Source organism: Limanda limanda, chromosome 10, assembly GCF_963576545.1.
Source record: "Limanda limanda chromosome 10, fLimLim1.1, whole genome shotgun sequence".
Classification (NCBI taxonomy): domain Eukaryota; kingdom Metazoa; phylum Chordata; class Actinopteri; order Pleuronectiformes; family Pleuronectidae; genus Limanda; species Limanda limanda.
This window is the reverse complement of record NC_083645.1, coordinates 8,860,040-9,004,218: the sequence shown is the minus strand read 5'-3', so window position 1 is coordinate 9,004,218 and position 144,179 is coordinate 8,860,040. Positions and strand designations below refer to the sequence as shown.

General features: G+C 43.1%; 5 protein-coding genes and 1 pseudogene across 8 annotated transcripts; 2 read left to right on the top strand and 4 right to left on the bottom strand.

Moving 5' to 3' along the window:
* Window positions 1-30,797: 30,797 nt before the first annotated feature.
* On the bottom strand, window positions 30,798-41,783 carry LOC133012325 (progesterone receptor-like). Of its 2 annotated transcripts, none has more exons than XM_061080300.1 (9): window positions 40,712-41,783; window positions 39,595-39,731; window positions 39,213-39,329; window positions 38,648-38,794; window positions 38,305-38,511; window positions 37,009-37,153; window positions 35,511-35,641; window positions 35,237-35,388; window positions 30,798-31,991 (listed from the first exon to the last, which is right to left on the bottom strand). In XM_061080300.1, the coding sequence occupies exons 1-9, from the start codon at window positions 41,569-41,571 to the stop codon at window positions 31,827-31,829; spliced, it is 2,061 nt and encodes a 686-aa protein (XP_060936283.1). In that variant the 5' UTR covers window positions 41,572-41,783; the 3' UTR covers window positions 30,798-31,826. The 2 variants fall into 2 exon arrangements, with proteins under 2 accessions (XP_060936283.1, XP_060936284.1); XM_061080301.1 differs by having other exon boundaries at window positions 38,651-38,794.
* A 3,641-nt stretch (window positions 41,784-45,424) lies between these two features.
* LOC133012326 (moesin-like) lies at window positions 45,425-54,973 on the bottom strand (annotated as a pseudogene).
* Window positions 54,974-56,986: 2,013 nt separating this feature from the next.
* Window positions 56,987-65,563, top strand: zc4h2 (zinc finger, C4H2 domain containing). Its single transcript, XM_061080302.1, has 5 exons — window positions 56,987-57,122; window positions 57,794-57,965; window positions 58,210-58,382; window positions 64,029-64,191; window positions 64,863-65,563. The coding sequence occupies exons 1-5, from the start codon at window positions 57,070-57,072 to the stop codon at window positions 64,974-64,976; spliced, it is 675 nt and encodes a 224-aa protein (XP_060936285.1). The 5' UTR covers window positions 56,987-57,069; the 3' UTR covers window positions 64,977-65,563.
* A 203-nt stretch (window positions 65,564-65,766) lies between these two features.
* Window positions 65,767-68,972, bottom strand: LOC133012263 (uncharacterized). Its single transcript, XM_061080240.1, has 3 exons — window positions 68,930-68,972; window positions 66,154-66,791; window positions 65,767-66,055 (listed from the first exon to the last, which is right to left on the bottom strand). The coding sequence occupies exons 1-3, from the start codon at window positions 68,970-68,972 to the stop codon at window positions 65,891-65,893; spliced, it is 846 nt and encodes a 281-aa protein (XP_060936223.1). The 3' UTR covers window positions 65,767-65,890.
* A 674-nt stretch (window positions 68,973-69,646) lies between these two features.
* Window positions 69,647-72,096, top strand: LOC133012262 (ankyrin repeat and SOCS box protein 12-like). The gene is made up of 3 exons (XM_061080239.1): window positions 69,647-69,931; window positions 70,964-71,492; window positions 71,948-72,096. Exons 1-3 carry the CDS (start codon window positions 69,647-69,649, stop codon window positions 72,094-72,096), a joined length of 963 nt encoding a protein of 320 aa, XP_060936222.1.
* A 3,331-nt stretch (window positions 72,097-75,427) lies between these two features.
* Window positions 75,428-120,428, bottom strand: LOC133011542 (spermatogenesis-associated protein 13-like). Of its 3 annotated transcripts, none has more exons than XM_061079284.1 (14): window positions 120,207-120,428; window positions 117,201-118,880; window positions 115,329-115,673; window positions 114,407-114,533; window positions 114,202-114,308; window positions 91,344-91,523; window positions 88,114-88,314; window positions 86,300-86,479; window positions 85,697-85,929; window positions 84,534-84,663; window positions 83,435-83,566; window positions 81,733-81,976; window positions 80,732-80,800; window positions 75,428-77,653 (listed from the first exon to the last, which is right to left on the bottom strand). In XM_061079284.1, the coding sequence occupies exons 2-14, from the start codon at window positions 118,800-118,802 to the stop codon at window positions 77,478-77,480; spliced, it is 3,726 nt and encodes a 1,241-aa protein (XP_060935267.1). In that variant the 5' UTR covers window positions 118,803-118,880; window positions 120,207-120,428; the 3' UTR covers window positions 75,428-77,477. The 3 variants fall into 3 exon arrangements, with proteins under 3 accessions (XP_060935267.1, XP_060935269.1, XP_060935268.1); XM_061079285.1 differs by having other exon boundaries at window positions 77,593-77,653; window positions 80,709-80,800; XM_061079286.1 differs by lacking the exon at window positions 115,329-115,673.
* Window positions 120,429-144,179: the final 23,751 nt, after the last annotated feature.

The following is a 144,179-nucleotide window of genomic DNA, read 5'->3' as shown; positions in this document are numbered from 1 at the left end:
GAGAGAGGGAGAGAGAGAGAGAGGGAGAGAAGTCAGGGGCAATGAGAGACATCATGGGCCTGTGGCTTCACTGCCACCCCCCCTCCACCAACCCCCAGCCCCTCCCCAATCCCTCTCACCCCACACCCGGGCTGTTTGTCTCTGAGCCCCGGGGGCAGGTACGCTAATCTGGTTTCCTGGCCCGGTCCCGAGCAACCCCCCCCCCCCCCCCCCCCCAATGGAGCCACGTTACTGTGGATTTATTAAAACCTTCCCCCCACTGAGCTACTGTGACTGCATGTTATTTTTGCAATGCGCACATACGCCACAGGGTTTTTCTGTTATACAAGAGTCATCATCACAAAAAATAAGAAAATATTTATGTTGCAGCGGAGTATTATAATAATAATATTTATTATCTTTACTTTTTGTTTTTAATTGCATCCTCTAGATCCTCATTAAATCAAACATTCGCTGTACATTCAATCAGTCAGTTTATCCAGGAGTTCAGGGGTTAAACTATTTAATTACATGCATAAATATATACATATACTCAATGATCAAGGGCATTAATTCTTGTCCATTTACATGGTGTAGGTTTTGAAGATTAAACCACACCTAATTTGCATATTTAGACTCCAGTTCATTTTTAAATTGCAGTAAAAACACCCTCCTGAGTTTTCACTTGATGTGAACATGTGTAATTGCCCACATTGTTTTGTTTTTTTCTTACAACGTCCAACATGGTGGCTCACATGTCTTTGTAGATGAAACGAGTCACCTGGGAGAGGAACAGCCGCCAGCAGTTTGAGGGTCGCTTGGGAACAATTTAACTTACGCTTGTTTTCATCCGTGATCATGAATACTAATTGTGGAAAAGAAATTCCAAGGAAGCTTGTTTTTTTTATTTTTTCCTGGATCAGTTTGTGATGTGGAAAAGAAGCAAATCAGTGCAGATGATCGCAGGGGTCTCTTAAGGCCTGGTGCACTTTAGAGGAATTTCAACTCTAAGGCAATTTAAAAAAATGTTGGAGACCACAGACATAATGACAGATTCAGCCAGTATTTAATATTACAATGTACAGAACACACACACTAGGTGATTTTATCAGAACATGAATCCACACACGTAGTTTGTAGGAAAAGACTTCACGGTAGAGATTCCAAAGACTTGCTTGATCAAACCTGACTTCAGAAGAAAAACAAACAATGATGTTGTCAGCTTGCTGCATCTTTTCTGTTATTCAGCAACAAACTAAAACAAAGACAAAAACTCTGAATCAAGCAATGGCTGACAAAGTGGAAAAAGCTGTCATTGACTATTGCAGGTTTGCTCAGTATTCAGTTAGAGCTGATTATCATAAATATCAAACATTTTAATACTGGGAGGCTCAGAAACAATCGTTAGCATTACGATTATTTCATGAACCCCCAACAAACAAAGATAATAATAATAATTTATTTAAGTAAATAATCCTCACGAATTGGCCTCTAATCGGGAATGATGGGGACAGTCAGAAGTGTCAAATCAGGATTAAACTCCACGAGTTCTAAGAGGCAAAGCAAACTTTCATTTCTTATTTGTAGACGGATTCTGAACTTTCTTCTTAAGCTATGCACAAAATATTGTATTCGATTTAATGCATAGCTGTGGCCACCACTGTAATTACTATCAAAGTGATGTAAACTAAATGAGCACATGCAGGGTCTTGTAAGGTGAGGCAGCAAAGATTAATGATTTTCTTTTTTAGCTGAGTAATTCATTTTAGATTGGACTGGCTGCTTGCTCGCCTCAGATGATCACCGACTGGTTGGGCATTAGCATAGTTTACTTATCACTTTGTCGGCCGCTTCATCACTGCCTGGGAACCGCAGGTCATTTCCTGTCCTGACAAGGCCACGGGGCCAGAGGAACTTGGGAAGACGAAAAAATAGAGTTGTCAGTGGGAGACGTGAAGCGATAACCAGATAAGGGAAAGAATTCAATAATGCTGGTACAATACAATTCCTCTGACAGGGCGAGCTGGCACTGCTTCCACTCTCCCACACAAAATCTGCTGCCTGTGCAGACGCTCCCCTTGATCTGGTGAAGCAAGTTGAAACTGCAACTTCTCAACTGTGACCACGCGTCAATACGCCTCTTAAGCCATCTCCTGTACTGTTTTTCATATGGATCATGCAGGAGGGCCCCGTAACTCACACTATAATCAATATGACATGCCACGGGACATGTTCTTTCTCATGTAATGCACGTATACATATTTAATGAGTTAATGCATCACTCGCCGTTCATAAATAATGCAGGCCCACTAATGCCTTTCATCAAATGCTGCTCATCAAATATCAAGCAGATTTTTGGTCAATCTCAGTGCTGCAGAGGAAACCTGAGCTGGCACGGAGCGACGGAAACGGAGAGAAGAAAAAACTTGAGAGGGGGAGTTCATTAGTCGGGCAGGAACATATGGATCGTTCATGAAAGGGCTAATTAATGGGATCCAAACTCCAATCAATGGGGAAACTATATCTAAACAATGTTCCTCTTTAACCTGTCAGAGGGGCAGGAAATGGAAAGTCCACCAAAGCATTGTGGTTCTCTTGGGTTATTGTGTGGCTCATTTTTATGTTTCATTAAACACACACACACACACACACACACACACACCGAGAGCCGTCAGCCACATATTGATAGCATTGTTATGAACAGAACATGCCTGATCACGCCGGGGCCGTGGCTGGGATCCAGGTCGGACCGAGACTCATCAATCATGCAGAGGGTGAGAGAACCTAAGAGACTAACACACATAAAAAAAACTGTAAAAAGGCTCACACACACACACACACACACACTCCACCCAGGGCGCCTGGTTCCTGGGTCGCAGGTGTGGAGACCAAGAAAGAAAGAAAGTGGGAATTATTCCCTTTCTTTCTCTCCGTCCTCCACTTTAAAGGGAAACAGCTCCAACGCTCTCTCTCTCTCTCTCTCTTTTTCTCACTCTCACTCTCTCTCTCTTTTTTTCTGCCTTCCTCCCACATCTCTGAAAACATCCCATTTCCATCCACATTCCCTCCACCCAATTTAAAACCCACACTTCATTTGGCCCCCCCAGCATCACCACCCCGCTCCGCCTCCATCTCACACTCTCAATTAGGCCATGCCTCGGATCTCAGGCATTATCTCTGCCGGCCATTTATATAACATGACTCTGAAACGCATTTGCACACTTTTCCAATTACAGTATTATGCCTCCAAGCTTTGCTTCCTTCTGTCTCTCTCATTTCTCCCCTTTCACTCAAGCTGCTCTTGATGTTTAACACTACAAAGAGTCACCGCTGCAAATACAGACACACATTGCTGCTTTAGAGTAATGGCCTGTTTTTTAACTTCAGACATTGTTGATGCTTTTGAAACTTTTTGTGTGTTTGCTTGCCTCGGGGGTGACTGACAGCCAGGTGAAGGACAGGGGAGTCAGTGAGTGCATCTGGCAAAGCCTGAGAAGTTAACTAAAGTCATAGAACTTATAAATTAAGATATTAAAATATACTGAGTAAAAATTTGAAATGTTGAATGAGCCTAAAATGTATTAATACTGATATTGAAATAATTGAAAATCTAAATAATATTGAAAAATAGATATTTAACAACACTATGAAAGTACTAATGAAAACTTGAGAGTATTGATCATAATCCTCAGGATATTAAATTCAACAATGTTGAATGAGAACCTGAGAACAATGGATGAAAACTAGAAAAAACTGAGCAAACACAGTTGAACCCGAGAATTGTATGAATGTACATTGTATGTATTGTATGAATACATTGAACGAAAATCTAAAAAATAAGTTATTGAGTTGATAAACATGATGCAGAAATTAAAAACGTGAAAAAAATTAAAGATTGAAGAAAAACATGACAATATTGAACAAATACAAGAAGATTTTAAACACATAAAAATGTTTATCTAACCTCAAGCAAATGTAGGAAGTAAATCCTGAGTATAATGAATGAAAACGTTGAACAACAACTGAACCCGAAGAATTTTCGCACTATTGGACACAACACTTGGAGTACTGTTGAACGAAGAAAGCTGTAAAATATTTTAGAAAAAGTGGGAGCGTGGAATGAAACTCTCAAAATATTTAATGAGAGCCTCAGAATATTGAATGAAAAATGTAAAATATTTAAGGAAAAGCTGAGTGTGTTGCGTGACATGTTGAGAATACTGAGCAAACAACCTGAAATACCCAATGAAAGTCTGACAATGGCCCACAAACCTACAAGACAATGCACAAGAATGTTGAATAAACATGAAAAATATGCGTTAAGTATTTATGAGTGACTTGAAGACATTGTGCTGTTGTGCCAAATTTTTGTTTCTTATAAACTGAAATACAGTAATATCGGCCTAAAGTAAAGTCAAATGTGCTGTCTGAGTCCCAGATTGAGTCCCAGATAAGATTAGATTAGATTAGTTTGGATTGAATACGATAAGATATGATAAGATAAGATAAGATAAGATAAGATCAGATCAGATCAGAAAAGATAAGATAAGATAAGATAAGATAAGATAAGATAAGACAAGATATGATAAGATAATAGAAATTAAGGTAAGGCAAGATAAGATTAGATTAGATGTACCTTTTTTGACGACAGTTTCTGAATAAAACTTAGAAAGAAAATAGAAAAACTATATTCAGTAAAAAAAATGGAAATACTATACACAAGGCTTTTTTTCTGAATGCGGAATAGAAAAACATGGAAAGGTGCAACTTTTTCCAAATACAAAATATAATTGGGCTCCGCCATAAAATATGAAAAGACTAAAACCTGGAAAATCAAAGTTAAACTTTAAATAGCTTATTTAAAACTACTGACTCAAATATTGATTGAGAATTTGAGAGTGCCAAAATATAATATCCAACAAAAATGTTTGAAAAAGGAAAACAAATATGTTTGTTATGAAAACACTTGATGATGATGATGATAATAATATTGTTCTCGATGACAGATAAGAGCCGGAACATAAGCTGAACAATCACATGATCCCAGCCACAGTGGGAGGAATCATGTGTACAGTGGAATTTCACAGCGGTCTATATCTCATGGCCTCAGTTATTGGCCGGCCCTTAATGATGTTTGGAGTCCGTAAGCGAACACTGTCGGTTATGATTAACAAAGAGCTGCACATCCGGCGCCTCCGGGGTGGCCGCGGCATTGACTGGTCCATTGTGTCACTTTCTGGAAACCCAAGCTCATGCAAGCGCTGTTGACCACCCATCTGCAGACGAACTGACCTAAATACTGGGCAACATCTGTGGGGGCAGAGATGGAGGATGCTGACAGATCCGAGGCTGAGCGTGTGTGCGCATGCCCGAGTGGTGGTGTGTGTATGTGTGTGTGTGTCTGTTTGACAATGACAATGTCAGAATAACAATATCTCTCAGTCAGTGCAGCACAGTGAAGGATCTCTCAATGTCAGCCGCCTTGAACAGATGAAAGAAGACTTCTTTCTCTTTTTTTTAACACTGGAGTGAAACAGACAAATTCATCTCAAGATTTATAACGGCAGAGAAATTAAAAGTGAGAAGAGCAGTCGGGAAGCGTCATGGCTGGACGCAGACGTGCCTTTGTGTTCCCTGCGATGCCGTGGCTGAGCAGCGGTTGACAGGATGCATTAGTGAATCCCTCAGTGAAGGGTGACTGACCTAAACATGGGAACTAAGTGCTGGCCTAGTTTTTAGGGTGCCACATGAGATCAGGAAGATTTCACTCAGTTGTATTTTATTACTGGCTTCAGACCAGGCACGCTTTGCATTTTGGGGATGAACTCTAGTACCCATCCCATTTTTTTGGTGTTTTTTTGCAGCAGTAAGAACAGCTTTGGGGGAACATTGTTACCGGGGCAACTTGTTTTCCCACACGCAAGCTGACATCAGTGAGACATCAGTGGAACGCAGGGGGTAACTGAATATTCATGAAGGGCAGGGACCCATTTCATACCAATGAACACTCCCTCCCTCTCTCCCTCCCTCTCTCCATCTTTCTCTCTCACACACACACACACACACACACACGGTCCAGCCACAAAATCATACTCACACGAGAAGTGCAAGGACTTGTTCCATACCAGCAGGCACATACTCATCTCACGCCTCACTGCACTCATTCATATCAAAAGCGCATGCTCATTACATACAACAGCAGAACACACACACACACAAACACAGACTCTCACACACACACACACACACACACACACACACACACACACACACACAAACACACATTAGGGGCCTGATAGAACTCATCTAACTTGACTTCCCTCATAAAGATATAATAAACATTTGAACAATATCTTTTTGCGGCAGCTGCTTATGAATCCATTAGCTCAATAAGTGCATTTCTTCTTTCATTACAAAATAACTCCTTAAAATGGCTCAAGGCTAAATGTGCCATGTGCAACAACAAGAAAAAAAAAGCAATGAGAAGAGACAGCTCTACTTTTAGCAGATGGTTCCTCGCTGCAACAAACAGCTGGATTCATGTTTCCCATTCATGCGGACGTTGTTTGACATCGCGATTATTAAACAGGCCCATTTCAGTGCCGTTCCTCCTCTGTGTTATTACGATATTGGTATGCAGAGGCTGCGGCGGCGGCGAATGTAGGAGGAGGAGGAGGAGGAGGAGGAGGAGGAGGAGGAGGAGGAGGAGGAGGAGGAGGAGGAGGAGGAAGAGGAGGAGGAGGAGGAGGAGGAGGAGGAGTGGACGGTGCGATGAGAGGATAGACTTGGATGTGATGAGAGGCTGAGGGCAGTCAGTCAGTCTGGACGTTTGGCACGGAGACAGTAGATTCCATTTCCATGCCAATCTGCCTTGTCTCCCACTGAATCAGACTTGACCTTCACAGGCTGATGACTCCTGAGGCCCGGGCCAGCAGAGGCCAACAGGAAGCATGCACAATGGAAAGAGACGTTCCCACCCTGTGCACTCACATCTATATTTGCTCGCACACACACGCACAAATAAAGCCGTAAGTATGCATGTTGCAAAAGCTTAGACCGTGACTTGGTATCAGTATCGGAAAAAAAGAAAAAAAAACACTCTCTCCCTTGATTTACTGTAAAGCAGGAATACAAAGGCTTGAAACGAGACCAGATCGTCTTCAGAGAGCCAACCCTCTGCGCAGATGGCTCTGTTTTTCATCCGCTCTCTCGTGAGATCTCATTCTCTGTGCTCCGTGCAGCAATTTCGCAGTTTTTTCGCCATTTGCGTTTGTTTCCATAAAACAACAAACAGAATCCAGTTCAACAAAACAAATAATAAACACAGCAAATGGCTCTCCAGAGGTTCTTTTTGTTTCTTCTCACAGGTTTTACCTCCACCCCCTCCTCCCTCCCATATCCTGCGTCTACACCTACAACCACCCCGAGGCCCAGGTACCCCCACACCCCCCTCTGCGTTAAAAGCCAGACTAAAATAGACCTTTTACAAGTGGTCTAATGAGAGTGACTCCGGGCCCTCTGGTTAATTGACCAACTTTAAAGAGTGTCAAATCTCGGCGGTCATTAGACTGGGGGTTGCCACGGGTCAGCGCTGGGGTGAGACGGAAAGAAAAAAAAGTGAAAAAAGTCGAGACGAGGGTGGAAAAGTGCTCGGCAGTAAAATAACTCTTGACTCTTTTCCCTGTCACGAGCTCGGCCGATGTTTTGCTGCGTTTGTGTTTGCTTGTGTGTGCACGCTGCGATGAACAGTGTATGCATTTCACAGCGTGCACAGCCCAGGGGCAGCACCTGTCCTGCTAACCGGCGCTGGCACAACGTGGAAAGCAGCAGCCATATGGGTGGAAATTCTTTTATATATAATATTCTACATCCAGATCAGCTGTCTTTCATCCCCCCAGCAGCTTCATTCAGCAGCAGCTGGCCTCTTTACCAAGAGCAAATCTAATAAACAGGCCAAGAAAAAGAGAAAAATATTCCCCAGTTTTTGCACGAGCCTCCCAGACTCACTGTCAATTTTCATCTCTCGTTATGATTTAGGAACCTAGGGCGGTAAATGACCGCTATCGGTGAGTCTGTCATCGCTGATAGGAAAGAGATCCCTGCTTTCATTTGTTTCGGATAATCATGAACACCTATTTAAAGGCGTATATTTACTGCTGATGACCTTATTTCAGAAGCATATTGCAAACAAACAAACAGATTGTCCTTGTCCTTTATTTTGTGTACTGTGCAAACTCTCCTCAAGGGTATGCACACAGACACACTCCTTCATTTCGTGGGCATGTGCACGCACGCTCACGTGCGCAACTAAAGCCCCTGAGTTATTGGATTGAAATGGAGCCCACCACACATTTCCTTGGAGTATTGATTTAATCAACTGCATATCATGTTAAAACCCGTATCATCTGATGCAACACACACCAGCAGAAGTAAAAAGAAGCGATCCATCACCATTTAGCCGGACAGGCTCTTGTAGTCTAAACACGGAACCATTACGCATGGTTTAACATGGACACTTTGACCTTTGGGAGGTGACAAGGTCAATGACATCATTAGACAGGAGTCAGTCTGTGAGCCGGAGCGAGACTAATTGCTATCAGACCTCAATCACAACTAATAAATGCTTAGATTTGTTTTCAATACTCTTATTATCCACTTCTAATCCTGACAGATTTGTTGTTGTTACCAAGCCAACCGGGGGACGAGCTAGTTTGCAGCACATTTGGGTTTGTTGCTACGGCAGCACAGTGGATCCCTTCATCTGAAGTCTCCTGTTAGTGAATTCAAAGGTAGTTAAGCTCCACACATTGCTCGAGGGTGATTTCCCACACACAGATAAAGCACAGACTAAAAAATTACTTTCAAAGCAGACCTGGCTCTTAAGATGCTTTGAAGCCCCGGAGAGAGACGCTGGAACAAGTGGCGCATGCAAAACCTGAAGACAGAAATATTGAGACTTTGTTATGCATCTCGTTCGCTGGAGTCTGGGAGGATGCTGCAGTTCACCTCTGTGGTCAGGTCTTGTCCCACCAAGCCGGGCTCGCCCTGGAGGCGCCACAGGCGGCCTCAGCCATCAGGGCTTTGTCAGCGACCTCACTGGACCATGAACGCAGACAGACCTGCTCCGGAATGTCGGCAGGGCCGGTATCGACCTAAGGACTCGAATGGATGAGTGCATGCAGACCCTCACACACACACACACACGCACACACGCGAGCAGAAGTAACTTGATCCAATGACACAGGAGCTGCCTCAGTGTGCGGCTAACTGCCTTATCTCCCTCTGGCCGCGCTCCTCTTTCCTCTCTCAACATTCTTTCAGGTATCTGGCCGGGACCTTTTCCCTTTGTCTGCCCTTTTCAAAGACCTGCTTTATCCCGGGTGCCCTCCAGCCGCTGTTCTGCAATCTGCTCGCTGCCTCTCGCTTTCTGTCGCTCCACTTCCAATTCTCTCTGCCCACACATTTCAAAAAACTAGCTTCCTCGCTTCCTCCCCCCCCGAGCCCCACTATGTCAGCTTCCAACTAAGACACCTGTGCTGTGTCCTTGAGGAGCCATGATGTGGTGGTGGGGGGGTTGCAGTTCTTGGCCTGTGACGTTCAGACGCAGGCCGAACTAATGGCACCTGTGATCTGGTCTCTGTAATGGAGCGAGAAGTGCTTCCTTTGAAGAGACAGGTGAAGTGTTTCTGGATACATATAGGGGGGAGGTTTGCAATCAGTCAGCATCTGCGAAGGACCATCCAGCAGCGTCAAAACCCACCAGACCCATCTGTCATGGGGAATGGCGGACGAGTGAACGAGCGATCATACTTCAGAAAGCAATTGTGTCCGGGCTACCCACACAGAAGCTCTCCATGATCAATGGCTTTTTTTTTGTGGGTTTGTGTGTGTGCGAGCACATTCCTATAGGAATACAATCAACACAATACCTGTGCAGCTTTCGGACAGCTTTTGGACTAATCAGCTCTGACAAGTGGAACAAAACAATTTAATACAGGGCTGATTTCACATCTGAGCGGCTCGTCATTTACATAAGCTTTTCACAGTCTGCTCAGTGAGCTGCGACAGGCATGTGGTGCGCCCAGAGAGACCGAGAGGCTCCCAATATTCCCTTTCCATCTGACCTCATCAAGGGGAAGGCTACACATGTGCCGCTGCACGCAAAGACTCATTAGGGACACACATGTGTGCAGATCTTAGTCCACAGTCACCTTGTTTCCAGCGTGCACGACACACACACACACACACGCACACACGCATGGACGCACACACTTTGAGTGTCCTGTGGTTAGCAGAGAGAGGAAGCAGTGGCCCATCTCTGTGCTGACTTAATGTCTTTTAACAGTTTGGCTCCAGGACCAGGGGTTGGTCAGAGCTGAGCTAAAGCCAAAAGTGGGCCTGATCATCTGTGACGGCACGAAAAACCTGAGGCAAAGTGTGTGTGTGTGTGTGAGTGTGTGTGCCAGTGAGTTAGTGTGTGTGTGTGAGGAGAGAGAGAGAGAGATAGAGAGTAAGAGAGAGAGAGAAATATGTGTCTTTCCCATCTCTCCCTCTCTCATTTTCTCCATTTCATTCTCCCCGTTTCTGCATGTGTGTGCATGAAGTGTGCGCAGATGGGTGTGTGTGAGACACTTTGCTGGTGGAAGAAGCTACAGGGGACAGAAACACCAGTGGACTAAATTACCCCTGGACAAAGCCACTGACAGAGGCATTAAAGTGACAATAGAATATTTACAGCCCACAGAGCTGATTCACTCTACTGCCCTAATATGCAGCACATCAATATCCCGGAGAATGCTTGTAGCACACTGCAGTGCATCGCAGTGGAAATTAGCCTGGCGCGATCTCGCAGAGACACACAGACACACACACACACACACACACAGACACACACAGAAGAAACTACTAACTGGCGCTGACTTGAAGGCAAGCAGGGAAGGATTGGGAGCAGAGTGGAACAGAGCAGGGTGGGGAAATAACTGCTGCTCTGCTTGAGTAGGTTCTTCTCAGCACTGAGGAGAATAGATTGCTGGAGTTTTACCTCTCAGGTGACCGACAGGACACCAAGTCACCTTGTCATTTAATGTCAGACACAGTAAAACAGCTGTACCCTGCAAATGTTTATGCTGCTGGGGATTGGTGGCATAATTACTTGTGGCTCCAGCTCTGTGTGTGTGTGTGTGTGTGTGTACCTGTGTGTGCTCATGCATGTTTGGAAATGATTTGAAGTTCACAGCCCGAAGGCTCTGGGTTACCCCGTTCCACCAGAGCTCCCCAGAAAAAGAAAAAAATCTGCATCAGATCACACAAACATGTCATTCAGTTTGCTAACTTTCCCCCCCGACCGCTAACCGCTGGTCCATTCCCCGTATTCACAGCCAGTTAGATCATGCTCTCACACGCACGGCAGAGCTCTCTCGGCCTGTCTCAGTTTCACAGTCCAGAGCTGCAGAAATAGCCGACATATGTTTGGAAAATGAATGTGCTGCGTTAGAGGTCAAACAGTTACGCAGTGCACGGCTCCGGGCTCATTTCGTTAAGTATGGACCACCGCGTACTTAGCTTGATTATGAAACTCTCTCTCTGCCATTGCTCTATGCTGCTTTTTGAATATTTCATATCATTCATAATTCACCAGCGCTGGAAAAATTAAGAGCACTTACAATGGTTGTAATTTGAGCGTAGAGACACGTTGGTGAAGTGCTGCGTGTTGACAGTGATGTATGTACGCAGCGCTGATTAGAAATGTACAAATTGCAATGTTACATGCATTAGAGGAGAAATAGAGACTGATATATAGCACGCTGGCATACGACTCAGAAGAATGAAGTGTTGAAATACACTGAACTGTGATCCAGGAGTGTGGCCTCTGCGAAATGAGCCAATTCCCTCAGTGTTTGGCATTGAGCATTGTGAATAAGAAAATCTAGGATAAGGATCTGTGCAGTTTTTCTGCAGCAGTAAAATGATGTGTTAAACCTTGACTTCCTGCACAGCAATGTTGAAGTAATTAAAGGCGGGTTAATGCTCTTTTATCCCTGGCGCTGCAAAAAGCCCTTCACGGCAAACCAGCAAAATACTGCAAAATATACAAAACCAGGCGGTTTGGTAAGTTTACAAGGGAAGTCACACTTTGCTATAAAAAGAAGATCTGGAGACGCTTTGTTGCTTTTTGATTCTTACCAAACACTCAAGTGGATGATTTTCTCCACAGAGGAGTTTGATTGTAAATGAGCAGGATCACACAGAAAGGATGTGCTGTGGGTCGGGAACCCATTACATGTTGGTACGGATCCAGATCGGGGGCAGATCCAGGATAATTAGCTCCCACTTTGGTGAACATGGTGGGATTGGCATTGGGCAACATTTCTGCTGATTTGTCAGAGGAATAATTCATGGATCTTGATGAAAGAAATCAGACACTTTTAGGAAACTGAGATTTATTACGAGATGGGGCATTTTTCATCATTTCCGTTGATTTCTCATAGAATAATTCATGGATCTTGATTAAAATTGTTTAGGGGACTGATATTCATGAGCTTCTGCAATTTGATGCTGATTGCTGGATGATCCTTGGTAATAATACCCAATGCAAAATGACAACTTACTTTATAAATCATGATAATGTGTAATCCATACTTTAAATGAGTTTACTTCTCTCATGAGTTTTTGCTTTACCTGTTCAGGAATATAAAATGTTGTGGTGATTATTGAATAATTCAGGGTTCTTTATTTATTTACTTTTCACTGACTTTTCCTCTTTATTTTTCCCCAAAAATAAATATATATCCCCTTGCAGAACAGAGCAGCAAGCATAATTAATGTGTGCACGTATCTGAGACGAGACTGAGATTAAATGGGTTAAATTAGGCAAAACCGTCGCGTTTTCTGTTACAGTAACAGATGTTTGGGATGTGAGTGTGACAAACCGCACAATTAACTCCTCAGACTCGCTCCTTGTCAGCTCCGGCTGAAAAATAGAATGAATATCTTAGTAAGATAAATTAAGAGCATTTGCGTCATGTTAATAATTCACGACAAATGGTGCTTGTCAAGATTGTTCATCTTGGATATGAAAGGAAATTAAGATTTAATCACTGCTTAAAATATCATAACTTTCCTGAATTGCCTCTAAGTTTATCCTTGTGTTCCGCGTCACATTGAGGTCAGTGTGTTCCCACAGGCAGAGAGAGGTGCAGGTGTTGGTGGTTTCACTTTCCTGAAACAAACCAATCCCTCTGTGTGATGTTAGAAACTTTCCCCTCAGAGATGAGTGAGAGCGAGAGTAGAACCAGAGCCGCGGCACGGAGGTGTGGAGGGTGACCAACAACAGACGACAGATGAAAGAGTCCAGCCTGTCTGCTGTCCTTCATTAGGACTTGTCCGGGATGCAGATGGATGTACTTACCTTTAATAGTGCTGATAATTAGCCCTGCCATTCTACATTCTCCCGACGTAAACACACCGCCACTCACACACACGCACACACACACAACCACACACACACGCCGCAGAGTTTATTACTTGGAAGGGAATCATTATCAGGGATAATTTGAAAGCAATTTTGGGGCTCACCTATTACCTCTGTTTGGGTTCCTCCTGGTCATTAGCAGAGCTGTCAGGAAGATTGAATATTACACATTTCGAGGGGGGGGGTCCCTGGCTCCAGGTGTCAGGAGAGGTTACGTAGAGCAAACGCAATGACAGACCGTCACGCCAAAGAGCGCGGCCCCCTCCCCTCGACTGCACCTACATTTGTGTTTCTTGTTGAAAAATTAGTTTAGTTAGTAATTTCGCCAGTTTGCGTATTTATCATCAGGGGAGGGAGGGGGGAGGGGATGATTCTAGCTGAGAGAATTCCAGCCTCTGATTGGTCGAGCCAGAGGTGCAGGAGGAAGTTCCAGAACGTTTCAATGCGGTTATTATTTCTTTCTTTTCTCTTTTTGCAAATGTGAAAGATTAATCACTGTTTCAGGAAATGCGCTGGAGTGGCTGCGGAATATCAATAAAGGGACTAATTATGAATTTGAGGTGCGGCCATTGTCTGTGGATGGTTTCCTCTTTTGCTGGATTAATTAGGAGGCTGCCTTTTACCTGCTGATTTTATTAAACCTTTTCATGTCTCAGGTTCCATCTCTTCTTTGGGCATTAATATGCAGATCAAAAAAAGGGGACAGATTTTCTCTGGCAAACAGCGAGGTCACACTTCAGAATTTGCATATAGCTAATCTACATAAAATTGCTCCTAGTCCTATTAGAGCCGCAGCTCCGGGAGCAGTTTTACGGCGACTCGACTGTGACAAGGTTGAGTGGGCTTGTTATTCTAAATGTAACACTATTAACTTTACACTGGTACATTCCATGGTATATGCTTGCATATAGTTTGTCGCGATGGGGCTGCGTTCATGCCTGGCGATTTACAACTGTTGTATTGAATATCAGTCCGTTTAAAAACTCCACTCACTCAACTGTCTGGGCTCATAGCGAAGAGGCAGAGTGAGAGACAGAGAGAGATGCCTGTGTGGATGTCTGATGGCTCATTGAGAGACTGTAGTGAAACAGGCAGGCCTAAACCTATTGTATGAATAATTTGCCTGAGTGTTGATATTTACAAGCTGAATGAAAATGTCATCTTCTTTATAGATCATCTCCCCCCCCCCCATGCGCCTGCTGCTCGGGCCTGTTTTGTATTCTCTCAGCACTTTAAGGTAAAGCCGGAGAAAATTAAATCATGAAATCATTACGGAGAAAGGTCAGAACATAAATATTTCATAATCTGATATTTTCTATGTAGGATTGAGTTTATGCATGGTGACAAGAGCACGTAAAAAATATCAGGCTGCTAAGTCTTTATCTTAGCTAAGCAAGTTCAACACCGTGATGGCAGGAAAATGTTGGCCGTATTTCTGCTGAATGTCCAAATTCAGGCCACCGTCTGGACAATGAAGGATGAAAAATGGAACCGCTGCACTTCTTTGTAGTCTTCCCTCCAGCTGTCTTGCATAAGTTAATCCTTTTTTACCACTTCAGGCAGATCAATAAAGTTCTATACCTGCTGGTCTGCCTAATAAAACGGTCGGGTAACTCAAGTCTCCACAGCGTGTCGTGGGGTGCTGAGGCCCACAAGTCTGTGCGCCCTGGCTGCCCCACACCCTTCCCTTTCTTAATGATCAGGATTAGAGAGGCTGGGGCCTCTACTGTAGGAGGAAGCAGCTGCTTCCATGCTCATTATAACCTCACAACTCCATAGAGTGGTAACAGCTGGAGCACACGTTTCAGAGGGAGAGCGCTGGGATACTACGGAGATCTCATGTGGCGGCGAGCATTCCACAGCGAGCAGCGGCATCGCATGACAAGCGGATGACAAGGGAAACAGAAGTGAACTGACTCACGCGCTAACCAAATCATTTGTTTAGGTGTTTTTGTAATTTGACGTTATCAGCTGATGGCTGCCGACTGGGAAGGCCGCTTGACATTCCCATTACTTTCGTGTCATCTTGTTATCACCCAAATTTCTGTGTAGACGAGGAGACATATCAGTTGGCGAAATAACCACAGAGCTTCGGGTAATAGAGCATTATAATGGAGGGCTGTGCTCTAGTTAAACGACAACTGTTATCTCCACCAGACTAAATCTGCTGCTGATGATAATAACACGATGAGGGGGCCTAATGAAAGTGATGGTTGAGTCCTCAGATAAGGCTGCCTCAGCCACAGTCCAGACTCAAATACTACTTAAATGACTTGATCACCCTTTGCATGTATAATGGGACAGACCTTGTCTGCACTGGCTTGATAAAACGGTTACAGTGTGCTACGCTGACAGGCCATTTGCTCAGCGTAGCGTCCCTGCAGTGAAACACTGGCCCACTGTGAACACAACAGCAGTGACAGAGACACGTAGACACTTAACAATAACGTTTAGAAAGTCAATGGCTGCCGCTACCTCACTCGACATCTCCTCAATACCTGCAGAAATTGAGATTGCCCCCGTTTGAGTTTTCTGAGAGCTTCCATTTTCTTTCTCCCTGCCAGCGGCATCACACCCCGCACCCCCCCTGCTGAGAGAATGAGGATATTCCTATTGGCTGGCGAGGCCAAAGCTACAGGGCTGAGGCGAGACGGACGCCGTAAATTACCTAACGCCTGGCTTTTCTATAATTTCCCCCTAATTGTCTGAAGCCGCTGCATTCAGTTGTGGAATAATAGTGACCGAATGGCGTATTGAAATTCCACAGCTCCACTCCCCGAGGGTCTTATTCACAATATCCAGCTCCACAGAGCTTTGAATCTGGAGTTTAGCCTCCTGCACGAGGTAATGAAGAGTGGTGTGCATTCAGAGGTCTTCCTCTTCCACCGCGATGAGGCGGTGGCACCTTTGGGCTTATTATCGCTGCACCGCTGTGACAGGTACAGACGCTTCACACCCAGACACCCTGAACTTTCATTACAGAGCACCTCTGCAGAGGTGCTGGAATCATAACAGGGACTTTTAATGCTCCTACATCCGTTCTATCATGGCTGGAATACAGCTCCTATAATGGGATGAGGCAGGAGAAGAGGAGAGGAGAGGAGAGGAGAGGAGAGGAGAGGAGAGGAGAGGAGAGGAGAGGAGAGGAGAGGAGAGGAGAGGAGAGGAGAGGAGAGGAGAGGAGAGGAGAGGAGAGGAGAGGAGAGGAGAGGAAAGGAGAGGCGAGGAGAGGTTTTTTTGGTTTTTCATAATCCATTTATTTTCCATTTCCAGGAACAAATACACTTCTTACGTCAACCACCAGCTGTAAACCCCAACCAAACAAAGTTATTAAATAATACAAATAGTTTATTATCGATATATATACACACACACATATATATATGTATATACACATGCATGTACATACCCATTCACACATCCATACATAGAGGTTTTGGTTTTTCAAAATCCATTTATTTTCTCTTTCCAGGGACAAATACACTTCTTACGTCAACCACCAGCTGTAAACCCCAACCAATCAAGGTTATTAAATAATACATATAGTTTCTTTTCGATATATACACACACACATATATATGTATATACACATGCATGTACATACATACCCATTCACACATCCATACAAAGAGGGGAGGAGAGGAGAGGAGAGGAAAAGACAGTAGCAGTAAATAAAAGAAGCAGGTACAATGACGGATGATAATGGAAAATAAGCAAGACAATTCGAAAGGGTTGGAAAAAAGAAAGGATTTAGCATGATAAAGTGGTGCATAACAAAAGCTCCACACCAGGGCTAAAGCAACTCTCCTCTCCATTGTAGCCCCCTCCATTGAATGTATGGACACCATGTGGGTATGTATGCATCCAGTATCACCGACTCTCCCCCATGATGACTAATGAAGTTGACACACAGGTTTTCAACTATGCATGACTCCAGGCCTGAATTATTTGTTGGGTTGATGTAAGCAGGCAAACCGTTTCCAGCGATCAAACCCTGGAAAAAAAAAAGCGGTCCCCTCTGTGGGAATCTTCTGACTAGGCGTTGCTTTGATATCAGAAGCACTGTCTCTGTTTCCTACATCAGCTCCTCGCGTTTACAGCCGCTCCTCTGGGTGGATGCTTTGTGCAGCTGTGGGCATGTGAGAGGGAGATGAAGAGACACAGGGAAAAGAGAGGGAAGAGGCTAAAGCTAAAGCTCATTATGCTTCTTGCTTACAGGCGTTGTGTGGATATTCTATTAGCCATATCTAAAGTGTAATTGTACCATTGGGTGGGTGGGGGGGTCCCGGTGTTGTCGGGGTGCCAGGCTTTCTCTCAGCGACTGGCGAAGTGTGGTAATCTCACACACCATCTCATTACAGTTTAAACCCCCAGCAGCTGCTCGCATTAGACTTTTATTACACGCTGCCGCTCACAGCTGTGCTGGCATCGCCCCGGACAGGATGGTGAGAGACGGGAACAAAGACAGACAGACACAGGGATTCCAGCACAACATTTGGCTCCCATCAAAAAAAGTGGAAATATCGAAGCAGAGGGTTGTAATGACCCTAACAGCCTCTCATTGTGATAACCCCCCCCTCCTGCCTCCACTCCACTCCAGACCCTAAACCGAGGCCAAGGACAGTCGCACAGATGGATCAAGTCAAACTCAGTCAGATTGGGATTCAATCAAAACTGCCAGAGCAGTGGTCATGCAGGAGCGTCACGCGGGGCCGAGCTTTCACAAGCATTGGTCTCGTTGTGAGAGCAGCATGGGGCGGTGGAGCTCTGCTATCTCAACAGTCACATCTGTTTTATGCAACTTTAAATGTGGGTGGGTGGGAGGTGGATGGGTTATTCCAATGCATGTTTACAGGCATCAAGGAGCCTACAGTAGAACATATACGATACATGTAAACATGTCTTATAAGTGCAGATGTCCAAACCCCACCCAGAGAAAATCCGACCAGACGCCCAAACATGTTTCATGTTTACTGAGTTACCTGTTCCAACTTTATAGTCTATAAAGTTGTATTTCCAAGCATGAAAAGAAATGGATTTTAAAGCCATTAAATTAAAGCCTTGAGTGCTATTGATATTATATGAACTGAGTTATATATAGCCTTTAAAATTGAGAAACATATGCTTTATATTGCAATCTTTTTCTTAAATCAACCATTAACTCTCACTACGACAAAAATCACAGACAACATCGATTCATTGTGCTGCAGCCCTGCTTATAGGAGTTATAACGATAGGTTCATGCATAAAACTAGTACAAACCATATGAGAAAAAAAAAGTTTGTAAGAAAGCTGGAATAGTACAAAAATGCAAGATGAGATAGAAGGCTGTCCCAAAATGATGATTTAAAAGATAGATGGATGTAAATCAAACCATATTTCTCAAAGTTTATCATCCCTCTATCTGTCTCTATGCCGCTGATCTCTGGATGGCTGTGGCTCAGCAGCGGGTCGTCCACAAACCAGAAGTTTGGCAGTTCGATCCCACTGAATATGTGTGTGAATTGGTGAACTGCAAAACTGGAGAATAACACACTTTGAGTGGCCATCAAGACTAGAAAATCAATATATAAATACCGACCATTTACCAGTTATCCTTTGAGGGTCATGGGGGGAGCTGGATTCAATCTGAGCTGGGAAACTTCCTGGACAGCAAAATATAGCAAAATACAACTAACCATATTCACACATACGGACAATTTAGAGTCTAAAGTACAGCATGGTTTTAATAAATAATGAATGATAACAACTGTCTTTATTTTAGGTATGGGAAGAATAGTTTGACCTCTTTTTGGCATTCTAAGAGAGGTGCTGGTGTTTCTGTCTGGTGAATATAGACAGAGCCCAAAAATATTTCAGGTTTACCCGAGAAAATGGCTTTCCTGATGAAGAGCAGGATAGCAAAAAAGTTTTTGGGTCTAGACAATTGGCCGGGGTATCAATGAAGGTGAACTATCATGCAAGGTATTTATTATGAAATAAATAGCACAAGCACAGTGCAATATAATGCAACCTGGGGAAATAGCACCAAGATAAAAAGTAAAAAAATAAATTAAACTGCTGTATTAGGCGTTTGTGTTATTGTGACCATCATCTGTATTCATATGCATGTATATTCTGAACTCTCTGTGTGAGTGTGTGTGCTGGTGTGTGTGTGTGTGTGTTTCACCTTGACTTAACCCTCCATAATGCAATCCAGTGAAATAGCACCAAAACAAAATGTAACAAAAAAGTGGTTAACTGCTATTATTAGGTGTTTGTGTTATTGTGCCCATCATCTGCAATCTGGACTCGCTGTGTGTCTGTCTGTGCAGGCTCTGTGTGCGTGTGTGTGTCTGTGCAGGCTCTGTGTGTGCGTGTGTGTGTCTGTGCAGGCTCTGTGTGTGTGTGTGTGTGTGTCTGTGCAGGCTCTCTGTGTGCATGTGTGTGTGCGTGTGTGTTTCACCTTGACTTGAGTGTGAATGCAGCGGACTCAACCTTAACCCTACATAATGCAATCCAGTGAAATAGCACCAAAACAAAATGTAACAAAAAAGTGGTTAACTGCTATTTTTAGGTGTTTGTGTTATTGTGCCCATCATCTGCAATCTGGACTCGCTGTGTGTCTGTCTGTGCAGGCTCTGTGTGAGTGAATATGTCTGTGTGTGTGTGTGTCTGTCTGTGTCAGCTCTCAGTGTGTGTGTCTGTGCAGGCTCTGTATCTCTGGGTGTGTGTGTGTGTGTGTGTGTGTGTGTGTGTGTGTGTGTGTGTGTGTGTGTGTGTGTGTGTGTGTGTGTGTGTGTGTGTGTGTGTCACCTTGACTTGCAGAGGACACTGGGACACAGAGCTCGGCCCAGCTGGGGAGGGAGATGAGGCACAGCTGGGGATAATTAAACCCAGCACTGTCTCCGTGAAGGGGACGGACAGTCAGGCCGGCCCCCCGAGTCCCCCCAGACCCGAGCAGCTTGGACCGGACCCTCGCTCCGCCACCGTCTCCCCTTGCTGTGTTCCCACATCACAGGAAAGATGCACCAACCTGACAGCGACTCAGCAGTGGAAATATGTCTGGATGGAAACCCAGAGACACAGCTTGACTCTGCTGTTATCTCGCTGAATGCTTTGTGATGCCACTCATTTGCAGTGACAGACCACGCAGGCTTCTGAGAGGATAATTGGCGGAACCACTGATAACACGGAGGTTAACTGTTACGGACCAGGTCGACTCTATCAGCTCTGAATTGGCCTTGGCTCCAGGACGAAGGGTGGACGCCGGCCATATCACAGGCAGGGCTAGCCTACGTCAAGCTGGGGTCTGGGGTCTAATCTGGGGAATGCTATTTCCCCGTTTCTCCATCCACCAGGCTGATTAATTTACAATGGCACCGCACTCCGTCTCTGCCGCGGCGGCTCCGCATCATTGGGAACGAAAAGGTTTACTTTGGATGTTGTCTTAGGAAAGCGAAACCCCGTCCAGATCAGCCCCAAATATCTTTTTAAAAGCCCACGCGGTATGCCAACTTAAACAGTTTTAGATTGAACGAATTGACCTGTCCGGCGTTTAAATGGTCTGGAGCTGGTGCGGTGATAAAGTGGCACTTTCCAGGAACCGTCAAACCCCTTGCTGTTGCCAAAACTGCCGAGGTGAATGACCTACAGCGGAAAAAATTGCGGCGTGATTAATCAGGGAGCGCCGGGGAGCAACACGCTGCCGCTGCGCCTGAGCTACAACAACTGTTTTCACTTCCTACTATTTGTTTGAACAGGTTTCGACTGCCGAACGGAACCATTTGATTACCTGGGCATTGAGCTGGCTCATTAATGATGCCGTTAATGGCGTCCTCCATCATTGTGGAATCACCGTGTTGTTCCGCGAGCAGTCAATACAGCAGGCATTCCAGCGCCTTTATTAAGTTACACTTTACTGGTCTGTAAAATTTGACTGCAGACAGTTTATTTGCCACTTCTTGATAGCGGCGCTTGAAATATGGGCCGCGTGGAGCAGGCAGGGGCATCTGTCTTGCTCTTCAAGATGAGCCGATCTTACGCTCACTGAGCTGTAAATAACGCTTGTGTCTCCCGTCAGTCTTCACCCTCTGTTTGGCTGCTTCACTGCAACCTTCACCTGAGCGTTACACTGCCGCCTCCGCCGTAAAAGGGAAGGAACAAGGCCAATGGGAGATCATTAACCGCAGTTAGGTCACTTATTTTTTCTGATCCCAGCCTCGATGGTAAGTCTGAGAATGTGCAATATGTCTTCATTACAGAAATCATTACTACGCATTCTGAGTAATGGAGCAGTCGCACCAGTTGTCAAACAGCCACAGGATTTCTCATGAAATCCCCAGGTACAGGCTTAGATGAAACGAGCCTCATTGGCAGCGATATTAGTATTTATCGCCCGAGCTTTCACAAGAAATGGCATTTTAACAAAGTAAAGCTCCTCTTTACCAATGCAGTCAATTTCCATGACAAGCTGGGATGCGTCGTAGCAGGAGCGGCTGGAAACAACACGAGCAGACACGCAGTCACGTGCACCACGCTGCGATCAGTCAGGCGTTTGTTGCAAAATAAGACTCTGGATGCATTATCAAGCGGATTAAGAAGCAAACCTGATGAAACCCCGTGAGCAGAGCAACTCACAAACAAGTCGACTCGATCGTACATTCTGGCCTTCGTATTTCCCCCAGCCTCTGTGACCAACAGAGAGTGGGAATGACACTCATTTCATATCAGGTAACCACAGAGATTAGCAAGCATCTACTCTTCCGCTTCAGTCGCCATCACTGCACACATATAAGAGCTCCCTGCCTCTGTTCTACACATGCACTGTGCAAAGCAAACACTTTAATTTCGGTGCGTCTCCATGTCTGTGAGAGGATCATTACACCGAGGCCTAATAAATGCAGCTAACCATGATGGATGGCTGAACAACTCCATAGTCCTCTTCCTGCCTCGGTGGAGATAAGTTGTCGCTGCGATGCCACAGGAACAGTGACGTCTACTCCGGGTTTTGGCGGGGAGGGGAATTCACTCCACCCCCGTTGAATCCATCAGATTCTAGTGGGGGGGCTCGGTGCAGCTTGTTAGAGTAACACGTATGACCATGTAGGAGCCCTAATGAGCGCGGAGCTAGCCGGGAGAACCGTGTCTGAACGACAGGGAACATAAATCTCCTCCGGCCCTGGGGAATGCACGAACACACCAAAATTTGGGTGAGTCTGCGTGAATCTGCAGAGGGCACATGTGTGTGTGTGTGTACGCGCGTGCATGTGTGTGCACGCAAGGCGAGAAACACACATAATGCAGATGACTCGAGCAGTATCCTCCCGGGAGCCTCATCTACTGTAGTTGAAAGAAACAGGTTGTTTGAATTATGATCTAACAATAGTGTTCCACTCCCACTGTATAAATGAATGCAATACTGGCAGATCTATCATTACCACGGGACTCGCACTCAGCTTGCTTCTCTTTATTCCGAACGAGCTTTTGGAAATCAATCCATCCGTACTCTGCTGTGCACAAACCACACTGCAGGCTGTGATCATTTCTCTCTATTTTCAGCTGCCCCCTCTACACAAACTGCCGTCCGTGGCATTGATCAGATTCACTGGGTCTCGCTCGCTTCCTTCCTGCTTCCTGGGAGAAGATCTGCTATCGCTATCTGCTGCGTGTCAGTGATATAGAGTAACGCGGTGTGGGCAGCGGCCCTCCGTTCTCCTGTGAGGAGCAAACACCTGCAGTGTGGATCGTGTGACCAGGGGAGGAAAGTCCATCAAAGTATTGATTTGTGGCTGAAGTAGACCTAAAATGGCGTGTTCATGAGAGAGAGAGAGAGAGAGAGAGAGAGAGAGAGAGAGAGAGAGAGAGAGAGAGAGAGAGAGAGAGAGAGAGAGAGAGAGAGAGAGAGAGAGAGAGAGAATGGTATGGACAATGTGTGCCACAGGAATGTGTACCATAGTGTGTGTGCATGAGAGAGAGAGACAGTGTAGTTGTGAGTTATGTAGCCCAAGGGAGCTGCTATGGTCATATTTTAATAACTCGCAGTATGTTGCATTATGTACTGTGGACATGTAATATCACACCGTCAGGGCAAAGCCCGAACAGATTCTCTGTTAGCTGGCCCTTAGCGGAAAACACACACACACACATACACACACACACACACCAGGGGACTCGGACGAAACATTGTTTTCAGTTTTGCAGCACTTGTGAAAATGTGAGCTCCCACATGATTCCAGTTCAAAGGTATGCCTTTGCCTTTTTGTCTGCCTCAGCACGCCGAGCTCTCTCTCCCGGCTACAGCGAGCAGAGCTCCAGGTTTAATGGGCCTTAAGTAGCGCACCCCCTTCGCTGCCTTTGAAGAGCAAACACTCTTGCTCGTGCACGCGCACACGCGGACGCTCACAAATATACTTTGCGAACAATAAAAACACAGTGCAACAGTGGCTACTTCTCTCACTCTGACACATCAAAAGGGGAGCTGATGGGAGTAATGTGTGGAATGATGTGTGTGCAGACCAACGCCGGGATGCCATTCATGGTTGTAGTGCTGTGGTTTTAACTGCCGGGGCAGGCTTCAAGGCCGAGGCTGCCGGGCAAGTTCCACACAGTAGCCTCAACACACCGGCCTGCTGCCAACTCAGGTGCTGGTTGTGTATTTGTATTATTTTATTGTCTTCAGTGTTTCCGTTTCGACCTGAACAAAGTGCACAGGAGATTAGTCATATGTATGACAGTCAGCTGATTGGCAGCAGTATCACACGTCATTAGAGTGACGTAGTTCAATCTATAAAGCAATAAAGACCATAAAACCAGCACTGAGATACACCCTGTTTTGGATAATATAGAAAGTGAAACTGGGTGCAGACACACACACACACACACACACACACACTCACTCACAGAGAATGGGTGCATCTGTATGTACGTGCATGGTAGCACATATGCATGTTCACGTGTCTGACTCGGAACTATCGTATAACTCAGGCACTGAAGGAGAAGGGGAAAGTTACAATTAGCTCGCCGCCGAAAGCACAGCCTGATGCTCTGAGGCATGTTTACGCTTTAGTCATGCGGTAATTACATATGTCGTCTTTTGTTTTCCATTTCCCACAAAATGGTGAACATAATGAGGGAAAAGGAAAATCAGGAGAGAGAAAAAAAGACTACATGCTGCTCTTTTTGTCTTCAAGCTCATTTAGGCCTGGGAGAACGTCTATGGGGTTTGAAACGGGAGGAGAGAGGACTGTAAACAGGGACCTTGCTTCTCCAGATGGGAAACTTCTGCTGAGCACTAATGTGAATGCACAATGACGCAAATAAGCTTGATGGAGCTAGACATGGCAGCGCCTCTATTCAGGAATATGGAGCGAAAAAAAAAAAAATCTATTACAACTTTTTTCTTCTCCTCTTGTTTTTTTCTCTCCTCTGTGATATCCATTTCCAGCCATAAGTGGAAGAGAAATGTCTTCATTAAATGTTTAAGGGAACATGTTTCATTTCTTTTTTTTCATTTCTCTTTTTTCCCGCATGCAGTCGTGCTCGACAGGGAGAGTCGATGAAAAAGGCAAGTACAAATGATAAAAAAACAGAGAATAGGAGTGACTGCGCCTAATGGGACTGTTTTCAGCAGCTGCATTAACAAGCCTGTTTGATTCCCTTTCTCCTAAGTGAAGTTGTCAGCCTATGTGTCCGGCCGCGCTATGTTTAGGATGTCTAAAAAGAGTTGTGTTTTCTGGCACCGGCTGATAATAAATGCTTCGGGGGCGACCTTAAGTCTCTCTCCTCCGTGTTGCTCTACGGTCATTCTCAAAACAGACCGAGAAATCCTCCTGAGCTGAGGGTCAAGAATCCATCACCAGGGTGTTTTTTGCAATAACACGCGTTTCCATGCAGGCCCTGTGGGAAGCAGAGGCCTGAGGGGAAAAAAGAAGAGGGGTGAACTGCCTCTGGTCGGCAGTGAACTGCTCTCAAAACATCATAAAGCAACATATTACTTTCAATTGGATCCCTCCTGTGTTAAAGAGGGTTAAAATACTTGCAGCTCGCTGAGTGTGGGTCTTTACATATGCTAATGTGAGTGTACAGAAATGTCTGCTTTCATTTCCATAATATGAATCATCAATGTGCCGAGTTGCTTGGTTGATTTCCAGCTATGCTCAGAAACAGAATCCATGTTTTGTTTTGTTTTTTACTGTAAAAGGGAACAAAGATCTGAGTTTTGTAAGGGATCACACAATAAGCACACAAATATATGTGCACAAAAAAAATCACACCCTTTCACAGACTATTGTATTGTGAACGAGTCCTATCATAGTGAATTACTTTACCATGACAGTTTTGATGAAAATGCATCGCCTTCGTCCTTGGAAATGCGGCTCAGCAGTCGATATGGTTCTACAGACCCGGTAATGCTCTCCACTGTGGAGGCAACAGACTAAAGACACTTTTTTCGACTGATGAAACAATGAAGGAGCGGGAGGAAGAGGGGGGTGTGGGGGGGAGGTGGAGGGGAAACATTCTTCTGCAGACTCTGCATTATTGGATTTGGATCGTAACACGGTGGTATCAAGTTAGGCTGGAGAGGGCTCTGTGAATATCACGTTGGAATCACAATAGACAAGGGCCGATTGTTATTGCACCGCACTTCCATTAATAATTCAATCATTTGACCCGTGACATGATTTCCCGTAAAACAATCTGATCCTCTGAGGGCTGATGGAGATATTTGAAATCTTTGAGCATGTGTGTGTGTGCGAGTGTGTGTGTCTGTGTGTGCGTTTTGACCTTCCCGGTATGACACAGAACCGCTGCCCGAGGCTACAACTATAAGTATAATATTTCCAGGGGAGGAGAGGAGCGAAAAGATATTGGAAAGTGCCGCAGCTGAACTATGTGCTGTAGTGTTTCCCCCCCCAAACGAAAAAGATGTGCCTTACCCCCCCAAAGGGTGCTTCACTGAGAACGCCACAGAAATGGAAGGGCCTTACACAAAACTGCAGCACTTTCACCTGAGCAGCACTCTGAGAGAAATCAGCAACAATGTACGCCGGGTGCATTAAAATATAAAAACACAGGGTTGCGAGTGAGTGGGAACAAGGCCCAGTTTTATTATAATGTATAGTTTTAGGGATCGCTGCTGACAGAGGAAACGCTGCGGCACCGGCTTTGGCCTGCTCCAACACAAAGACACACACACACGTTTGCGGACGTAGATGAATGGAGGGACACAAACGCAGTTGCACAAACACACACACACACAATCAAGACGCTGTCGTGCATGCGCAGGAAAAAAGCCGGGGTGCCATCTATCAGGCTGGAGCGTTGGAAAGGGGAAATCTGTCCTGTGATGGCTGTAAATGAGGGATGTGGCAGCGCTGTCACATTGTGTTTGGGCCGGGACACAGGAAGCTAGTGGCGGGGGGGGGGCACGGACACTGTGTACAGATATAATGAAGTTGGGAGATAGCTGGAGCATTGACAGTGTGATTCTGTCACAGCTACCATAGTGGTGCACCTACTGCTGCTGCTGCTGCTGCTGGGAGGGGAAAAAGGAAAGAGAACTAGAGAGAAGAGAGGGAGACGAAGGGAGAGGAGAGGAGGTAAATTGAGTGCAGTGAAGAAACGAGTGAGGCAAGCAGCGAAAAAAGACAATGATCAAGACGGAAAAACATGAGGGGAGTGAGAGACATGGAAGCAGCAGGGATGCATAAGCTGCCCTGCAGGAAAAAAACACTGAGCTAATCGCTGCTGGATCGCTGAGGCAACGCTGGTGTTACAGCACGAGAATATTTACTCTAATTAGAGGCGGCTAATGTGTCTCCAGGTATCAAGGCTGTCTGCACTTTCCTGGGAATAATTAGAAGCGTGCAGCATGGATTGTCCAGGAGAGCGGTGCAGGGCTCCCTTTGTACGCCCGTTAATAGTTCACCGACAACAAAAGCAGAGTTAATAGAATGTTACGTGGTTTCCTCACCCGTGCGTTTGTTGAAACGGTCATTAGGCCGAGGCAGAGTAATACCTTCCTCCTGTACATCAACCCAAACTCCTCCCTTCTCCCATGTGCCCCCTAGGAATCTCTCTCCCTCCTTTTTTCCTGTCATTCCCCTTGACGGAGAATTCCGAGATGATAAACATAATTTCATGCCGTGTTACAGTCACCAGTCTTCCCTAAGACAAAAAAAACACAGACGAAATCCTCTATAAAAGAATTAATTCTGCTTTGCGGAGTCGGAGCCAAAATGTATAGATTTACAATTCCACACTAGAGTTCCCCACCGTGTTTTAATGCATCATAAACACTTGGTGTTTTTTGGTCTCTGTTCCAATAAAAACAGAGCGCGGGGGTGTAATATCTGGAGCTGGGGGAAATTAAAGCTGAAGTTCCTCTCCTCCTCGGTGCATTCCCAGCATGCACACACACACACACACACACACACAAACACACTAACACACACACACACACACACACACACACACACACACACACACACACAAAAACACACACACATGCTTACACAGACAGATACACACACGGTTAATCAGCAGCCCAGAGAGAAATCTAAGACCACATCTACACCCAGTGGAGGGAACCTGATACAACCACATCTTTTCCCCCCCTTCCCACATTCTCCTTTCTCTTAATCATCAACAAACACACACACACACACACACACACACACACACACACACACACACACACACACACACGGTTCCTGCTGATAAATTAGTCACAAGGTTCAGTATGATTAACTAAAGTTAATGAAGACTGAAAGTGATCTCAAACAAGGTAACCATAGAGGGGAAGTCTTTAAGAAAACATGAACACTGCATTAGAAAGCCAGTTCTTGTTTCTTTTCTTTTTTTTCTTCTTCTTTTCCATTTCTGCTTCTGCTGCTATTTCCAAAAGTCCTTTCAGTGTGCGGTGACAAACATAACCCTTCTGACTGGTGGAAAAATAAATCATACTTTCAAGTGAAGACAAATGCCTTATCCGCTGGGAGTAGCCTCGGGCTATAGTCATAATGGCCTCCCCCTCTCTCTCTCTCTCTCTCTCCCTCGCCTTCTCGCTGCCTCTTTCTTTTTCTCTCAAGGCAGGGAGTTTCCCCTGATCCAGTTTTAAATGTCCACCCAAAGCAGCTTCACACAGCACAACGCTAGCGCAGCACGGATCACCAGCAAGGTGGATATTCCAGTTTTTTAATGCTAACGATCTTGCGGATAAAGCTCGAGGACGGTGAGACACAGTTTAAAATCCTGGAGGCAAAACTGCTGCAATTTACAAGCGTCAACAAGAGACATAAAAAGCATTAGTCACATCTTAGACTGTCAAAACAATATTACGATCAACTCATGGCACAAGGTCATCGCTCATGTCTGATCTCGTGTCTGAGCCATAAAATCGTGGATTTCCTAACGTTGCAAATCCTTGTGTGTGCGTGTGTGTGCGTGTGTGCGTGTGTGCGTGTGTTCTGCCGGGCTCAGGCTTTGGCTCGGTGCGGGACAGGCCAGCTGCAGAAGTCCGTCTCCTCTCCTCTCTCCATTCCTCTGCTCTCAGTGCTATCAGGTTGCCACTCCTCCTCCTGCCCATTACACAGGCCTCTTTATGCTGCGCTAAAAGCTGCTCATGTTCAAACACTCCTGGGAAAAGCTCCTTAAAACACGTCAGGATGAGAGGCCCTGTCTGGTAAAATATTAATAGGAAGTTAATTGGTTGTTAATGGACTGGTGCTTGGGCAGGAATCGCCCCTCCATTAGATAGGCCGCCGAAACAACCGGTTCAGAGGTGTCGTCTTACCACCTCCTCAATCTAATTGTTTTCCCGTCACTGTAGTCGTAGAGTTGCGGTAACCTGGTGTTAAAGACATCATTTGCAGGAGTTTTATCGAAGGTCCTGCTAGCGTTGTTCGAAACCCGCGCCAACCGCATTTCCTCGGCGTCCTGGTAGTGTGGGTGTTTGGTTTCTCTGGCGTCAAGTTTAAACTGTCGCCACTTCTCTATTAGCCCTGCACGGATTTTTTTTTATATTGGTGTCATCCTCGCACACTGGAAGTGAACCCGTTCCCTCCCTTCATCCACACATAAGGAAAGAGTTTTAACATTTGTTGTTGGAGGCCAGTTTGTTTGTGCTCTCTGCGGTTGCCATTACCCAACAGGAAAAAATCCCTCTTCTGCTAGAGCAGGCATGTAATATTGATGCAAGGCCGACTCTGAGAAAAACACAGAAATCAAATGGAATCCAAGCTAAGTTCAAATGTCCACATCAACACATACATTTTTGATCATTGCAAAACCTACAAGATGCAATTCCTTTTAAAGGAAAGCCACCAGGGCCGGAGTAACAGGGAATGTATATTTAGAAATAAGTGATATTTCAGCGTGCCTTTTCTCGATCCAAACTTCGTTCAGCTCCAGTTCATTTATGAGAGGGACAAATACTTGTTGAAAGAGGTGGTTCAGGAAATGGAACTTGGAGGTAGGCGGGAGAGGTTACCCAGACAGACTGCTGCTTTTTACAGTTTGGGTTTTTTACACGCACCATGTACCCAAAATACACCAGCTCTTAAAGATGTGTCATTTTCCCTCTCGTCCCACAAACAATTGTACAAATTGTAAAAGGCCATTTGTTTTCCTCCTCTATTTTCTGCAGATTCTTTAAATAAAACATTCTGATCTGAATCTTTTACTTGTGTGTTAAGTGTAATAATGTGTTACTTTTTCACGGTCAAGCCCTGAACTGTGCCTTTTATTAAAAGACATTCTGTGTTTGCCGTCACACTTTCATGCTGTGAGAGCTCCCTTCCCGTGACTCTGACTATTTAACGGTAACCTAGTTCAAACATCGAGTGAATCCGTGTCCAATTACATTACGAAGCAAATGTCAATGGATCCAACAGATGTAGTAGCCTGCTGCCACTGCTGAGCCTTGAGTGCAGCTACTACATCCGCCACTGGATGGCATGAAAACCCAAGCTAGAGCTGGAGGCCTGGGCTGTTTCTCACAGGATGAAGAGATTGAATAAATCAGCCAGGCCTCCTCGTTTGACTCTGTCATATGTTCTGGGTCCCTGCTGTGATCTATTACCTGGCTGGGTGGAGACTGGGTTAATCCCGAGGGGTGGGTGATTCAGCGGTAGAAAATACTTGTGATGTTTTCTAAAGCCTGTCTGTCCACTTGACTGCACCACAGACTGAAAGGAATCTATCAAGACAGAGGGGAAACGGGGAAGATTACTGTATTCTCACAGGCATGCACTCCAAAAAAAAAAAAAGGAGAGAGACCACACTTTAACCAGACTCGTGCTATAAAAAGCGAGAGCGACTCATTAACAGCCCTCAACCCTCATTATCGACCACCAGATACACACACTCATGCTTCAGTTTTATTACATGTTGGGCAGTAAATGTTGCAACAAAAATGAGCAGATTCATTGGACGTTTAGCAAAACTGTCAAAAAGCTACGACATGATGATACACAACGAAACACCTGCAAAGAACACTTTAAGAAACTGTAGAAAAGTTAAAACAGTATGAAATGCCCACTCTGGAAAATCTGTAACATTTTGACACTCAGAAACAATTAAACTTTTAAAAAATGAAGTCACTATATAGTCATCGAAGAATGTTGAGTTTGTTTCACATTGCTTTCTTTGTTGTTTCTGCTGTGACATTTTGACAAATATACATTTTTAAACATTAACATCAACACTGTAACTCTCAAAAGTGCATTTCATTTGTCGTCACCTTGATCCAGTCGACTGTTAAACCTACAGACGAGAGCAGCTTTCAGAAAAGTCTTCATATGGCGCTGCCTCTTAGCATGCATGTCTCAACCGTCTATTATTAACTGTCACTCAACGACTGTGTTCATCTAAGGTGCGCACAATAACATTCATTGTGGGGAAGAAACAAAATAAAGCCAGTCAAAATGTCAAACTACGGCAAACACACACAAGCTACGGTGATGTGAGTTCTACAAGAAGAAAAAAAAAAGAGAAAAGCTTTCCTTTCTACTGTCTTACCTCTCAGAATGAAACATGGCCTCTTGTCACAATCTGTACGAAGGGCTGAGGAAGACTACGTGCCAGACCAGTGGCCACTCACAGGCTTTGCGTGGAGGAATGCATGCTAAATAGTGTTTTAATCAGCTCCAGAAACATTTGCTGTGCGGGACACAGAGAACAGGCAGCAAGAAGAACAGAGTAGATGTAACTAGATTAGATTAGGCTGGAAGAATGTGCTGTATTCCCCTCTGTTAAAACCCACTCGTAGCCTCGCTGTAAAGAGGGGCTTATACTTCTTTCACCTCGTAAAATCATGAATCCTCTCTCGGAGGACTAGGTGTAGGGACTCACTCTCTCTCTCTCTCTCTCTCTCCCTCTCTCTCTCTTTCTAACTCTAGGCCGTATTGTGGAAAAGGATGGGCTTGACCATGCCGGAGAGGATCTTGGGCACGTGCACGCTCACAATCTCCGAGATCATCTCTGGGAAGTTGACACGCGTCTGCAGGGACTGAGCTTGGATGAAGAGATCGTAGGTGAACTGGTGCAGCTTCCTCACGACCTGAGATGAAGAGACACAGGTAGACGGAGACAGAAAAAAAATGAATATCATGCAGGGGTTATTAGCAACAAAGACGAAGCACTTAGATGTGTACGACGTTGAAAGAGAACAAAGTGTGCAGATGAAAGAGGAAACAACAAATGGCACCGAAGCGCCGTCTTTTGACACGACCTTTAAGACAGGGGGTTTAAAAAGATGATACTCATTGTGACAATCTTAAGCTCCACAGGCAGGCTAAAGCCGAAGGGGTCTGAACTGTAAAGTCCCGATCAACTCTGGTCTTCCGCCTAAAAGATCCCTGCCAGACAGGCGCTGGCTGCCTGCCAGCTCTTAAGGCCTGGGAAGATGTGAGACGTGAGAGGGACAGAGACAGAGCTGAGCCCTTCTGGGGTAAATCCACAGTGAAAGACGTGAGGCTCAAAGGGCTGCTGCTCTGCTCACTGCGGCTGCAAACTTCCTGCAAGTTGTGCTCCCGGTCGCACCCTGATCAGGGAAGTCAGGAGTTTTTCCTGTGACATATTGTTCTCTCCAAAAATAGTATTAAAGCTGCTGAAGATATTAAAAAAGAAAGCAACTACTCCCTCTAGTGGTCGCTCATATACCAAGACTCTTAACATCCCTCTTAGCCCCATTTCATATTATTGTCATTTTTAAGTTACAGATGTTTAGGTCACTCAACCACAGAAAATATATTGCAAAATACATTTACAGTATTTTTTTCTTCAATATTTTGCATCATATATTTTAAATAACAAGAGATATAATGGCATTCAGGTTTCATTGTAAACATTATAGCCCCCTCACCCCCATACGATCATAAGACATAAAAAAAAAGGAAATAAATAATAGTGTAAAAAATATACATACAACAACAACAACAACCACAACAATAATAGGAGGCAAACAGCTCTCCTCTCTTCAAATATTGATTAAATAACTGATAAAGCATTAGCGCTTATAGAAGATGTTCAATAATAAATCCTAATTATAGAGCATAATGATAAATAATATAATAAACCGGCTTCAAGATTTCTCCGGGTACTCTGGCTTCCTCCCACAGTCCAAATTCAAGTTTAACTTAATTTGATCCAGGTTAAAAAAGGTCAAGAGGTCTCTGAGCCATAGAGATGTGTCTTTGGGCCAAACGGCAACTTCAACCCAGGAGTTCGAGCAGGTGTTTTAACAGAATTATCTCAATAACCACAGAGTGGATAGGTGACAGGGGAAGATGCATTGTAAGTATTTAATGAGCTAACTGATTCAATGATTCCACACTTGATATTACTACCTAGAGTCAGACAGGGACCTAAACTATGCTTCTAGTTTGTGAAAATCCAAGTCGTTTTATTACAGTTTCATAAAGTGCTTTTTTTTACATTTACGACTCATTGATTCTCTACTTTAAAATAAAATAATTTATAAAAGTGAGAGCCCCAGTGTCAGACCATCCTCCAGTGGATATTAATCATACTGAAAAATAGGGTTCACCTTGTGGCTATAAAACAGCAAATGTTCGGTGCTCTGCCTCCGGCTTAATCTGAGGCTTTTACAGGTACTTGACAGTCAGACAGGCGAGTCTGCTAAGTGTTTCTAGGAAGTAGTAAACTATCCAGGGCGGACTCTGGAACAAAAGAAATTATTTCAATAACCCCCAGTTTTAGAGTTTAATGATGGAACAGAATCAATGAAAATGTGTATGTGTTACTTACCACTGTTATGTTATGAGGTTATGTACGGACGCGTAATGCATTCACTTGAGAAAAACAGAGCCCTTTTTTTATTTAATTTTTAATGAAAATGTATCTTGGATTTTACGAGATAATTATCTCATTTTCAAGTGAATGCAATATGCTTCCGCAGTTATGTTTTCACCACTTTGCATTACATCAAAACTAACAGACGGATTATGAACCTTGGTGGAAGGGTGTGGCGTGGGAAGAAATCACACGTTGTTCCGTTTCGTTCAGGTGACACATCGAGTACTTATTTGTTCACTTTCATTAATATTGTCAGGGTGTTTTTTAACATTTGAACTGATTTCCCAGGGAATCATTCATGGTTCTTGATTAAATAAATATCAGATGGTGCAGATTAATTAAATTGAAGGGGACTGTTGGGTCTCTACCTGGTGCCATACTAGTTTGCCTATAATTTTTTATTTAGATGAGTCAAATCTGAGCAGCAAAAACACATTTGAAGAACAGAAAACACTTGATGACTCTAAGGGTTGTGAGTGTAGTTAGCAAAAGGAACAATTAAATTAAATAGATGAGCAGGCGTAACACTCATTGTCGACAGGTGGGACAAGTGTCAGAGCTGCAGGAGGTTCTTTCTCTGTGTGTAGATGTGTTTACATCTGAAGATCAGAACTAGTGTCTCTGCTTTTTGTCTAGAACTACTGGATGGTGGTTTCCTGCTTTCCCTTTGTGCATGTATGTGGGTTTGCAGGGTACAGGTATAACACATGTTGTGGGGACCTAAATCTGTTCATGAAGTCACATTATGAGACTTGACTTCCTTATGGGGACAAAAACCAAGTGCTTATGATGTCAATAACAAGGTTTTTGTTTTGGTTCAATTTAGATTAAGGTTAGGTTTAGTTTGAGGTTATATTTAGGGTGAGGATTAGGTGTTTAAGATTAGAGTTAGTCCCCAGGAAATCGATGTAAGTCAATGTTCAGTCCTCTGAAGTCATGGAGACAGGACTGGGTGTATTTGATGTTTATCTTCATTACAATTCCTCAGGGACTATCCCACTTATTTTGCTGTACCAATGCTTCCACCAGAGGTTTACTCTGTCATTCTTCTCTGCCAATGAGCAGCCAGTACAGTGAAGTCACATGACACTTGAGTGTGTTTATTATTTGTCAGTGTCTGGAGATTTGTGCTCAACCTGTTGCTGCACCCTCGGTTTGTCAGTTGGTAGAAAAAATGAGAAGAATTTGTTTTGTCAGGATATGATGTTACTGAATACACAGACACGACTGTAACTGATTACAAAAAGACTGTTGCTTTGATTTTAAATGTAATTACTGGCTAGAAATTATAAAAAGTCAGTGTAGTTTAGTTAGGGAATAATAAGGAAACCCTATATGGCTGTAGGCCAAACACACTGTTTGTGTACTTAAGAGGTGAACTTTGATCCACACCATTTCCTGCTTGTGTGGTTCTGTGACACCAACTCAAATGACACTTATACATATTGTTTCAGAGTGAAATGTGAAATGGAGCTGCGAGTGTATTACCGACTGGAGGTAGTCCAGCAGCTGTGTGAGCTGAAACAGCCTCTGTGTACGGGTGGTCTCTCCGCTGTGGCTGGCCAAACGGTCCAGCTCCTTGATGTAGGAGGTCCGCAGTTCATCAAAACAACGTTGGCTCTTTAGACCCTCCACTGGCACTGTGACCACAAAGCCAGAACACAACAATAACTCTCACGGACTTTATCCAGCCCCATCAATTCTCTGAGGTATGGCTGCGCTCTAGTGTGGCTGTATTTCACTCGGCCCCGAGCTGACTCACTGATGCTGAAGAGGACCAGGGCCTTCATGCACAGGAACTCCTCTTGGGTGACCTTCAGCATGCAGAACCTCTGGGAGAGCAGCTTCATTCGCACACAGTGTTCATACATACTGGACACTTGCATCCGGTGGCTGTGAGGAAGGGATTTGGGTAAAGAAGAAGGGGGGAAAAAAACAGCATGAGAGGAGAAGAAGAAGAAGAAGGAGCACAAGTTGCGAAAAACAAGACGTGGTGAGAAGCCAAGAAAGGGTCAGACGGAGAGAGATATAGGAAGGGGGAACACAATCGCTGGTGGCAGAAACAAGAGGGGATGGAAAGGAGAAGAGAAGTGACCGAGGTGAGAACAAATGAGTGAGATGGATAATGGAAAAAAGAGAGAGGCAGCGCAAAATGAGGGTCAGCTATAAGGGCAGGCTTATCCATGACTACGCAGGTCAGAAGCAGCACAGTAGAGTGACGGAGGTCTAATGCAGGCAGAATGAGTGTCTCGCTAATGTTGCGCGAAATAGCAGCCGAGTAAAAGATGCTACGAGGGGCTTGAGTCCGGCTTCAGCTTTCTGAGCAACATCCTCATCAAACCACAAGGACAATGTACTGATGTGAGGCTGTGGCTTTGCTATTTACACAGCTTCTTTCAGACAGGCACTGAACTCCAGATAATCTCCCGACATTCTCCGTGTTTAAAGTTTGTCCGGCCAGCCCCTAAGTCAAACGGTGTGAAAACAGCAGGGAATCCTCTGTAGGTCGTGTTGATAATGTTTCTAACACAACTATTTCCGGATGAATAGGCCGTGCCATACACGTCAGAAGAAGACTAAAATGTCAAGAGAGCTTTTGGTGATAGGAGCTGAGGCAGGTGTTGATGTGCTGGTAACAAAAACATGTGATCTCTGCAGTGAGATGTCTTCATTACATCCTGCACCAGGCCGGGCTCTGATGTGTGGTTCATGTGAAAAAGGAGAAAGTCCGGACACAGTTGCGCAGTCGTCCTCCAGGGGTAATGTCTGAAAATAGCTGTTTCATGCACGGTCATGACCTTTGTGTTCAGGGTTTAAAAGTGCAAGGAAAAAACAGAAGTAGGAGATCTGAAGTGTCAGAAGTGTTTTCATAGGAGCACAAATCCTAACTTGTGAAACAGCTCAATGCTGCGGCGGTTCTTAGAGACTGATAACTGGTTTCATAAAGATGAAAAGGAATAAATCATCTGAGGTGGTCCCTCTGCGGCCAGGTATATCAGATAGAGAGGTAAGAACAGAATATACTTGTTTACTGTCTCGCCAAAGACGGAGACATTCAATGGATGATTTCCTTTAGTCTTTCTTTTGGGTTTCACTTGTGGTTACAAGTGAAACCCAAATGTCACAATGGATTTTACAGATGTTCAGTGCGAGCAAACTCGGATTCTCCCGATAATACAACTTTTATTTAACTTTTTCCATTCAACGTTAGATCTTTACAGACATATAATGTGTGAAGGATGATTTTGTTTTTGACTTACTCATTGAAGACTAGGTCTGGAGCAAAGTAGAGCATGGAGCTGTTAGTAAGTGTGTACGACCTCCAGCCCAAAGCGAACACCATCACCCCCATCCATGACAACTGAATCACTGACATCTGATCATCCACATGCAGGTCACGGAAACCTGTTAACAACACGCGTGTTTAATCACATGAGTGGAAGGGATGACAACAGGATGACAGAAGTTTACACATGTCAATCAAAACACATGAGAAGACCTTTTAACTACTGACAACAGAGATTACACAGTATGGACACACTGCAGGCCAGCATCACTTGGCTTCTAACAAGATTCCGAACCTTTAACATTTCCCACATTTTTTTTTATTTGGATAATCTTAATTTATCTGTTTCTGACATGGTTAACATGATAATCCTAATGTGTATATATCATATTCATTGCAGTAAAGGGAATTGAATGCTTTATCAATGATTTTAAGTAATCTTTTTACATCCCAATGCACTGTGGTAAACCAAAGAAGTTTTTTGAGGATACATAGATAATTGTTATTTTGAGTCATGTCCCCTTTTAGGAGGTGTGTTTAAGATTGGTGAAGGAGATTCTGAATCCACACTGAAACCTTCAGTGTTTGATCCTAACTTTGTGTGTGTGTGTGTGTGTGTGTGTGTGTGTGTGTGTGTGTGTGTGTGTGTGTGTGTGTGTGTGCGTGTGCGTGTCTAGTCACTTTCTGTCATATATACCCCTTTTGTATGCCTGACAACATTTATATTGTCTTTGATTATACCTGTGGGCTCTCTGGGACTGTCTTGTATGTGTTTTGTGTATGTTTCAATAAAAAAAGAGAGCAAAACTTGACTTCAATATGATCATATCCCCCTCTAGTGGTTCACAGTTGAACAGGATGCTTTGCATTGCGTAGGATATACCCCCACATGGCAGGTAGAGTTCCACAGATGTGGCTAAATATTTGGCCCATTTTCTAGTAAACAAGATGTGTCTTTTAAGGTTCCTTATAACACACATTGGATACTTTCTCTGGCAGAACGATTGTGAACTGGAGATTATAAAAGTGATGCAACTCTCTGCTCTTCTTCCATCTACCCACTGTGTCTTCCCCTCATTTGCTCAATACGGGCTGCAGGCCTGATCTCGCAGTGTTTTGCTAACTAAGATGTACAAATGGCTACGTCTGGGCAGGATGCTGAAACTCAAAAAAGTACGACAGCAGATTATTGCGAACAGCCTTGGCCGAGGAGAACCATGGGTAGGATGGACTAGTTTGCAGCTTGTTGCCTTGGCCTAAGCTGTGTTACCTGGTATGGCCTTGGCCCAACGCACCACCGTTACCAGCTGTCTCTCCCCGAGCTCATTGAGGCTGGTGAGTAGTGACGCAGGGCTGTCTGGCTGGGCGTGGTCATGTCCGGCATTGACCACAGCTGGCTCGATGGCCTGCAGGATGCTGAGCAGCGATAGGCAGGAGCGCAGGGTCGGGGGTATGCTCAGAGCCAGGACCTGGGACGCTGTTCACAGACACACACACAGGGTGACACACGAGCCAGGAGAAATAATACAAAAGAATATAATCTTGTACCGCAGAAGGATGCTCAATATTGAGTTAGCATAGAACTTGAGCTTGCATACGATACTAATCCTCACCACCTTGAGCCCTGGCAGCTGCACTTCCGGGATCCAAGATAACATCTTTCTTCCCTGTCCTCTCTCGTCTGTCTCCGGACCCCCAGGCGGCGAAAGGTAGCTCCTCCTCTCCGTTCCTTGTCTGTGCGGCTCCCTTCAGCCGGCGACCTAGAATCCACCGCAGCAAATATGGACGAGCAAAAGATAAAAATGGACATAAATGAGATAAGAAGCGTAAATGTTTTTATTGACTTGTCTGATAACACATTTCAAAGCAGGAAACATGGGAAGACTATAAATAGGAGAATACTTAAATGACTGTTAAGCCCAAGGAGCAGTTCCTCATCGTAACCATGTGGAAAAGTTTTCAATCATTGGCTGGTAGATGAAAAAAAAAAAAAAAGCTCCCCTGGCCTTTGCTGAAATGCATTTGTTACACTGTATTTAAGCTAGAACATTTGATTAGTCAGTTCTGATCCAGTGCATTTACGGTATCTGACCACGCTGACCCCTATTTCCTTTGGACACACCACGCATACTTTCCTCCCTCAGTCACTCCCTTCTGTTCTCACCTTTAATTCCTCACCTTTAAGGCTCATTCCCGACATGAAGCATCTCTTGAGGCGGCAGGAGGCGCAGTTTTTCCGCCTCAGCTTGTCGATGGTGCAGTCGTTCCGGCTGGCGCACAGGTGGTTCTGCTTACCTGGGAGGCACAAAAAAAGTCCTGGGGGAATGAGGGGAGTGATTTTACACAATGACTATGGCTTCCGCTCATAGCAACGACACGTGGGTGTTTACTGATAACAAACAACTCTCCCTCCTAATGTCAGGTCACTGTGCCCTGCCTGCATGGAGCGAGGGAGTGGGTGTAAGAAATTAAATCAGCGGATGTGTAATTGTAAATGCGCACTGATGTGCATCTGTGGGTTGTGTGTGTGTGTGTGTGTGTGTGTGTGTTTCACACCCACCTGCAGCAGCCCTCTTGAAGAACACTTTGCAGCTGCCACAGGTGACTGCTCCATAGTGACAACCAGAGGCATCGTCGCTGCACACCTGACACACTCTTCTGTCGGACAGGTACACACCTGGAAACAAATTGTCATGCCTAGACACAAACACAAACACACACACAAATTAAAAAACAAGCTTTTTAAAAGGTTCAGACCAAAGTCTCACATTTAAAAGCAGCCAATATAGCAATAAAAACAGGGACAGACAGTCAAATGATGCCGTAACAGCAGATTGAGGTCAGTAGGGCGGGCCTCAGAGAGTGCAAAGCTTTCTGTTTGGATGTTTGTTGGACTAATTCTCCAAATCCAATTTTACCAAGAGACTTCCCTATCTCGTAAATTTATTCAGAGACAACTAGTAAAGGCGATTTTTACAAACAAAGCAAACCCAGCATATAAAATAGGCTTCTGGTGAGTGCAGGATCAGCAACAGGTGCTGTATCTCTTGTTTATAGAGACAGCGATATATTAACTGGTGCTTTGTGTAGCTAGTCACAGCACAGACAGGGACAGTTGTGAGGAGTCTGCGATAGGGTGTCCTTTGGCTCAGTCCAGAGTTCATGCTGAAACATTTGGCCAAGGACAGAGGGAGAGGCACATGAGGCTGTTAGAGCTCCAAGATGATTTATGCCGATACATGGCGACATCTGCAACCGGTATGGCATATAACAATACTCCATAATCATGTTCACCACGTTTGAATTAACTTGCACCGTGCTGGTGACGATGCCCTGTAGATCTTTACAGAAATATCAAGGCGTTAAGTGGGGAACCAGGCGGGACAGCACAGCTTTAAAGAATGCAAATCAAATGAAATAAAGCCCATCACGTTTAAATGTTTAATACAAGGAGACAATCCAAGAATGGAACGCTCATTATCACTTGCTTTATGTCCTGGTGGATCAAAGCGTGGGCACGCCGTTCACGCTGCATTTCTCCTTTTGTTTCTCATTCAAGAAAGCCGAGACTCAGTGGACGGTAGGAAAGAATGTGTGTGGCTATTCACGGAGATGCCCTTCTGACCCCGTGCCAACGTGAAACCCCAATGCATAGTTGTCAAAGTGTCCTTATTTACCTGAAGGTGCGATCTGAGCAGTCCACCCACACGGACGGCTCCGTCTTGATAGTGGGGAAAGTGGCTTGTCCTGGAGCCATCGCACTGTGGTATCTTTCCACTTGGCCGTATCCTTGTGCCATCGCGCCCCGCATGCCCCCTCTGCCACACTGCTGCTCGCCCTTTCCATACCAGACACAGTGGCATTCCTGTCTGGACCCGAGACCGGTTTGCCCACAATGACAGTATTTGCCCAACAAGTTATGTCCAGCGGATCCGCCTCTCTCCGGCTCGGATCGGCCGCCGTACGCGCGCTCGCTGGCACACCACCCGCCCGGAGAGTCCCTGTGCGGGTTCGGGTGGTCCGGGTGGGCAGAGTAGTGCTTCTGGAAGGGCAGGAGGTCGTCTCCATGAGAGGACGCGGGCAGCTCCATCACGGAGCTGGCGAACAAGTTGGTCTCCTTGCAGACGTATCTGGAGATCACCGGGCCGTGCGTCACGGAGCCGTGCGCCAAGTCCAGGATCTCGCCCGCTCGGAGCATGTCCATGCAGCTCACCTGCTGGATGCCGTGGCACACTTTCCCAAAGTCGTCCTCCGTCAGAGAGCTGGCGTGGGCGGCCGATCCGAACTCAGACACCGCCCGGGAAGAAGTGCCGTTCCCCGCGGGGGAGGAGGGCTCGCAGTCCTGGAAGCCGCCGCCGGAGCAGTGGCTCGGTGGAGAAGACGCCGGATCCAGCCCAAGGGAAACGGACACCGCCTTGCTGAGCTCGGCCGTGCTCGGACACACGCAAGAGTCCGCGGTGTCCGAGCGTGCACGATCGTTCATCATTAACAAGTGCGACGTTTCCTCTATATCGGCCAGGCGTGAGTGAAAGGCCATTCCCGACACGTGTCCACCGGAGTTAAGAGAGTGCGCTCGGGTTGCGCAGAGAACAAATAAAACAACACTTTCCAGCAGCGGGGAACGCCTCCTACACTGAGCCTCCGCTCCTGAGTCTCAGCGGAGAGGAGCAGGCATCGACGCAGGCTGCAGGGACGTCCCAAACACTTCTGCTCTGCTACGACACTCAGGAGCTGGAGAACTTCAGCTGAGTCGCGTCCAGCACCGGGTCCATGCAGTACGAGCTCGGCCTCGTCAGCAGCGAGCGGAAGGAAGCTCGGGGAGAGTGTGGAAGTTTAGAAGGACACACTGTTTTTACACGCTGGACAAAGACCCTGAACGCAACTTGTGATCTCATGTGATGCCCTGCACCGCGCCACAGGTCATTCGAATGCAAACTAACAACAAATTCTCGCGAGAATGATCAGAATTAAAAAGTAGATTCACTGTAATCACTTTAATATTTAGAGACAAGCTGCAACGATGCTTACAGCCTCGCAGAAAACACCTGAATCAGGACAGTACAATTTCTTCAAGAAAGCCAAACTGCAAAGTGCTATAAGTAAGTGGCATCTAAGTGCTACTTAATTGTTAGCTTAAAATTGTATTCAAGGATTTAGTTATATTTGGAGGTCCAATCCACGAGTAAATAGACACACGTATCACACGAAATACGAGCCCACCTGCTCAAATTAAGGCCAACACGTTATTTATTACTAAAAACCCATAATGGCAAATCACAGCAATGTTAATCGTGGATCTGAAAGTCACTCTGCACTTTTATCCATTTATATGTGAGAATGATCAGAATTAAAAAGTAGATTCACTGTAATCACTTTAATATTTAGAGACAAGCTCCAACGATGCTTACAGCCTCGCAGAAAACACCTGAATCAGGACAGTACAATTTCTTCAAGAAAGCCAAACTGCAAAGTGCTATAAGTAAGTGGCATCTAAGTGCTACTTAATTGTTAGCTTAAAATTGTATTCAAGGATTTAGTTATATTTGGAGGCCCAATCCACGAGTAAATAGACACACGTATCACACGAAATACGAGCCCACCTGCTCAAATTAAGGCCAACACGTTATTTATTACTAAAAACCCATAATGGCAAATCACAGCAATGTTAATCGTGGATCTGAAAGTCACTCTGCACTTTTATCCGTTTATATGTGAGAATGATCAGAATTAAAAAGAAGATACACTGTAATCACTTTAATATTTAGAGACAAGCTCCAACAATGCTTACAGCCTCAAACCACTACTGTATTCCTAATTTAATTTATTACATTACATTACATTTCATTTAGCTGACGCTTATATCCAAAGCGACTTATACAATGAGTGCATTCAACCATGAGGGTACAAACCCAGAACAACATGAATCAAGAAAGTACAATTTCTTCAAGAAAGCCAAACTACAAAGTGCTATTAGTAAGTGGCATTTAAGTGCTACTTAATTGTTAGTTCAAAATTGTATTCAATCCATATTTGGAGGCCCAATCCACGAGTAAATAGACACACCTATCACACGAAGTACGTGCCCACCTGCTCAAATTCAAAGCCAACACGTTATATATTACTCAAAACCATAATGGGAAATCAGAGCAATGTTAATGGAGGATCTGAAAGTCACTCTGCACTTACATCCGTTTATATCTGGGCAGCATGTGATGGACGAGCAGTGAGCAACAGGAGAAGTGAGTGGTGGTGGATGAGCCTCATCAGAACAAGATCTGTCGGATTTCTAATACATACATCTCTTGAGGAGATGGGGAGTCTGGGCGGGCTGCGGACGCCGATGACAGTGAGATCCAGGTGCAGCTGTTGGTGTGTGTGTGTGAGGGGGGGAGGAGGGGGATTGGAGATAGTATAAAGAACATCTCCAACACTACATTCATTTTCTGATTTTTTCTTGGTTTTATACAAGATTGACACGCATCTATTTGAGGGTGATAATTGGGTTTTATTTTTGATTGCAGATGCTCAGGTCTTGTGCTGCAGGAATTGTTTGCCTCATTAGGTGGACTGGAGGTGATGATTATTCAGTCACAACTGATGCACACACACACATAGATGGTGTTTCTGTGTGTTTGATCTTATTTCTGCAATTAAGTATAGATGATTTAACTTTTATTGTGAGTGACGTGTTTGTTATTTTACGCTATGTGACTGCTTCCATTATTCAGTACTAACAAGGTTTTTCACGAGTCAGCATGAGCGAACCTTTTTATAACTGACAGCACTGATGATATATTGGCCTCATATATTCTCCACACTGAACCCCGACTGGTAATGTGTTTCTCGTTCCTTCAAAATCAAAAAGGTATTTCGAAGGTGAGTTATTACCTCGACCAAGGAGGTCATGTTTTCACCCGTGTCTGCCTGCCAATCTGTTTGTTTGTTTATTTGTCAGCAGGATTACACACAACCGATTAGCACACAAATGGTGGAAAGAACTCACTAAATGGATCCGGTTAAAGAGGCAGATCCAATCACTTTCCTTAAGAGATATGGTAATAAATATACAATAATATAGGGACATGATATAATGTATTAGATGTAGAAATCTAAAATATTGCCCTATAAAAAGATGATAATACTTTATAGATCTATATATAGAGATTATAAAATAATCTGAATCTGGCGGAAGAAAACACTGAATTCAGATTACAGAATTGTACTTATAACTCATGGTGCATATGGCACTAGTAGCATTTAGGAATGTATACTTCAGTTTTTCATTCAACATGCAATTATTAAAATTACAGATGTTTATGACGATGTGGCCTTGGTGGAAGTGTGTTCTCTACTCAGTGATGGACAGTAACTAATCACATTTATTCAAGAATTGTACTGAAATACACAGCTGAGGTATTTGTAGTTAACATTAATATTAATGGAATTTATGCAATGTTCTGCTTCTACTCCATTACATCTCAGAAGGAAATATAGTGCTCAACCACAAATGTCTGACAGCTTAATTTGCTTTTTCAGGTGCCAATGTACCATCACAGAGCGAAATGAGTCATGGTTCAGATGCATGGTTCCCTCAGACATTTAATGATCGTATAGAATATGATGTGTTGCTGTAGATTAATCCACACAACAGTGTATAAAGTAGTTCATGTGCTCAACCTTAAAACATCTCCAGAAAAATATACAGCAGTAAGATGCATCATACACATTAATGCAGCAGTAATATTAATGCATAGTTGTCATGTAAAATAGTAAAACATTTTGCTACACTGAGTGAGTTAACTTTTTATACTTTTAGTTAATTTTGTTGATAAAAAAGGTTTTGAATGCACATCTTCTTGTAATGGTATTAATACTTTTACTTGAGTTAAGGATTTGATTCCTGGATGTAAGATAATATGTCAGATATATAGATTGATATAGATATTTATTATCTCTACATATAGACAGTATATCCATATATCTCCATATAATATCTCAGTCTGGTGGAAGAAAAGGCTGAATCCACATTATAGAGTTATACTTATTAAAATGCAAATGGTACCAGTAGTATACCAGTAGTATTTAGTGATGCAAACATCAGAATTTCATTCAACTTGCAACCAATGAGGTTACACAATACCAATAGTTGCAAGACAGGTGTATAGGATTGTTTGGCCTTGGTGGATGTAATTGTGCTCTATTGAAGGTTTTATAAAATCACGAACAAGGCATCAAACCATAGTATCAATATAATATTCAATGTCAGATTGTTGCGATATCTTAATTTACCACCTACAGTAAGTAATTGTCTGCAACTAGACTTCTTAAACTCTCTAAATGTGTCCAACTCATTATCTCTCCTTTTCCAGGCCTAAAAAAACCAGACTGTCTCACATGGACTCAAATTCATCAATGCGCTGTTTGGTGTTGCCCTGACGAATCTGACGCAGGGTCTTGTATTTGTCGCGGCCCGCCTTCACGTTCTCGGCGTGGATCAGGTCATTGGGGGTCTTTTTGCTCTCGTCCACAGCTCCAGCCAGCTCAGTGCTCAGGAACTGAAAGAGGACGCAGACACAGTGAATGAAATCTTCTTACCATACTATTCAGAAGCTTTACCCCTCACCGCCGCACTCCCCCCAATCCCCATCTGAAAACATTCTTTTGTCCATCGTTATTAAGCCCATTTTATTGTTGAGTCTTTCCATGCAACATCTTATCTGGTTTTGTCTGGGAGATAGAGACAACATTTCTATCAGTTGTAATAGACCCCGCTCCGTATGGGATTTGCGACTTGAATGAAACAAGCAGAGTGATAAAGTATGTGCAACAATGTTAAATTATTCAAAGTGCACTGAGTTCCCACGGAAACACAAGTTTTGGCTGCAATTAACTTTACAGCAGAGTCAAATCTGCTGATATGAGTTTTTCAACAGAGACACAAATCTCAAAACAAACAACAGCACCCGGAGGGCAGCTTTCAAACCACAAACAGTATGAGGGAGCACAAGAAAGTGTCACTCACACATATCCACTATACCTCTTATTAAGTCTAGATGATCAAAATCTGATTTAGTGAATGGAAACAAGATAGGTGGCCCTGTAAATTTGATCCCCATGCACAACATTGCTTTGAGCTGAATCTTACTCGCAGAGGTAATGTTAACATGCAGACTTTGATATTTGCCTAATATTTAATCAGTTAATGTAGTCTGTGAGCTGTAGGGACATTTTTGAGCAACAATTTCACAGCAATGTATTTGATGGTTGTAAAATATGGACCACAAATATCTGATTGTGATGCGAAAATCTCCAAAGTCAGTACGCTGACTTTGTTCCTGTGAGGATCATAGATTGTTTTAAAACATGACACTACATGACAGCTCCTCAAAAGTGAGGCTTAAGTGTCTTGATTGTCACAGAGTGGCTGGCTGCAGTGTAGGGGATAAATAGCGCCTCCTCCATGTTAACAGATGGGACATAAACTAGAAAGTCAAAGAACACCTAAAATACATTGTTCTCAAAGATGGTTTTAGATTGTTCTTATCACACGTATGTTTGTTCAAGTCTTCATTTTCCCTATAAGTTTGCTTTTAACACATTTTTTGAAGCTATAAAAATGGGTCAAAATTTTATGATTGACAGCTGGGACCGACGATATGTTGATGTATCATAGAGACTTCATTCTATCCCTGATTGTTACTGCCCAGAGTTTGACTCAAGATAGCTGCTAGCATGCTCACAATGGTAATGCTATAAGGCTTACATTCTGCAGGTATCATATTCTCCATTTTGTTTTCGCCAGGTTAACATGCTAACATTTGCTAAGTGAACAGCTGATTTGCTAATGTTTTTTTTATCACAAACCCCAAAATCGAACAAATGTATGTATTAGATCACCATTGGTATTACAAACAATGTCAGTCCTAAGGTGTCGGTTGTTAAGACACACTGGCAATTAGCAAAGCGTTGCGTTAGAGGAAAGGAGTCATCCCCTGGGTACCAAAATTGTCAACAAAAAAAAAATTCATATCAATCCAGTAGTTCTAAATATGCTTCAGTCTGGACTGCAGTGGACATTTAATTCGGCATGGCTTAAATAAAATTGACTTTTTATTTAAAGAGAGAAGAAGGAAGCCCTGTTTTGTCGGAGCTATTAAAATCCATTAGAGAACATGCCGATGGGCAGAGACATGTTGACCTCAGCATTCCGCCTTGTGTTGCACATTAAAGAAAGCATTATGTACTGAACCATCTGAAACTAATATTGAAGGTTTTTTATGATTTGTTTCTGTTCAAACTTAAAAGCTCAAGGGCGTCTCCAGGGCTGCTTATCTCCAACCGACCTTGACCTCTGACTCAAAGGGAGTAAGAGAACAACAAATCGTTAAAACAAGACATTTGACCATACTGTATTCACTCTACCTTACCTTGAGGTTTTTCTGCAGTCTCAGGTTCTTCTGAGCCTCTGTGACTCTCTCCTCCTCGCTGCGGTCTCGGACCATGCCCGGGGAAGTCAGCTCAGCGCTGGCCTCTGCGCTGCTCTCGTCTGTCTCGTCGTGCTCAATTGAGATTACAGAATCCTGAATGTGGACACTTATGAGATTAGTCTTCAGATCATCTTTGGTTTGCTACAAATCAGCTTCAACCATCATCGCCTGTCAGCACACATGACTTTCAGTGAAGCACCATGGTTGGATATTAAAGGGCCAAATGCCTACTAGATATGATTGAAACACGGGATACCAAAACTGTACCTTTGAAGACTAAACAACTATGAGGTAAGGATGAAACGTTAAACCGTGGTAAAGTTCCTGACGGTTAGTTGTACTTTTTCAATCTTCAATTAGCATGATTACCGTGGTGATTTGGTTGCTACTCAAACAACATACGGTGCCAGTGCTCTGGCACCGTATGCACAAATTGCAAGCTGCACAAGTTGCATAGGTTTAAAAAAAGACTCCAGACACTCGGGGGGTTTTGTTTGCACTTAATGTGACAAGTTGTCATCTTTCTCTCCTCCACTCTGCTTGTTTTGTGTCGTTATTTAATACGTCATCACCATCTGTCATCTGGTAAGTTCACATATGGTTGCAATGTTCCTCCACTCAGTTGCTTTGTTCATAATGATTGTGTTGTTTTTAAAGGCACATTTGATGAAGTTATCTCAAGTTTAACATTACGGGACCTTTTCATTGTAATGCTAAAATCTTCTTTTGCCAGATAAGGGATTTTTTCTTCAATGTTAATTATGCACTTTTGATACGGTGTTATATGGTGCCAGATTAATGTTTTTTATTGATAATAGATATATTATTCAAATATTAAACTTAGTAAAAACAGAACATTTTCAGCACAGCGTGACAATACAAGGATAATATGTGATCATTTTCGTCACTGTAGTTGTGATACTGCTCACACTGTTCCATTTCTGCTGTGAAGTCATTTTAACTGGAAACAAACTTCACGGCATTTCATGCAAAAGGCGCCCATGCTCATTAGAAAAGTAAGATCTCCCATTTTGCATACAAACATTTACACCCACCTCAGATCAATCTTTTGTATTAGTTTAACATATACATGTATCATTTGTTCCTTTCTTCTCATGGTGTTAAAGTTTAGTATATGTGACAGTCCAGTGGCAGAGAACGAATTCATACTATCACTGTTCGAAAGTCGAGTGATATTCGTATCTGTGGTTGACGCTTTGCTTCTATTTTACCTGGCTTTAACACTCAAGCAGTGTCACACATCCCTCTCTGCTCATGTTTGATTCATCCTTTATCTCTCTTGTGGTTCTTTGATTAATTCTCACCCTTTTCTGCCATCTCATCGCCTCCTCGTCTTTCTTTTTCTTGGCATCTTCCAGCTGGGAGATCTTAGAGGTAAGCTCTGCCAGCTCAGTGGCCTACACACACACACACACACACACACACACACACACACACACACACACACACACACACACACACACACACACACACACACACACACACACACACACACACAGTCACACAAATTGGAAGAGAGGAAAGAGTGCTTATGATATAAGGTCAATGTGCTCTATCTGTCAGTGTGTGCTTATGTGAGTTCTTATGCAGCATCACAGCTTAGGTTAATTTCCATCAGTTGTAGCTGAAAATATAAATCTAATCAAGGTGAAATACTTTAACTATCAAGCAGAATTAAATGGAATGAAATCATAACTTGACTGTTTGGTTGTAGCTTTGAGGACTTGATCAATGGACTTTATGTAAATGTAACACAAGGAGTCCTTTGTTGGCTAAACTTTAATTTTAGACCAAGGGGTTTGGAAATCATATCTGTGCAATTGAATCATTTTAATTGAATTAATAAATTGAAATGCCAACGTGTAGTGCATGAGTACCAAGCTCTCCTGGTTCTTGATCTGGGTTTCAGAGTGTTGTAGCAGGGCTGCTTTAGCTTCCACAGCAGCTTTTCGGTCCTTGTCCAGGCGCTCAGCCTCTTCCAGGGCAATTGTCCTCTCCTTCTCCAGCTCAAGAGCCCTCCGTGTCTGCTCCTCCAGCTCTGAAATACACACGCACGTATACACACCCATCCAACACACATATACAAGCCCACATCTGATGAGCTTTAAAGCGATACTGCCTTCATATTTCCACAAGCAAAACCATTATTTTAATGTCAGACAGCGAAAATATAAATCAAGTTAAGAAAAATGTATATCCACAAAGTTATCCAACCATCTTGTGCTCTCTTTGTCTGCACTTCAATTTGTTGCAATCTCTCCATCAGCTCCATGGTCTCGCGGGCAATCTTCTCTGTTTCCTTCTCAGCGTTTTCTCGCTTTTTCTTCTCACTCTCAAGCAGAGCCCTGACAGGAGAATTGTGCATAAATACACATCTTAGAAAACGCTGTATCGCCTCACACTTATTTTCTTAAAGCACAGAGAACAGACTGTAAACTCTTAGTCTTTAAAATCCTACATAATTTCATCACCTCTCCGTCTGTCTCTTATTCTTCTCCTCCCTGGCCTGGGCCTTCATCTGCTGCACCTCGATGGTGTCGGCTTTACGTCTGCGCATGTATAGGTCGTGATTGCCCATACACAGTGCAAGGATACGTTTGTTGATGCGTAGACGAGGGACGTAGAAAACAAAGTCCTGCAACACAAAAAAACCCCACCAAGTTGCGATCGCCCTGGGTTTTATTTATGACACATAATCAACATCACATCTGTTTTACATTCAAATATTGGCTTAAATAACCTCCAGGGATAATCCAGTTTCGGGGGAATTGAATTACTTTTTTTTCTTAAACATTTGGATTCTTTCCTGCGGTCAGAAGGCAAGATGAACTGAGAGGCTATATTCATATTTGTGAAAGAGAAAAAATACCAGTCGCTGTTAATAATAAGGATGTAGGATTCTCTCACCTACGGATTACAGCTACAGCGAATAAATATGAATCGGTGAATCTTTGATAAATTATTCTGGGAATTTTTCTCTCTATTAGTGTAGGGGGAAAAGAACGAATTTACCATGAAATAACCTGATAATATGGCCTGACAGCACTAAAGACATGTGCTTTATTTCATAGAATGAAACGCTTCATATACATAAGAACTGCTGCAAAACAATCACTTTTAAGGATCACTAATTATGTTGGAATACCGGAGCCTTCTTGTCGATTGGCTTGATGAGGAACTTCTTGTCGTTGAAGGAAATATTTCTGATCTCACTCCAGGGGAAGCCAATCCTCGGGGTCATCCTATAAAACAATGGTATGATTTACAGTAAGGTCCACAGTGTGGTATCATTAGCATTTTCTTTGCATGGTTAGGGCATGACGTTAAGAAATGTCTTTCACCAATTGTGTGAATGTGGCGAATCTTATTCCATCGATTCCATCCATTGTCATCTTTCCACTTTCTCAACTTTCTATCTATCTATCTATCTATCTATCTATCTATCTATCTATCTATCTATCTATCTATCTATCTATCTATCTATCTATCTATCTATCTATCTATCTATCTATCTATCTATCTATCTATCTATCTATCTATCTATCTATCTATCTATCTATCTATCTATCTATCTATCTATCTATCTATCTATCTATCTATCTATCTATCTATCTATCTATCTATCTATCTATCTATCTATCTATCTATCTATCTATCTATCTATCTATCTATCTATCTATCTATCTATCTATCTATCTATCTATCTATCTATCTATCTATCTATCTATCTATCTATCTATCTATCTATCTATCTATCTATCTATCTATCTATCTATCTATCTATCTATCTATCTATCTATCTATCTATCTATCTATCTATCTATCTATCTATCTATCTATCTATCTATCTATCTACCTATCTATCAAGAGAGGGAAAGTTGATGAGTCACCAAATTCATTAGGATGCACAGACCAAAGATCATATCTGTACAAATGTTTGGGATGTTGATGGGTGACCTGTAGGTGTCACTAAAATATATTTCAATAGTCAATAGGATTTATCGTCTGACAGCCAGTAATTGTTGAAACATTTCAGTAGAAGACAAAAATATTATGTTCACCAACATTTAGCAGGATTTATCATTTGGCATTGACTCAAAACCACTTTGACAAAGACAGACATACATAGATAGATGTGCATTTTTATACTTGTCCTTTTTGTTGTAGATGTTGAGACCCAGGGCGTCCACTCCCAGCCATAGCTCTGAGCCTTTCTTGTTCTTGATGTTGAAATAGTTCACCCCATACATCTCTAAATCCTGGGCTATCTTCAAGTACTCCACCATGGCATCTTCTCTGTGGTGTGGAATAGGTTAATGAAGTACGGACCAACTTTTTTGCCATATTATGTTATCACCACTTTTTTTTTGGTAAAGTACGAGTGCAGTACCTCAGCATTCTCTTGTGCTCTTGGTGCCACACCTGGATTCTTTCCTCCCACTCATTCTTATTCAGTTTGTGCTGCTCCAAAACCCTGGTTTTAACAGTGCATAGGACACATCAGTTAGAATTCAGGTGACTGATACTGGAATTAAGGTGACCTTTGTTTAACATCAATATGCACAAAGGCTCACTACCTCTGGGGCAGCAGCTTCTCTTTTGTCAGGTATCCCGGTACGTGATAGTCTTTCCTGTAGTCCCCATGTTTGACCTGAACCACATATGAGGCCAAGAGGACTGCAGTCTCAGGTGGACAGTATATGTCATCGTTTAGGATGCTCTCTTTTACCTTAAAACACAGAAAATACAGGAAGATATGTTGTACTCGATTCCTTTCTGTTACATCATATTATTGGTAATTTGGAAAACAGAAAATAAATCCTATATTTACTCTCTTGACTGGTACTTGAGTATTTCCATTTTATGCCACTTTATACTTTATACATTTCAGATGGAAAATTTGTCCTTTCCACTCCACTGCATCTATTTGGCAGCTTTACCTACTAGTTATCTTAAAGTTAAAGATTTCACACAATGGATAATATAAAAATATTAGTGTATATCAGTGTTTTGAAATACAAAACACTGTTAAAGTTTAAACCATTCTTTTGGAAACTCTCTGGCTTGTGACGTCTTAATAAAAGCATTGTGTAGTCAGGGTCATATTTCATTGTGATTTTTAATAAATATTCAAAAGATCCAACATCTCACCAAAAGATCCAAGATTAGAGAAAAAGTTCGTTTTTTTCTTCTTATGCAACATTCCCCTAGATGAATTTCATACATGCCCTTGCTCGTATATAAAACTTACTATAAAGTAGATATTAGCTGCAATAACTGCAGCTCCAACAATAAAATGCTGCATGCACACTGATGATCCAATATTTATCATCATATTGTTTTAAATATAATACGATATCACTCAAAAGGACAAAACCAATGCATTGACTTAAATACTTAAATTAAATTTAGCTTCGAAAGCACTTTTACTTATATGCAGGATGTGTACGCCTGGTCCTATTGGCAAATTAATGTAAGGGAAGGATCCGAATATTTCTTTCGTTGCTGTGTTTTGGTGTTTATTTTTTCTGCATGTACTCCCTAATGGAAAACCCATGAGGATTAGCGAGGATCTGCACGCCTCATCGTGGAACCCCCACTGGTCGTTAAGACCTGTTCAGTATTTGTTTAATTGACATTGGTTATTTGTCATTGGATCTTAACTGTTACTGTAACTCTTGCGTAAGACAACAAACCATTTACATGGTGACAATCACTTGACTAAGATTGGATATTTTTGTCTAGATTAATCACGTTATGTTGATGTAAACTTAACTTTAAAAAATGTAAAAAACATGGATGGTTAGTATGGTACAAAGACAAAAATTGGTGTAGTATAATTCAGAAATTCTGTTGGAATGATGGGGAAAGCAAATCATTACGATCTAATGTACCAGGGTGCCAGTTTCCACTACAATACAATTCCCTTGAAAAACATCAGTATTCTTGTATAGTGTGTGTGTGTGCTCATCTCCAACCTGCAGGAAGAATAAGCGCTGCGTTGCCTCCTGGATCAGTTCATCGGCGACATCCTCAGGGTAAAACTTGGCCCTGAACTTAATCAACAAAGGGTTGTCCCTTTTCACATCCTGAGCTGTCACCTGGGATTGCCGAAGTAAAGAAATGGATACTAATTAGCCTCGATGGGGTATACAGTAACATTACCAAAACCATGACCAACATCTTCATTTATATTCAGCCATCAGGGGAGACGGGCTATGACATCACGAGATGTTGAGCACATGCAAAAACTTTTCCCCTCACCCTCTTGTTCAGCTTGAGCCATGTGGAGAAGCTTTTGCTGTCCTGATACTGGAGGCCAAAGAACCAGGTTTCCCTCAGCCCGATGGTCTTCACTATCTAAACATGGTAATAAGTGGGAGTAAGTACATATTTCAAACCTGGCCTGTTTGATTGAAGAGCACAGCGTACCTGGTCAAAAAGCTGCTTGCCAGTCGTGCTGGGCAGGATGGCAAACTCCAGCTCAGCATCCATGGTTGTAACCCGAACATTTATCTACCAGAGAAAACAGGCACACTGAGATACAGGAGGAAAATACATCCCTGCTGTTCATTCATCTGTGTCACTGGAGAAGCATCAAGGAGCATGCAGACCAACAACTGAGTGAAAAGAGCACTACGGATTCTGTGACAACTTTCTTTGTTCTGAAACAATGCTTTTTTTTTTACAGCATAAATTACCAAAAAGAAGGTTTTCTTACATTCTTCTGTTCAACCAGGAGCATCCAATCGCAAGAGGTTGGTGGGGACTACAATCAAAAAATGAAGCCCATAGTATATTTTAGACTTAACCATGAACATGGGGATTTTATTCCATGACGCATAACTTTAGAATTGACAGGGGGAAATCAGCGACACCCACTTCAGGTTATTTTTGCATTTAAAAGCAAAACACAGATTTGCAATTGTTGCTATAAACTGAAAAAAGAGCTTCTTAGAGGACGCTCCACTCCCTGTGAGGTTTTCTGAGATTTATTGAGCATGAACCCTCCATCGGTGCCTATAAATCCTAAATATTAATAACAGTAATAGCCATAATGTGTTGCATTTGAAAATCTTGCTGTTGAAGAAAAGAAGAGCAAATTTAACATTTACGTTTAACAATAATAAATCCAGGAATGCAGACACAACAAACTAGAAACATCTTCATATATTTTGCTCTAAAAAACACGTCTTCATGTAATAGAACAACAGGCAAATGCAGTCTCACAGTAATACAATTACAATACAGAGTAGGTTCACAAATTTCAAATTCTACTATACAGTTAGTTACCTAATATGAAACATGGTGAAACCAAGCGATAAACAATGAAAGATATCTACTTACAGTTGACATTTGTATTTTTTGAATCTCTAGTCGAAACACTTCTTGAGAGAGGTGCTTGTAGAAGCCTTTTCTCCGCAGAGTCATATGAAACTGCTTGCAATACCGACAAGGATTATACTGAATGAGAATGGACCATTGTATTGTTCCCAAGTATTTCTCTCTTGGTTAATCCAATGGCAGCCAGAGGCCCCCGCACTGTGGACAGACTTGCCTCCGTCTTTGCTGCCCACTTCTCCCACTATCCTTAATTAAAGTTTTGACTGTGCATCATTCACGTGGGATCTGGACGAGGTCCGTGTCTCCCAAACCTTTTTATAGAGGGTCAGGAGTTAACAGTTACATATCAGATCCTGATGTTCCAGTAGCGGTGAAAGTGCCAGCACTTTCTACTAATCTAATAATCCTCCCAGTTAATGTTTTAAGCATATGTTGTTATGGCATACAGTAATTCTGTGGCCGGTGGGGTGGTGTGTTTGGTTGTAGACCTGCTTTTCATGTTGTAACACCAGAGACAAAAATTCTTTGTCCCTTTGTAGATGTAATACTGGATGATGCATGTGCTTGTAAAGTAGAGTTCTCTTGTAATCTCAAGAAGAGGCGGGCCAAATACAGAAATGAAAATGTTTATGTATGTGTGTAACATAGGTTTATGGAATGCAGCACTAATATAGACAAAAAGAAAATGCTTCCTGCCACTGATCACCGACAAGGACTATTCTACTTCTACTTTCAGATCTGTTATATTCTTAGAGTATTTCATCCTTGTGGTAGGCCTCTCACTTTAACTTCACTTATTCATTTCACCACCTGCCCCAGTCCTGATAGACGGTAATGATAGAGAGGAGTTACTTCATATTTCCCCCTGATATGACCATATTTTCTATTTGTTTTTTTAACCTGGCTTCGTCACTAGACCTCTTTAATTTATTGCATGCAGTATTTACAGCTGCTGTTGGACTTTGATGGTTTCCATCACAGTGTAATATATCGATTTAAGGGGGAGTAAATGTAAGTCGCTTTGGACAAAAGCGTCAGCTAAATGACATGTAATGTAATGTAATGTAATGAGTACACACCAGTGTATTCACAGGCTCTGTGTGTGTGTGTGTGTGTGTTTGTGTGTGTGTTTGGTGAAGGTATTACTCAATCTTGTGTCACAAAAATCTAGTTTCCATGGTGTAAATCTTAAAATGTTAGGGCAGAAACATGTTTTAGGTTGAGTTTTTGGTAATGGTTATGTTAACATTAGCTTATGATTATGTTTTGGTTAAAATTAGGGTTAAGGTTTAGGTAAAGGTTAGGTTAAGGATAGTTTAACATTAAGGTTCGGTTTAGGTTAAGGGTTAGGGTTAGGGTTAGTGTTAACCCATGGAGACAATAGATTTTGTGTGTCTGTGTTTGTTTGTGTGTGTGTGTGTTTGTGTGTGTGTTTGGTGGAGGTATTACTCAATCTTGTGTAAAAAAAGTTCCCATGGTGTAAATCTTAAAATATTAGGGTGAAAACATGTTTTAGGGTTAGTTTTTGGTTATTGTTATGTAAACATTAGCTTATGATTAATTTTAGGTTAAAGTAAGGGTTAAGGTTTAGGTAAAGGTTAGGTGAAGGATAGTTTTACATTAAGTTTAGGTTAAGGTTAAGTGTTAGGGTTAGGGTTAACCCATGGAGACAATAGATAACGTGTGTCTCTGTGTGTGTGTGTGTGTGTGTGTGTGTGTGTGTGTGTTTGGTGGAGGTATTACTCAATCTTGTGTCAAAAAAAATCAAGATTCCATGGTGTAAATATTAAAATGTTAGGGCAATAACAGGTTTAGTTTTTGGTTATGTTAACATTAGCTTATGATTAGTTTTAGGTTCAAATTAGGGTTAAGGTTTAGGTAAAGGTTAGGTCAAGGATAGTTTAACATTAAGGTTAGGTTTAGGTTAAGAGTTAGGGTTAGGGTTAGGGATAGCGATAGGGATATTGTTAGGGTTAGGGTTAACCCATGGAGACAATAGATACTGTGTGTCTGTGTGTGTGCGTGCGTAGGTGCGTGCGTGTCATCATCTCACGTAGCCACGGTGTCACCCATAGGTTTCACATTGCGGGCGCGTGCTCGTGTGCGCGCTCCCCCGGCCCATTGTGTTTTTAATGAACAAGGAGAGCACCGTGGCCAGCTGATCGACCAGGGACCGCTTCACCATGGCGGACGAGCAGGAAATCATGTGCAAGCTGGAGAACATCCTGGACATACGGTGAGAGCCGGGATGAAAGGAATGCTCTCCAGGTGTTAGACACGTCCCGGGGACATTATCTGGGGTATCGTTAGCCGGGCCAGGATCGAGCCCCTGGGCTTCGCTTTGTTACGGTGCTAGCGAGCAGGAGCTAACATTGCTGCTTTTATTGGCTCCTGCTCCCCTTGTTGTGTGTTCGCGTATCGTCGATGAGGTGGCCCGAGAATTTGCCACAGTTTAAATAATAGATGGGTCTCGGCTGAGGTGCATGTTCAGATCATTCATCCACAATCCAGATGTGTATCAACAAAAAGACGCCAGATGTGCGCCGCTAATCGCTGCTGTGGGGGAGCTAGCATCTTAGCTAGCGAGCTCAGCGGTCTGTCATTGACTCAGACCGGGGTTTGTTTACCCTGATGTCTTCTCTGCAACGACAGTGTAATAACTGGGTAACAGAATGTATTAAGTCACGGTTTGACTAATTGGGCTTTGCACTTCATGGATTAATGCAGCACATCTGTTGTGGTTATACACATTTTGCAAAATAAATCCAAAGTAGTGCACAGCAGATTGGAGAATGATATGTGGTGGTTTGGATTTTGCTGTCTTGTTTTTAGTTTGATCAATATTTAAAAACTGTGAGGGAGATAACCTGACAGCTGCTGTTGTTTGTCTGTAACTCCCGGCTGCAGGAACAAGACCGTCCAGATGCAGAAGATCAAGTCCCGTCTGAAGGTCGAGTTCGAGGCGCTGGAGTCCGAGGAGAAGCACCTCAAGGAGTACAAGCAGGAGATGGATCTGCTCCTGCAGGAGAAGATGGCCCATGTGGAGGAGCTGCGGCTCATCCATGCAGATATCAATGTGGTGGGTGACATACAGAGGAAAGCAGCATCCGTAAAGGAAGTCTCAGTCGAGTTTAAAAACAAGTAAATCTCAGCAACGAAACTGACAATAGTATTATATGACCAACGTCACTTAACTAAATATATTGTGGATGTAATTTCAGTGCGTGTATTATTACCACTACCATCGTCTAGGCCGCCACGAATAGCTTATCTTGAGTATAGGATGCTGTGTGTTTCTGAAGTACCTTTTCCCGTCCTTTCAGATGGAGAGCACCATCAAGCAGTCGGAGAATGACCTGAACAAGCTGCTAGAAACAACTCGCCGCCTCCATGATGAGTACAAACCTCTGAAGGAGCATGTTGACGCCCTCAGGATGACCTTAGGCCTACACAGACTCCCGAACCTCAACGAAGAAGAGGAGAAGCTCTCCTTGGAGTAAGTAGACACACGTATAAACGCACATGTTCACAAAACCCACACGAGGCACACTTGAGCTCTTTTTGGCTTGTTGCAGTTCATGGTGCATTTACAAACCTACATTATGTCTTTAGGTTATATAACATGTTAACACAGATGTTTTCACAGCCATTTGTTGAATTTATTTCGATGACAGACGAAAGATATCTTTTTTAACATGTATATGATTCACCTAACAGTTTTCAGTTGAACTTTATTGCTGACATGTTTTTTCAAATGAACAAGAAACCACAAATCACCCACAAATAAAAGTAAAGAAAACAGGGTTTTCTGAGCTGCATTCTCTACTGCTCTGGAAACAGGGGATACCTTATAGGTTTTCACTGAGACAGTCATTTTTACTGAAACTTGGTTCTTAAAAATTACCACTTGTCTTATATTTCCGAGCTAACCAATCATCGCAAAGGATATTCTTTTTAAATGGAGAGAGAACCACTGTGACCTCAGTGATTTAGAGAGTGTTACAATGTGGGTTATTTTGTACCTTCATTATGTTACAGGGCTAGTGCCCGTTTTGAAGTATTGCAGTTATTTCTGAAGGCTGGTGGATCATGTTCTGCTGCCACAGTGGAAATACATTCAGTGTTGAAAATGAGTTCTTAGCATCAAACTCCCATTGTACAGAGACCAACAGGACTGGTAAAAACTTTGTGGAACTTTTAACGGTGCGGCGCTCCACTGGCCTATAAATTGAGGGCTCCTTAATCAGGAGAAAATGTGTCAAACGGTTGAGAGGTGTAAGATGTCACAGATGAACTGTCAGAGTAAATGATTATGTGTGAGGAAAACGAAGATGGAATCAACATGCTCCAGTTACTCAGTCTGATCCCAATGGGGCAACTGGGACATTGTGATTCCTCCAGACGTCCAACTAAACAAACATTTTGGTAAGCAGCCAAAGTTGTTGATAGATTATGAGAGGATGATACATTTGCAGTTTAAATCCATTGATTAGAAATCTTGTTTCATCAATGTTTTGTATGGTGAAGAGTGCAATAACTCACTAAAATATTTTCGGTTTATAAATATTGTATTAATTACAATTTCTGGAAACTGCATAGAAAAGGGTTCCAAGAAAGGAGCTTTGTGGCTCACCATGTGTGATTAGTAACTTCTTAGTGACTTACAATGAACCCATTTACAGATTGTTGGAAATTCCACCCATTGAATGAGAACCCCCTCAGTATAGCCCTTTTATGTGTGGACCCAATTCCTCAATCTATTAATAATCATTTGGTCGCCTGTATTAACTGCTCAACGACAACTGAGCCGCACAATCAGCATCAGGCTGCAGCGCCACACGGTGAGATATCGTTTCCAACAGCGTCTGTCACAGTGTTTCAGGAACAACAGATTAAAAACTGGCTATTTGTTATTGATGTGTTATTATTAGGGCTGGGCAACGATTAAAAGTTTTAATTGGATTAATCGCTTGATTTCCCTGATTAATCACGATTAATCGCATTTGTATACGCAAAATCCAATAATGAATTAAAAAGTAGTGTATAGCGCAATTTTATTTTCAATGTTCTGCCATATGAACGAAAGTGCCATAACATTTGTTGTGCAAACACTTTTAACATCAGCATTTAATACAGTAGCAGTTAAATAAAATATTGAGTGTAAATCTCAACTTAACAATGTTATCAAAGCAAATACAAAGTTAAAGCTCAATGCCACTGCCAGGGCATTAATGTTATCCTCTTCGTTGTGAAAAACTATACTCCTCCCTGCGTCTAACGTAGTCTGCCGAAGCCTCACTCCGCTCGCTGTTTCGTTGAGTGATTTGCTGATATCAACTGTGTGTTTTGCATTTAGGTGATATTTTAGACTCGAAGTACTCCGGTGATAAGAAAATTCACCTTGGCAGTGGCTACAAATAACTTTGGTTCTGTCGACTCCGCCGTCTGGAAGGACTTTAAAATGAAAATGGCCATGTAAAAGCTCCGTACCCTTATCCATGGTTGTTTATCCGCCAATTATTTTCTTTTTTCCGGTTCCGCAGCAGTCAGCAACAGACTTTCACAAAATAAAAGCCTGACTTTCACAATAAAACAATAAATAATCAAACCTGAGTTAATGCGAGATAAAATAATTAGTTGAGTTAAATAAGTGATGAGTTAACTTGTAATTAACTAGATAACTTGCCCAGCCCTAGTTATTATTATTCACAGCTTTGAGCTTGAAGGTAGAAGTAAAACAGGTCTGTATGAAACCCTGCTGATCACTTATTTAGCAAGGGTTGCACATGAGCAACCAAACCCAACCAGAGGACAGAGAGCATTCTGGCTGTTACATAATTTAGAAAGAGGAATTTGGTTGATGTCATGTTGACTGAGCTAGGAAACCGGCTCATATTGAAGAGAAGAAACATCACTCCACAGAGATAATCCTCCGACTGTAACTTGCTGTATTTTGATGAGGACGGGGAGTATCAGCCAGGAAAGTAGGGCAGGAGATCAGATGTCTTTCATTTTATCTGAGAAAGCTAGAAATATTTGGATGTTGGCGTGACCCAATAGCAGAGTGGTTAGGAGGATACCACATCCTCAGTGTGAGTCCACAACAGACGCCTGGTCGGCTGGGATACTTGCTGCACTTCATTACATTACTTTCTCTCCACATTTTCCATCTGTCTTCCCTGTTCCTTAATAAATGAAATAATTAAAAAGACATGTTTGGATGTCAGAGCTTGGAGGAAGATAGATTCAGACACAATAGGGAGTAGAATTAAATATAAATGTTGTGTTATGCCTATTAATTGTATTTTTCTTGTTCAAGGAGTTAAGTAAATCTCTCGTATGTTTAAACCAAATTTTGGTTCTATTCTCTGTGTGATTAAAGCAGTGATTTCTTTATTTATATAAAATTATCTCCTGTTAATTTTGAACTTGTATTTTCCAAGAGGGACTTTCTAAGGTTGAGGAGGAAATTCCACTCAAACAATGGCACATTCGTTTAATTACGTCCAACTTGTGATAACAGGAAGCTAAATTGATCAAGATTGAGATGCAACTGTGAATGGTATAATTGTGGTGTTCTGTTATACTAAAAATAGATGTAAATGCCGTTACAGTTAAAAACCTTCCTCGAAGGAATAAGCTAAAAGTCAGATTTTAAAACTGGATCGTATTCAGCAACATAACCTCAAAAGGATAAAAGAGACACTGAAGTGCACTGATACATTTGCAGCCTCTACTAGTGCAAACTGCAAACGGATCGTAGCATAACCATCTGAAACAACATGACTGTGGGTATTAAGATCAGTTGTAGCTGGAGGCAGAAGTTCAACTTTGGCTTGTTTCAAACATTTGGGGGCAAAGCATTCAGCAGAATCCTGCCTTGACAATGAAACAACAGTTTGAACAAATCAGTGCAACATTGTGCAATAGTAACTGAGTAATTAAATCCTGATTTATAAATGGCAACAATTAATAGTTTTTCTGAATTTCCGATGGATGGTACATATCCCAGCAGTGAGGTATTCCATTGGATGGTGTCAAAGCTTCACCAGAGGCTTTGAGGGAAGCTGAGGAGGTGATTGGGTGGTGGTAGCTCATGAGAATCTGCGACAACTGCCCAACAGAAAAATCTCTGATCACATGTTCAGATCAGACTGCTCAGATGTCAAGGGCGAGGGTGGTTCCCTGCTTTCCAGTCACCAGTTAGTTGTTTGTTAGGCTGGTAACTGCAGAGGACACAGTGGAGCTTTATCTTAAGACACGGAGAAATGCAGCGAAGCCAAAGGGGTGACGGAGAACTGAAATTTTATGCAGTTTGTTCGTAAGGCTCCTCATTTTATATTATGAGCTTACTGCATGGGCCTCAGTTGAACAATCTGAATGGTTTGTGTGATTTATTTTTTAATCATTGATCCTTTCAGGATGTTGGGCAGATGTCCATGGCCACAGCAATATCTCAAGCAAGCGGGACATTGATGCTTTTTCCTCAAATTACATTTTTAATGCTTAGTTGTTAACAGAAGCAGCAAATATCTGAAAACGTTGACCTAAAAATCAATACTGCTGTGTCTATAGGACTAAATATAATAGAATGTATCAAAAGCTATAGCTCCCCAAAAGTGAAGCCAAATTGCCTCGATCCCCCCTGGTGGCTGGCTGCAGGACAGGTCATAAAGCCTGTCCAATCAATTTTCCTGTCATTCTAGGTAGCTCTGTGTTCAATTGCTCATTGTTGCTGCTTTTGATGAGTTATTTGAAACAATTAAAAACAGAGTGAAATGTCATGCTCGACAGAGCAGACTGACTCGCGATTGATCGAGAACAGTAGTGATACTTAACTTCATTAGAGACTGGATTCAAAAAACTCTTTCTCTAATAACACAAAGGATTACGTTTTTAAATCTTTGTCAGGACGTATATAGTTCAAATAAAATTATTTTCATTATTATTTTCGTCCCCCGTGAAGTCATAAGACCATGTGGGTTTCCAGTTGTTGATCTGCTCCCTAACTTAATAGATGTGTCTGTCAAGATTTGACTTTTCGTGCTCACCTGGAATTAATTTCAAACATAAAAAAAAAAAGAATTGTGATTTCAGATTTTTGTTGGCATATTGCGTATAGAAATTTTCTTCACAAATTAGAGCTGTAGCCATGAAGGAGGAGTGCTAGACCACCGCTGCTCTGAATGCCTGCGACACTGTTGGCAGGCAGGCTTCTCAATTTGGCTTTATGCTTTGTGAAGCCTGGATGATGAGTTCATTTCTGGCCAGGTGGTTGTCGTCTTGTGTTCCCCTTCTCGGTGGTGTGCTCCTCGATGTTCCCTTCGTTTATGAGAGCGTCAGAACTTCGTGGCTTATCACCGTTGATCTTCAATGGTCGTCTTCTTTCTCGGTAAACGGAGCTCATCGCCGGGAGATTTACGATGGCGCCAGGGGAGATGCTAAAACTATCAGTCACATCTTGCTGCCAGCCAAGTTGTTCCAGACTCATTTTATCTAATAGTAATAGTGCCCACTGCAATTGTATTACAAGGTGTGATGGAACAACTTTGAAGAAAATTAAGTCACACCTCACAGGCCTGTGGAGTGTTAGGTACATTTTAAGCTGCTCAGTGAAAGTGATATATCAGCATAAAACGAGGCAATCTACACCTCAGTAATGGCAAAAAAAATCTAAAATGAAATCCTACCTCATAACGAGAATGACAATAGAACCCACATCAAATAAACTGAATTATTGGAAAGTCATGTGTTAACGTGGTGCCTGTAACCAGGCTTTCATGTTCGATGCTTTGTTGGGTTGTGGTCACAGGAAATACAAAGCAGGAGATTTGTTCTTTAAAGCTCAAAGTTCTGCTCTATCACCAACCTATTCTGAGAGAAACCAGAGTGCGTAATGAAAAAGGATATCACTTTTTTTAAAATTCTTGAAAACGAGCCAGCCAGGCATGAAGTCCAAGGCCACATTTTATTTCCAATCCCCCCCCCCACACACACACTTGCCTGCATGAAGACAAACACTCGCACCACTTTCGCTCACAGTTGCTCAACACAGATGGGACAATATCAGCTGCGATGCGATCATTAGCGCTAAGTGAGAATCACATCTAACCAGGTTTCTTTCTGTCTTGGCTCACAACAGCTACTTTGAGAAGCAGAAAGCGGAGTGGCAGAAGGAGCCGCACGAGCCTGCCATCCCAGAATCCCTTGCTGCCGCTGCAGCTGCGGCACAACAGCTCCAGGTGTCCAGGAAGCAAGACGCTCGTCAGACAGCCACCTTCAGACAGCAGCCTCCACCTATGAAGGTATTACTCCAGTTGACAAAAAGTAGCTGCAGTAGTTGTTCAGTTTTGACTAGTAAGTGGAAGGTTTGACTCCCTGAAAGAGCAGCCATTTCTGGGTAAATTTATAGTGTATGAAGCAGCAGGAGACTTTCCAGTCGGACACCAGAAAAATGTTCAGAGTTTTCAGGCCAGGGGCTGTGTAGCCTGCAGAAAGAAGACGTAATGTGTCAATTCTCAAAAAAGCTCTCAAATCCCTTTGTCTTTTCAAATTGACATCTTGGTTGGTTTCATCTATGTGTATCGCTCCTTTTTGTCCTGAGCCATTTTTTTCCTCCAGTTTTATGTCCACGGCTTATCCTCCGACTATTCACATGGGCTCATTCAGACAATAGTAAACTAGTTAAAACTTGGGAGCTTGCAGGAGAAACTCCAGAGAATAATAATTTCAGATTATCTTGAGTACAGTGTATGCCTGAAAGCAGCTGCTTAGTAAAACCACTTCCAAGATTTAACAAGCGTCTAACTGTGCCATACATGGAGAACATTGTAAGAAACAAACCTCCCTAAATTGAAATGAATAATAACAACTACACTTTGACAGATGCCACCTGACTAAGGTGCTCTCTCATTTCAACAAGACCACAAAGAAAGACAAAATGTGGAGTAACTAAAATGTCCTCCCCTCTTTCCAGGCCTGCCTGTCCTGCCACCAGCAGATCCATCGTAATGCTCCCATCTGCCCGCTGTGCAAAGCCAAGAGCCGCTCCCGCAACCCAAAGAAGCCCAAGAGGAAGCCAGATGAGTAGAGCTTCAATAGGGTTTAAATGGAACTGGTCCAACACACTGATCTAGGATCAGCTAGGATCATTATAATACACAGCTGAAGCAAGAGATGTGTGCTTTTGGGCAATGTCCTCATTCGGTCTAACAGTAACTTGTTCCTAGTAATTTGTTGATTACCAGTCGACGATTGATCGAGGATCTGATGTTGTTTTTATTAGTGCTTTTGATGTGTTTATATGTGGCTGTGACTTCCAACGTAGCTATACTAGCTCCAAACATTGTACCTGCAATAAAGCAAAAATCTACTTGAGTGTCCAAATATCTTCAACCATGTTACTGTTGTTCGTCGCTATAGATATTGTAATGTACCTCCTTCATTTTTAATGCATGCGGCTTCCATAACTGTCTGTTGTGAATTATTTGTGCCAATATAGAATCTAATAGGTTGAATTGCTAAGTTAAAGTAAAACACAAAGTTGTTTTAAATGTTTACAGTGTTAACGTGACCAGAAACTGGACGTGAAAAAAAGGCCAGGCTTTTGCTCAGAATAGTGTTGTGTGTTTAACTTTAATACAGTGTTGAGAAAATAAATGGCTGTTTTGTACTAAACTTGTTGCTGTGTTGTTTCTTGAAAGTCTACATACTTCCTGTAGTAGTGGGAATATTGAGAGTTATGGTTGAGGAGGGCGACTGAGAATACCAGCATCAGTATATGGATGAATGTTGATTGGGCTAACGGGTGAGTTTAGATTGCATGTGTGTGTGTGTGTGTGTGTAAAGGAAAGAAGAAGGAATATTTCTGACTCCACCACTACGTTGTCCCTTTTATTATATTAATACTGTGCCCATCATGTCTGCAGCTATCTGTCTGGAAAAGGACAGCGAGGTCTTGCTAAATGAGTTCCTGTAGCGCTTTTGTCAGAGTGACCCCTCATTTCATCTGTTGCCAGGGCAACTCCACGTTCCCCCGCTGGTTGCTACGGTAACCCCAGGTTGCTGTGACCCGCATATCTTCACCGAGTAGTCCCTCCCAAATCCAGTGAGGGGCATCAGATGACTTTGGGGGGATTTTTTGCACAAACTCCTCCAACCGGCACGATCCTGCAAAAGAGAAGGGAGATGTGTAAATCATCTGCTCGGCCCAGCTGGCAACGAATACTTGACACTGTGGTGGTCCCATGTGATTTAAAGTCACTTACTCTGGAGCTCGGATGTGTGTTTAGTCTGCCCTTCAGGGTTTGCATGTGCAGTTGTGTCTTCTTCCTCCAGATAAAAGTTTTCAAGGCCAGAGAAGCCTGTTCCTGCTCACAGGCGCTGCAGACAGCGGGATCATGGAGCTCCACCTCCTGCCACAAATCGACCAGGGAGCAGGGATGAGATGGAGCTCTACAGTTACACTGGCTCGAGTGAGTCACACGGAGATCTCGCCTCCTGACCCGCTTCGCATCCGCCTCGAAGGTTCGGAGCCTCAGCGTCGAGAGGAGTTGAAGGGGGACGGACCGAACTTCGGGACCTTGACCCACGTGACCGAGGGAGGCTTGTAGTGTTTGTGGTTTAGCACCGTCCACCAGGGGGAGGTTCCTCTCTGTGTATCTGCCATCTCTCCCCCTGCTACAACAACCGGCCTTCCGCCGCCTCTCCTTCTGCGGCCTCCTGCGCGTCCGTCTCTCCTGTTCTCCACCTCCTCTTCCTCCACCTCCTCCTCTCCCGGGGAGCGGAGCTGCTGCTGTTTGAGTCGGACACGACGAATCATTTCCCTGCAGTAACTCGTCAGGGCTTCCTCCTCCTCTTCCTCCATTTTGTAGAACCACAACCCCTGGACGTGTTTGACTTGTCTCTCACCAGTTAAACTGGGACATCAGGGCAATAATGCACCATAAATAGTGGGAACGGTCACTCAGCGCTGTTTTAAATCTGTGTCAAAGAGCGCTTCGTCTTTTCCTCAGGATGTTTACACACCGTCTTCTTTTACTGTATTAACAGCTGCTCACCGCGGAATCAGAACATCACTACCGCCCTCTAGTGGCTGACAGCTGCGTGTGAAGGGGAATGGCCTGGACACGTTCAGTTTTTTTTTATATTATTAATTTATTCTGAAGGCCCAAAATATTCAATAATAATATTCAATGATTCAAGATGTTTGTCTTGTGTGCTTAAGTAATTATCGATTATCTAAAACTCAATTATGTTTCGTATAGTGAAGGAAAACAGGCTCAGCCGAATGGGAGGGCTGTTTCAACATTACTACTCAAGAAATTAATAAACTCAAAACCTATAAACACACTTAGTGTTGTCTTCAAAGCGTCATGTCTTTACTACGCAGATATTTACTCTGTGTGTGCACAAGATAAATACCTGTTTCCCCACTAGATAATAACCTATCGTGTACAAGGTAGTAACTTGCTCCTACAAGATAATAACTTATGCGCACAAGTTAAAAAAATGTCATCTTTCGGGAGTTCAGGAACAGCGTACATTTATGTGTCGATATATAAACTGTTTTATTTAAGAAGTAATATGTATATATTTATATTTTTCGTTTTGTTTCGCAACCTTTTTGAAATAATATCAAAATAAATACTATTTAAAGTATTTATTGGTCCCATATATATTTGTGGTATATTAACGAGTTTGTGTTTTTTGTCGCCATTTAAACTAGGTTTTTATAGATTTGCACCGTTTTTTAGAAATAACATACTTTTGTTAATAACGATAAAGTAATTATTATTTATAGAGCACTTCTCCACAAAAGGTAGTGTTCCACAATAACAAAACAAATGGTTAAAAATACAAAAGGAAATACAAAATATTAACGTTTACAATAATAATAGCCTGGCACTCCAAGTAAACATGTAATATTGTCCTGCTTTTCTTTGTACAATGACAATAAATTCTATTCCATTCCTCTTCTATTCAAGGTCCAAGAGTCAACCAGGCTGCACCAAATTGCAAACAAACATATATATCAGTCCTCTCAGTAGATCTCTGCATTATTTCCTGAAAAATTATAAAATAAATTAAATCTGATATTTCATGTCAAAGAAATCCCACAACTGCCCCCTTAATTGAATCTGCTCCAGAAGTTTAAGGTTTCTTCTCTTGAGTAATCATGCTAAAAGACAAACAGCAATGACACTTTACTTCCTGATCAAGGTAATACCAGACTCATCATCAGCTGGGTATGTGTGAATTATTTTTGAAATTTATATGTAAGGAGCCTCAAGTAAGATTCATAATTCATTCGTGTAGGCTTTTTTTTTCAAAGCAACATTTGAATACGTCACAGTTGGGCAATTATTGGTGTTAATGATTAAATCAGTGGAGACTGCATTTCCTGTGGTTGCTGTAGTGTTTACTCTGACATGTGTGTTCCTCAAAAGAGCTGTAATTACTGAACTGCAATTGCTAATTGTTCTTGTTCTGTCACGTGTGCTGTTCTCATGAAAACTGCCCGGCTTGTCTGCATCTAATTGTTCCATGTCTCTGTGCTCATGAATAAAGCATCTCGGTGTATTTGTACAATGCCAAGAATCTGGCCTCCTGTGCCATCTGCTGAAAGAATGTGGTGTGTCTGCCTACCCCTCACACAGTGCAGTACGTAGACATGGGGGGGGGGGGGGGGGGTTTGGCTGAGGAACAGCTGGCTGGCTGCACCTCCAAAGTTTCTGACAGTCACGCAGCTGACACTTACTGAAATGGCTGCATTGGTGTGAATCAGGGAATTGGGGTGATAAAAGGACACAAATACTGTAGACTCAATGACGTAATCGTCCAACTAGAAACAGCAGCTCTGTCTCTAATACCTGCTGGTTTGACTTGAAACTGCTGGTGAGGAATTCTCACCCTGTAAATAACGACACAAGGGACATGGACGTCTCCATTTCTTTTTTTCGGTTTGTTTTTATTCAGGACAGTGGGAAGGACAAAGTCCCACAGGCGGCGTGTCACACTTCTATCACCTTTCTAATTATAAACCTGAGCCTTCACTCTCCAAGAATGGAAGTTTGGCCAGGCCCATCTGTGGCCTAAAATTAGCCCCAACACCCCCAGAAAGGAGCTCTCCCCCCTGTTCACGAATACACAAACACACAACCACACACACACACACACACACACACACACACACACACGCACACACATATGCATACACAGGATACTGCACTTTTCACAACTCCCTGCTCCTGTGCGAGCGTCACAAACTCTTTGGAGGAGCTTTCTCCCTTCTTTTTTTTCTTTCTTTCACGTGACATGTAATGGACTTTTGAAAAGTTTAACTCATCTAATATTTTGGAAATAACATTATTTGGCAGCAAGGTGAGGTAAGTATCTTGTTACCAGTTTGCTGCTGTTGGCACAAACCTTATTATAGGGATATTATTTATTTTGTGTGTAGTAGTTGTAGTAGTTGTAGTTAATTCATTATGCTCTGGCTTTTAAAGCTGTTTTCTGTGATTGGCCGTATATACTGTGTCATGTTAACAAGCTGCTTTGGCTTGAGATACTGTGTGGTCATTGAAGGAGGCTGTCATTGGTTGTCATGCTTGGAGCTCACATTAAAGTAAAAGCCATGGCGATCAATATTAACTTAAGATGACAGAGTATTCCAGCTTGTTTGTGTTGGGCTGCATCATCTCCCTTCTGTGTCACTGCAGATGGAAGGGCTCTGACTTGCTCTCGCCTGGAGTTAACATTATGGTTCTGGGCCAAGCTGTCAACATGAGTCTGATGGACATTTCCAAGATCTTCTCCCTGCTGCAGCCCAAGGAGGAGGATGAGGACAACGAGCAGAGTCAGGCGCTGAACAACGCCGTGAGCAGCGACAACGTGACCCTGGTCTCCGAGCTCCTCTCTCAGGAGAGTTACAGGAGGTCCATCAATGCTCGCAGTGGGTGGGGGGTCCCGGTCACCCCCTTGCGCACGGCTGCCGCTCAGGGACACCTGAGGTGCCTGGAGCTACTGTTGGAGCACGGTGCAGAGGTGAGAGGGGGATGAGGAGAGCATTTTGTTTTCAGATGAAGGGAGATGAGGTGTATTTTTTGAGAGTGGGTGTGGATGGTGGCAGGTTAGAGACACTGGTTGGTGTAATGCAGCGTGAGTATCCTGTCTAATCATCAAATTTGTATTCTGCTGTCAAACCTCACACATTTCATTTAAAAAACATGAACATTTCCCACATCGTGCCTGCACTCATTATTATTTATTCAAATGAGGAACAGATGGATGATGATACCACTTATTCATTAAAACTGCTATTATGAATTCTTGTACTCTTTACTATATATATCCACATTGTACACAATATCTACCTATATACTTATAACACTCTACATATGTATTCATATGTATAAGTATATTTCAATATCTCATACATAATACACAAATACAGTTTACATCTTCCTGCAATCATCCTGTGCCACTGCACTTCACTCAAGTGCTTTTTCTACAAATAATATTTTAGTTTGTAGTCGAATGTGTATAATAACAATATTATTACCTTATCTCTGTATTTTTATTCCATATTAGCTTTTATTTTCTATTTTGTTTTCTAAGTTATCATCTATTTTTTACTATATACTCATCTACTGTCAGATGCTCTCTTGCGTACCTCATACTGACTACATGTTGCTGTAACAACTGACTTTCCCGGACCAATATAGTTTGTCATCTTGTCTTATATCTGTATTTGAACTTTGGATCAAATGACCACATGATATATAAATAGTATTAGTGACTAGTAGGGACAAACCCAAACAACATTATTACCCAACTCTGTAGTTCAGCCTTCTAGCATCTTTTAGTTCAGTTTTTTGTTCCTTCTAACTCACTTGTTATCAGCATTGTTTCCAGGTTCATTAGGCAGATGTTTTCAGTGCAGAGCCCTAAGTGGCACCTGAATAGACCAAACCTTCCTAATCTCGCTTGTAGTTGTTAGATCATGAAACCCCTGTTTGCTGGGATTGTGTCTCCTAGTGCCAAACCATGTTAGTGTTCTCTTGTGCTTGAATCCAGATCGACAGCCTGGATGTGAAGGCCCAGACGCCTCTGTTCACAGCTGTCAGTGGGAAACATCTGGACTGCGTAGTGGCCTTGCTAAAAGCCGGGGCCGATCCCAACGGCAGCCAGTACAACAACTGCTGCCCGGTGCTGACCGCCGCCCGAGAGGGGGACGTGGACGTGCTCAGGGAGCTGCTGCGCTTTGGAGCCGAGTTGGACGTCAGATCCAAAGTGCCCGAGTGGGCCTCCAGCAGCACGGCCTGCAGAGGGCCCCTGTACATCTCAGCTGTGTATGGACACCTGGACGGCTTTAAGTTGCTCCTGCTGCACGGGGCCAACCCCAACTACAACTGCACAGACGACAAGATGCTGGCCAGGATAAAGCAGCCGAAGACAGTGCTGGAGGTGTGTCTGCGTTATGGCTGTGGGGTTGAGTACATCCAGCTTCTCATAGACTTTGGGGCAGACGTGTATCTACCCACGCTGATCATTGACAAGACGACGAAGCAGAATGAAGCTCTGGACCTGCTGCTCAAGGAGAGAGGTGAGAGCCGGATTTAAAGTGGATTCCCTTAGAACTGTTCTCCCACATAGCAAAAAACACAACCCGTGTAATGATGGCACTTGGACGGTTTTCTCGTGTTTGCAAGATCTAGGTAAGCCGTAGCAGTACCGCATGTCAACCAAACGGGCCAATAGTGGCCCAAATTAGTTTTGTGGTATTTGGGCCAAAGTCACCATTATCCAAATGGGCCACTTTAAGGTTCACATGCAGATCTCACCTTGTCTAGAGCACCACGTTTGCCAAAAGAGACCCACATTTGTTTTTAGCTATTTTCCAAGTGGGCCACTTTAGGCACACATCCATTTTCTTCGGGCCACAAAAAGGACAGAGTTGCAGAAGTGGCCCTCATCCATAGGCTACCTGGGCTGTGAGATGTCTCATAATTCTCAAATGTTGACCCGCCTCTGTTGGTTTTCTTCTGTTTCTGCTTCAAGCTTGTCCCAAAACCCTGATGTCTCAGACTCGGCTGACGATCCGGAGACACATGTCCTTCTCTGACAAGGCGCCTGCCATTGACAGTTTGATCCTGATTCCCCTGATCCTGAGAAACTACCTGAAGCATGAGACCACTGAACTCATATGATGCCTCTGAGATGTGGCCAGTGAACTGTTTACCTCATAGCTGCTTGATAATTGATTTTTGGCTTTGACATTAGTTTCCAATAAGTAGGACAAGATAACAACCAGTCACAGAGTGCACACTATAGAATATTCTCCCCTGCTCTTGTAGAGGTCTTTGTACTGTGAATTCCTGTTTTTATTATTGACAGTTTGTGACTTTCTGTAGTAATATTTTTTATAGATATTTATAACTCTGTAATAGTCTTTTACAACCACTAACGGATGATCGTCCTAAAGGTCTGTGCCATGTCCTTAGGAAGTGTAACACCACAATTGACCACTAGAGACCACTCAAACACCGTATATATCTGATGTCCGAATATGAGGCCTCCCTTTGGCTTGATCATGTGTTACTGTAATACCTAATTTTTTATGGAATCTCTACACAACCAGATATCGTCTCACATCAGTTTTTAAGACATCCAGACACAACTGTGGAAACACACAGACACACACACTGGCTGCATTCACACCAGGACGTCTCAGATCTTCCTCTGAAAAACTGTCTTGCATCTGCGGACTTCAAACCACGAGGAAGCCGAGCGATCAGCCAGTTCTTCAGAGTGGCCAACTGGGAGAGTGTATTTGCATAAGTCTCATTACTTATTGATAACAGCATAGTTACTTGCAGGCCACAATTTGGAGCTGGAACTTTGTTGAAAATGTTCCTCACATGGCGTCTGAATGCCAGTCCGATGATGTATTTACGTTCAATCTTAACATACCTCTTTTGTAACATGTCCAGGAGTAAATGTGTCAGCAGTGGGGAATGGTGCCTCACAAACAGGAAGTGAAGTCACACAACAGGAAACCCAGCACAATGCTCCCCCTCACACCTCTCGACGCTGTGACACGCAGTTCTGGTAGAGGTTTTATTTTCAACAAAAGTACAGCTATATCAGATATGGATTTATTTTTTACAGCGAAGAACAACATATTCCCAGTGCTTCTGATTACATCAAAACATATAATGTACATACAGTTGACATCTCCACTCTCCCATTCACAGTTTCTGGATTGAATAGGCAATATTTTTAAGTTGTTTTTTTTTCATTTCTACAACAAATAATCAAACTGAAAAAGGCCAGCAAGAAAGAAAACAACAGAAAGTTTGCATATGGTGACAAAGGATGTAGATACTGTGAGTAAATTCTACTGTGAAAAAAATCCAGACCTCAAACTACATGGTTATATACAATGAAAATATTTAAATTGTAGGATGTCAGTCTTCTGTTCACCTTGTTGTAACTTAACACCATTGAAGACGCTGCTGTACCCTGACTATTCTGAAACAATATCCCACTACACGAGGAGCTCCTATTGAGGATGTCGCTACGCTAAATGTGAGTGAACGCAATCTACTGGCTCATGCACAACCCCCGGATTAAAAAGAGCAAACTATGGACAGTCTGCTAACTTGGCTGTCTTGGATTTATGACTGAAAAGAGAAAGATAAAAAATCTGCACAGAAGGTTTTCCTCTCAGCTCGCAGTACAAGGTCAGACTGATAATCATACATATATACATATATATATATATTTATTTATTATATATATATATATATATATATATATATATATATATCGTTCTAAATGTGGCCAAAATGGTGCTGCTTAATACTGCATTCAATAAATACAAGTGAGGAATCAATTTGCACTGTCAAGTCATTGTACTCCGAAGGATCATTTGCCATTTGAAACAAAGCATGATATGAATTGCAATGCAGTACTGTGTGTGTGCGTGTGTGTGTGTATGTGTGTGTGACTTCGGGATTATGTATATTTTTAGATCATCCCGAGAGGTTTTTCGCATTTATTCATCTCTTCTGCTTGACTACAAATCTATACACAAACACCCGTGATCGGTGTTTACGCCTATTTGGCTCACTGTTGTCATAGAAAAATTATACCCGTTTTTTTTTTTTTGCCTCAGCAGTTAATGGCATTCTAAAAGAAAATAACCAGCAGGTTGGACCATGACAGCATAGGTTGAAATCAAAAAAAATAAAAAAATCATAATAAAAGGTTTAAAACAATGTTACAGTTTATATAGTACCCATTATATCTGGGCTAAGAGAGCATCAGTGCCTTTCACATCACCTATCGACAGTTCAGTCTTTGACGGGGGGGGGACGTCCCCTCTCCGCGATAATAAATCAAAACAGAAGCTACGACCTGCGACGCGATGTGAGCAGGAGACGGGTGGACAGAGAAAAGAACTCCCTTCAGTGAGATGGCGTGGCTTCACAAATGAACGGTTCTGCGTTGTGGTGCATGAAAGAAAACAGGAACCCCGTCGGGAGTCAAATGAAACTAAACAATCTGCTAAGAGTTGCCTTAAGTCTCATGCAAAATATTGGATGCCACAAGCATGCATTTACCGAGTACTGAGGTCTACCGCACGCTAGAACTGGAACAACATTCGTCTCCAACGCAAAATACCGATATCCAAATATATGATCTGTCCTTTTTACAGTATTTACAGTGTGTAGCCGATAAAGGTAAAATAGATGACTCTTCTTTTGGATTTATAACTCACTCGTTAATAATATACTTTGAAATGTGAACTAATGAATTTCTCGTTTCCTACTCATATATATATATATATATTGAAATTAAATAATCTATCAGCATGTTAAATAGATAAATTAAACTATGTTTTATCTAAACATCTGAAATAAGTCATTTTTTTAAGTGTGCATTAAAATTACGGCAATGTAAGTGTGACATAATATATAATATGGTGTTTTTAAGTGATTTAGTCAGACAGCACAGTATCTACTCGTATGGAAAAGGCCTGACCTCTTAAGTGATACAGGGATTCCCAGTGTGTATGAGAAAGAGAGAGAGAGAGAGAGAGAGAGTGAGAGATGCAAGTCCCACACTGAAGGGAAAATACATGACTAATTCAAATCTGCCTGTGAAACTGAATAGATAATCACTAGTGGAATGCTGGAAGGCACTGTTAGATAGCATCTCTCTTCTCCGCAGCAGAACGGGCCAGCAAGTATGTGCATGATTATGTGTTTGTGTGTGTGTGTGTCTGTGTGTGTGTGCGTGCCTGCATGCTTGTGTCTGAATGTTGGTACTGGCGGTGGCGTGAAGTCGGGGGGGGGTTGGGGGAGCGTGGCGATGGGGGTGGGCAGGCGGGCGTAGCACTGGACCTGAGGTTATCATGGCCTGGGAACCATATCTTTTTGCTGTGCCAGACGAGGGAGTTATCTTCCAAAGAAAAGAAAGAAAAAAAAACGATCTCACTGGGAGCCATCTCTACAGACACCAGCAGCCAACTCACCCGTTTCTCAACTTTCTTTACTGAAACAAAACATAAATTACACAACATACAAAGCAAGTTCGAAGGTCTTTTTTTTTCCAATAGGTTATAAGGCCTGTAAGAAGGCAAACAAATGACATAGAACGATATATAACTCTTTCATATCACGTTGTAGTGAATAGTGAAGATATATAATGATATATCACATCGCACAAGTTGTCAAACTGTATATGTACTGTCCGTCAGGTGATAATAATTCAACACAAAGTGTACGTCTGTGTCTGAGGTCAAAGTATGATCACAAAGCACGGACAGGCGTTTGTTTCACTTACATTCCAACTGTAGAAAAGAATACACCTTCATGTTGTGTGTGAATTGGTAGTTTCTCCTCTGTCCATCTTCTCTTCTCTAACTCCCCCGTTGACGGACTCTGTGGCAGGATCTCTCTCTCTCTCGCAGCAGCTTTTTGTTGATTAAACAGATCAATCTCATCTCGGGCACCAGTCCTTTGTAAATCACTTAGCGAGAGCCGCAGCTAACCGCCAGAACACGGATCAGATCTGGGAAAACAAACGTGGCGGCGGAGGAAGAGTGCCAAGATTTGAAGCTGCGGTCTTCGGAGATTCATGAATCTGTCAGACGACACCTGCGTGCTACAGATTGAATTCACCTTTCTGCACTTTTTTTTTGCAGCACTGACTCACGACTCACGCTGTCGTTCTGTTCATTTTTAAATTTCTGCCATTTTTCTCCGACCGTTTCCCCTTGTGCTGGACAGAACGCTCTACTACTTTGTCACGCTGTGGCATTGCCCCTGCTAAAGTACTTCTCAGACTGAATATGTGCTGTGCTTTTTACAGTGTGAGCAATACAAAATAATAAAGTCAACTGAAGAAGAAGAAGTCTGTTTTCTTAACAGCTGACAAGAAAAAGAGAGATCTTTTTAGATCTTGGCCAATGCATCAACGTCACTTTTAGTTCTCGGTGGATTTCCGGAGGTAGGCCACGCTCTTTCCAAACACCCAGTGAGCTGCCAGCACAGTGCTACAGGGGTGGTCTCTGGGGAGAGTGGTGGGGGGGGAGAGAGGGGGGGCTCTGACAAGAGGCAGGTGGAGCGTAGCGTGCCTATCTCCAGCGCCCAGCTGTTTCATCAGCGTGGCAGGCGCAACCCCGCAGCCCCCTCGGCGTGATTGGATATGAATACCCTGTCAGAATTGGTTGGTGAAAGGATGTAAATATTCTATTGATGTTCTGACTATTGATTTGTTCCCCGACCCGTCATATCACAGCCAATGGGCGAGCTTCCAAGAAAGCCAGGCTCTTCCTCTAGAGAGCCACTGACTCACAGAGGCCGAGCAGGTGGGTAGAGAGATAGAGAGGGATGCAGAGAGGGAGGGCGACGCTGACGTCAAGAGGGCTACGACTGTGTGTATGCAGACGGCTAGAGGAAGTGAGTGTGGAGCGTCGAGAGTAAGGAGGAGATCCGGACGCAGACGTCAGCGGAGCGGAGACAGTCGAGCTTCACAGGTCCGGTCGTACGCCGCAGCCAGGAGCTGAGGCCCATCCTCGTCCGGTCGCACATTCAGGAGAATGCAACAAGTAATCTCACATAGCAGCACAGCAAGATCTCAGCTTTTTGGAAACAATCATACCATTAGGAGTGACCTGGCTTGGCCTTGTGTTTCTTTCCAGAGGATGGATTTAAAAAATGAAATCATACAGTATAACAATCTCAATAACTCCAGGACATTCAGATGGCGTGAACAATGCAGAATCCGAGGGAAGGAGTTCATGACAGTTGACTCAACTGGAGAAGCATGATAACTAAGAACCTTACTAACATACAAGATGAACTGAGTAAATTTTTTTCCTCAATGTTTTCATTCCAAGTCTTCAGTCCTCTTGCTGCTTCAGATCACACTCTATATTAACATTGGTCCTTAACTTCGGAGTCTCTGGTGTTTGGGTGTGTGTGTGTGTTTCGTATTTTTCCTCATCATGGGACATGATCATCCAGTGTTTAGTGCTTCTAAGAAAAATAGCTGGTCCTTCAGAAGAGTCTGTGTGTCTCTATTTCCTAAATGGAGCTAATCTACTAAAATTCTGCCAGAAGGGAGCCTGGCCTCTTTTGGATTGACTGAATTCAAAAACCTCTCCTTGTGCCATGTCCTCCGATACCTCATACTGCCCTGCACTGAGGGGGTCCTGCGGGGGCGGGTATGAGGGGGGCGTGCACCTGTTTACACCTGTAGGGAGGCAGGTGCAAAGAGAGCGAGGAGGAGGGGGGGAGAGGAATGAAGGAGGCAGTGCAGGCCACAAAGCAAAAAGGGAGACAAAGAAGGGAGGTGGGTGGCAAAGAGGAAACATCGTCAGTATTGATAATCTGAACACAGACACAACGACACAACATCAAGTCATGCTCCACACAGAAAACAGGCACTAAGACGCACAAAATGAGCCGTCGGTGTGATTACATTACCACATATTAAACCTGAGATATGATACACTGTGATCATATGATGGCGGCTGAATTGGGACAAAAAGTGGAATTCAGCTCTAGCGATGACACAATGGAGACTAAAGATGCTATTCAATCAAACTCTGCAGCAGGCAAACAAGGGATCAGACAGATTGCATCGGGTACGATGAGGAAACCGGGCGTTTGGATGACGGGACGCCACTCGTCCGTGTTTCTGAGTTTGTTTGAATAGCACCTTCGACACTTGAGAAGACAAGAGCGGCAAAAATAGAGCCAACAGGAAGCTGTTAATATGCATAAAACTACTGTCTAGGATGTCGTTTAGCTACAGTCTACAAGCATCACAACTAGTGTAGCTCGTGTGGTTCAACATTAGATATTCGGAGATGAGATATTCAAAAGTTGCCATGGCATCTTAGGAAAGAAAAACATGAGAAGATAAGAAACAGTGGGGTGATTTTGCCCAAACACTGTTTCAGCAGGTTAAGAAGGGTTCGATGTTATTTGTGTTAGAGGAACTTGTTTACTTTTGATAAGTGAGTGCGTGCTCCTATGCCAACGTCAAATCAAGACACCTCCCAATGCTGCTTTAGCAGTTGCCATGGCATCTTATTGTGTGCTAGCGCTAAGGAGAACTCTAATGGATATACCTTTATCATTCTCAAACCATGTCCATACAACATGGCCCTCTTTCTCAAGATGAAATCTATAAATGAATCTGAAATTCAAGAGAGTACTTCACCTTGTGCCAGCCATGTACACATACAGCACTTAGAAACACAGACACATGTATTTACTCCTGACAGACATCTACAGGGATCCTGACATCAGAGAGAACATGCCAGCAGTGGTCACATTGGTTAATCAACACATCTCAAATGGATGGGCATGCTCATCGTGAAACTGGGAATAGCAAGAACATCAGTAATGGTAAATGTACAAACATCTAGCCTGGCACTAAAATGGCTACATCTTAAAGGACGGTACCAGCATCGTGCACGTGAGGGTCCTCGGTCTGTGATGCTTTGTCAGGAACTAGCATCTGGAACAACTTGTTTGACATGTTTTTCTGTTGCTGAGGTATCTGGTAACTGCTGATGTAAAGGCTGTTGACATTTGTTGTGTTTCAGTAAAGGCTCATTTATGCTCGATGTTAGATATGAATATGGAAACTGATGGAGCCCTCAGTCTGTACACTGTGTACCCTGCTGCCATCCACCATAGACAGCCCCCCCCACATATATATTCTGAATTATCACTTCAGACCATGAACAGTTTTAAATCTTAATATTTATTTATTATGTCTATCGTGAATACTGTGTTCAAGTGAGGAGTGCATACAGCAGAGCTCCAGCGACCCACCTTATAGCTCTGTTCTGTTTTTATAATGTGTTTTATTGTATTTCATATCGCACATTTTTTAAATGTTGTTTTTTTATGTTTTTTATGTGGATAAATTACAATAAAAGTTGACTTGATCTGCGTTCACTACGTTAGCATTCTTTGCGTCGAGCCAAGCCTGGCCCCTCAGGCAGGTGGCCTTGTGGGTATTATATGTGACGTAGTGGACGTAGACATTCCCATGTCGTTAGGTGTTATTATGAGCTTCAGCCACAGAACAAAAAATGCCTGTCAACTGTTCAGGTTTCTAACCTGTTTTGTGGCCACCATTAGCAATGCAGCACTGAGGGATACGGCTGTGTTAGTTCGCTGCAGTTCTGCAATAAAGCTGCCAGTTCTGTTCCTCTAGAGTTAGTCTGCACTGTTTTACTGTTAGCATTACAGATCCAAGGCTAAGCTTACTAACACACGAAACAGACGAAATGGAGCAGAGCCGTCATGGTGTAGTGTGATGACCAAACGTCACAAGGAAGAAATTTAAAAGATAGCAAAACTTTTTACGAAAATGACTTTGCGACTTGGTTTGAAATTACAGGAATTTATTTGATGCTACATCACCCGGGGACAGAGACAAATAATTTCTTACGTAACTCAAGTAACTTCCTTCGTAGCCATCAGAAACTAGTCACTCATTACTGCCCTCTAGAGGATTTATTCCATAATAACCATACAGCTTGCGTGAAAGGGGCTTGGAAGTATGAAGACAATGACGGGTGCATAGGTGAAATGGATATACATATGTAAAGGCAGCATAAATGAGCCTTAAAAGAGAATAAGTTCACTTAAATAGTTTTTATCTCCTGATTTTAAGGTGTCACATCATTCCATTGTGTTGATTACACAATGCCAGGTGAAGGCTCCTTGTTGTACAATTTAGATGCTGTAATAAAACAGAGGTATTCGACTAAACAACTAAGTATGAGCTTAAACAATTGAGCGTCTATTTTTGTTCCCTGACAATCTGGTTGTGAAAAGGAAGTGATGAGCACAGACAACCATCCTAACTCAAAAGAAGAAAAAAAAAGAAGCAATGAGACAAGCGTGACACAAGACCCACATGTCACCGACACTGGTATCGTCCTTTAAACTCAATCATTCATGCAAACAGCCCTCTGTCTTTTCATTGATGCTTAACAGCTGCTCTACAACTTGTATCCTGTCATCCTCATATATGGGCTGACACACGTTTAACTCAAAGCCACAATATTGAAATTAATATGCAAAAAGCGAGACGGCAGGAATTCACGTGACTCTTCTGTCATTCTGAGATTGATCTAGAATAGATCCATTCATAAACAAAGTGCGCAAGTGTTTAGAAGAGAGGTGTAGCAGGTAAAAACAAAAGAGAGCAGGTTGAGGGAAGAGTAAACAGCGATGAGAAGACAGAGCAGACCAGCGAGGGAGAAAAAAAGGGAAATCACCTGATATCTTCTTGTTGCCTCACCTTTCTGTTTAGTCACCTTTCTCACTGTCATGGCCGCCTGCCGCTTCTGGTACTCAGAGATCTCGAAACCTAAACCACAATAACATTGAATGTTGAGCAAATGTTCCGCACAGGGCTTGTAGATCATGTGACAAAACAAGATGTTATAAGATAAAATCATAACACACATCATTCTTTTTAGGTTTAAGACCTTATCGACACAATCACTTTGCTTAAAGGGGACATATTATGAAAATTCCACTTTTGTAGTGCTTCTACACGTTAATTTGGGTATCTGGCATGTCTGCCGTCCCAAAAAATCTGGAAAAAAAACAACTCCTGCGATTTGTTGTGGTTCCTCTATGTCAGAAACGATACGCTAGATGGAGTCGAATGGGATTACGACCAGAATTTATGTCATAGGCTCGCTACACGGCCCGGCTCCACCGGCCCGGTTAGATCGCGGCCGGCCCGATGGTTAGCACGCGGCCCGGTTAGCTCGCGGCCCGGTTAGCTCGCGGCCTGCCTGAGCCTCTCCTCGGAGCCAGGCTTCGGCCAACCTGACTCTGGTTCAAAACGATATGGTTGCAAGATTGTATCTTCGTCTCCAGTAGCCATATTTCTACAGAGGTAATGGATAGCTAAAAATCTGGGCTTGTATCTCATGAAGGAAAGAGGGGTGAGGGGGGGGGGGGGGGGGCACTCAAAACAGGTCAATCTGAGGAGGGCTGTTTTAGACAGGGTAAAAAGGGTGCTGTTTTAAATGATCCTTGTGGTATTTTGACCAAAATATGTTACAGACATTTCATTAACACCCCAAGGAACCATATCAACTGTGGTAAAATGGGCATAATATTTCTCCTTTAAATTACATAGTAAAGCTCATGTAAAGCGATGAATAAGGTCACTTTGTTCTGTGCTGCAGGGAACACAACATGTATCTGAAGTTCCAGTGCCTGTTGTGAATGAAAAGCATCTCCCTGCCTTCCAAACAGGGAGGTGCAGAGAAGTGCGTGACTAACCGATTTTCTCGTCCTCCTGCACCATCTTCCTCTCCTCGTGGAAGGCCCTGAGCCAGCGGATCTTCTCCTCCGGCTTCTTGGCCAGGAAGATGTGGATCTCCTCGCTGTCTTTGTTGCACAACTTGAAGGCGTTCTTCACGCTGACGTTGAAGTCGTCGTCGCGCCCGTCTAAGGCGTCCCGCACCTCGTAGCGGTCCATGTCGATGCGGCCCTTATAGTACAGGATATCTCTGCGTATCAAGTCCTGGGTAAGAACAGGGGAAGAATGTTAAATGGGCACGTGTGTCTGTGTGTGCTCAATCTTCAAGGTCCTTCCCTTGGTATCTAGAGACTTTGTTTTATGAAACCTTTTCCATCTGCTGCCCGAACTTCCGTAAAGCTGCAGCTCACTACACGCTACCAAAAAAATTCTATATTTTATACAGACACACGCTCTACAGTACAACAACCCTGCAATGAATCATATTTTTGTGGAGTTAAAACTGCTCAGTCATTGTTGAGAAACTGACTTGGTGTCATTTTTGAATGTAGAACCAGTGAAGCCTCACAAAATAAACAAAAATATGAATATTTAATTTACTTTGTATTTCAGCTGCACCAGCATGAGGGCTGCAACCAATAATTATACATAATCAACTATTTATATGCTGTTATTAATGGATTAATCCAGTGAAAAATGTGAATCACAATTTCAAACACCACAAAACATTCCCCTACTGACGCAGAAGACTTGTTGTTTGTGACCTACATCAAGCACAAATAACCCTCATTCATATTTTGCAGAGAAAGTGTGCTGCACTTTGAACAGTCTTCATCATCGTGACCATAGCCTCAGGCCCAAATAACATCCAGTCACGCGAAAAGGTCAAGGAAGGTAGAATAAGAAAAAGGAAACAGGAATCTTTTAATAAGCATATAGAGACGGAGCTGCATTCGTGTGCTGATAAGAGATGAGAGGAAAAGATGGAAGACTCTGTGCAGCGGGCCAGTCGCACACCCCCCGGGCTGCCATTACACATGTTGTACCGAAGACGCTGAAGCAGGAAGTGTAGAACAAAGGCTAGAATCTATAATTTACTATGTCTTGGAGCCGACTTTATTTGGTGGACCAGAACAGTCGACACACGTGTGTGATCTGCAGTTTATATCTGGTGCCAGAGATCTTCAGACATGATAGACGGAGGCGATACATCTTGTATGTATTATATTTTTATTCTCTCTGTTTGTGTGTGTAATGGTGAAATTATTGTTCCTCTGCGTGTACACATGTGTGCGCATTGATGCAGTTATTCCTGTGCGTGTTTGTGTGTGAGTGTCCGTCTGCATCTGTGTCTGCGTCTCCGTGCGCATGTATCCCTGAGTCTAGCCGAGCATGAACATCCGTCTGACAGGAGAGCACAGCCTCAGTGCATAAAAGCCCAAACTACCCCAGCTCCATTTTGTGAAAGGTGCCAAGGATGGGAAAGCATTTCCTCCGAGCGCTGGTGTGTTTTATTTTCGGCATTATGTAATGTGTTTTGCAGCTCTCGAGTAAGGTTGAAGAAGTCACATTGTCTCAGAGCATCTGCGTCACCAGACATGTGATACACAACTCTTAAGATAATGGAGGCTGGGGTGAGGTTTTAAGCTTGTCTGCTTCTTTTTCAGCCAATAAAGTCTTCAAGTAAAATAAAAAGGAAAAAAAGACAGAGACAGCAGCTACCTTCTTACAGAGGACCAGCTGGTGATCAAAGAGGAAGAAGACTCGCTGCTGGCTGCGTCCGTAAGGCTGATAGATCCATGACAACTCCCCTGTGTAGATCAGCTCCGAGCTCCTGTCCAAGATATCATCTCCCTGGACACACACACAAGCACAGACGCTTAGTAAGTGAAGAGAACAGCAAACGTGCTCAGTAATTTTCATCCAGTTGTTTTATATGCGGCTCTGACGTAGCTTTGTCAAGACAACTGTCTGTTCTGATCGACTTCAAACTTGAAGAGTTTATTTCTGAGCATCCAAGGAGGTGCACTTACAATATGAGACGCAAATAAGAACCAACAACTAAGAATACTGTTTGGGATTATGTTTTTAACCAGATAATTAGGGTAATATGTTTTGTTTACATGCTCACAAAGCAACATTTTGTGATGTCACCCCATAGTGAGTGTGAAAGTGCAGTTTAAAATAAATCAGGGGTCACAGTTAAGGTTGGGGTCTCAAGAATGACTTGACTGAAACACTTCACTTCCTGGAGTGCTAAGAAATACAGCCGCCAACAGAGAAGTCAATCGAACGTCTTTCTTTCTTTGGGCTCTCTAAGGCTAAGGACAACACTTTCTGAGGACAAGGTTAATTAAGAAAAGGTTGATTACTCTGCAGAGGAAGTCTTACAGAAAACGCTATCAAGTTGCATGATGGGAAAAGCATCTTTGGGAGCTGAAATGTGAGATATCTCAGCCTCTGCTGCTTTGATTTGGACGTTTATTCATGTGGCTCTTACAAGTCTTTGTTGGTTATGAATAATCCTTTAACAATGTTAGAGAAGGTAACTCTGCAAGGATTTTTCTTGTTTTGAAATCAAAAGGTTGAAAAGGTACCTTGTTCAGTTTCTTACGGTCAAGAACTACTTCTTCAAAAGATGAAATATATTAGCACACAGGGTTAGGTTTGGTGACATATGCATCAAAAGGCAAGTTCTTTAATTTACAAAATATATAACTAAACATATTCACATAGAGACCAGACCAAATTCAGCCTGTAAAACAAGTGATGGACCTCAGATGTTTTGTAATGTAACGTCACAGTGACAACAAACACATACCTCCCAGTCCAGAACAGAAGCTTGCCACTGGGCGATTTTGTCAATATTCTCCAGCCTCCTCTTCCTCTCGTTGATCTGCTGAGTGACGTTCCGCATTACTGCCAGGGCTGCTGCCACGTATCGATAGTCACTGTGGACACAGTTTACACATAATTACACCAGGTTTTTAAAAGGCTGAACTTATAGCTCCTGCAGACTGGCAGCTCTTTAAAAAGAAAACACATGTAATGTTGCAGCAGTAAATGGCACAGAGTAGTCTATTAAAGACAAGGGTTATAAAGTAAAAGTAACAGCAGTACATCTGCAGGAGCACAGTCATCAGCCATTTTCTCTCTCCACAGTTAACTCTGACTGCGTCTTTGCAAACTGAGCTGGATTTATCCCTCTGGCTTAGATGTGCTATGGATCCAATCCGCACTTTGAGAGATAATGTGTGTGTGTGCGTGTGTGTGTGTGTGTGTATGTGTGTGTGTGTGGTGTGACAGCGAGCAGGCCTATATCTGGCAGATTCTCCACAGCTCCTAACAGTCAAACACTGTGATCTGGCATGCCTAGCTGGCAAAGCTGGCACCTATCCCTCTCTGGCTGAGAGCGCGTGGTTTGTAAATGACCTGGAGCTGGCTGAGACACGCTGAATCATTCACACCATGCTTCTGTGGGCTTGCACCCGTGAGTTTGCACATCTGGATGCTGATATGTGTTCATGAGAGATCATGTGCAAATGTTTAGATTGCCCGTTGTTCTCCTGCGCTGTGCGTACAGTGTGGTGGAGAATGTTGACACTTGTGTATGTGCCAGCTGAGCCAAAATTCATATTTAATCTGCAACCTATTTATACACAGAGCTCTATGCAATGATCACATGGCCGCGTGTTGATATTCAAATTATTTGACTTGCTTATGAACTGCCGCACTGTCATGTCCATTTTTAGAACAAGTGAGCTTTCCTGATGAAACGCTTTCATCGCAAACATCCACAGAAAGCTGGTGAAACAGTGCAAAACAACAATTGTCTCATTTCATGCATGGATAACCAAACCGACACCAAAAACAGCTGCATCACAGCGCAATGCATCTGGAATGCAATGACCCATCGGTAATCAGATTATTTTTTGGAAACAAATAAACTGCCATGAAAACAGCATCACAGTCTGGGTACACTACCTGTGCTCCTGTGCGGTGTATTTGAGCAGCTCGGCCAACTGGAGTGGATATTTGCAGATTTTCTGGACAGGGGTGAGCAGGAAGCCGTCTATGGCGATGTCAATCATCTGCTGGAGGAGGCGACAGGCCTCAAAGAAGTGCTGGTACCTGCCGTCCCTCATCAGCTTGCTCAGCTCCATACAGGCGTCCAAGTGGTTGTTACAGTACTCCGAATAGATCCAAAAACCATCTTGCTGCAGAGTGAAGGAGCACAGAGGTGCACGATCAGAGAGGAAAATAAGTTCTGACTTCACTTCTTCATAAGGTACCATGCATTGAAGAACCGTATATAGGTCATTAAATATTTCCATTAGCTTTTTTTTCATGATCATGACTTAATCATCTCGTTATCTTGAAATACTGTTTTCTGGCAACTTAATTATCTCCACAACTGAACTCTTATCTCAAGATAAGAAGATTATTAAGGTCTGATCGTGAGATAACGGGCCGTACAGAATTATTAGCAGTTATGGCTGCTCTCGGCTGGACAGTCGACGGTCAGATTTCATCCTAATTTCTATCAGCTTTAATGTGAAATTCTCAGCTGATACTATCTGAACTCACATGTTCTAAAAAGCATGGTCCGATTTCAGAGAGGTGCGGGTCCTCCGTGTTGTACTGTTTCTCCAGGTCTCTGACGAAGCCCATCTGGAAGCGGTAAATGTCCTCGATGTTGCCAAAGATGACCCTCAGCTGGTCATCGTTGAACATGTCCACGCGCTTCTTGCACTGGCGCAGGTAGCCCTGCAACAATATGGGTTACAGTGCCTGAGAAGTTTTCAGAGATGATTCCAGGTCCTAAAGTGTGACACGGCTGCAAGGCTACGAGTCACTCTCATATTCTCTGGAGTCCTTTAAGTCCCAAAAGAGATTTTATATTTTCCTTCTCAAAATGCAAGACAATTAAGTTGTATGATCTTTTTTTTTGTTCAATGGTTTGTTCCCATAAGATACATTTCTTGTGGAATTTGTGGAATATAAAACCTTGAGTGGATAACAAAAAAAAAAAAATTGTTATTCCAATTCTTGTTGTTAATTAAATTCCCTGAAGGTTTGGAGAAGATCTGCCGTAAGACGCAGGTCTTCGGTTTTGTCTATTTCACACTCAGACGTCTCTGTTGTCTTTTGTTCTGTTTCTTGAAGTCAAGCTCAATCCAAATAATCATAATTAAGGCTTTGGTTTAACCTGGGGAATCCTCCATTTGAAGACAAACATGCATTCAAAAGAATTTACCGTACAAATGATTGTGTGTTTCTACATCGTTCATTAAGATACGAAGCATCCTTTTTTAAAGCCACCTCAGCAATTTAGCCATTAGAGTCATGAAGGGTTCCATTAAGAATCACTTCATGACATTTTTTACTTAGTAAACAACTCTCATAGATGAAACAGTTTAATGTTTTATGGGGGAAATTACTTAATTTATCTGTAAAGGCCCAGTTCATTATCTTTCACTTTACAACTACGATGCAGCGCTGAAGCATCTTTGGCAGCTTTTATTTCCGGGGGACTAAACAATTGTGTGGACATTCATTACAAAATCTATTGTTTTTTAATGGAGCACTAGTGTAACTACAGTCTTTTACAGAGTGTTGCATTATGGGTTGCCTGCAGCCTTATTATTTTGCTACGCTAGTGGAGGCTTTCAAGTCTGTCTGGAAAAAATATATTAAGATATCGTTTATATAACTCAATTTTGCTGAATACTACGATAAATGTCACGTTAGTAGTTTAAATTTCATAAATATATATTTGCTCCTAAGTGAAGGTTGTGGTTCTATTAGTCCAGTTCTTTATGGTGCAGTGCGATCACTCACAGAAGGATTACTTTAGGATACAGTGGCCACTGAATCATATTTGTTTCACTGATCTTCTTGTTAATACCTTAGGGTGCTGTGAAAAACAACAGCCAGGGTTGTGCTCTTAGAAATCACACTGCCTCTGGATTTTAGTTTCTGATTTAAATGTGTCATGTTTTGAATCCTTCTAAAGGGTTGTTACACATTAAGAATAACTGGGCTTGTGTTTAATTTTATTAGGTGTAAATTCTAGCTTGTCACTTTGGCATGATTCATGATATGATGACAAATATAATCTGGGCTGGATCACTCCAAGTCTGGCGGCTACCACTACTGTGTACAAATGGCATATTGTGTTTTCATATTTGAGAAAAATACCTTTATTTTTGGACTGTTTTGGAATCAAATGAAAGAAGATACGCCTGGAATGAAAGTGAGAATGTGGGAGTGCTAATAATTCATACTCGAGTCTTGTGTAGCATCAAAACTGGGCTACTTCTTTCATGCTTCAGTTCCGTGCCATTAATCTCTTCTACTGTACCGTGGTATAAAAGCGTGTGTGCATGTGTTTTTAGTACCTCACAGATGTCCTTGAGGTGTTTGATGTAGTGTCTCTCTGTGCTCATGATCTCATTGATGACGTTGGCTCTCATCTGGTCTCGGTTCTGGAGAGGAGAACCCAGACACAGGCAGTCATTGCTCGGGTCCAGGTGCCCGTTCTGCACCTCACTGGTCCCCTCAGCTGGCTCCACTCCCCCGTCCTCCTGGTTCACCCACAGCTGGGGACAAACCCATGCACACACACACACACACACACACACACACACACACACACACACACACACACACACACACACACACAAACACAAACACACACACACGCACACGCTTGATTATGAAATGAGCATGGTTAAGCATAAATCTGATAAAAAACACTGACACGTATTAGTGCTTCCCATCAAACTGGTGACAGTTACTCTTCATGAGTATGAATGCACATATCAAACACACAAACACGCACACACACACACACACTCACATTTTCAGGGCCTCTGGTAGTTTGGACAATGCGGAGAGCGCTCAGCCCAACATGTCAGAAAGGTGTGGGACAAACTGCCAAACACTCCAGAGCTTAAAATAAGCCTCTTTCTGAGACTGTTGCCCAGAGGACATTTAATGCCAAACTTTGGCCCTGTGTGTGAATCGGAAAAAAATAAAATCTCGCCCTCTGCACATGAGCATGCATATAACCTAAAATTTCGTGGCACACGTATGCCCTCACCAACATCCACGCACACATACGCAGATCCACACACATAGTATTCCACTCTCGCTCACAGAAAAGGCCAAGTGAGTGTGGTTTCAGATGCCCAGCAGCCAACACCTGATGACACACAGTTTGCCAAGAGAACATCAAAGAACCGACTGGTAGAATGCCAAACACAAGATGAGAGATGCAGCGCCACAGACAAGCAGAGTGACGGGTGGTAGAACACTGACTGCAGATGAGAACTAGCATCACGACTGAGATAATAGTCAGAGTCAATAGTAAAAAAGAGTACGGAAGAAAATGATCCATATTTGAAATGGAAAATTAATGGTTCCAAAATTACTCTGCTGTAATTGTGTGTGAGAGCACATCTATAATTTGAGTGTAGGCCGTACAGAAGACTTTGGAGATTATCTTTACTTTTGACTCATCCGTTCCGCCTCTCTATCGACCCCACTGAGGATGATGTGATAACGTCAATGGGAACGTTCATGTTTTGGTAATGTCGAGGGGTACGTTGCGTGGACAGACTGGAGCGGGCGGGTGGGCGGGCAGGCTGGATGGGTGGGTGGGTGGATGAAGCTGGGAAAAACGCACCTTTGACGTGGTGTTTTGGAACCGTGGAGTTGCTATGGGGTTGATATAGAAAACCTGTTTTGTTTGGGGCTGAGGAGGGTGGGGTTCCACCTTGGAGAGAGAGAATGACAGAACAAAAAAAAAGATACTGGTTTGGTTGACAGTCTGTGGTCAGCCTGTCTGCCCTGCCCTCTCAGGAGTGAATATATGGATGGGTGGACAGGTGGGAATGGCCATGAGGAGTGTCTTGGGAAAAGGAGGAAGGTTGGGTATCTGCTGTGGAAACCTCCATCTACAACAAGGATGCTAACTTCTTCAATCAGTATCAGGTGAAAGAGGTGTGGAACAACATGTAACAGCTGGAGAAGTTTCATTTGTCTTCATGCAGTGTTGGGTTTAGTTAAGGTCAGAAATATTATACAATCACAAAGTTAAAGCTAGGGTTGGTAATCCTGGACAAGCTAATAAAAGCAGGTTCCACCCCCTCCCATTGGTGCTCTCGTCAAAGCCACGCCCCCAAATGTGGCGCTTGCGCAAAATGCAAAACACACACGATAGGTTGGGGCCGTAGGGAAGACAAGCTGTATGACCAGGTGCGGAATTACCATCACTTGTATGATGTGTCACAGCCAGTGCACAATGTTCGATCATCACTTTTTCTGTCTTGATAATTCACTCATTATCTACTCACCACTATGCTGATCGAGGGGTGTTTAAGTTAAGGGGTAAACATTGTTGCAGCCAAATCCAATACAATTGAAGAAATAAGTGAACTTATCTTCAGACGTAAAAAACAACTAAATAAATTTAAAAAAACGTGCCTCAGCACTACTCGTGTGGTGTCATATGAGTATCCATAAGCCCCGGCATTCATATTATACTGGGAGCGAGGTCCTTTACACCAAGTTTTCATCCTAAATGTCTTCCAAGTCAGAAATGCTAACGTCCGCTAGCTTAGCAACTTCTGGTGGACTTTTTGCTATCAGCATAGTAGTGAGTAGATAATGAGTGAATTTTCATTTCTTGATGCTGTAATGCTGGCTAACCAGCAGAGGCTACGTCTGGCAACATAATCATCTGGCAAAGCTAAAAACATCATCTACACATTCTTTTCCATTAGCATTAGTGGCACATTGACCGAGTAATGCATGTCCTAGCTTCCATGATAAGAGGTTTGTTGGCTCTGACTTCAAGTAAACTGTACCCCAGAGCCAAGTTCATCATCCTAACGCTCTCTTCTCTGCATCCAAGTGCAGGGAAAAGTGAATTTTCTCTGCACTTTCTTTGCCATTTTTTGGGACTTGCTCACTAACTTCTGGCTATTGTCTGTAATTCAGCAGTCTACGTCACCTCGGCTGAAGACTCCGGTCATTTGTAGTGAGAGCACGTGCATGGTGCTCGCAGGCGGGCAGGGCGGTTAGTGACAGACAGGTAGCCTACGCCAGCCAAGACTGAAGTGATTGGTCGTGTTTATTGAGAGCCTTTCTTTTCCTTCAGACAATTACTTATTGATGGCTATCGGGACGTGAAGAGGATTTCAACAAATAAGATCAGAAGAGTTTCAGAAACCAACCACCAACCCTACCTTTAAGTGAACACGTACATTTTAGTGGAATTCAAGACAGGAAGTTAAAGGTGATACCAAACAAAAAAAAAGTCTCAACATCAGCATCATCATCATCATTGTTGCGTTGCCCCTGATCACAGGATGGAGGCTCTGAACAACTTTTCTCTGATCGCTTGAGTGCATAATCAAATTACAGCAGTATTCCACTGTGTGTGTCTGTGTGTGGAGCAGGCATATAACTGTGTGTTTTGTGAAAATGGCACGACAATTGGGCGATACATGTGCCCCTTTCTACTGTGTATTTATCAGCTTTTGTGCATATGCTCATGTGCCTGCACTTCTGTTGGTGTGTGGGTGTGTGTTGTGTCTATGGTTGCTGGCTGCAGAGAACTCACCCGTACAAAGCTGGCAGGGAACCATCCTTCCTCCTCATCAATCTGGCCCCACCACCAGTCCTTGTTGGAGGCATCCAGCACCTTGATGACGTCACCGGCCTTAAACGCCAACTCCCGGTCCGCCATGGTCACATGGTCCCATACCGCCTCAGCATTGACGATTGAACCTCCACTTATCAACTGGAGAGATTGGAGGGAGAGAAAAGGCCATACCTTATGTTTTATTCTGGTTACATGGAGCCGCTGCTGTGGACGCACCACCACTTAAGCAGACAAACACAACTGCAAACACTGACCAATAAATATGAACCCACATCATCTCAAGCAGAGTCTAAATCAAATTTGAAACTGATTGTAATACAGCACTCAGCCTCATTTTGGCCCCAATTTGTGTGAATCCTTGTTGTTAAACCCACTCAGATTACTAATGGATGCAAACACACACCCTCAAAGCCAGGGCCCACTGGCAGCTTAGGGATCGCAAATAGAACAACACAATAGCTCACACAGACCACAGTACAAGACAGCAAAATACGACGACACAAAAAAGGCAGAGCCATTAGTGCAGAAACAACACAGCGTTCAGACGCACAGCACCAGTCTCCACACAGGGATGGTAATTGGGCCATTATGACATTAGAATAATTACACGTGTTAATGTAATATAAATGCTGAGGAGCAAACAAATGTGAAGGGATAATCTCCCTTCCTTCACGCTGTCACCAGGGCTTGTTACTTTATCTGCAGCACAGTCTTAGACAAAACACGGAAGGATGACTCATCATAACCTATCTATTGATTTTCACATCATGAATAAATAATGTGGAAATCATGCGACACTGGGAAGAAATGTTTAAATTGTGCAACTGTGTGCATGGAGTATTACTTTACGTGCATGTACTTGGTGTGCAAGGCCTGTGAGGTGATCAGTATTCTTTACAGGAGTTCAGGAGGCTAAAGGTTGTTCTCATTAAAGGACACAAGACGGTGGACAATGTTCCCGACAGCGACCTGAGTCTGACATCATCCATCTGCCAAACGGCACCACTATCCATCACGCCGAGGACTTAGCTGAGACGTTCACACGCGCACACACACAGCACCGCACGTGCAGCCACACTTCTTTTTTTTTTTTTTACTTTGTATGCAGTAAACCTGTGTATGTATCCGTGGCACAGCTCCAACTCTTTGTTCCAATTGTTCCCTCCAAAGTAGTGTTCATCAGCATTCTCCGGTCCAGAGCTAACCATGCATCCAGTCCCTGGGGCTGTGGGCAGAGCAGCCAGTGCTAACCAAGCCTGACAGGAGCTGCTTGGGCTCTAGGTAAGGAGTTATCAAAGGACGGGGGGACAGCTTTGTCACATGTACGAACATGGTATGAGTTCTCCGCTTTTGCATATTAATAATGAGCTAGAGTTATTGCTTTTTACATGTGACTGGTGAGGTTTTCCCTCAGTGATTTAAAGACTGCGTTGGCTGTTATAAAACAAAATCCCTAGATGAGAAGAACCTTTTTAAAATGCACACCATCACTCCAGCACAAAAAATGCTATTCCATCTTTCCTGCTGATGCAGTGCATTTGCAAAAATGCTCATGAAAAACAGCAGATTCTGTGTGTGTGTGTGTGTGTGTGTGTGTGTGTGTGTGTTTGCTGGTATTCATCCGTAACCCCCCATGAGGATCTAAGCTCTTAGACTCAGCAGCTACGTTGCCCCCTTCAACCTGTACACAAGCACACCTCCCTGATGGCTTATTGAGACAGCTACAGGGGATATCAGCCAATCAGGGCAGAGGAGTGAACGCAGGGAGGGACAACCATGCCTGGAAGGGAAAGAACAGCCGTAGTCATGGCGACAGATGCTTCGCTGGTATCGACAAGAAGATGGGATGAGGCAAGGGCACTTCAGGAGGCACTAGAATATTTCCAGATTTAGGTGCGTGTGTCTCTGTGTGCCACAGAGTGACCACAGAAGAAATGCGATATCCCTTATTAGGATGACAAATGTCCACATTGGTGCAATACGCAGCTGTGTGTCCTCTGCAGGCAGGTTTCAGATCAACGATGTCTCTGGGAAGGTTGACTCGATCGGACATCACATAAGGCCAGAGCTGGGGGTAACAATGGCTCCAGCCCACATCTCAAAACTCTCCAACTCTACAGGAAGAGAGAAGGATCACTGCAAAACATGTGCCCCGCTGCCATGGAAACAGGGCCAACGAACAGTGCTCAAAAAGATTTTAAAAAATGATATTTGATTCAGGGAAAGGAATTTGGATTCATTTGTTATTGCACAACTGGATATCGGACAATGCAGAAGTAACTATAAGCAGCAGTTCTGCTTGACCGTCACCATCTGACATCGGGACCTCTGTCTGAAACAGCACACATTAGAACAGATGAGTCTTGGCACACGGCCCGACACCCCCCCCCCCTCCATCCACCCACCCACCACCACCACACCATTTCCAGCCCCATTCACTCCAAGCACAATCTCTCCAGTCCCCATCAATCAACTGTAATATGGCCAACAGACAGAAAGAGTGACGGAGAGAGAAGGAGAGCGAGAGAGAGAGAAAGAGAGAGAGAGACAGAGAGGCCCATTCACAGCCAATGTTCCTCCTTGCTCAGTCCTCTCCTTCCCCTCATCCCTCCATCTCCCTAATGAGATCAGCACTGCCCTCTCCGATACATTGCATCCCTTTTCCCTCTCCATGCCTGAATAAATTAAAAGCCTTACATAATCAATCTCCCCATATTCCTGCCGGAGCACTGGCTCATACCTACTTTCATCCTACAGTGAAGACACACAGACACACGCACATGCAGCAGAAGTGTTGCCACACACGGCGTTCATTATTACCTGTGTGTCCACCAGATGTAATGACCTATGTCATCGTTATGGTTACACGGCCGCTACAGCGTCAGAGATCAGAGGGTCTTTCAACCGCAAAACCTGTATTTGGGTCAATGCAAATGAATGCAGAGGAATCTCTCCCCACACAGGGACACATGTGACGATGCTTTCTGTTTCAAGCTCCATCCGGCACATGGTGACTGACAAGGAAATATTTAAGAACGGAAAATCGGATTCACCGGCTTATGTCGTCTTTGCAGCACAACACATCAGCATTCACTGCACTGGCAGCTCCACTGCATTCCAACATCGCCGTCTATCTCTAGCACAGCTGCACCAAAGCACCTACAGCATCACGGAGCAAGCACACAGCAGCCTTCCACCAGCCTTACCATGTTTGTGGCATGGAACTGTTCGGAGAGCGTATGCATGGAGAAGTCCGGCTCACACGATCATGATAATTAAATCCCCGCTTGTTTTGGAAGTGGTCGTGGCGACGATCCTCCGTGCTGGCTGTTGAGTGACAAGATGCTGTATTCCAGAAAGAGGCTTCTCTCTCTCCGACGCACTGAGCGAGTCTCGCGCTCCGTCCTCCCCGTGTCTGCCAGCCCCGTTATGTAATACACTTATACCCTGAGTCTGGGAGCCAATCAAAGATGCTCTGCCGAAAACCGATGAGAAATACGCACACATCCTCTCACACACACATGCTCACACACTCTTGTCTCGCTCGCACACACACCCCCACCGCACATTGAAACTTCTGACTGCACAGCATTCAACAGAACTCTATTAGGAGGCACCTGCCCTGGAGGGAATACAACATATATGTGAACACCTGGGACATGTGCAGGACTCAGATTCAAGGAGCAGCTACAGATAACACCCATCCAAGACTATCTCAACATGCTGACATGTGAACGCACATCCCTCGGGCTGTGTTGTGACTGCCAGCCAAATAAACCACAACCCTCTACAGCACATGATGTTGTGATGCTATGTGCAGCCCTGTGGGGGGTCCCTGCAAGGAGGGACGCTGATGCCTTGCAACCAGGTGATGAAAACACCGGCCCAGACGCTGTGGCATGTGATGGAGGTATCCAAGTTCATAATACGCACCTGCCAAACAGCTATTTTTTGCACCTGCAGTACAACATTTACCACTTAACTGGGCACACACACACATAAAAAAACACTGCACTTAGCCGGAGCGTGAGAGAGCACATACAGTATCTTCACATATCCTAGCAAAGCCTGCCATAACTATAAATAGGCCTGTCATGGACAGCTCTGGGACAGGCTTTTAGAATATCTATTTCTGATGTTCATTCAACATTCAGGACACCTGCGTCCAATCCTTTATTAGATTATGCCACTGCATGTGGAAGAAAAGGACATTTTTATCTCCATCTGACGAGCCCTTTCCCTGGGAGCACTTTCCATCTGTGAGAAACATGTACGTATTCTGATGCCATTTTCTTTCTATTAGTCATTATTGAGCAAGCAGGTGAAACAGTGTGTGGGCTTGGGAGACAGATGTCATGCCGAAACGGGAGAAATGTGGATATTATGGGCTGTGTGAAATGGGAGCTGAGTTTAGCTGCATCTAAAATGGGGGAAACCTGGAGTGATGGAGGCCCTCCTTTTTATTAGGCCTCGACCTGCACTGCTATTGGTTACTGCTCCTACCAGAGAGATTACAACAATGCTCCAGAGTCTGTGATCAGCAGAACAAGCCTCTCACCTCCCCGCTACAAATATCACATTGTACTTCAGCGTGAGTGGGGGGGGAGAGGGAGATCAGTGCTCGGCTATCAGCTGCCATATTGTAGATGTGGCTACAGTGGGGACACAATGGGTAAAAAAAACAAGTCCTGACGCAGCAGTAGGCTGTGGTCACAAAAAACACACTGGATTATTATAGAATGAAATTAAATCCATGCGCATAACCCACAATGTACAACATGGAGGAGAGAGAGAGGGAGATCGGCATACTTATATGCAGGGGGGGGGGGGGTATATGCATTTCCAGTCACCACAGCAAAAGGTACAAGAGCATCACACACAGATCTGTATCCGCAAGACAACACTGTAGCTATATACACCACACATGGCGAGAGGACACAGGACATAACGGAGGGATTTTGGGGGAGGAGGGTGGGAGGGAGGGAGGAAGGGAGGGAGGGAGGGGGGGTAACAGAAATACATTATGTTGTACCAACGTCATTCATTTCGACGCGGAGCCGCGATGGAGCGCCGGGTGTCCCCGCTCTGGACCAGCGCGCACTGCCTTGCTCCCTCCTGCCGCCGCCGCCGCCGCCGCCCCCGGGGCCCGGGCCCGGGCGTCGCTCCATCAGCGGGTACCGAGGATGAACATCAGCAGCACGTTCACAAGCACCAGCACCGCGATCACCGTGAACACCGCGCACGTCTGCACGTCCAAGGCCATGGCGCAGCGCTGCGGGCCGAGGTGGTACAGCTACTCGGCTTTCCTTTCCTTCCACCCCCCCCACCCACCCCGGGTCTAGACCAAGAAATCCACCGATACAGGCGAGAGAGAGAGAGAGAGAGAGGGAGGACAAAAAAAAAGAGGAAAAACACCCCCCCTCTTCTTCACGCTATATACGCGACGCGATTCAGAGAAGAAGGCACGGGAAGAGATGCATCATCCTCACCATCATCATCGTCATCGGGCCGCACCGTTATGTCTCCCCCCAGCTCGTCGACACCTGCCGGGTGCTTCGCCTCTCTTCCCCCCCACTGGAAGCGAGCGACTCTCGGCCAATGGATGCTCGCAGCGAGCTATGGGAGGGAGGCTGTGCGCAGGCTGGTCTTCCGGTGAGATGGAGGAGAGGAGGAGAGGAGGAGGAGAGGCGGTGCTCTATTAATACTGATCCGCGCTCCGCCGCAGCACCACACCGGCAGCAGCCATCACCTAGAGTCGGGGGAGGGGCACCACCGCCCCCCCCCCCCCTCTCTCCTCCATCGACCCACAAAGGCCAGCAGCACCATCACCTCGTTCATCCCCCCCCCCCCGTCTAAAAATATCACAGGCACCCTGCTGATTTATTATTTATCATTAACAGGCTGTGATGAAGGGGAATAAATGTCCGAGTAATGGATGCACGCTCCTCAAAGGGACGTCTCACAGTATCAGTGTGTGTGTGTGTGTGTGTGTGTGTGTGTGTGTGTGTGTGTGTGTGTGTGTGTGTGTGTGTGTGTGTGTGTGTGTGTGCGTGCGTGCGTGCGTGCGTGCGTGCGTGTGTGTGTGTGCACAGCCGCTCATCGATCACACACAGATGATCCGATCTGCAACCGCATTCACACACACGTCACTGGGGCTCGCCATCGCTTCAAGCGGTCACTGAGGAGTTTAATTTCCATAAACAGGATCTCGAGTGTTTCATGAAACCAGTTTGAATCTCTGTTTCAGAGGAAATGATGGATTCCCTGAACTTTTTATTTATTACACCCTTGATAAATAAAAAATAACGTATATGGAGATAACCATGCCTGTGTTAGTTGATAATCAGTCTCCAACAATAATCTAACCTGCCTACTTTGATCATTACACTTTCCTCGCAAGTATTATTCATTATGATTTAAATAGCCTACAGAGATTTGACAAAACTATAATTCTCTTAAAAGTGGATGCCAACAAATCAGAAACAGGCATTGATAAATGAAAAGTAATAATCAATACTAACTTAAAAAAAAATAGAAAAAAATAAGTTTTAAAGGAGACATATTATGCCCATTTTACCCCTGTTGATATGGTTCCTTGGGGTCTTAATGAAATGTCTATAACATATTTTGGTCAAAATACCACAAGGATAATTTAAAACAGCACCTTTCTACCCTGTCTAAAGCAGCCCTCCTCAGATTGACCTGCTTTAAATGTCCGAGTAATGGATGCACGCTCCTCAAAGGGACGACCCGTCTCACAGTATCAGTGGCACGGTGTGTGTGTGTGTGTGTGTGTGCACGGCCCATCGATCACACACAGATGATCCGATCTTCAACCACATTTACACAGACGTCACTGGGGCTCGCCATCGCTTCAAGCGGTCACTAAGGAGTTTAATTTCCATAAACAGGATCGCGAGTGTTTCAGGAAACCAGTTTGAATTTCTGTTTCAGTGGTTTGATTCTGAAATGATGGATTCCCTGAACTTTTTATCTTTTACACCCTTGATAAATAAAAAATAACGTATATGGAGATAATCATGCCTGTGTCAGTTGAAAATCAGTCTCCAACAATAATCTAACCTGCATACTTTGATCATTACACTTTCCTCGTAAGTATTATTCATTATGATTTATATAGCCTGCAGAGCTTTGCCAACTATAACAAAACTATAATTATCTTAAAAGTGCATGCCAACAATTCAGAAACAGGCAATGCTAAATACAAATAAATAATCAAAACTTACTTCAAAAAGATACAAATAAAATAGGTTTTAATAAAACCAGCTCCAGAAAAAAATGAGTGAGTGTATCACCACACCAGGGTTAGGAAAATGTGATTGTATTTGGGGCAGTAGAGGGAAAGGAGGGGAAATATTAAATAGGCCACTAAATATTAAATCACTGTCTATTTAGTGTGTAGTTTAAAGTCCACAGGGTCCAGGGTAAAGTTGCATTATAAAATATAAAAGCATTTGCTCAATACACAATATGATTGGGGCTTGCCAAATATCAATTTGATAAAAAAGAATCAATGCAATCAAAGGTCATAAGGTCAAGGAGCTGTATCTTGACTCAATCCCAAGGGCAGGTCTAGTTCCAAAAATGCTTTATCCTACAATTTCATAATGTAACTTGACATTGTATTTGTTTTGACCCTCTTCCTCTTTGTTAACATCCAAGTCTTGAGTCTGAAAGTTTGTAACACATGGGTTGTGTGTAAGTGTGTCACCTTTTCCACTGAGGACTTCATCAGGGTTATTTATCAGAAAGACAAAAACTCCTCCAGAGCTGCAAAGGATTTGTGTGTTTTACAGGCTGAGTAGAAGAAACTTGAAAACTGATCTTAATGTGTAAACTTATCAACTCCTCCATTTACTGCAGGATTTATATCGTATTATTTACTCAAAACTGAGGTGATCCTTCTAACCAAAGCTCACTTTTTGCCTTTCAAACAACCCACTAATACCTTGCTTTTGCTCTGCAATGGGAATGGATTCGATTGGCACTAATGGAAACATGAGTGGCAAGACATTCAGGCGAGAGAACGCCTCCGTTGTCAGTACGTTTCTGACGTCAATTGACCTTTTTTAGCTGGTTAAAAAAACCTGCGTATATCCGCTAATTTTGGTGTAAAAGAGGTTTAACAAACAACAAACAGAAAAATGCAGATGAAAACTAACTTCCTTGGCAGAGGTAATAAAGGTAGAGTAGGTATAAAAACATGGATCCACTCTTTGCAGGTTGCTGTGAACTGTCGGGTAAATTAGAAAGCAGAGGCTGCAGTCCCCTCGAAATCATGATGATAACAACAGATTGTAACGACCATCCAGTATCACGGCAGAAATAAAAGTATGAAGACCTCAGTAGAAACTTCCAATCCGCTCCTGCAGCTGTACGTCCAGATGCTCCATGTGTTCCAAACCGTCACATTTCCACCAAAATATGGCTAAATAAACAGGTTTTAGTTGCTCTTGGCGTGATTAGATGTTTGTGCTTAGGGCCGAAGCATAAAACAAGTGAATTTGCAGGTTGATATCTTTTAGCAAAATATGATAACTGGATCATAGTGAGCATATGGATAGATATTGACAAAGTGGGCGCTTCAGGAGTGTTCTGACAAGTTTATCTCAATGTTCAAACACCTCACTATGAAACCGCTGTTGGAAAGATGCAGGATGTGATGATTGAGAACATCGTTTTCTGCGCGGTATTCCTTTAAGGCTCAGTGTTGTGAGTGATAGAATAAGATGACCCCGGTTCCCATTTGATGCACGTGTTTGCCACTGGCATGCACATCACCATTTTGGCCTTCATGTGCACAGTGATACTTATGGTAAACATAGTATTATGCATGACTGCATCCCAGGCCTGCAGCACTTGCCCTGGTGTCTGCGTCTCCGGTTGTTGGCACATTATGAAAAGAGCACAACATCATAAAGAAACAATAAATGCAAGAGAATTTGTTCAGTTCCGTCCCCACCTGACGGACACACACACAGACACCCACACACACACACCCTCTCCGAACTACGATGTCTTCACATTCGGCTGAGAGCTTTGGGGTGGATTAAAAGGCCTCAGAATAAGTTTAAAAGAAGAACACAGAAGCAATGCACTATATCAGTATTTTTAAAGCCATAAATAATTTCCCGGGCACTTTCTGTACATACATGCTGATAAAAGCAGTGGCTTGAAAGCCTGGCTTTCAGTGAGTTGCAGAGCTTTGTGTGAGGTATCACAGATGAGATATGACAACCGTCCTCAAACAAGACCCTCTCTCCATCGACCCCCCCCCCCCCCCCCCCGACCCTTCTGTGCTAGTGTGTTTGCATGTGTGTGAGCAGATTACATAAGCCTGCCCTACCTATGGGGGCTCCCTCTCCAATCTCCCTGACATTTAGACAACAAAGGTCACATCTGAAAGTCTAAATCTGCACAGACACCAATGCTAATATACTCATGCATATACAGCAGAGATGCAGGAAAACTGGGAGAAAATCACCAACCAGCAGAGGATCACATGTTAAATAAGACTGAACATAGTCTTGCTGTATGTGACTGATGTGAACAACACGCACAGATGCAGCTACTCAGGAAAGTTAGTGTTGTAAAGGAAAGATCATTCAATAACTGGGATTTTTACTGATGGAAAATGGCTATAATATGGAAGCCCATAAGTGCCACTTTGTTTTTAAAAAAAAGAGAAACATTTTAAAAGTATTGATCTACCAACTTAAAATAATGACTAATTATCTCAGAGGAACTACTTATTATCAAAATAACAACTTATTTTCACAATATTACCATCAGATATGGGCCTCCATACCAGGGGTGGGCGGATCAATCCTATGGGATAGATACTTCGATACTCAAAAGCTACTCATTCGGTATTGATTCCTTTTTAATAATATATCAGTGGCTGCATCACTTCCAAAACGGCCGTGAAAGAAATCTTAAAAGAAATATAATTTACATTTTTCTGTATGAATCTTAATTTTATTAATTGGCTGCAGACATTATATATCTGGTATCGTTGATCTCTACTCCATACCATGCAAAAAAAAAAAGAAAAGGATAACACCTCACAGGGTCATGAAATCCAATCTAACATCCAGCTTCACACATGATAACTACAACCATCACCACCTCACAGCTGTACACCTCCTCCAACCAGTCCTAGAACAGTTTACACTGATGTTTGTCAATTAATAACACAATTTCCCCCTGGAATCAATAAAGCATTTCTGATTCTGATTCTGAATTTGATAAAAGGTAATACATGTTTTTTGTAATGAGTTATGAATATATATGAATCTTTGGCCAAAAATGTAAGGTGACAGTGACCTTGACAGTTGACTTTTGACCACCAAATTCTTATCAATTGATCCTTGAGCCAGCTTGTGTGACACATTTCAAGAATTTTCCTCAGGGTCTTCTGGAGATAATGCATTTCTGTTACAAGCCTGCAACATGCAGATTAGGGTCAAAAGGATTAAATGGTGAACTTAACTTTGTAGTGGTGTCCTCTCCATATCACCAGGGTCTTTTATAATGTCTATCACTGCAGCCACAGCAAAACCGACTTACAAAATTGACAGTCAATCACATGATCTCATTTTTCGGCCTCTCTCGTGAAAATGACCCTGAACTCTTTTCACAGAAGCAGCTGTCCACTCTCCAGTTGATAGGGACATTGTTTCCATGTGAGAGAACTACCCCAGTGCACATCAGATAGCATGCTCCAATTAAGCCAAAGGCAGAAGATCATCTGAAAACAGGCTGATCTGATGTCATCAAACAGGACTGACTCCAAACCTCCTGTGATCTGCAACAGCCTGTCAATGATACTACAATCAAAGATACAAGTACAAAGCTGCTGTGCAACATATTCATTGAAAAAGGTTGAGGTAAGGCCAAAAGGCCAACCGTAATATTGTCCTAAAATGAATCTCAATATATACCTCAGGGTGATACTCATAACAGTTGGTAGTATCCTATGGGGTGAACGAAGGAAGCTATGCTACTAAAGGTGGCGCTCTTCCACTTCTACCGGTATAATCCATAATAACCACACTGACAACGATATGAGGAGCAGTGTTTGCACCTTCATAAAATATCCCAGAGCCTCCATGTTTTTAAAATGTAACTTAATTTCAAACCCAGTCAGAAGTGTATAATCAAATTCAGCTTTTTTATATATTTTTTGTATTGTGTATAAACAATTTATACTGCTGGACATCCATGAATTATACAGTACACCCAGACTGTGTAGAAGTACCATATAATGAGTTGGTTGACTTCAGCATCTGCAAGAACGCTGACCATACTCCTTCATGTTAATTACTGGAGCTCTGAGGTCAGTCCCAACTCTCCTGGCAATTAGCCAACGAGCTACGTCTTCCCCTTGAATAAACCTAGAAAATTCACTCGTAGCAAATGAACTGGTTGTGGTCAGTAGGTATTTGGCTAATGGGAGGAAAAACCCACCACACCCATTTCCCCTCCAGTCTGCTGCTTTTCTTTTGTTCCCCTCCTATCCCCACACCAACCACACTGACTTCCTGCTTCCTCCCGGGCCCTCCAGCCACAAATTGCTCTAAAAAGAAGTTTCTGGACTTTTCCTAAAAACAGTGTTGCCGCCATTGTTCTGTTCTTGTTCATCAGCTGTTTATTCGTTCAGCTCAATTTGGCTGTCAGTGTGAAGAAGAGTCAGTGGGTCAGAGCATAGAGGAATTTAAGAAATAGATTAACATAGATGAGATCGCAGAGGGAGGTCGTGCCAAGTAGGCTAGAGAAATGAGGGTTAAAGACATCATCCAACATTCCTAGACCCAATGGCTTCAGGAGAAATACTCCTTATAGACAGTGTGTTCTAGAGACTGTGTTCTTTATGTCAGCCTGAAGTCAGGCATTATAACACCATGCAACTTTAGTAGGGAAACTAAAAACAGAGTCTCTGCCAGAATTTAGGATAATGTCAAATCTAGGCTAATCTTGGGCTAATCTAAAATACAAGTCACCTGTTTTCAACACTTCTGTGAAGGAAACTTGGACATTACTCTGCTACTTAGAGAACTATATTTATTGTGGAAGGGGAAAGTATTTAAACCATATTTAAAAAAAGATGATGAGTACAATGTCCTTATAATGTACCATTATATTAGCATCTCATATTTTATAATGTTTATATATATATATATATATATTTATTTATTTATATTTATGTGGATGGTATAGTAGAGCAGTGGTTAGCACTGTTGTTTGAATAGAAGGGTTTGCATATTCTCCATTGTCTGCATAGACAACTTTCTCTCACAGTCCAACTTTTTTTTCCTAGTTCGGTTGAAACACGCCCCATAATCACAGCCCAATGGAGCGGTCTCAGACTCATATTCTGACTAGAATCATGAGTATGACAACGTCAGGCTAAGAAAAACTAGCAAGTGCAAACTTTGAAAAAATGCAATCGATACATCCCACCCCCTCCCATCTGCCCTCTAGTCAAAGCTCAGCCCTCAAAACTTTGAAGCCACACAAGCTAGCTTACTTAGCAGAGCTATCGTCTCTGCTGCAGAGATATGTCTCTTCGTCTTCTGAAGACAGTGAGAGAATAGGCAGGGTGGATGTACGGAGTTGGTTACACAGGTAAACCAGAATTACAAATGTTATGATTGAGTTGTGTTTATTACAGGGCCACAGACACTGGCTTTTTTCCATTTTTTTTTTTTGGACAACTCTATTTATGGATCGCTATCGGGACATCAAGAGAATTTCAACAAAAAAGATAAAAAGTGTTTCACATATGTTTCACTTTACTTTTAGATGAAGGTATGGTAAAATTTCTGTAAAATCTTTCCCTGTAGTGAGAAAACAGTATCACTGCTGAACGGCAGAGACACTGACGCTGTAACAAGCTCCCTACAGACACCTCTGTACTTTTCAAAACTGAAACAAAACTGAAGCATTAAGACTGTATTGTCTGAAAACACAGTCTGTTATTTATTCATGCTTCTGTTCAGCATCCGTGCCAGTGTGTATTTAAATAAAGCCCACAGATTGGTCATTTAAGAGCTCAGCTGTGAGCCGAAGGCTAAAAAACGAATGACCTGTGCTGAGTTTGGTTGGTTGCCTCAGCCAGTGAGGCTTTACTGTACTTGTACTGTGCTGGTTGTGAGCGTGCTGAGAGTTCTCACCGGTGTCACCGTTCATCAGAGCACTGTCAGCCACCTGCGGCCCAAATCACTGGGAGGTAAGGGCAGCAGTGCCTCCCTGTGATCCCTGGCTGCTACATTCACATGCAATGCCTGTTCGAATCCTTATTCTGCATGTGCCTCCTTTGGGATTGTTATCGCGACATTTGTGTCGAGATTCGTCACATTGTCTGAGAGACTGCAGTTGGCCATGACGCACCCACTCTGATCATGCCAACTATATGCAATAGATGTGAAACTCACTGTAAAAGAAGGGGCGTGGGTACAGAACTCCACAGCTCCACCTGTCTTCCCTGCGAGCGAACATGATTTTACATTCTCACTGCTTCCACCCCACGAGAGTTCAAAAGCAGAGCAGAGGATTGAAATGCAAAACTCTGCAGTAAAATGATATTCCGGCGCAGGCTTGTTTGGCATTCTGTGTTTCTAAGCACTTTACTTCTCGTTGATAGGTCAATTCCTCCCCATCAAAGACTTCACAGACTCCGCCTGATATACTGCTGGCCAGTAAAACATTCACTAACAAGCCTGTCATCCAAAATATATGACTCCTCACAGGCATGGATGCACCTAAAAAGGTGCATAGTCTTGTACTCATACGCACAAACACACACAACAGGCCGCAGGGAGCAGGTGTTTCACATGCCTGGAGGGAGGGATGGATGGATGGAGATGAGTGGAGAGGGGAGAGGTGAGGGTGCAAAGGAAGACCAGCAGGAGAGAAAACCGGATCTGAGGAGAGGAGAAAGCAGCGATGAAAGTGATGGAGGGAGGATGAGCTCTGAGGTCAGGAAGAAAGGGAGGCGGATGGAGAGGGGGGAACAAGGAAGAAGTGAAAGGAGCGAGGCAGTTGCATAATACGTGCATGGAGGGTTCTCTCTCTGACGCCACATGTGGCGTAGCACCAAGACAGGGAGGTCAGAGGCAGAAAGTTAAGCTAAATAATGTACACAAGAAGTGGCAGCTGCCAGAAAAATCCGGCCCATCTTTCACAGAGGCCTGCAGGATACATTCTAACTAGCCCAGCACAATATAGGCAGTTTGCTTCTGTCTCATTTTTCAGAGCAGACACAGAGTGACCATGGCTGGAGCTACGTATGTTAGTCAGAGCAGAAATACTCATTAAATATATATTTAGATCACAGCAGTTGTCTAGAAACCTAGTAAAGGGGAAAAAAAGTATTGAAGTAAAATGTTTAGAAAACTATCAAAATATTCAGTTAGTTTTGGTTTCACATCGCAATTACAGAGCACACTAAAGAATATTTGTGTGACATACGTACGTTGTGTCGTCATCACCTACATGGCCTGAATCTACCTGTACTTGACATTGCTTGGTTCGTTGATGGGGGTGCGTCGGACGTCAGCATGATTTTTATACGGTTTTGTATTCACAAATTTTTTTTGAATGAAGGTCAATAAAAAAAGTTGCATTTTCACTTAAATGTAAAAATGTATGAATCAGTTTTCTTTTAGTAAAAGTTGTTAACACTGTAATATTATTATTGTGACGCCCTGGCTTTGACACTAGGCTCTGTGGTTAATATGTGTGCATGTCTCCTGTTTACCAGACAGGTAGGAGGAGCTGGAGATTGCAGGCTGTGGTTAATGAGGGGCGGGGCTCCAGGTGATGGCCACCAGGTGATGGCCATCACTATATAAACGGTGTCCCGGCACCTCAGAGCCCTCTCTTTCTCTGCTCTGGCCTGACGCCGGAAGGCTGCCTGCACCATGTCTCGATACTGTCGTTTGTATCTATTTTGTTAATAAACTTGAGCTATTGTTAAAACATTACCCGACGGTGTCTGTCTTCCCTATGTCCTGACTGCTGTGAGCTAGGTAGTCGTGACATATGGGGGCTCATCCGGGATTTTTGGATCTGGGAATTGTCTGCTTTGTGCAGTGGTAAAATTGTCTGCTTTGTGCAGTGTTAAAATTGTCTGCTTTGTGCAGTGTTAAAATTGTCTGCTTTGTGCAGTGTTAAAATTGTCTGCTTTGTGCAGTGGTAAAATTGTCTGCTGTATGCAGTGTGAAGGCCCATGTTAGCTGTGATAGCCACGTGCTGTGAATAAAATCTAGACTATCCTACGTTCTGTGGTGACGTGAGGTGAGTAGGTCTAGTGGTAACTGGCGAGGGTTTTGTTAATGAAGTTGTGTTAGTAGGCGTGGCCTGCTGTTTCCTCACCTGGTTGTGTGGGGAGACCTGCACTGTCTAAGTGGTAACGTGGACATGTTAGCGGAGTTGTAAACTTAGATCTCGACGCAATATCCGCTCGGTTTTGTTTTGTGTGGTGTGGTCGTAGTAGGGCAGCTAGTTACACGAGCAAGAGCTCTCCCCATTTAGAGCGCCTCTGCGCTGGGTTTTAGGTTCCAGTGACGGAGTCTGGACCGGAGGGCACCGCCGCTGAGTAAAGGCCAATTTATGCCTTTCCGTTTTTTCTATTACAGACAGATAAGATCGCCCTATCCGTCATGAAACGCCCTCTCAGAGTGCTTCAGACAGCTTTTCGTACACGTCAGATTTTTCTAACTATCAGTCTTCATGTTGGAGACCCGACGGACCGCTCTTGGCTGTGATTGGTCCGCGAACGACATCATTTCCGTATGACGTCTTTTCCGTATTTCCGGACCTCAAACTTCCCGTTTACTTGTAGCAACAAACACGAACACAACTATGATTCTACGATTAATGTGACGTGTGTGTTAAGCCAGCGGAGTTGTCTGGCTGACGGTGGCTCTTTAGAGCACTGAGGGCATGTGTGCACGGTCACATACGGTTATAACGAGCTTTCAAAACGGCGCTAGCGGGCTAGCCACCATGCTAACTGCGGTGGTAACAGTCCAAGAACCCGCCGTCACGACTTTAATTCCACTTCTATCATGACACTGTTTCTATAATACCGTCAGGTTAGAAGCAAACACTGGATAGTAGTAGTTAGTGTCGGGAGTCCCTGCTGACTGTGTGGAAGCTGGGGGGGAGCTAGGTCCGGGTAGCTTCTAGCTACATGTAGCCTCAAGCAGATTCAAGCTGTGGAATCAGCAACACAGTTCGGAAACAAGACCGGGGAACCGCTGCGCTAAGAAACGATTACATCAGCATCTTGACACGCTGGGTGTCACTTTATTTAGTTCTGTTAGTTGCCATGGTTCAGTGTGTGGGAGACAAGCTAACATGTAAACAGAGACACGTGGACTTCTTCTTCCCAAATGGGGTAGGCTTCTCTGAGCTCGTCTTCCGTTGCGCCACCTATGGGTTTGGCGGGGAATTGTTTTTAGACGGATAGTCGTCGGAGAAGTAAAAATCAAAAAGACTCTTTGTCCCCCGCTGAGACCTCTCCGAGAAACGGATACGTAGAAGTATATAAGAGCCTTAAGGCTGCATTGACTTTGGTCGGGATGGCTGGCATCTGACGGTATTGGTGAGTGTTCATTTCTTTTGTTCACTGATCCCCGGTTCTTGGGCTCCGTCAGAAGCTAGGTCAGTTTAGTCGGGGGGTAAATGTTTAGGGGGAATGCTCCGTGATTTGTTTGCCCTATTGTGTTAACCGCATTTGCACTGTGCTGATTTGTTTTGTTTGGATATTTGTTGATCGAGTTTGGTTGTGAGTGCACTGTTGGTCGTGAACAGTGGTCACCACATGAGTATTCATTTGATCATGAATTGTTAAGTGCTGGGTTGCACTGGTTATGAGCGCAGTGGTTAACTTTTTGGATGCTCCCTTGAGAGCTTGTTGCTGACGCTAACAGTAAAGGAGTTAATAAACGTTGCTGATTATTATTCTATTGAGATAACGCTGCCTAGATCTGCAAGGAAAGGCCGGTTGGTAGATTTCATTCGAGAGGGCTTAAAAACACAACAGGTGTTGCCTTTTTTTTGTACTCCAGTTATGGATCCTGATCAGACAACCGGTCAAAAATCAGGGGCTGAGGCATCTGCTATTACTCATAGTATATTAACTTTTGAACAGCAAAAAGCGATTTAGCAAATGCAAATTGTTCTGTTTCAGCTGTCCCGTGTGTCTGGCGCCTGATATCTGGGAGGGTGGGAGGGTATTTAGGCCATGAGTGAGACTGTGTGGACTGGATGAATGGTGGTTTGGTGTGTAGTTGCAGCATGTGTGGGTGTTTACTTAGGCCTATGATTGTGTAGACATGTGTTTTTTTTGGTGTTTTGGGATTTCTAATAATAGTTAATTATTTGTAGAAATATTGGTGATTGGGGTTTTTGAGATGTTTTACCAGAAACCCATGGTATGGGCTCCAGTCTTTTGGGGGGGAGTGATGTGACGCCCCGGCTTTGACACTAGGTTCTTTGGTTTATGATGTGTGCATGTCTTCCGTTTCTCCTTTTAACATGTAGGAGGAGCTGGAGATTGCAGGCTGTGGTTAATGAGGGGCGGGGCTCCAGGTGATGGCCACCAGGTGATGGCCATCACTATATAAACGGTGTCCCGGAACCTCAGAGAACTCTCTTTCCCTGCTCTGGCCTGACGCCGGAAGGCTGCCTTCACCATGTCTCGATACTGTCGTTTGTGTCTATTTTGTTAATAAACTTGAGTTATTGTTAAAATGTTTCCCGACGGTGTCTGTCTTCCCTATGTCATGACTACTGTGAGCTAGGTAGTCGTGACATTATGGTATTACAACCAGTATCATCAACTTCTTGTCTTTCAAACATTATATTGTTTGAGGTGAACAGTGATCCTCTGATCCTTTAAATTTTTTTACAACGGCCTGCTCCACTTTGAGAAGTTCTTTCCCTGTAGAGGCAACAGCTCAGTTGATCTACAATGGATGAGAAGATAATTATGAATCTACACATTATTTTTTTTTTTTTTTCAAGTCACCTTGATGGAATTGGCTCAGTTAAAAAAATAAATAAATAAAACAGTATAAGTCACACATGATCCTCAAGACAAGAGTCAACTGAAATCAGCAGTATGTTGACAAAGCACCGAGATGACAACCTCTTATAAGGTCTGAATAATGTATTGGCTTATGAATGAGAGTGAACACCTGCTTGCATGGTTTCCTTTGTGTTTGACCCTGAATGTCCCATTGTTGAGTACATATAAGATCTTACCACAAATATTTGAGTGTAAAGGAATGACCAAGTGATTATTAATTTTTGATTGCATGTAGGAATAAACAAGTATCAATTTATATTTATTAATCACGTTTGTATTTTTATTAACAGTCGCTACTCTGGTTACTAAATAAGCTGACATAGTGTAAACTATATTGACAGAACTGATGCCGTCAGAAAATCATTCAGTTAAGTGCCAGATTTAAACAGCAGAATTCTTAAGCTTCGTTGTTTGTATCCAAATCGTAAATATGCACAATAGTTTACAAATAATTATAATGCTAACAAGACTGAAAAATATGAATACGGGAAGATATCAAGGACCTTTAAACATAGGAAGGACCTGGGCTATATAGCCTCTGTTCTATTGCACTGTGAATACGTTATTATGAGAAATGGAAATGTACAATTTCAAGCAAACATTTTTGTTCAGTAAAGAGTACGAGTTGTCATCAATAATGTCCGCAGTGAAAGTGGAAATAATACACGGAAATACTGCAATGCATCTGAGCTTGTGGTTTTTGTTTCTTAAAGAAATCCCACAGGCTCATGAGGCGTCATCACTTTACCACAAGGTGATGTTTTCCTGTGTTGACTTAAGATCAGAAAAATACCTCTATCCCTTTTATGAACCTGTCAAATTGCCATGAAAATAAACAGTGTTTTTCCCAAACAAAGGAAACTGATGACTGTGGGTAAAACTATCCAAGCAGTAAGCACCCTGGGAGAACTATCATAAACGATACAACTGATGCTGGATAACAAGTGCTGGAGAGCCCTGGGCCTGAACACAGTCTCAAAACAGAGATCTGTGCATGTTGTGACATTAAACCATCCACCAATATTGCCCCCACTGTCCTCCAGTGGTAGCAGCACAACATGCTTTGAGTGATGATGGAAGGATAGAGATACTGGCCCAGATGAGGTATGAAAAAGAATGTTCTCCAAAGAAAGCACAAACACAGATTTGCACATGCACGGGCATGCATGATCTGACAAAGCACAGAGTATAACAGGATACACCAGTGAGTCAGAGAATTAACAGGCAGCTCTGTTCCTCCAGTGAACATGCAGCCTTCTGAAATAAAAGTGGAAATGGCTTTTGCAGGGAGCAAAGGAAACCCTCTCAACAGTTACATAAGAGAAAAGGCCCTGAGCCTCTCCGTCTCTCTCTCCCATAACACACACAGACACACAAAAACATGTAGCACATAAGCATGGAGTCGCACGCTCATGCATACACCATCAACAGCAACAACAATACACATACTCACACCTGACAGGCACAAACCCATTATTTGGAAGAAACAGCCTAGGGAGGCTCTGTCACAGCCACCTGCTCAGATTTAGTCAGGCACTGACTATTTATCAGAGGCCACCGCATCCTTCAAAACAGCATTAACTGGTGGCTGCAAGTAAGTCACAGCAGATACGCCGCCTGCACCCAGGCAGAGGAAGGATGAAGGATTCTAGGTCACCTGTGGCTCAGAGTGCAAACTGTACACACATGCAGTTATTTTTAGGGATACCTACTCCCAAGCTTTGTCTCACGGGGCTCTGAAATAAAACCCTGGGGTGAAACAAAATGCCGCACAATCACAAGGCGTTTGACAGAGATATCACCAGCCGGCATTTTTTCCTTCGCTGACAAATAATGAAGTCATTATTGCAGTGACTCAGAAGAGCATGTGAAGTGTGTGAGTGCTGTGAGGAGGGTGTATCATACAGAGGATGCACATACAAACAGAATCTACGTGGTCGAATTACCGTATAAGGGCCGGTGCTCCCCACGTGTGCATCAAAGAGTGTGCATGAGAAGTTCAACTCAACACTGTCCTTTTTCATCACTGCCCTGCTATTCGCCCAAATAGCCACTCTCTGCTGACTCATGCGTTCATAATAAATAGATGGCATTGCATAATGTGATTATGACCAGGCCGACCCAGGTTGGCCCAAACTTAATCATATAAGATTTCTGTGGGAACTCTTAAGCTGCATGAAGCACTTAATAAGACAGTCCCCCACCCTTCTGACAAGTTGACAGCAAAGCTTCGGGCACAGCATTAGTAACACGCAGGAAACTGTCCTCTCATCTACATAGGAATTAACAAAGAGGAGAGGAGGAGAGGAAAGGAAAGGAAAGGAGAGGAGAGGAGAGGAGGGGAGAGGAGAGGAGTGGAGTGGAGAGGAAAGGAGAGGAGAGTAGAGGAGAGGAGAGGAGAGGAGAGGAGAGGAGAGGAGAGGAGAGGAGAGGAGAGAATAGAAGAGAAGAAGAGAAGAGAAGAGAAGAGAAGAGAAGAGAAGAGAAGAGAAGAGAAGAGAAGAGAAGAGAAGAGAAGAGAAGAGAAGAGAAGAAAAGAGAAGAGAAGAGAAGAGAAGAAGAGGAGGGCAGTGGCTGGGAGAGAGAAACCATTTAAATGAAAGGGAGAAGAGAGGCGTCAGCATTAGCAGTTAATCCACTGCAGTGAGAATACTTTCTCTCTGCCTGCGGCCTCTAGGCTCCAGTCGTGGTTCTAATAAGACGACTGTAACTCAAACGGCTCCATCACAAAAAGCAGATTCTATCCTGACATGAGAACCAACACCAAATAAACAAAGCATGACTTACCAGCAATCAGACGGCAACACACAGATTTCATTTTGAAGCACCGTCCATCGATATGACAACAATACAGCTGCGCTAACATGTCATGTCATATTGTGCATTTACGGATTGTATAAATATAAATATATATATTTGCTTCCTCAATGCTCAAGATGCACTCACGAATCCCGACATCTGAGCTCGCTACAAATGAAATTCCCTCGCCATTCAAACACACGCACAACATTTCCAGTGTTATGTGTCCACGTTCCCTACCCCAGGGGAGGGCCATGACACTAAAGTGCACACACACACACGTTCACACACACACACAAAGGGAGCATCTCTCTTCCCCTCTCTGTTTCTCTCCCACCCCTTTTCTCTCTCTCACCCACACACTTTCTCTATTTAGCTCACACTTAAAAAGGCTGCCTAAAGATAGAAGCAAGAAGATGAACAGGAGCCAGCGAGTGTCATGGCAACAAAATGCGATGGCTCACAAACACTATTTACACCAGCAAGAATAAAAAAAATCAGAATCTAAATGCAGTAGTATCACCTCTTCAAAGACACAGTTTGCTAAGATTCTAATGCAAAGAACGTGCCAGCGCTGGAAGCCCGGAGCTCGTGATTCAACCGTTGAGTCGACGGCTTCTCAGTCAGGAAAACCAACAACTTATTGTACCTCAGATGTTGTGGTAAATCCTTGCTGAGTCCTTGTAAACTGTTAGATTTGAGTCTGTTGTAGAAAACATGAGCTCTGTCCACATGTTTTCACATCACTCTGTTAATTCACTGTTTGAATACACTGATTATTTTATTCTTTAATACATAATTTGGGAAAGTAACCCTCTATTATCCTTATTGTGTATTTATACGTCTGAATGAAACGTGCTATAAAACATCACCACGATGCTTTTTGATGAACAAAAGACAATAATTCTTATTAAAAGCAATATAAAAATGTAAAGTTTAGTATATATAAAGATGAAATGCTTATGCATTGTGCAAGCTAAGTGAGGAGGTGTAAAACAGAACTGATCGACCTCAGATGTTTAGAATGTTTTCCTGTTTTCCCAAGGGTTTAAACCCACAGCCTTCACTCAGGAACAAAACTCAGTCTTTACGATCAAAATAAATGATAATGTGACATTTATCTTAACATTTATTGATATCAAACCAACATTAAACTTGATACAATTTTGCCCATTCGTAGTGGATGCATGTTCTCAGTGAATATTCAAGGTAAACAGCATCGCAGTTCTGCAGCAATAAATGTCGGACACATCCCCACAAATGTTCACTAGCCCGTCAGGAGGCTTCAGAAAAACTCTGCATCTCCCTCCGCTGGAAACCCCTGGAGGCCACTTGCACATCAAAGCGCAGATTCTGAAATGCCTGGTTTCACTTCCTGAGTAGTTTTACACCAACGTAATCTGAAGCTAATTTCACACAACCCACAAAGCCCCCTGTTACACTTCTCAGAGCACACCAGGTATATCGCAATGATATAACGTCAGCCCCCCCATCACACACACACAACCTTCTGCTGCTTCACATGCTCTCATCAGATAAATAAAAACATCAGAAAAGTGAGGTGTCCGGATAACTCTGCATGAGTAACGGCCTAAGAGTAATGGATGACATTAAATCCACATGGCCGCCGTCTTCATGGATCAGTTCCTTCATTATTTGAAGGAGCACTGACCAGAGCTCTGTCATCTCCAAATTAGTAGTAGCAGTGAAAGGTTATCGTCCTATTATCTCACATCTGCTCACGTTTCCATCAGGCGAACAAACCCAATGTGGCAAGTACACCTTATATCATATACACAGTATTACACAGGGTTTTACAGTGTTAAAACAGCATAAAGGCAGTGACTTGGTCGATTTGTAAATGTGTGTGTGTGTGTGTGTGACCATGTAACTCACCATGTTGACCTGCAGTGGTTCTGAGCCAGGTCTCAACAGCCTCCTCCTCCTGCAGCTCCCGGAGTCTCCAGACCGCAAACGCACCGACGATGACAACTGACCCATATCTGCTCGGCGGACACGCAGACAGGCAATCAAATTAACAAAAGCATGTCAATCACTAGTTTGCATATTTGTTGTTAAATAAAATAAAGTCAAATAGTACCTGAGTGAGGCAGCAGCCGCGCCAAGGCCGTGAGTGTGCTGGGGGAAAGCGGCACGGAGCTGCACCGCTGGAGAGATGCCCGAAGTGGGGGCTCTAATGGTGACACACCCGGGGGGCGCGACAAGGCCTGAAGGGGACTGAGTCGTTAGGGCATATCCTCGATTCTAAACAGAGTTACTTTGATGCACAAACTCCTCTGCCCTTCACAATAAATAAAAAAAAGCCTTCTTGCTGCCTTGTCCCCCTTTTTTGCAGTGAATTCAAGTATTTCACATTCAGCTAGTCTATTCTGGTGCATCGGTCAGTGTGTGCATGCCCTGCAGCCGATCATGAGACCATACATCATGCCAACCAGGCGGTCTCTCAGGTTAAAATGAACTGACTCGGAGTTAGGGCAATGTGAGGTAGAGCTTATGGGAGCGATGAGGCAGAAAATTGGCCACAGAGAGAGACTGAGAGTGAGGGAGGGAGAGAAAGAGAGGCCACAAAGACGGAAAGAAAGAGTGTGAGAAGGGGAGAAGAAAACGAGAGAGGGAGAGGGGGAAGTGAGCTGATGGAAAAGGGGCATTCAGAGTCCAGAAATACAGGCCTCTATAAATGGGCCAGAGCATGCACGCATTGTTGCAGCTAACAGTAAGCAGAGTATAAATACTGGGTTAGCACTGGGCTGCCCTTCAAAGTCCGTAGTGTGTGTGTGATTCATTATGGGCTTGGGTTGTATTTATCGGCGATTTGCTGTAGACTACAAGTGAAACTCTGTGCTTCTACTTTGATTTTTGCAACATCGGGATGTGATGCATGAGTCAGTGTAAATGTGTATTTGGATATTTGTGGGACTGCTTATTTGCCGCCGTTGTGTCAGTGTTTGTACGTTTGCTTTCAGCGATGCATGAATGCCTGTGTTTGCTATTTGGCATCTTACTCTGTGGTGCATCTCCATGGACTGCGTCTCCCTAGTAACACTGGTCTCTATGACAGAGCAGGGCCTGGAGCGAGCGGCCACCCGTCTCTGCCCCGGGGAATGTTGCGTGGTGGCAGCAGGCCTGCGTCTCCTCCGACACAGCGATCCCACCTCACTGTAGTGGCTGTAGAGATCTCGGTCATGGTTGGGCCTCCCGAGGTCCAGGATAGCCGAGGCCGGGCGAGGACGAGGACGAGAGCGGGGGTGCTTGTGATGTACAGAGGTCCTCTCTGTGCTAGAGTGGGGCAGGGCCGAGCCCGGCTGTCTTACACTGCAGCCTGTCTGGCCGGCAATCTGCTCACACAGCTGTGATTGGCACAGACACTCAGCAGTTTGCAACAATGCATTTCTTGTGCAAGAAATTGGGAGGAATACCTCTATAGATTCAACAAAAAATATTGAGCATTTCAATTCAGTAATTTCGATGCATCAGAAGCTCGCCAGGACTGCTGATACAGCATATTAATTACCTCTTGTGTTTTCGTTACGTTTGTGGATTGAACAAGTAAGAGGAATTTTTTCCCTTTCTTTAACATTGTGAGACAGGGCGTCTTTCAACATAATATCTTTTTGAAAAATGCACTTTGGTGCGGATGAGAATAAAAATCCAGGTGTAGTGAATGTGGTTTCATAAGGAGACTGTTGGGCCTATGCAAAGGTGAGTGCTCTCTGTGTGCAATTTAACTTTATAACACAGGGCACTTTTGAAAATCTTGGTGAATTTCCTAGAAAATAATTCAAAGATCTTGATGAAAGATCGATGACAAAATCAGGCATATTTTGCGGACTGATATCTATGAGTGAATTTGTTGCTGCTTGATTGAATTTAAGGGGACAGTTGGGCCTTGGTGGAGGTATGCGCTTCACTGAGAAGTACCTCTAGTTATTATTAAATTTGAATGAAGATGAAATAAATACAAAATACTGGGGAATTTGATTTGTAAACAGTCTGCGATAATGGAGGAGGATTTTCCTGGTGCCGTCACTTCTCTTAAATTATGCTAAAACTGCACATAAGCACCTCAACCAAAACATTCACACATTCCGTTGCCCTTGCATAATAGACCCTTACTAAAAGTGTGCTGAGTATTCAGATGTCACATCTCATCTAGTCATTAGCAGTAAGGGCAAACATGTCCTGACTCGGTGTGACTGGGTGGAAGATGACTAATGCCTCCACTGGAGTGAGAGGGGAAGGGTGTCGTCATGAAGCTCAGACGTCACAGAGCTCTAGGGCTACGGCGGGTCACATAGAGCCGGCTCGGTGGGAAATCGAGTTTCCTTGCTTGCTACAGGAGGCCGACTGAGCAGGAAAGAACAAACTGCTCCAGCTCCATGTTGTCCGCCATTGTGAACACTGACTATTTCCTCTTCTCTCCAACAGATGGGGCAACAGGACAACTGTAGAGTCGGTGCCCATTTCATGTCCTCACAGGCTGGCATGTTAGTTTCTCCCTGGCATTTACTGAACCACACCTAGGACTTATCTCGTGAGTAACAGCTCTTATACCCAGCTCTGATTTTTTTTAGTTTGGGGTTGATGATTTTAAGAAGCAATCTAATGATGCTGGTTAAAACAGTTACATAAATGATAGTTTGAGCATTTATGCAATAATTACATGATGCATGCCTATGGGATGTTAATGATGTTGAAAGAGCCTGCAATGAAATGTGGTTATAGCATTCAAATGTGAGGCAAATATTAATTTCTTACACAGGAAACACAACAGCAGTTTGGCAATACACATAACTGAGTTATTTACCGAATGTGTTCATTAAAATGCACTGGCACTGTTAATTAATGCAGCTCATTTTCTATTTAAAGTTACATACCTTGAATATTTCCTCTGTGGAATCTGATGCGGGCCCGCTATTGGTTGTACTCTCTTTATCACCTTGTTGTGATAGCACATTCACTTCCTGTATCTGGTGGGAGTCAGGTGGAGCATCCTTGGAATCCTGCTCATTTCCTGTCTGTCCCTCTACCTTTTCCTCTTGACAGAGACAGGGTGATGGATCTCTTTTAACCCCTGTTACGTATTTAGACTCTATGTTTGGACATGAAGGGATGTGATTCTCTACTATGGCTGTAGACGTGTGGTTTGTCTCTCCATCCATATGTTTGTCTGTACCCTCAGAGCTCTGGAGGCCATTGACAGCTTGAGATCTTGGGCATGCCCTAAAGGCTTTCAGGACCACCTTAGGGGATCGTCCCCCTGTCGCAGGCACTGTAGCCTCGCTTTCAAAGCCACTGGAGTGTAAGGATTTAGTGTTCACTGGTGACGACGGGTTAGGCTGGGATGCTGGAAGTCCTTCGCTGTGAAGTGTCAGGGACACACTGTGAATGTTGTCCACTGTGCGCTGTGGAGCCCTCGGGGAGCTCATCGGAGTCGCCTCTCCCTCTGGAGGCGAAAAGGAACGAGACGTCGTCCGCCATTTTCTGGCCGTCTCTGCTACGCTGTTGAAAAACTTGAACAGGCCCCCAAAGTGCCCCTTGGTGTCAGAGTGTTTCGGGGGCGGAGGTTGCAAGTCCCTGACAATGTCAAAGTCTACAGAGCCATAGTCTGAGTCGATGGTTTTGTCCAGAGAGGGGAGTTCAGAGTCAAAGCTCTCTGAGTAAACAGGGTTGGCCTTCCCCAGAAGAGAAATCCTCCTCAGGTAACTCCACACATCTTTCTGCCTCCTCCCTCTCCCCTGGTGGTTGCGCAGGCTACCCTTGATGCTGGGCTCTTCACAGCCTGAGGCGGTTTTGTTGCAGTTGTTTGAATTGTTGTGGCTTCTTTTGGCATAGGAAACTCTTTCAGGTGATTTACAACCATTCTGAGTCACAGCCTCTCCTGTCACAGTGGGCTGATGCCTGTCCAAAGTAGCTGAGAAGTCAATATCTTCAAACGAGCAGTCGAATTCGGCAGTGTGGCCGGCATACGAGTGCCGCTTGCCACGGTGTCGTAGCGTGCCCCTGCTGGACTGCTGTGGAGTGCCAATGTCCCCACAGAAAGACTCCTCGTCCACAAACGAGCTGCCGAACCTTGCTGTTGACAGTTTGCCTGCCTTGCCCCTGAACACAGAGGGCGACTTGAGCTTCTTGAAGGAGCGAACTTTGTCAGCGAATGAGAGTTTAGGGATGGAAGCCTCCCCGGGCAAGATCATGGAGTGGGGTCGCCTCTCCAGCTCGGACATAGCTCTCTTTCGATTCAAGATCTTCCAGATGCCGCCCGAGGCCCGGGGCCTCCGGTTGACCTCCTGTCTGTCCTTGACAGGGGACTGAGAAGAGGCAGCTTGGGTCCCTCCCTGCCCCTCCGCAAGCACTGGCCCAGGCTCCTGAATATAAACACTGCTCGTCTCATTCTCCACATCCAGAGAAACACTAAACACTCGGTTGACAAACCCATTAGGGTTGTTGCTCTCAGGGGCAGGGTTGTCTGTCTGCTCCATCCTCTCTCATGCTACAGTGTCAGCTATCAGCTCCAATGGACATCATGTCTCGGGCCACTCTCACGCTCTCTCAAACACCTGGAGAGACAAAACCACATTTTAAATCAGTGCGTTGACGTTGAACTGACGGCCTTGTCACTTTGCAGGCTCATTCTGTCAGAAATGCAAACTACCTTACAATAAACATTCTGAGTGGACGGTCTGAAAAATGTTATCTGAACAGGAGGTCAAATGTTCAGGGATGAGATAAGAAGCGTTATTCAAAACTGCTGAAAACATTAAAGCTCTCATTTCGTGACTCTCGGACATGGACTTTGTACCAAGAGTCAACAATCACAAACAGCCAATAGCCCCCCCTCACCTCCCCTTGCCTTATATTTGATCCACATTATCCAAAGTGATTATTTGAGACGCAGTCCGCCTTACACCATTTAAACAGGGAGGCTACGTTGCTATGGAAACGCTCGCTACAGAGACGTCTGATTATTTTAGGCCTGCTCCGGCTGTGACATCATCACAGCTCAGATAAGCGCCCTCTGAGGAAGAAGATGCTGGGCAAGGAGCTGCACTACAACATGTTAATTACCCCCCCCCCCCCCCCTTATTTTCATAATCCCTTTAATGTGCTGCAGCATCTTGTGTAATTTGGGCCCTTCAGCATCCATCTTTGTTGGTGCCTGACATCATCAGTAAGGATGTGCCTCCATTAGACTGGCCTTTTTTTGTAGAATGTCACCATTTCATGTCTGTGTTTTTTTTTACTGATAAGCTGTTTTATAATACTATTAAAAGACAGCACTTATTTGATAACAAAATATATGTATTAAGGGATGAGACGCTCTAATCATATATATTTGCTCTTTTTTATCATGTAAATATTAAATATAGTGTCTCTTAAACAACACTCCAGTTATTCCAATATCTTGAATAGGATTTTATAGATAATAGATATAAGTAACTCAAATACACATAAACATAAATATATTTTTGTTATTTGGCTTCCACAGGCGAATATACACTGTGACAAAGCGATAGCTCTTATTTCCATATAAAACCTCACAGTCACTTCAAAGCAACGTTCGCTCTGACAGATATCTACCACCCCAACTTGGACTGGGCGTCAAAAACCTACCTTTCATTTTTTTTTTTTTTTTTTTTTTTTTATGGCGTCAATCAAAATTAACGTTAACGTCGCAGCAGGTTGGATGAGTCGCTTGAAGGTTATTCATTAATGGCTTATTTAGAACGTAGTTAACGTTTTTAAATGACAGATTAACAGTGCGCACGCGTTACGCATTAATATTCAGTGACTTCCTAAACTTGCGTATGAAGTCGAGCTCGTTAAAAACTAAACTGTCGCTCATGTAACCGGTTCAACTTTGAGATAAAAGCTGTAAAACTCACCGTCAGGGAATCTTCCTCCGCTGCCGTCCGTCCCTAAAGTGAGGGAAACCTCCGCCTGTAACGTATCCGGTGTTCTCCAGAGGCTTTAACTTCTATCCATGGGTGAAGTGTGGACTCCTTCCTAGATCACATGTGTTCAGCTGTAAACTTGCTGCGGAGCTCTCGTCCAACTGAGAGAAACTCCCCGGGTAAGTTAGCGACAGACCGGTGAACTCTTGCCCTGCGAGCTGCTGCAGACCCGAGACACTGATCTGGGATAGAGTCCCACAGACACACACTCCCGCACACACACACACAAAAACATACACACTCACACACACGCCCTTCTATCTTAGTGAGGACACTCATTGGCAGAATGCATTCCCTTACTCCCTCACCCTATACCATCACAACAGAACTTGACTTTTTAGCACTTTTATAAACATTCGGATCAGATTATTACAAATTCCACATCGCTTACCCCATATTTATAGAACTCGCTTGCTGCCTCACCTGTGTCTGTGGGCTTGTAGCACTCATTTGAATCCCAACCTAACCCTTACCCTAAGCTTAACCATCACAATTTACCTGATTATTACCCTAACCATATCACCAAGTCTTAATCTTCAAGTCCTAATCTTCTTGAAGTTGTAAAGACTGACCAAAAGTTTCTCTTTGATCCATTGATTGTGAACAGCGTTTAGCCAAAACCTTGTCCCTAACCTCAACCAGGAGCTCAGAAATGACTTTTTGCCTCATTTGTACAGACTTTGGTCTCCAGGATGTCCACTGGTCCTGACAAAATCAAAGTTTTATACTGGAAAAGGTTCTCAAGAGGTAAACAAAACACACACACAAAATGTAATACTGAATTCAAAGTGTCTTTAGACAAAGCAACTTTACAGGAAAGTTGACATAACCACAGTACTTTAATCTCCAGTTGTTTCCTGTATTTTTAATCCTATTTCAAATTCAAAATGCAAATTTCCAGAGCCATTATAGCACACAGGATATTTAGCGTACACTTTTTGCTGTGTGTGTATTTATGGCGAAGCACTTATTATTTCCGAGGGAACATCAGTGAATACAAATGATTGACTGAACTCTGGTCTCACTAGCTGATCCTCCTTTGGGATTTGCGTTGAATGTGAAAATCCTTCTATTGAAATGGCACAATGGGGAGAGGGAGTCCGTCGAGGAGGGGGGGCGACTGAAGGAATTCACAAAAACTAAACAGCTCCACAGCTCCACAGCTCCGTAGCCGTGAAAGAGGAGATGGTGGACCAAGGGGCCTAAATTTAAACATTTCCTCTTTGTCCTGTTTTGGGCCCATTGTCATCTGGTGGCGTTTCTCCCTTCTGCGCAGGAAGGAGTGGATCTGACATCAACGCTCTCAGGCTGACAATGCCAGGAAGTCTGTCTGACTGTATGTAAATATCTCGATGTGTCCATGCTTCCCTTGCTTGCCCGTGGAGCCGCTCTCCCCTCGCTGGCCCTCTGCATGCGGCGGCTCTCAGCACTTGAGGCTGTAGGAGTAGTCGTAGTAGAAGCAACAATGGTGACGTAAACACTGGCCCATAACTCATCCGCAACTGTCACTGTGAATTACAGCAGCCTCATCTTCAATGACCTCTTCCTCTGATGGAGCATCTGCCTTCACAGTCAGACCTTATAAGCTTGTTTTTATTTATTCATATACACACACACACCTATATATTGGTCAATTTCGGACTTTTATGTCTGTCGTTCCCCGTTTGTCCTGCCACTCGTCCTCATTGTTTTGCGTTGACTCGCTGTTTGCTACTCTCCTTCGCTTCCCTTCCCTCATTTTCTCCCCCCCCTCCCTTACTCACTCACTTCCTCAGAACCCCAAGCAGTCTTCCTGCCATCCTCCCCCCATCACAAAAGACATCCTGGCTCAAACGGTCCAAAGTGTTTCAGTTCAGATCTGGTTTATTCAGACAACCTCTTATCTTTGGGAAAATATATTCATCCAAACATTTCGTGTGAAGGACAGAAAGCACGAGCGGGAAAAGAGAGAGCGAGAGAGAGAGCAATGAATGGCGGGAGAAGAGATTACAGATTTATGCACTCTCGACCAGCTGGGCCATATGTCTGAAATGATAAGTTCTTGTTGATGTCTGATGTTACGGCGAGTTCACTTTTGCTGCCTCTGTTCACGGCGAGTGTTGGAACACGCCGTGAACAGAGCTCTTTTTTTGCAATGATGTCATCGCCGGCTTCTCGTCTGCAGAACAATCGGCCTCTTCCTCCTCTTCCTATGACACGGTCCCCACCGGGTTGGGTTTTGGTGGAGATTACTGGAGACAAACACTCACTTTAGGGCCCAGCTGTAATTATTTCACCAGTCTTTGTCAGAAGCTGCTGAGTGAAAACAGGCTGCTGTGAAAAAGCCGGCCAGACAGGGAGGGGAGGGAGGGGGAGGCAGATATGTTGTGATATCAAATGAAAGGCTTACTAAAGCCTGGGAACTGAACCCAGGAGGTGTAACTCGTGTGAGAACAGCTGGGATTTCAGTCAATTTTTACGTTTGCAGGTGTTTGGGGCCATCAAGGCTAAAACTCTGCAACATTGCTGCATGTCCATGTGTCCATAGGGGGAGCATGTATACACTATGGCTCCTAATAGACTGGCAAATTAAAGTACCCTGGCACAGGACCAGATACAAATAAAAAAATGTTGCCCACTTTTGATATGAAATATGCCCAGGTAGTATGTGTGCCTGCAGTGGACCAAGAGAGTTTGAATTTCACTGACATTCCTCACATTCCCTCAGCACTGACCTGCATACTTCCCCGGCCTGGCTGCATATGGCACTATCCCCCTAGAACACTAACACACACACACACACAGATACACACACACACACACACACACACACACACACACACACACACACACACACACACACACACACACTCATCCTGCCTCTTCACAGTCACCTCGAGCTCAAATGCAATCGGGTTGAGATAATCAATCAGTTTGGGATAATAAATCAGTTTGGCTTGGGTCACGGACCAACATGCAAACACACACATGGACTCAAACATACATATGTGCACACACACGGACAGCAAGAATGTTGGTCTGAAGGGGAAGATTTCATTAAACACATCTCACAGTCATCTGAGAGAGGGACAGGACAGAGGGAATGTGTGTTTAAGTGTGTGTATGTGTGTGTGCCACGAGCTTTCAGCTGGGGGACTTTCAGCCATTATCGGGATAAATCTGAAAACAGGAAGGCGAGTTCGAATAAACAAGACAAGAGGAAGAGGACCACAGTTCTACTTCCTGTTTTAGAGCAGGAGAGGAAACAGCAGATTTTTTAGGAATTCAAATCAGAGGCAACACTCCAGAAAGACCATGCTCGTAACATATGAAATACTCTCCCTTCAACTAAATTGGTAGCATTTTTAGATGTGATTATGCTTCATGGATTTAGTAGTTTTGTGTCACTACTTGCCTTTTGTCATATCTGTTTTTATAAGTGGTTTTATCACAGCAGATTTTGTAGCCTTCCTGTGAGTGAATGTTGCCGTCACATGGGAGATCAGGCAGATGTTCACCTTTCACGGTTTATCTGCTTCTGTGTCTCGCTGTACAGGCCTGGCCCGAGACTTGACTGTGTTTGTGGGTCAACAACAGAGAGGGAAACGTAGCCTGGCACACACAAAACACCATTTCCTCTCATCTGGCTGCCTCCAGCTTCTTCAGGCAGAGCACAGTCTGCCATTGGGGAAAGGAAATAAACCCAGGGGACAGGGGGGCGATGAAGGGTGGGATCCCAGTCAGCTGATGGGGGATATTTAACGGAGAGGAACAAAAAGAGATAAAGTTTTGCAAATCATGCTGCGTCTTCTTGACACAATGGGTCAGTATTGCTGATGGTTGAGATCTAAGGTGAGAGTCTACACGGTTTGTCATGTGATTGATTGTAAACTGGCATTCCTCTCACTGATTTGTCATTGAGAAGGCTGCTTTAGTGTTGTCTGTTTTATCTCTGTGATGAATGCTGACCTCTGACCACATCATTGACTCTGGTCAGTGTCCTCTGTGCTGGTCAGGCCGTAAAAATAGTGTTTGAGCCTAGGCCATTTAGATGTAGATGGAGGAATTGCCACATCATTAGGTTCTTCAGTTATAACTTGATGCAATCTCTCTCTCCGTCCCTCTCCCTCCATTTTCCTCCGTCCTCTCTACAGCTCCTCTCCCATGTCCTAGTTAGAGGCTGAGGAATATGCATGCAGCTCTCTTCTCATCCCCTGGCTGTGTACTCCTCTGCCTTATCACCAGGAGAGGGAGCAAAAGAGGGAGGGAGGCTGTCATTTTATAAGTTCACATTGTTCTTTAATATTGTTGAACAAATAGCATAGCCGAAATAATCTATCCACCCGAAATCCGGAGATTATGAAGAAATATTTCTCTAGAGCATCCTCTCTATATCTGAACTAGTCTACATTTATTTTTTCTGTTTGTTGCAAGACAGCATTATGAACGCCTATGATTCAGTCAGGAACTGCCAATGAATACAATGCCTATATACAGACAATGGACGTGTGGATGGATAAACGGATTGGAAAATATGTAATGTTAAATAAATGTCCACACCTTTAAAACTATTAAACTATTAAAATTAAAATGGTTCAATGCTGCAAACAGGTCTCTTGAATCATATGTATAAAAGACAAGAAAGCCAGGTATAAGACAACTTACAGGTTTTGGAGCAAATTAGTGCATATAGGCATAATACAGTATGAGCCTAGGGCTGCTGATCCTCACTGGTCATCACAAAGGTCTCCATGTGTCCACCCACAGCTTCATCTACCCGTAGAAAAAATATAAGCAATATCATTTTATGCATGCATGATTTAATTTACCTTCTACCGACAGGTTATTTATCTCCTCCACAGCCTTCAACAAAAAAGTGACCAAATCTTAATAAACGTTATAGTTATACGCCTTTTCCAATTCCCTCTGAATATCCTCCTCAGCAAAAAACCCAGGAGAGCATGGACTTCGCTGTCGGCCTACCCTCCCACACACACACACACACACACACACACACACACACACACACACACACACACACACACACACACACACACACACACACACACACACACACACACACACACACACACACACACACACACACCCCACAAACACACACATTCTCACGCCTGGTTGGGTGTGAGTGATGTGAGTTTGTTAGAATTTCCAAACATCAAAACGTAGAGATAAACTCAGATTGAGAGAGACTCCTAGTGGAGGTATCTGAAACTGTTCTCTTCATTCAATTCCCAATGGAAGATACACATTTTTTTTGATAGGATTTGATGTACTGTATGTCTTTAAATCTTACTGAGCAGTTTTGCATTCAAGGCCACCTCTAACAGAAGCATGTGTTCATGCAGCCTGTAAACACTTTTAGTCGATGTTGGACTTCTGGGTAATGGATTTTAGACACCGATCAGCAGTTACACCCCTCCACCACATGATGGCACTCTGGCTCTTTCACTGGCTGTGACTGCACCCTGCGAGTGGGCTATAGTGGATTACAAGACAATCCTTTATTATTAACAATCAGATACATCATACATTTGAGAATATTGTCTATTTCAGGAGTAATACCACACAGGCAAATCCAGGTTTCAGGGGAATCAAACTGATAGAGGAATTGATCGAAAATGATGAACTGAAATTGATCAAATTTGCTCCGAGGATTTTAATTAACTGCCAGAGTTCTGAGGCATAGTTCACTCTCTCATTGAATAATGTGTTACTATTAGATGGGCTCAGTGAGAAATTGCTTGCAGGTCAGAGAAAAGGGGGTGTGCCTGTGCCCTGCAATTGTCTGCACCAGAATTAAGGCCCAGTGATAATGACAGCGGCGTCCCGAGGCTTCAGGCTCATCTCCGTGTGATGAAGGTGCAGCTACATGTGCAGTAATTCCTCAGTAACAGTCATATGTGGAACCCGGAATCCTTCTCTATTGGGATTCAGCCCGTAGCCGTGTGTCAATCAATGGATCATGGTCATACTGCTGGAGCTGTGACCGCAGATACACTTTTTTGAGAAAATGTGCCTTGGGCTGAAAAGTAATTTGGTGTGAAAGTAAAGAATTAGACCTCCGAGATGTTGCTAGCAGTAAAGGTAGATGTGATTAAAGCTACAGGCATCGATTGGATCTCCGTTACAAGGCACAGAGCTCCGGGATTTTCTGCGGCATAACAGAATCACTCTATTCAATTTCATGATTTTCCACTGTGACAATGTGAGATGATTTCATTTGCGTTAAACATTTGCAAAGAGGTTCTATGGAGATGAAGAAAAAAAATCGTGATCAGACACCTTTGTTGGGCATTTCCATTCAATCTGAAGATGGCTCAATTATATAAATTATTAAGTTAGATAATGACTTGGTTTAAAAAGCTACGAGTCAAGTGTAACTTTCTCATTTATTATTCAGTGAAGAGCGTCGTCCTTGCTTAAAGGCTCGAAGAGGCGAGATAAGAGGCTTTTTAATCTGTGAATGGGAGACATACATCTGTCTCAGCTCCAGTCAGTCAACAAGAGGTGAAATCAGTCCAAATGGCGTTCATGTGTCTCTTACTTGTCCTAGGTTGTTTATCCATCTTACCTAAGTGCCTGTTCATTATTCATGCGTGCTTATTGAGTCTACGGAGAACGAGGTGCTACGGTTATTAGGGGGAAAACTGTTGAAGAGGTGAGAGACTGGCACTCCGAGCTGAAGCCACTTTTTCTTTCATGTTAGCAGCTGTCCGAGTCCAAAATGGCCAATTACCATCATGTCTCTGCTGTTGGTGGTATTGTTAGTGAGACAGTAAGAGAGAGAGAGAGAGAGAGAGAGAGAGAGAGAGAGAGAGAGAGAGAGAGAGAGAGAGAGAGAGAGAGAGAGAGAGAGAGAGAGAGAGAGAGAGAGAGAGAGAGAGAGAGAGAGAGAGCTGGGGAGGGAACCAAGAGCAGATGAGGTACAGGCAGCTGAAATAAGTCGGAAATAAAACCCTATTTCCAAAGCATGGAAAATGGAAATCAGACAACATCCACCATGACAGAAGGTGAATGCATCATCTGCAAAAGGAAATAGATTCAATTAGATGGGTCCCTCTGGTGTGTCAATATATAGAGATTGTTTTTATGGTAATGATTGTAATTGCAATGTACTTTCACATTGATTATGCAGTGTAAATAAGCAGAGAAACACATAGTGACAATAGATGCAACATATGTATACGTAAACAGCAACCCACATGTATATACAGTATGTAGCTACACATACTGTTTGGAAAGAAAGAAAGAAAGAAAGAAAAAACAGTGTATTCATATTCAAGTCTGTATAAGCACGCATGTGTTATTATTACCGAGAGTGAGATGAAGATGGAGTTTTCCCCAGTGACTCCTCCACTGATGTGTTTCTCAGTGTCTCAGTCTGATCTTTGCCAGGAGGTAAATGCTGTTAGAGCTTGAAAGATTGTGTGAGAATTATTTCTTATGGGAAATATATGATATTCACTTACAAACAGCACGATGTTTCTATCACATCCTCCCCCCAGTCTAAAAAGCTAATGAATCAGATATGATCAAAGTCACGCACGGCGAATGCTTAGAAGGCAAATAGCACTGGATTATTTTCCAACTCCTCCGATTATTCGGCCAGCGAACACGGCGACAACAAACATCAGCAGCTGCAACCACAGGCAAGGTCTGAGTGAAAGAGCATTGCTCAGTTTAGGTTAGATGAAGGGTTGCCTCATGTCTTTTCATCAGGATTTATAATGCAGTGCACAGTATTACATGTGGGTGGCTTAGGTTGCTACTGAAAAGGAATATAGAGTCTGTTTTCTGACCTTTCAGTCGACCGGCTAGACCTCACCAACAAACTGACATCAATATGTCTGACAGGAGGGAAAAGAGAGAAACACGGCGCTCTGGCGACAGAGTGTGATTGGGGAGTTAAAGCGAACAGTGGCAGAGGGGTTTGAAAACACCTGTATGGGAGAGCGATGATGTCGAACTAAGGACCAGGCTGTGCAGACGTGAATGATAATATTACAGAGAAAAATAAATTAATGAAACCAGATGACACGTTCTTTTTTTTTCAGACCCTGTGCGTTCTCATTCCAGGTCCTCGTTTTCATCTGATTAATTCTAGCGTGGCTCGGCCCGGTCTGTGATGATAACAATGAGGGTTGCATGTCTCACTGCCTCCATCTGTCCCACTAGAACATGTCTGGGAACGCAACATCACCAGAACACCAGAACGGTTAATCTGCCTTATTTACTTGTCCCCAATATGGCTGCTTCATCACACACGCCGTTTGTCCTCCAGCATAAATATTTCCCCAGCGTCCGTGCGCACTAAATGTTGATTTATCCTCGGCCTGTTAAACCGGCCAATCTGCATATGGCGTGTTTGTGTTCTGTGGGGATTCGTCCACTGTGACAACATATACTATAATTGTCATCTGAGGGTGACAGCAGAGCTGGACACCCGGCATGTGTGTGTGTGTGTGTGTGTGTGGGTGTGTGTGTGTGTGAACTGAAATGCCACTTTGCCCTGCGCATTGACAAGACGTATCATCTCGTGTGGGGCTGATTTAATAGGAGAACAATTTAATGTTGTCTGATTTCATTGTAATGAACAAGATCTCATCTCGTTTTACCCTCCTCAAAGTGAGAGGAATACAGGCGAGGAATTGGAGAACGAGAGGGAATAAGAAAGAGATGAAGATCTGGTTCGTCGTCTAACTATTTATGTTGCTGAAACAAAGAGAATTTGGAGCAGGCCATTTAACTTAATGCTCTCTCTTCTTTGCTAATGGTCTAAAGATAATTAGTAATACTAATCAAAACACTTGTGCCTCCTCTTCCCTGGTGTGTCATCTTCCCTCAGGGCCATTGTAAACTGTCTATTGCTATGAAGGGCGCTCACTTGTTCCTTTTATGTTTCCACTGGATAGACACGAGAACAATCAAATGCATTCCCCATCTGCCCTGTTTATTGGCGCGGCCTAATATCTCCGATTTGTTATTTTTGTTTCAGTCACCAAGCAACACATAAAGACCCTGAAATCACCAACGCGTTTTCCTTATTAAGAAAATATATCAACCTATCTTAACTGGATAGATTCAAATTGGTTTAAAACCAAGTATCTGGCATTAGCAGGAGAGACAGTATTATAGTGATTTTTTCTCACTGGCTCTATAGTTCAGCTCAGCACTAACAGAGTAAATTAATTAATTGATTGGTTAATTAACAGAGAACTAATGGCACTCAGTTTACCATCATATACCAGCATACCACTGTCAACGCCCAACAGTCCCTTTGAATTTATCCAGCTGCACCAAAGTTCACACACTCATAGATATCAGCCCCCTAAATGTCCCTGATTATTGTCATCAAGATTTGTGAATTGTATAAAAAAATTGCCATATCTCACAATGTCAATGAAAACATTGATCCACCCCCTGAGCCAGATACACACTTAAATTGGTTCCATAATGGCCATAATGCATCCTTCCACCAAGTGTCACGGTAATCTGTTAAATTGATTTGGGGTAATCTTGCTTACTCTTCTTGTAAATTATTGTCTTATTCACACACAAAAGTTTTTTAATAATTAATAGCTTGTATGAAATTCATTTTTTTATATTTTTATATTTTCAAACAAGTCCATAATGTTATCTTTTGGCTAAACTACAAACAAAGACATGTATGAAGGGCGACCAATCCACACTTTAGTATGATATCAAGTGACAGCAAGACTTGCTGTTTATATATTTTATGTTAAAGGTTCAGTGTGTACAATTTAATGACATCTAGTGGACATCTTCCAAACATTGAAAGAGAACCTGTGGTAGCCTTCAGTTGTCATAAAAACTCAAAAGGTCCAGTTTGGACAACTGTAACGTTTTTTTCAATATATAAAGGGCTCATCCAAGGGTAAAGAAAACAACATTTTGTACAATTTAGATTATTACACATTAGTGAAAACATCACTAGGATTATTTTATATAAAATTTCCGCCAATAGATTCCTTTCACCTAAATCCTACACACTGGACCTTTAATTGATTTACAAAACAATGTTTCAGCTGAATTTGTAAACCCGTTTTTATTTATTAGTCAGACAAAATAACTCCTTTGGAAGACATTAATTTGTGCTCTCGGGGTTCTCTATTTTCTTTTTTGAGACAATTTATGGGTTGAACTAATTTCTCTTAAAAACTCAAAGAATAAAAATATATAAGCCGTGACGACCAATCAAAACACATAGTTTTGCCATTCACACACACACACACACACACACACACACACACACACACACACACACACACACACACACACACACACACACACACACACATTCAACGGCAAGGAAAAGCCAGGGATCGAACCGACGACCTTCTTGTTAATTGACAACCACCTGAGCCACAGCTGGTGTGGTGCATTGAGTGAAATATAGTCTGGTTAAATGCTCACAGATGAGAAACAGCCTTATTACAATAGCGTGCAAAAGCAGATTAATATCAGACAGCTTAATTATAAGCCTCAAACATGTAGGTACATGGAAAGGAGAGGAAGCAGAAGAAGCAAACAGTATCTGGTGTCTGTGTAGGAGTGTATCTGTATTTTACCTTTACTCACGTTAATTGTGGCCTTTCCTGGATTATAGATCAATTATTTTGTCCTTAGAGCTGAGAGCATTAAGTGGAATCTAGTGGTGAAAAGAGCCGTTTAAAACATCTTTGATTGAACAAAGTCAAATTATTTTTATTCAGAGATCTGAACCAAGGGGAAATTGTGGAATCTAAGTATATTTTCCAAACAGGAGACTCTAATGGGGTGTCAGCAGGGCTTGTAGTTTTCTGGGCCGGGCTTTTAAACTTTACTTCTTTTTCTTAAGAACACACATTTTCCTGAGTGCACCTGGATGTCAGATGAAGCTCATGCAGTGAGACAACCTGCAGATCCAGAATAATTCTCTGTTTCTTCACCATGTGTTTTGGATGGGAACCAGCACCTGTGTAGTTGTAGCTGCACTGTCAGAATGGAGTCATGTTAAGTTTCCCCAACATCTCCTTCACGGCACTGTTTTAGTTTGGTAGAATTGTAAGGCACAAATCAATGTTTTTATTCTGGGATGTCCTTCCAATGCTATTATTGCAGATGTTTTGTCAAGGAAATGTTGAATATTATTCAAGAAAAATAAGTTTTAGTTGCGTACACTTCAGTTTTTCAAATATATCAAAACTGAATTTATAATTTGTTCTTTATAAGGAAAACAGGGTCGCACAGTGGATGGGGCAACAAGAGGGTTCCGAGTTCGAAAGCAGATTTGGGAATTTGAGTTTTCTCAGCTCCCACAGTCCAAAGACATGCAGACTCTATACTGACCATAGGTGTTTGTCTGTGTATGTCGGCCCTGTGATGGACAAGTGACCTGTCCGGGGTGTCCCTCAGCTCGGACTGACTCCAGACCCACCCCAACCCTGGTGGTTGATGATTCAAGTTTCTCTGTGCAATGTGAAAGGTATCGTGTGGTGACAAATGCGCTACTGGCTCTTTGTTCTGGTTTTCAGGGCACATATTAGCATATTCCAGCCTATTTATATTCAACCGTATTCAGCAGACACATACCTTCCATTAAACACTCCAGCTCTGATACTCTACATTTTATCTCTGACAGAGTTAACAACTACCTGGTACAAAATGTTAAAACATAATAAAATAATAATAATTTGAATGAGAGGATTTGTTTGGTCAGTAGTGGTCATGCCAGTGCACATAGGAGCAAGTCGTTTTTAGCAGCAGCAGTCGCAGTCACATCAGCGTTGTGTTTTTTTGCCAAGTGTGGGTATTGACGTGGCGCCAAAGAATTAATTTACCTCACTAGAGAAATACATTATTATTCATGAGTCACCTTTGCAGCAAAAATCACTGATCATCCAAAAAGCTGTTGAGGGCTAAGCCAGGATCAAAACACAACAAGACAGTGAGAGTGGCTGTGACTCGCGATCCCCGGAGAGAAAGCAACCTTGATGGGTTTCAGACACTGCTGGTGTCTGACAGGGTTGTTTGGTCTCTCCCTGGTGCCCTTATTCATGAGGCTTCTTCAAAAAGCAAGGATCAAACTACCCCGGTGCACCTCGTGCTTGATGACAGAAAATAACATCTAAATAAAATATGAAAACCGAGTGAGCTTGAAAGTTTTTTTTATGTTGACTGTTCATTGTCAGAAATGTGCACAGTATGTGACAACTGAAGAGGCACCATTTGTGCATTTGAAATCCAAAGGGGGAGAAATTGCTAATTTGAAATCTCATGCATATTCAGATACGAGGCAGGGCAACCTTACTCTTGAAGATGTTTCAGAATCTTCTCATCTGAACACGAACCCAAGGAGAGGGTTCATGTGTTTTTTTCCTTTCTAACATGTGCTTTTGGCCACTGATGATCCCCCCCAGAGCCAACTCAGCCGTGGTGTGTGTGTGTTGGAACTGGTGCTTTATAAGAAAATGGTCTTAAATAATGAAAAAGATATTATTCCTCATTTAGTCTGTCATCTAAACTCTTCAGCACGAGAGGACAGGGTGCCCCTGCAGCTGCTGTGATTATGTGCAATATGCACGCATCGTTTGTGTGTGTTTGTGTGTGTAATCCAACCGCACGTGTTTGCGTGCCTACATTTGTATGTGTGGGTGTGTGTCCCTCTGAGACAGGATTACGTGTAGATGAAGTTTTCAGAGTCAAACTGTTCTCTCAGAGAAAGAGACCCCTGACTCTCTGAGAGATCGGAGAAGCAGGGCTCCGAGTGCAGAGCCCGGCTCCTCTCAGCAACATTACAGTAAATGCTGTGGGACCTCTGGATACAGTACTGTAGTCTCAGGGTTTGTGTTTCTCATATTTAATTCAGCCCGGATCTTCTTTTTCTCCAAGTGGTGAATCTGTTAATGGAGAAATAGAAAGAGAGATGCTACCTTTTGCCTCCATCGCTCCCCAATCACTGTAGGTGTCAGACTTCAAAAAACTGCCGAAACAAACATGCCCTGTGGAGCAGCGGAGGGATGAGCAGAGAGGGTGTAGAGAACGTCCCCGTCGTTATTCGAGGCCAGAAAACAACAATGCTCACCCTCCTTGTTTGTATTTTTCATCACCACAATGTCCGTGAGAGAGTGGAGGAACCCTTTTCTTTTCTCCTTCTGCGCACCGGGCAAAATTGCAGAGACAAGCAGACATTACCTTGCAAAGTCAAGACCCAACATTTGCAATGCGTATTGACATATTGATTTTCCTTGGCAGCTATTGGCAGATGGAGTAAGGAGGATGGGGCCGCGTGTGCGCGTCCGCGGGAGCTCGGTGAGATCCAGGCAACATTATGCACACCAAGAGAATGAGGCTTAGCATATATTGAGTGTTTATGCCGCAGAATAGAAAGTGTGGAGCACCTTTGCTTAAACTCACCGACTGTTAAATTGGGCTTAACTAAAAATCCCTCTTACACAAACAGAGAGTGATCCCGGGCTCCTTCTTTTGGACGTAAAATCTTTCCCGGGTGTGTAATTTTTTTTTTGTATTAATGGATTTCTGTGCTTTACATGAAAATACCCCGATGGATGTGTATATGAAAAAGATCAAGAAGGAGAGGGAGTGCGGCCAATGGATGGGGGATAATTTGTTGAAAGAGGTGATCTGGAGGAGAGCGAAGGATATCAATTGTTTGTCTTCTTAAGGGCAGGGCACACATGGGGGACAGAGCTGGAGTGTATGTGGATTAGAGCGAGTCTCTGTCCTGAATATATAACCAACGCAAGCTCTCCTCGTCTCTCCTCCACTGTTCTCCTCTACTCCTCTCTCATCGCCTATTGTCTCCTCTTCTCTCGTCTCCTTTCATCTCCTCTCCTCTCCTCCCGCACAATATGTTAATTACAGGTGTTGTGAGGCTGTGAAATAGTAACGCCCTTAAAGTGTTGTTCCTGGACACCCCTCAGATGTGAACAGATAACGAGGATAACACAAGGGAAGGATGTAGCTTGTGCAGTTCCCTCTGGTTTCTCGCCGGATGTAAAACGGGTCAAAAGTAGACATCATGGTTTGGGGATGCATTTTTTATGGCTCGGTTATGAGCAGGGATGGAGAAAACTAGTGTGAGACAGGCTATATTTTGATAGAAGACATAACATTCTGCACACATCAGCATATATAAAATGATAACACACAATAAAGTTACCGTCCCTCTCAAACAAAAAATTAAATACAGTGTATTATTTAGAAAAGTATAACACAATTTCACACAAGATATCAAACAGAATAAATGATCAAACAGCAAAAAGATATTTAATGCAAAAGTACTCATTCGTGTGGCTGCAGTAATTGCTCCCTCAGCTGATAAAGTCTATTGTTATGCTCAGTAGCATGTGTCCAGCTTTTTTCCAGTCACTATTTATTCAGTCTTTTTGTAGAAACATAGCTCATACAGTCTCTTAAACACCTTAAGTGTTTCTGTGTCATGCATTTTAATCTGCTCCACGCTCTTTGCTTTGCAGGCAATTAAGAGCTTAACGCGGTAAATCATTGCTTTGTGTGTGCAGAGCATTTAGATGCCATGAGCAATAAGGAACATGGCCAATCATGTCATATCATCCTCAATGAATTCTTTTTTTTCTCCTTGCACAAAGTCCAACAACGAAAATTAATGCAGGGGTTCCACAGTAAAACAAGGGATAAGTAGCTCGTTGCCACCCACTCGCTGACCTCCCGCTGATAAAAGTCAGAGCCAATGATTGTGTTTGATTTGCAGCTCGGAGGACGCTGCTTAGGCGAGTGATACAAGCAATGATGACGCATGTTGCTGCACACAAGGTTACACTCTGTCCAAATTGTGTCACCAGGGCTGCTAATCGAATGCACCCTATAAAAAAACAGTTTTAGGGATGATGTGGTTTGATAAATACAGAGACATGACTTTTTTCACCCCAGCACCATCAAATACAAATTGCAAAACATACTGCATTATACATGTGCAATATATTTAATGCAGTAGTTCAGAGTTTCTGGAAATATGTTTATTTGCTTTGCCCAAAGTGAGACATGAAGATTGATATGCCTCTCATGTGTGTCTGCTAACGTGAGGCTAAGCGTAGCATAAAGATTGAAAACGGGAGAAACTTAACTCCATCCACCAGCTCTTCTAAAGCTGACTAATTAACAACTTATGTCTCATTTATTTCTCCGCCAAGGAGGTTATGTTTTTCAACCCTCTCCGTTAGTTTGTAAGCGAGATTGCACAAAAACACCTGAAATGATTTCCTTGAAGCTTCGGTCAGCAAAGAACATATTAAAGTTTGGCGCTGATCCAGATCAGGGGGGAAGCTCAAGGAATATTTTTCACTGCCAGTAACATTGTGAGTTAGGGCGTTGATGTTTTTTGCTTTTTCACCATTTTCTCAGAGAGTAAGTGATGGACCTTGATAAAATAAATCTATAATATCTATAATGTGTCAAATTTGGTGCAGCTTGATTGAATTTAAAAGGACTGTTGGGCCTCGGTGGAGGTATGCACCATTTATTCTGTTTCCAGTCATTATCATGAGCTAAGCTAACAGGCTGCATTTTAACTTTTTTAAATATTTCTTTTTATTTTATTGTTTTCAATGTGACATTTTTATTGTTTTATCAGTTTTTTTTTATTGCATTGTCGAGTACGATCTGTTTTTTTAATGATTTGCTATTTAACAGATATTTTATTTTGTGAAGCACCTTGTGTGTATGGTTTTTAGAAGGTGCTAGAGACATTTTATTATTGTTATTTATCTTTACCAGGAAGTTTTCTAAGTGGTATTGAACTTGTTAAAACATTTTTTGCAAATGATGTCAAACTGCTGCTTTAAGGCTGGAATGATTTCAGCATTGTTTTTAAGCACTCCCGCTCCACAGTAGGAACCACATTTCCTTATGCATGTAAGAGTACCACAGCACTGTGGCTCCATTTGAACCCTCAGCTCCAAAGTACTCATGTCCCTGTCACAGAACATGCCATGTATTTAAGCAGCGATGTGGCAGGTCGAAACATTCTTAGACACACACACACAACACACAACACACACATCTTATGCCTTCCTCATCCCTTCTGTGGAAACACACACGTATTTGGTTGCACACAGCGAGATGAGCTGAGAGACTCAAACCAACACATGCACTGGTAACACATTGCCGTTGTGTTCAGTTGATGCTGCAGGGCTGACGGTAAGACACAGCTTACCCCCAACTGAGCAGGCATGACTTAGCCTGAGTTTTACAACCAGCGTTATTGATTTACTCATTATCTTCTTCACAGGCGATCCCCCTGTAGGGGATCAAAGGCCACCGGTCCATTCTCTTTCCTTTCTCTTCTCTTATATCCTGAATGGATACAAACTAAAAGGTCACTTCACCAAATCATGAAAGACTAAATATATTTTCCCACTGATACATGTTGTATGCAGATTTAAATATAAAGTCTCTTGTAAGCCAAATTTAGCAGCTATATGTGTGTATGTTAAATGCACCTAAACCCACTTAAATAAGATAATGGGCTCATTTATCATTGCCAGTAGAGGAGGTTGCTTTTCAGTTTTGTTTTTTTCCCCAACGGTGAGTCATGTTTGATGTCACGAATGCGCCAAATACTGAGAAGCTGTCACACCTCGCTGTCCTGCCAAGTTTTGCGTTTTGCACAATACGAGAAAAATAATCAATGTTGCATTGTTTCCCCAAGATGTGAAAAACAATAAAAACACAATAGAACATGATTATTAACGCGCAAATGTCCGGATGTTGGATGCACATGATGACGGTGTGAAGAGGATACAAAGAAGAAGAAATTAGCCCGTTCACCCAGGTGTCAGGTTTCCATCACTGCTGATCAGAGCCTGAGCCTATAAAAACCTGTGTCTGCTGCCGAGTCATTTGACCCGGGAGGGATTGAAACATTTGCACACAAAAGACAGATGTTAGTGGGTTTTTAGAACAGTTTAGAGGCGACTTCAGAACTTAATAACACCTAATCGGGCAGCATTTATGATATATATATAACTTTGTACAAACTATGTTTTGCAGAGATCTTTGACAGATGGCTGAGCGTCTAATCTGCTTCACTGCGGTGAATAAAGTAGAATATTTTGTTTTTATTGAAGTACAACAGGAGCATCTCAGTATTATACCAAATTGCGAGGCACTAGGCACTAACCTAGTTGAAATCTGATTGGCGCCTGAGGTGCCACTGTCCTGTCGGTAGTATTTTGTTTTCATTACTGTAACGAAAACAATACAAACCATAAACATGTCAGTTTGTCAAATTTTTATTTTCACACAATTTACTTGATCAAGGAACAATTTTGAACATCTATTCAATGATGTGTGGCTTTGCTCAAAGCTATAGAGCCAACAGTAAACAAGTAATGACTTAAATGTGCTACTTAGTGAATAAAGAACTGTGCATGGGTCCCTCTGTGTAAACTGTGGTCCCTTTACAGCCCATGATTTACAACATTGATCCGCCACTGACAATATGCCATGTCGAGTAGAAGTTATTTTTCTCTTAAGGATTGAAACTCCTAACCTAATGCACAACTAATAAACAACGTTATAGGTATCAAACGATGTACAAGTCACAACTTCCCTCACATATTATTTCACATGTTGATCATACGGGAAATAGTCAAAAAGCTGAAGACAAGCTACTAAATGGATTTTATGGAGATTTTAGTTTTAATTCAACTCTATTTATATCACTTATATTCAGTTTTGTTCCAAACTTCAAAACGTTTTTGAAACTGTTTAGTATGGTCCATTCAGTAATTTTGGAGCTTTTGGCCATGTTGCATGCTTTCCATCAGAACTCTCTTGTCTTCAATTCTATTCAAAGCTAAGTTTCATTCATCCATCCATTATCCATGTCGCTTCTCCTTCGAGGGTCGAGGGGGGAGCTGGAGCCAATCCCAGCTGATTGGGAGAGAGGCAGGGTGCACCCTCCACAGCGTCACAGGGACAACAACTCAAACAGGAACCTTCTTGCTGTGAGGCATCAATGCTAGTCACTGCACCACCGTGTCGTCCTCTAGGTTCAGTTTCACGACTTGTGGCCTGTTAAGAAGTTTTTCTGGAGCTTGAGTGGACATCACATCGGCTGCATCATGAAATTGAGCTTGTCCAATTTTTTTTCTAGCACTTGAACAACATCATAGTCCATGTTGGGCTAAAAGATGAGGTTCTACAGTTCCATCTTTAATTTTAACGTGATTTTAAAGAAACGATCCCACATCACGCGGACCCTGTGTTTCTTTTCTATTCTGTCTATTCCTGTTTTCTCTCATCACATGGATGCTGATGTATACGCTGACGGACTCAGCACTAGAATCGACATGATATTTTCTTGTTGATGCTGGTGGTATTAACAGTCAGCACAAATCACATCAGGAAGGAACTGTGTCATTGTGCAATAATTGGAATTATGCAAATATTCGCAAGGCAGCCCTTTGTAATAACCACACTTATTCATAAATTTCCGTTTTTATTATTAGTTCCCTCTGAGGCACGGACCTGCTTTTTATCATTTATGTGGTGTTCATTATTTCCTGTCACAACCTTATGTCGCTTTTATAGTGTTGACTTGTAAACAGAAGGACGTGGAAAAAAAACAAGTGCATCCTATTGAACAGTGAGCAGGGAAACAAAGTTAATAGTCAAAGAAGCTTTTCATGCATAAGTGTTGATTTCTCTGGGGAGGATCAGCCGGGACTTTTTCTCTCCCTCCCTATTCGATCCACTTTTGCGGTGCTGCTGTAAAGTTAGGCTCTGAAGAGACGGAAGAGAAATCCATACATGTCTCTGTCTGGCAATTGATATTCTCCTTACTCCTTTCTTTTCTCCACACCTCCATCACCCCATCTCATCTCCCGCTCCCTTGTTCTTGCTTTCTCAGTGGGTCCGTGGTGGCCAATCCATCCTCACGCCCTCCACCGGCCAGGTCAGGACATCCAATATCCTATGGATTCACACTTTCTCTGCCTGCAACCAAGCTTGAGTCCCTGTAGCCCGCCCACTCCTCCGCTCTGTCTTTCCTCTCGTGCAACCTCACATCAATCTTACAATCCTCTCCCTCTCTCTTTTCACCTTCCCAAGCCTCTCTCTCTGAAGTGTGAAAGTTGATGTGCAATTCCTTGTGTGCTCTTTTGCATGTTCTACAGCAGCGCTTCTGTTTCCCCTCTAAACACATGACGAATACTCACTCAAAGCCGGAGGCGTCTTGCACACTTCCAGCGGTGACCTCCACTTTAAATAATCACAAGGGCTTTGTTCCCCATCATTTGACTGTGACATTTAAAGCTTTGGATTTATGAATCATTCTTTAAAAACATATATTTTTCATAAATGACACAGATTTAGGGTACAGTCACACAAAGGCAAAGCTACTATCTTAGAACAACGTTCACCAGAGTTGAACGCCACTTGAAGCCACGCAATTTTCCCCGTCACAGGAAGAAAATGTTTTACTCGCCACCTCAATCGCACAGATGGAAGTGAACCAGATGGCGAAGGTTCGCTGTAGATTCGCTTATGTGTGAACATGCCCCGGAATACGTCCATTGGCTATCGGCTGATGAAATCAGCCTCAGGGGGCAAGAGCCAATATTCTTCCATTGGCCGTACATTGTTTACCGTCCAACTAGATTATTTTATTGCATGAGTCAAGATATTTCTCCACACAAACACTGATACTTCTTGTAGACGTTTTAAGGTCCAGGCAACACTATCTCTATAACTATCTACATATGAATGCAATTAGATTAAAAGCTGATTTGTCTCAGTGCTCCGACTCTTTTCCTCTCCACCTGGACTGTTTACCTTCGGACAACAGAATCAAACGTGATCGGTCAAACTAGAAGAGGAATCCAGAAGGCTTCTGGCCACAAAATATAGTCCCTCGCCATCAGATTCTGCAGAATCCGTTTATAGAAATGAGAAAGTCCATTACAGTTGACTGATTACTTTAATCAGCTAATGAATTTTTATCACATTTCATTAACTTATCCCCCTAACACACTACCAAATAGTGCATTTTCTTGCTTAGTGTTCTTACGGGGTCTTTGACATTGTCGGTCCACTACATGGGAACGTGTGTTGCCATCAATTTTTAATGTAAAGCCTGTTGGAAAAAAAATCAGTAGATTGATGAACAGAGACAGCAGTGGAAAAGATCAAGAGAAACGGGCACCTTGAGAAGAAGCTGTACAGATATTACACATCTTCCACATTGGTCTAGCTGATGGTAATAAACCCAATTTACTAGATGGAAACAGCAGAGTGTCTTTGAGGTTGGAAAACAGAAGCCTGTGTTGAATTGTGTTAAAAGCACTAGAAAAATCAAAACAACACCCTGACAGAGCTGCATGTTTGAAGAGCAGGCACACTTCTGAAGCATAAAAAAGGTCTGATTCTCAACACTAATTTCGACCTGGTAAGCAAATTGCTTCCATGTTTCCCTGCCAAAATTCTAAAATGCAACAAAACAATCCTCTAAAAGTTTTCGTTATGTGCAAAGTGAGAGAAAGTTTGGAGGGGTTGTATTTATTCATTAAATTTGTTTTCAGAACTGAATATCAGATGTCCACAAATAATCCTCTTCTATGACAGCATCTGGAGTTTGGCTCTACAATCATTGCTTTTTTTTTTTTTTTTTTACTGTAGCCATCCTCTTTGGTCATGCAGCGCCTGACCTCGTTCTGTTACAGCAACTCCCCCAGTGCGACTGGTGGAAGGTGATAAAATCCAAATTAATGTGTAATTTAATGTATACATAAACTCACACCTGGAGTAGCTGGTGGTGCTATACTGTAACTGGGAGGCTGCGACTGTGGGGATGTTTTGGATTTGCATTAACGCTGATGGTTTCTCTTGGCCCGACATGGACAGGAAGTTAGACTGCTACACATTGCCACACACAATCTTGGGCCATTTCCAGTTAAATAATTAGGAAATAAAATAATTAAAAATACACTTATGGAAATGTGCAATCATACAACTTGGACCCGACTTGGAAAGCACATTTTGTGTTGGTTGGCTCCTGTTGGCGAGATGTCTCACGCAAACGCATTAAATGTAAACACCAACTCCAAAAATTACAACACAACTGCAAAAAGCCACAACACGGAAACACAACCACAACAAAAGTGAGTGACAATTAATGTCGACAATTAATTGAGTAACTTACTTAAGTCATTGATGTGTGGGTCAAGTGAGTTTGTAAAAATATAGCTGCTTAAAATGAGATGCGTGTCTATTTCAGGTTTTACGGTACAGGAGCTTGGAGCATATAAAAAAGAAGAATACACCTGTACCAAATATGGTCACATGACCAAAGTGCCTAACTCTGCTCATTTCAAGGTTATTTGTTGTTCTTTTACAGATGTGTTTTCTTTGTGTGTGGTTTACATTTGTGTTGTAGCTTTTGCAATCTTTTTTTACCCATTGATGCCGTTATGTGAGAAGTCTCTGCCACCATAGTTGGCCTTTTAAAGAGAATAGATTCTAATTGGGCTGCAAAATTTCAATTACCCCATTTTTTTCCCTCACATGTAATTATCCATTGTGAAAGGTGATAACTTTGAAATAACCTTTGGAGAAAATGGGTCGAATTAGCCCCCAAAGGTTGGATGTTACAACTCAGCTCTGCGCATCAATACTCGTATATTTTAAAAATGTTTTAAAAGCACCATGAAAACTTCAGTCACGCCCCCTCCAAAACAAGGGGGTGCATCTTTTAATTACTGACACGGAGCCAATTTGCGTTGAGCATGTCTCTCAGCAGATAATGGTAATCATTATAATTGCTTGAAGCGTTTGTTTCATGCCGCAAAAGCAATAATGTTCACTCAGATCTTCCATAATAAAGGCTTTTGCTCAGCACTTGGCTTCCTCAGAGCTGTTATACAGTGACTGGACGTGAATAATCATCAGTGAAATTGAAATGCAGGGGTAAATACATGGGGGTGTCTGTCTTCTCCTCTCTACTGCCTGTCTTTTTTTTTTGTCGTTCCCTGGGTACAGCGCCAGCGGCTGATCAAAGACTAACTCTGATTCAGTCTGAATGATCAAGGAGTGGAGACGGGGAGCTCTGTGATTACTGAACATTGACATATCAATTTCAATCGCTCTACAATACGCGGCTGTCAAAGGCGAGTTGTATTATGCACTGAGTTGGATCACCTGGCTACAGTCGCACAGGCTTTATTGATCATGAGGGATATCCTCGTATTTTTCATGAGGGAGACGGAGGTTTTTGATCAAAAGTGCCTCCGGCTCAGATCTGCTGATTGCCTGGAAAGATCTGGGCTGGAGAAGTGACTAGGCCGAGCTCCAGCTTCACTGGCTTTAAAGCAGTTCAACATTTGTTTTTGCAAATACCACTTTCCATAAAGTAAAATGTGAACATCAATACCACTCTGGTTTGTAAACAAAACTATGTTCAGCAGCTCACAAGCTCTGCTTCACACATTGTATCTTGTTTTGTTTAATCTGTTCTAAACCAAAGCTGACTGCTGGATGAAGCCTCATATTCACAGATATGAGGGAGATATCTATCTTCTCATCACACTCTCGGCCAGAAAGTAAATAAACACATTTCCCAATGTGTGTGATTCTTTGAGATGATGGAGAAGGATTTTCTCCATAAGGGAAAAATGAATTCAAACACGAGAGACGATGCTTCTCAGTAAAGACACTTCAATACAGATCTGGGTCAATGTTTGGTCTCAGCATGCATTCAAAAAACTGACACAAACAACTTTATTCATCCAGAGTTTAAATATATATATATATATATAACACACAATACATGAGTCATAACTCATTAGTCATCATAGCTTATATCCGTATATATACTTAGGGAATGTATTGGGTCCTGCATGAGGGGGCATCCTCAGACTACAACTGTCAAGTAACTGTAACCTTTGTCTTAGCATGTATCCGTATATCATCTTCCATTGGACAGAGTGTGTCAGTAATGATGTATATTGAACATATGGACATGACCAACAATTTGTGGATAGATAATCAATGCAAAATCTCAGCTAGAATACCAATACCAATCAGTACAGTGCTTACCTCTGCCAAGGCCTTAAAGTTCCCTGTAAATCAAGCTGAAACACATTTTTCACACATACACACATAGATATCAGTTCCCTAAATGTGCTTGAATTTTTTCATCAAGATCCATGAATGGCAAATGCAAATGTAATGTTAAAAAAAACTTAGATCCACCCCCTGATCCAGATGTGCACCAGAATCTAATGGTCTCTTCTTCGACCCATACTGCATCCTTTCACCACGTAATTGGTAATCTGTCCAGTTGTTATTGTGTAATACTGTTTATAAGCAAACAGGTGAAACCATAAACTCCTTGGCTGAGGTAATTTCCTATAACCTGGTGTTCCTCTGTTTCCAGTCCTATATGCCGGCACAGATATGCGAATGGTATTGATTTTCTTATCTTGATGATCTTAATGATTCTTTCTCATCCCTGGCAAAGAAAGCAAATATACATAAACCAAAACTCAATGCAGATGCTTATCTAACTGCAGAATATTTCTGGAAGATACTGAATAATCCAACCCTGACAACACCTGCGAAAAACATACTTGTGGTCAAATAGAGTGGTTAAAAAAAACCACAACCAGAACGGATTGTCTCACTGTGTTGTTGCATAGTATGGGGATCAGAGGACCACGGCAACAGAGACGTGATGTGTCTTATTTCAACAGGGAAAGTGGTTCTCCTGAGGTGACTGAGCCGTTTTGTTTTGGTTGTGGTCTGGCAGTTTACTGTGTTCTACAGGTGCCATGAATAAAACATCCAGGCCCGTCAGAAGAGGTACTTTGGCTGGAGGGTCAGCTGTCCAAATGCAGCCGGAGAATT

What these genes read in the sequence shown, in the direction of transcription:
- LOC133012263 (XM_061080240.1), bottom strand. Translation starts at nt 68,972, where the DNA reads ATGGGCCTGGCCAAACTTCCATTCTTGGAGAGTGAAGGCTCAG. An exon ending in CTTGGAGAGTGAAGGCTCAG is followed by an intron (nt 66,792 to 68,929) that starts GTTTATAATTAG and finishes TTAACTGGTGAG; the next exon opens with AGACAAGTCAAACACGTCCA. An exon ending in ACACACATCCGAGCTCCAGA is followed by an intron (nt 66,056 to 66,153) that starts GTAAGTGACTTT and finishes TCTCTTTTGCAG; the next exon opens with GATCGTGCCGGTTGGAGGAG.
- LOC133012325 (XM_061080300.1), bottom strand. Translation starts at nt 41,571, where the DNA reads ATGGCCTTTCACTCACGCCTGGCCGATATAGAGGAAACGTCGCACTTG. An exon ending in AGCTGCCAGGGCTCAAGGTG is followed by an intron (nt 38,512 to 38,647) that starts GTGAGGATTAGT and finishes GTCTGTGAACAG; the next exon opens with CGTCCCAGGTCCTGGCTCTG. An exon ending in CCTGGTCCTCTTCAGCATCA is followed by an intron (nt 35,389 to 35,510) that starts GTGAGTCAGCTC and finishes TTGTGGTCACAG; the next exon opens with TGCCAGTGGAGGGTCTAAAG.
- zc4h2 (XM_061080302.1), top strand. Translation starts at nt 57,070, where the DNA reads ATGGCGGACGAGCAGGAAATCATGTGCAAGCTGGAGAACATCCTGGAC. An exon ending in TCCATGCAGATATCAATGTG is followed by an intron (nt 57,966 to 58,209) that starts GTGGGTGACATA and finishes CCGTCCTTTCAG; the next exon opens with ATGGAGAGCACCATCAAGCA. An exon ending in GAGGAGAAGCTCTCCTTGGA is followed by an intron (nt 58,383 to 64,028) that starts GTAAGTAGACAC and finishes GGCTCACAACAG; the next exon opens with CTACTTTGAGAAGCAGAAAG.
- LOC133011542 (XM_061079284.1), bottom strand. Translation starts at nt 118,802, where the DNA reads ATGGAGCAGACAGACAACCCTGCCCCTGAGAGCAACAACCCTAATGGG. An exon ending in ACCTCAAGGACATCTGTGAG is followed by an intron (nt 86,480 to 88,113) that starts GTACTAAAAACA and finishes ATATTGTTGCAG; the next exon opens with GGCTACCTGCGCCAGTGCAA. An exon ending in GCAGGAGGACGAGAAAATCG is followed by an intron (nt 80,801 to 81,732) that starts GTTAGTCACGCA and finishes ATTGTGGTTTAG; the next exon opens with GTTTCGAGATCTCTGAGTAC.
- LOC133012262 (XM_061080239.1), top strand. Translation starts at nt 69,647, where the DNA reads ATGGTTCTGGGCCAAGCTGTCAACATGAGTCTGATGGACATTTCCAAG. An exon ending in TGTTGGAGCACGGTGCAGAG is followed by an intron (nt 69,932 to 70,963) that starts GTGAGAGGGGGA and finishes GCTTGAATCCAG; the next exon opens with ATCGACAGCCTGGATGTGAA. An exon ending in CCTGCTGCTCAAGGAGAGAG is followed by an intron (nt 71,493 to 71,947) that starts GTGAGAGCCGGA and finishes TTCTGCTTCAAG; the next exon opens with CTTGTCCCAAAACCCTGATG.